General features: G+C 36.9%; 7 protein-coding genes and 2 long non-coding RNA genes across 13 annotated transcripts in view; 7 read left to right on the top strand and 2 right to left on the bottom strand.

Moving 5' to 3' along the window:
- Positions 1-6,815, top strand: part of LOC141606049 (calcium-transporting ATPase 8, plasma membrane-type-like) — a 15,326-nt gene extending 8,511 nt beyond the window's left edge. For all 3 annotated transcript variants that reach the window (XM_074425031.1, XM_074425032.1, XM_074425033.1), the window contains 16 exons: positions 127-258; positions 626-688; positions 797-895; positions 1,114-1,224; positions 1,408-1,569; positions 1,774-1,833; positions 2,859-3,023; positions 3,184-3,306; positions 3,573-3,674; positions 4,197-4,334; positions 4,456-4,556; positions 5,083-5,125; positions 5,253-5,387; positions 5,843-5,950; positions 6,058-6,149; positions 6,382-6,815. In XM_074425031.1, coding sequence (XP_074281132.1) covers positions 127-258; positions 626-688; positions 797-895; positions 1,114-1,224; positions 1,408-1,569; positions 1,774-1,833; positions 2,859-3,023; positions 3,184-3,306; positions 3,573-3,674; positions 4,197-4,334; positions 4,456-4,556; positions 5,083-5,125; positions 5,253-5,387; positions 5,843-5,950; positions 6,058-6,149; positions 6,382-6,526 — 1,779 coding nt within the window. In that variant the 3' untranslated portion in view covers positions 6,527-6,815. The remainder of the gene's footprint in view (positions 1-126; positions 259-625; positions 689-796; positions 896-1,113; positions 1,225-1,407; positions 1,570-1,773; positions 1,834-2,858; positions 3,024-3,183; positions 3,307-3,572; positions 3,675-4,196; positions 4,335-4,455; positions 4,557-5,082; positions 5,126-5,252; positions 5,388-5,842; positions 5,951-6,057; positions 6,150-6,381) is intronic.
- Positions 6,816-29,565: 22,750 nt separating this feature from the next.
- On the top strand, positions 29,566-30,108 carry LOC141609255 (uncharacterized). Its single transcript, XR_012527317.1, has 3 exons — positions 29,566-29,622; positions 29,755-29,870; positions 30,031-30,108. It is a non-coding gene; the product is annotated as an uncharacterized LOC141609255 (long non-coding RNA).
- Positions 30,109-42,312: 12,204 nt separating this feature from the next.
- LOC141609254 (uncharacterized) lies at positions 42,313-44,562 on the top strand. Its single transcript, XR_012527316.1, has 5 exons — positions 42,313-42,484; positions 42,627-42,652; positions 43,080-43,218; positions 43,675-43,901; positions 44,479-44,562. It is a non-coding gene; the product is annotated as an uncharacterized LOC141609254 (long non-coding RNA).
- A 36,275-nt stretch (positions 44,563-80,837) lies between these two features.
- Positions 80,838-86,234, bottom strand: LOC141606047 (uncharacterized). 2 transcript variants are annotated; one of them, XM_074425027.1, is made up of 6 exons: positions 84,527-86,206; positions 83,744-83,945; positions 83,352-83,645; positions 82,429-82,661; positions 81,841-82,086; positions 80,838-81,513 (listed from the first exon to the last, which is right to left on the bottom strand). In XM_074425027.1, exons 1-5 carry the CDS (start codon positions 86,122-86,124, stop codon positions 81,849-81,851), a joined length of 2,565 nt encoding a protein of 854 aa, XP_074281128.1. In that variant the 5' UTR covers positions 86,125-86,206; the 3' UTR covers positions 80,838-81,513; positions 81,841-81,848. The 2 variants fall into 2 exon arrangements, with proteins under 2 accessions (XP_074281128.1, XP_074281129.1); XM_074425028.1 differs by lacking the exon at positions 80,838-81,513 and having other exon boundaries at positions 81,581-82,086; positions 84,527-86,234.
- A 6,172-nt stretch (positions 86,235-92,406) lies between these two features.
- On the top strand, positions 92,407-109,600 carry LOC141606048 (calcium-transporting ATPase 10, plasma membrane-type-like). 2 transcript variants are annotated; one of them, XM_074425029.1, is made up of 33 exons: positions 92,407-92,799; positions 94,042-94,158; positions 94,289-94,403; positions 94,681-94,778; positions 95,283-95,417; positions 95,514-95,603; positions 95,791-95,860; positions 96,388-96,458; positions 97,024-97,107; positions 97,189-97,266; positions 97,350-97,421; positions 98,547-98,630; positions 98,719-98,801; positions 98,885-98,990; positions 99,074-99,129; positions 100,921-100,963; positions 101,041-101,124; positions 101,757-101,894; positions 103,163-103,228; positions 103,328-103,426; positions 103,649-103,759; positions 103,965-104,126; positions 104,326-104,385; positions 104,874-105,038; positions 105,198-105,314; positions 105,636-105,734; positions 106,092-106,229; positions 106,360-106,460; positions 107,509-107,554; positions 107,690-107,824; positions 108,557-108,664; positions 108,773-108,864; positions 109,075-109,600. In XM_074425029.1, exons 1-33 carry the CDS (start codon positions 92,647-92,649, stop codon positions 109,187-109,189), a joined length of 3,291 nt encoding a protein of 1,096 aa, XP_074281130.1. In that variant the 5' UTR covers positions 92,407-92,646; the 3' UTR covers positions 109,190-109,600. The 2 variants fall into 2 exon arrangements, with proteins under 2 accessions (XP_074281130.1, XP_074281131.1); XM_074425030.1 differs by lacking the exons at positions 107,509-107,554; positions 107,690-107,824; positions 108,557-108,664; positions 108,773-108,864; positions 109,075-109,600 and adding an exon at positions 106,819-107,047 and having other exon boundaries at positions 92,421-92,799.
- A 4,225-nt stretch (positions 109,601-113,825) lies between these two features.
- On the bottom strand, positions 113,826-114,806 carry LOC141608367 (uncharacterized). The gene is made up of 2 exons (XM_074427728.1): positions 114,491-114,806; positions 113,826-114,388 (listed from the first exon to the last, which is right to left on the bottom strand). The coding sequence occupies exons 1-2, from the start codon at positions 114,804-114,806 to the stop codon at positions 113,826-113,828; spliced, it is 879 nt and encodes a 292-aa protein (XP_074283829.1).
- Positions 114,807-125,026: 10,220 nt separating this feature from the next.
- On the top strand, positions 125,027-129,482 carry LOC141606056 (putative glycosyltransferase At5g20260). Its single transcript, XM_074425044.1, has 4 exons — positions 125,027-125,248; positions 125,558-125,739; positions 127,761-128,115; positions 128,730-129,482. The coding sequence occupies exons 1-4, from the start codon at positions 125,039-125,041 to the stop codon at positions 129,393-129,395; spliced, it is 1,413 nt and encodes a 470-aa protein (XP_074281145.1). The 5' UTR covers positions 125,027-125,038; the 3' UTR covers positions 129,396-129,482.
- A 2,630-nt stretch (positions 129,483-132,112) lies between these two features.
- Positions 132,113-132,550, top strand: LOC141608365 (uncharacterized). The gene has a single exon (XM_074427727.1). The coding sequence runs from the start codon at positions 132,113-132,115 to the stop codon at positions 132,548-132,550; it is 438 nt and encodes a 145-aa protein (XP_074283828.1).
- Positions 132,551-141,447: 8,897 nt separating this feature from the next.
- On the top strand, positions 141,448-142,398 carry LOC141608364 (uncharacterized). Its single transcript, XM_074427726.1, has 2 exons — positions 141,448-142,057; positions 142,169-142,398. The coding sequence occupies exons 1-2, from the start codon at positions 141,448-141,450 to the stop codon at positions 142,396-142,398; spliced, it is 840 nt and encodes a 279-aa protein (XP_074283827.1).
- Positions 142,399-144,179: the final 1,781 nt, after the last annotated feature.

Below are 144,179 nucleotides of genomic sequence, written 5' to 3'. Positions count from 1 at the left end.
TACTCCCTATTTATACAATCATATTAAGTGAAATCCTTTGAAGCTTTACATTGAATAGAGATCTATTGTTCTTTAATGATCTATCTTACATTTTTGTCTCCTTTTTTTTTATTAAATCATCTTCAGATGAATGTTATGGAGGCTTATGCAAGTGGGAGGAAACTTGATCCACAGAATAGCGGTTTATCGCCAGTGTTGTCATCTTTGCTGCTTGAGGGCATTGCACAGAATACAACTGGCAGCGTGTTAGTGTCTGAGGTAACTAGCTCATGAGAATCCAGTAGCATGTTAGTAACTCTGTATCAGTTTTTTTTTAAATGCTCCTGCTTTGTGACCACCTTTGTTGAGGGAAAAAAAAGAAATTAGCAACTCTGTATCATTTTTGCTTGATGTGACTACCTTCGCTGCTATGTCATTTCCTGATAGCCAATGAGTTAATCATGCAACATTTACAAGTTAGAATAATAAGAAAGGTTTTTACTGTCAGTACCTAAGAGAGATGTTTGGAATCTAGAATAGGAAGAAACCTCAACGAAACACCGTAGACAGTTACGTCTATCATCAATGGTAACATTTTTGTCAAGTTGAACTTTTAATTTGTGATTTGAACCATTTGTTTCGCCAGGATGGAACCGATGCTACTGTCTTTTCACCAACTGAGAAGGCCATCCTTTCTTGGGGTAAAGAGGTACCTATCATCCAAAACACCGATAGTTCAAATCTTTAATGTTTTAAAAACTACTTACAGTTATATCTAATCATGTGTTTGTTTGATTTATTGAATAAAAATTTTCAGCTAGGCATGAATTTTGATGCTATAAGATCAGAGACTGCGATTATCCATGCTTCCCCGTTCAAATCAGAGAAAAAACGAGGGGGTGTTGCAGTTCAAGCTGTAAGTTTCATATGATATGACTTGAATAATGATTAATGCTTTAAAATGTCTACTTTTATTATTACTAATATTAAGCTATATCTATTGTTTTTGGACTTCATTTATTAAATAATCAAAAGACATGTTATAAGACGAGCATAAGTAGGGGACTGGTCAAAGAGTGTTTCACAGTTAAATGCTACTAACCTTTTTTATTTCCCGTCCCAACATGTGATCAGCCTGGTTCTGAAGCCCGTATACATTGGAAGGGAGCCGCTGACGTTGTCTTGGCATCGTGCAATAGTTATATGGATGAAAACGATCAAGTGGTTCCAATGACTGAGCAAAAGGTTTGAAGTAGAATTATGGGACAAAAGAATTTTCCTTAAATGTGTGTCCCTTGATTCTGATCTTCTGTTCACGGAAACAATAATGTCTTGATAGGTGGAAATATATACAGGTTGTCTCTAAGCAGGGACATGCAGAAATATCTTTATTTTTGTTTGTTTTAAAGTGGCACCCATTCTATGCAGTTGGATTTCTATAAGAACGCTATTGAGCAGATGGCTTCACAAAGTCTTCGCTGTATTGCCATAGCATACCGATCTTGTGAGTTCAATAAGGAGCAATCAGAACTTTCACAGTGGGTGTTGCCAGAGGATGAGTTGATTTTGCTGGCTATTGTTGGTCTAAAGGTGTTTTTGTTTTTTGGATCTTTCTTAGTCCACTGTGAATTAGTAATTTGAAGATTCATTTTTTACTGGTGCTTGCCTTAAGGGCTCTAGGATCAAACTATCATATGCTCCAAGCACACAACCTTTTCTTCTCGAACCACATAAACTATCCATTTCTATTTTCTCCTCAAGTTGCTGTGAGTTGAATCACGATATTATTTGTAGGATCCTTGCCGTTCAGGAGTCAAAGACTCAATTGAGTTATGCAAGACTGCCGGTATCAAGGTATAGTTACTTTCCAGTGGGAATGATTTTCTATATGAAGCAGAAAGGATTTAAAAGCTTGTCTATATGTGTGTAAATAATCTACTTTGTTTTCTTCAGCGAGATAGCGTGCTCAAGGTCTTCTCAATCTAAGTACAGCTTTCACATTTACTCTATGTCTGGTGCAATAAGTTGATGCTCTGATAATATATTATATGCAATTACTGGAATTATATTACTCATATCTTGTTAGCCTCATCAATGGGACTAATTGAGTTATCCTATAGATAGGTAATACCTGTGCAATCTACTTCTCTTTTTTTTTTTTTTACATGAGATACACATGTAACTGTAACTCTGTAAGGTGTCACGACTCACGGTTGCAATAACTCACAAGTAGGGCATGTAGCTTAGACCAGAATTCTGTTAGAAACTAATAACAGAAAATAGGACACCTCATCACTAGTAGTTACTCCCTCTGTCCCGGTCATTTGTTGTCCTTTTCCATATTGGGGTGTCTCACTTATTTGTTGTCCTTTCTATTTTAAGAATGAACTTGATGAGCAATTTGATCATTCACACCCAATTTGTTCCACTTGTCACTTAGTAATTGGCTCCTTCCTCTTTCCTTGGTCTTTGTGCCAAAACCAAAGGACAACAATTGACCGGGACGAAGGGAGTATATAAGTAACTGGTGGGTTGTATCCGCCAGTTTGTGTAAATAACGTATTAGCTGTAATTCATTTCTCATTCTAAATTCATTACAAATTCTCTTCCCTAAATCTCCATCGTAAGCATTCGACATTTCGTTGATTGACAAACATTCAATAAGAAGGAAGTTCAGTTGTTTTCTCTGAATGGACAAATCTGCTTCTTCTATGATTTCTTCGACTTTGATCATAAAAATCGTTATCTTTTCTGGTTTATACCATTGCGTAAGGTTGGCCTTTTTCTTTATTGGGAAATGTACTTCTCCAGTTAGCTGCCTGACCCATAATCACTTCTTTTTATTTGAACTGACTATATTGGAATTTTACTGGTTATAGATGCGCATGGTTACTGGTGACAGTCTCATGACTGCAAAAGCTATAGCTTTGGAATGTGGAATCCTAGCATTGGATTCAGATGCTTTTGAACCCAATCTGATCAACGGAGAGTCATTTCGTAACATGTCAGAAAAAGAAAGGGAAAACATCGCAGAAAAAATTACAGTATGCACTTTTGGCCTCATTATTATATCCCTGTAGTGTCTGCTTCTGCTTTATTGAGCTGGGAAAAAAAATCTGCCTTTGATTGAAGAGAATGGCAAAACAATAGGATGGATAATCACCTGGATAAAACTGGTCATTTCTTTTAAAAAAATGGTGACAGGTAATGGTGAATTCTTCACCCAGTGACAAGTGTCTTCTCATCAAACATCTGAAAAAGGGGGATCATGTTGTTGCTGTTGCTGCTACTGGAGATGGGACCAATGATGCCCCAGCATTGAGGGAGGTATGTTGTATTCTGAAACTATGATTGAGGATCTATATCAATCATTTGTGTATTATGTATGAAGGCTTGTTTGAATCGACTCGAATTCTCTTATCAACTTTAACTAGTTGTCGTGTTCAATCCTAGTCTGTGCGAGGCCGCACCTTTCTTCCTAGCGTATGTGTTTTATTCTTGTAGTCAAAGTGTCCCACAGTAATGCAACGTCTTACTAAGTTTTTTTTTTCTCCTTCACTGGCTCATAACTATATATCTTCTTTTTCTTTCAGGCAGATGTTGCCCTTACAATGGGTATCGCGAGTACAGAAGTAGCGAAAGATAGCTCAGATATCGTCATCTTGGACGATGATTATTTTGCTTCAGTTGTAAAGGCAAGTGTTACTAGTGCATGGCTGATGGAATAACGTAATACAGTAATACGTTGATCACAGTTGCCTAGTATTCGAGTCTGTTGTGAAATACTCCCTCCTATTCAACTAGTTGTTTACGTTTCATTAAAACTCCTCACAAAAGAATAAAAACGTTAACAATTAGTTGAATAGGAGGGAGTATCATATAGGAGTATTATTCTTGATAAAAGAATTTCAATATATTTGTAGAGAAAAAAATGCATTTGCTTCTTTTGGGGTGATTTTATAATACCATGGGACAGCAGAGGGCACTGTATAGTCCATTTATCGTGAACACAATCGCGAACATGTTACTCATGGGCACATCGTTTCAGAGTATATGTTCAGCTGATTTGTCTTTGATGCTAAACATATTTATTGAAATGTGTATGTTTGCTACAATGAAGCTTAACGGCATATTTTGTTTATTTGCTTCTCGATTCTGCCTCTATTCGGAAATATAAATTGGTTCTGAAACATTACGTTTATTATAAACTTGTTCAGATTGTTCAACGGGGTAGATCTGTATATGCAAACATTCAGAAATTCACCCAGTTTCAGCTTACAGTTAATGTGGTAGCCCTTACCATAAATGTTACTGGTGCATTTTCCACAGGTGATGTCCCATTGAACTGTGTACAGGTAGTTGTTCTTCTTGTTCTTTAAATTCTTTTTCGGTCATTGTCCTTTACTTTCTAGTCTTTAATGTGATCATTTATTGATATGATCTTCTGTTCTTTTGTATTTTGTTTCTCTGGTTTAGCTTCTCTGGGTCTATCTGATGACATATACTCTTGGAGCTCTAGCATTGGCTACAGAACCTCCTACAGATAATCTTATGCGAACGCCACCTGCTGATCCAAGGTTCCTAATCCTATTTTTATTCTCATTCGGTTACTAACACGATGCTTCTGTTTAATCTCCTGAAGTTCTTCATCCTGGGAATTTCTAGAGCTTACGATGGCCCTTGACAATTTGTAGTCTGCAAACATTTTTTTTATAGATAGGGAAAAGATATAAACTTTTATTTGTGGCTTTTTGAAGTGTGTCCACCTCTATTTGCACCTGTGATTGCATAGTTTATGCCATATTTACACTTCCCTGCGGAAGAACATCACAGGCACTGTTTAGTGATTACTGTTTAATCTGTCACACTTGAATCATTGAAGGAGTATGTTCACCTTTTTTTTGGTGTAGAAGTGCAGATGCTTATTGACTGAGAGGAGACTCAAATGAGAGGCCTGAGAGTTGACTTTTGCTGTAAAAAAATTTCTGGTGATTTTGTAGTTACTAGAGAACATAAAACATCATTATTGGTGAAGATTTTAAGACAAAAATGCAAGATTATATAGCTATGCACTTATACCTTGTATGTGTATTTTGTTCACAGGGAAGTTATTACAGATGTTATGTGGAGGAACCTACTGATACAGGTGCGCTTATCAGTGACCGTCTTGGTTGCTCCCTGCAAGATCTCAGATGCCTTGTGAAATGATTAGATGGATACTAAGTTTTTAATTGAGTGTATTATGACGCTCGTCCGTGCTTTTGGAACTGTAGGTTGTTTATCAGGTGGTCGCCTTGCTCGTTTTCAAATTTAAAGGTCAAAATATCTTTCATCTTCAGCATGAGGCATTTGAGCCTTCTGACAAAATTATGAACACGGTGATCTTCAATACGTTTGTCCTTTGTCAGGTAAGAAGGCCTATAGGCCAAAACTCTACATTCCCGCTTAAAATCGCTCTACTAACGCAATTTTTAGACCCCTATCAAATCAATGGTCGCATTTCGTTTTAAAATTATTTGTTGGTCCTTATTAAGTGTAGCCATATAATTGACTCTTGGTGCACATGGGCATGAGAAGGGGCACAAGTATAGGACCCTTTCTAGTGTTCAAAAAAGGTTAAATGTTCATGATTTGTTGATTTGCCTGGACGAGAGCAAAAAGTGTGTCAAAAACTGTGGAGGCTTTATAAGTAACATCTCTTTTGGGGAGTATGGAATAAATTTTAGGGATTTTACATTGTTGCATATATTTTCTTTTTCCTGTTCCCGTCCTATAGTTATATAGTATCTGTTTGTATGGGTAAAGATATGAAGTTGAAGTTTTAATCTCCTTGTCATTCTAACCATTTCTTGACTGTTTGCAGATATTCAACGAGTTCAATGCTCGTAGGTTAGACCAGGTGAATATATTTGAAGGTATCACCAGACACCGCCTTTTCATGGTTACTGTGGCTGTAACTCTGATACTCCAGGTCAGGCTTCTGATAAACTGTATACATGTAGCTATCTAAAATTGGGGAATTATCATGATCAATCTGAACTTATCTCTGCTTTTCTGCTTGCTTCTCTTAATTGGCAGATCATCATAATCGAGTTCTTTGGGAAGTTTGCATCAGTTGTACGGCTGAGCTGGCAGTTATGGTTGGTTTGTCTTCTTATCGGATTTATCAGGTAAAAGTTCTTTTCGCTTCAGACATTCCTGTAAATTTACACTTCTCTTTGTCGTAATCATCACTGTAGGTCTCCTGTAGCTTAAAATCCCAGAACATGAATTGTTTTGCATTTTGATGCTAGTTAAACCTGGGTTTGACCCCTCCGGCCTCCGCATTAAAATTTCTCTTGTAATTTCCCTGGTAGCTCTAGATGACAACTGACATTTAATTTTCACTTGGCTGTAAACCAGTTGTCCACTTGCCGCCTTGGGGAAGTTGATACCAGTACCCAAGTCTCTTCGGAACACCATTTGGATGCTCTTTCCGTTATGTGTGCCATGTTTTGCCCCAAAGTCTCGACACCGAGCTAGAAACTTCCATCGTGAATCCAGCTAACTACATCAAATTTATGAACCGTATAGTCTAGGAATGGTTAGATCTATACAGCAATACAGAGGATCTCAACTGCTCTGGAGAGTTACTTTAGGATCGCAAATTTCCGTGGCAGTTGTAAACTTCCATTTAGGATTTTTCATTCTGAGTGTGCATAATAGAGTATTAGAGTGTTCATGGACGACCTTTTTGTTACCTTTACGTGGTTGAGTCACTGGAATGTACTGAATTGGTTCAGACGGACAAAAACTGAAAATGTAGCGAATTCAATGAAATGAGGTACTTCCCAGCATTACAACTGAACTAGTTTTAGACCCGTGCATGGTTGTTTTTAAAATATTATGGTGATTTTTTTTTTGGATTTTTAATATTTTATTTTTATCAATATAAGTATTTGTTATGTATTACAATGGTTATTTTTATCAATCAGTATAATTATTACGGTATTTTTTTCCGATCTTTAAAATTTTCATTTCAGTAATATTTTTGCGAAATCTTTTATACCTATATTTATTATGTTGTTTCTTAGTTATTAAATTTACTTAGTTAATGATACATTAAGAACTAGTTTTAAACCCGTGTAAAATTGCACGGGTATGTATTTGGGCCGGTATTAATGTTTTTGGATGTATATTTGTTTTTGCATTTCTATTGTACTTATCTAGTTGGTCTAAATCAACGATTTACATAATTAATGTTTAAATTTGTTACAAACACATGTTGACATGCACTGGTTTATGAGGAAATAACGTAATCTACTCTTGTAAATAAAAATTGCATGCATAAAAAACTTTACATCCGGATAAAAGAAATATAATCTAATAATCAAGTTTAACATATGCAAGTTATTCTAAAAATTGAAAAATTTCATGATACACTACATTAGTAGTGCATAATGGCTTGTAAATTAAATTAAAATTTATTTGTTTTTCTAGAGTAAAAAAAAATTAAAATTTGCTTTAAATGCTAGTTGAAGACTAAATTAACTCGGTTGCCTATCATTGTCGCCTACCATTTTCTGTGTGCGCGGCTGTCGGCTGATAGTTAAGTTGCCGAGTTTTATATTCCAAGTAAATACTCCGTCATGATTGATTTTTTAAACAAAATTTTTGTACCATTTAGTTTTACAAAATTATGTTGTGATGTTGTTGCTACATGGTACAATAGTATTAACCAAAATACATGAATATTTTATAATCCAAGTAAATACTCCGTCAAGATTTATTTTTTTTTAAAAAAAAATTATTGTAGCATGTAGTTTTAAAAAATTATGTATGTAATTCATTTGCGTTTTATGTTCTATCATGTATATACATGTAATTCCTTCTCGTAATTATGTAATTTTATTATTATTTAATTTTGTTTTAAAAATTATGTATTCAATTTTATTTACTCCCATTTGTAATTCATTCTGCGTATATGTTATTAATTTTATTTACACGGAATGTATAAAATTATTTCATAATATTAATTCATAGAATTTTTTCATAATATTATTTCATAGAATTTGTTGCAAGACAGAATTTATCGCATGTTTTGTTTTTAAAGACGGAAATCTGAAGAAATAAATACATTGCACACTAACGGATCCCACCATAACTTGAATTTCCAAAAAAAAAAAGGTTGCATTAATGACGTGGCGCGCTGAGGGTTGAGTATTGTCTTTTGTATTAATATAGATAAGATTAGTGAAGTCAGAAATTAACGGATCAAAATTTATGTAAGTGATGGTAAGTAGTGGTGGGGTCAAAAGTCTCTCTTTATATCCTTAATTTAAGCAGCCAATCAGGAGTCTTAAAAAGACTCGGCTTTTATATAATGTAGATTTGAATAATGAATACATGACTTTCTTAAGTACTCCGTGATATTTAATTCACATCATATTTTTTAAATACTAGTATAGATCGCATGCAGTCATTCCAAAATGATTTTGACATTTTTTTAGTAACATATCTATATACGAGACGATGTTGATAAATCTTATCATCAATTTTAAATAAACAAATCTAGATTGATGTTACTCCTACAACACAATTCTTTTGCTTTGTTGCTCTTCATTTCGAGTACTAATTTTCATATGAGACGAGTTGACGAGACATCACATAATGGGTGTTTTATTTTTCGTAATTATTTTTCCCTTTCGATCTAGTCGAGATATTAATCGTTTTATTCTAGTTTAGACTAGGTCCTTTTTATTACTAATCCTTTGCTTGAGTGTCGTAGGTTCTTCTTTGCATGGTTAGGAGGAACCGAAGAGGTCCACCACTCGAGATTGATCTCGAAATTGAAGCCACTGCTAGAAGACTCAACGCTCTACGAAGAAGGGGGTTGATAGAAGTACCAATTGTTGGAGAACCTTTAGTAGTGGAAGGTGTTTTAGAAGAGTAGGTTCATCAAGAGTTCTTTGAGAATCCGTTTGGAATTCCCGTGGAAGCAACTATGGCCGGAGTTCCTATGAGAGACAATTTGGCTCCCAAGACGATAGTCAACCCAAGTATTGTCAAACCACCAATACAAGCTTACAACTTTGAGGTGAAGGGTACGTTACTACAATTAGTCCAAGGGAATCAATTCGGAGGAGGTGCAACCGAAAACCCCAACGAACATATAAATGATTTCTTGGATAGTTGTGAGATGTACAAGGATTAGTTACTTGATAAGATTGATCATAAAACGGTACGTTACTTGATAAGATTGATCATAAAACGGCTAAGGAATTGATTGAAGAAATGGCATCTAGGACTTTCCATTGGAACAATGATCAACACAAGAGAAAAAGGAAGGCAAGTGTCGAATTGGCAAACAATTTGGAAGTCAAGGGTTTGATCGAAGAACTAAAGCAACAAGTAGCCTTATTGAAATCTAGCAACACACTCAACCCAATGAATGCCCCTTGATGGTGGGAGAAGCAAATTGCATGGTGTGGACAGTGGGGGGCCCACGGGGGCGCTTGGGAGGAAGAGAACAAGCGTTTGCATTTTTGTTGGAGTCGCCACCAATTTTTATGGGAAATTGGAACCGTTCGAATACCTCGTGCCATGTCAAAACACAAAGTAGAGACATGAACACCAAGAACTCGTTACCCTTAGCATTCTATGTCTAGAATGACTCTCGTGGATGTCAATGAACACGGATGTTCACAGAGATCTGGAGTAAGGGGTGAGGGTACGTATTAGGAAGCTCTTTTGATCGAACACCTAATCCCGCCCGCCTCGATAGCGGCCTCTACTAATGATTAGGGAAGTTATTCGTACTTGATATATCGTCGATTATATGCATGCAATGCAACATCCAAGTTTTAATTCTAACATATGAAAATTAACTAAGTCGGTTAACACGTAATTTAACATACAATTGGGTCGAAGTAGGATTTAATGCTCAATTACATGTGAAAACATACAAATGGCATAAAACGCAATGATAAATCCGATAGGAAAATTACAATAATTACAATGGATTAGGCGATTTATGTCGAAAATACCTTTAAAACGGATAATTTGAGAAAAAGAATAAAAGAATGAAATAACGAACAAAACAGAAGGTGATAATACGAATAATAGTTAATTATACGCAGACTAATTAAACTAAGTCAAGCAACAACGGAGTTCAGAGACAAAACTCATCCTGGAAGAGGCGCAGCAGAGCTGCGCCCTCTGGAAGAGGCGCAGCAGTTGATGCGTCTGTTCCAAGGGTGAGTTCTGGCTGTGAAGCCGGAACTGCAAATCGTGAATATTAATTGGTTAATTTAAGGATTTATTATGATTTCAACTCGGATGAAAGTGATTAATGGGTTATTTACATGTGAATGGGTCATAAAAGCAATAAAACATGGATGAGACGGAATAAAGATGAATTAATTACATGAACGAACGATTGATTAATGACATGGGTGAACGGAATAGACTAAACATGATGAATTGATGACAAATTATGACGAACAACGGATGAAAATATATCAAAGGTCGAATTCCAGAAACTCAATATGAACAAATCGAATTTCTACAACCCGGATTGAATTTAATGACGAAAACCCGCAAATATGAGATTATAAGGGATTTAAGTCGAATTTAAACGATGAATTAAACATGTGAATGAATGATAAATAATAGATATGAAATTATTAGACTATTGTATGTCAAAGAATTGAGGAACAAACGAAAACAAATAAACACGAACGAATTACAGAAGACGAAGGAAGAAGAAAGGAAGCAGGAACTGCGGCAGCCTTACGAAGAGGCGCAGCAGGAACTGCGCTCCTTCGAAGAGGCGCAGCAGTTGCTGCGTCCTTTCTCGACGGTTTGTCTTCTGGAAATCTTTAAAAAGGGTTTTAAACAAAGGGTTTTAGAAATCGGTTTTAAAAAGGTATTCTCGACATAAACCTTACAATATGATAATACAAAAAAATAAATAAAGAAGGATTTACATCCTCAGACTTACATGTTTGACGAAACGAGAAGGACTAAGTTATCGATTAGCGATGCTCGACTCGAACTATGATGCAAATACGAAAGTGCCCTCGTAAGAGGAAAACAATTAAGATTAATTAAGTTGATTATGGTGGAGTTGGTCAAATTGGTCGGTCATGCAAACGAGGCTGGTACTCAGAAGGATCCGAACTTACGTGGTCGAAAGTTCAAGCACGTAGACGCCAAAAAGTAAGAACAAAGGTCTAGAATGCAAAGGAAGAAGAAAAGGGCGGACACTCGCGTGAGAAATATGAGGAGCGAAGGCTCCTATTTATACTAATCACGTAAAGGAATTAGGGTTTCGGAGACTCTTTGGAAGTGAATCTCGGAAAGATATGAAAAAGATACGAGAAATACGCAGAAAAGGGCCTGGGAAGAGGCGCAACAGCCACTGCGTCTCTTGGAAGAGGCGCAGCACCTGCTGCGTCTGTTCCCAAGGGGGTTTCCTCCTGCAGAAGAAAGATCTCCGTGTTTGAGTTATGGTAGGACGGAAATAATTCGGTTTTCCTTAATATCTTATGTGAATATTACGGGAAATTGTATACCAAAAGATAAAATTTATGAAATATGGAATAGAAATATCCGGAACATTCCAGAACATTCTGACTCGGGATTTACGGTTATCAGAAAATGGAGACGGTTTTAGGCCCGGACTCCGAATATACTCTAATTACTGTCAAAACGACCGTATCGGGACGTAGATGACAACTAAGAGGTAGACATTAATATTTGAGCAATCACTTGACGATAATCTTACGAATTGTCACAAATCGTTCCGCGTACCAAACATGCGGCCCAATCATCACCGGGTGGTTTGCGGGAGGTGCAGAAATGAGGTATCTACACATGGAGCAAGTGAATACTGTGTGAGAATCAAGCCCGGCTAGACAAGCTTTCAACAACAATCAATATCATCACGGAATGAGAGCCCACCCAAACTTCTCTTATGGATCACAAAATGTCCAAGACCCCACTTTCCAACAAAAGCAACAATTCACATTCACTTTCCAAGCCCCAAAGCAAAATCAGACCTTTAACCAAGGGCCACCCGGATTTCAAGGGAGAAGCTTCCAACCAAGACCACAATTTCAATCACTTAACCAACCAATCACACAATCCGTCCAACAAACCACCCAACCAACATTTCAACAAAACCAACCACCTCTCCAACAACAAGCACAACCAAAGTTGGAGCTCATGATGGAGCAATTGATGACCAACCAAAATCTATTCATTACTAGCTCAAATCAAAAGCAAGAAGAGACCACATCCTCAATTAACAAATTGAGGAGTCAAGTGCAAGCATCTCAAAAGATAACGAATAATCAAATTTCACAATTAGTCTCTCAAGTTAGCCAATTGCAAAGCCCAAATGGGAGATTTCCGAGAAAGATCGAGGAGAATCCAAAAACCATCAATGCTATACACTTGAGAAGTGGTAGAGAGTCATAGTTTCATGTACCTTTGAAGAAAAGAAAGAGTAGTCAACCGGAGGTTGTAGTTGAGCATCAAAGAAGGTTGAAGATGATCTTCTGGAAATTATTGTGGAGACACCCATGGTAATTGATGAGCCACCCAAGGTAGTTGAAGAACCAAAGCAACATATTGTGAAACCATATGTGCCATCAATTCCCTTTCCTTAACGGTTGGTAAGGGAAAAACTTGAGCAAAAATATGGGAAATTCATGGATATGATGAAGAAAATGAGCATCACAATTCCTTTCATTGATGCTATCAAAGAAATTCCAACTTATGGGAAATTCTTGAAGGAGTTGATTTCCAACAAAAATTCCTTGGATGTTTCAACAACGGTGAATTTATCTAAAGAATGTAATGCCATTCTAATGAATGGGTTACTCCAAAAGCTTGAAGACTCGGGGAGTTTCTCAATACCTTCCTTGTGCTATTGTGACCATTCACATTGAAAGAGCCTTATGTGACTTGGGAGCTAGCATTAGCCTAATGCCACTCAAGATCTTCAAGAAATTGAAGGATTTTGAACTCTCTCCAACTAGAGTATCCTTGCAATTAGCGGATAGATCGGTAAGGTATCCAATTGGCCTTGTGGAAGATGTTCCCCTCAAAGTGGAGAAGCTTGTGATACCTTGTGACTTTTATGTTATAGATATCCACGAGGATGCCAACATTCCTATCATATTGAGGCACCGTTGACTTGCTACGGGAGGTGGTTTAACTGATGTTAATAATGAGAAATTATCCCTCTAAGTTGATGAAGATAAGATGGAGTTTTCATTGAACAAGGCTATGCATGAGCCTTCGAAGGGAAAAACTTGTTATATGGTGGACATCCTTGAAGATTGTATTGAAAAGAAGCAAGTTGAAGAGGATAATACCCTACAACGGTTTCTTGAGGGCAAGATGAAGGATGGGAAGGAGCATAGAGAGTATGCAATGGTTATGGAGTCAACAATCTTAGAAGATCCCAACAAAGAATTTGAAAACTGAGGACGGTAAAAAAGAGGAGAGATCCACGCCTCCTCAAGTGGAGTTGAAACCCCTTCCTTCTACTCTTAAGCATGCTTCTTGATTCAAATGACACTTAACCTATTATTGCCAATAGTGCACTAAATGACATTGAACTTCAAAAATTGCTTGATGTTTGTAAAAAAAATACAAGGATGTCATTAGGTACTCAATTGATGACATTAAGGGAATTAACCCTTCTTTTTGCACCCATAGCATTCATTTGGAGAATGAGGACCCATCATCCATAGAGCCTCAAGGCCGCCTTAACCCCACAATGAAAGAGGTGGTTAGGAAGGGGGTGTTGAAGCTTTATGATGCAAGTATCATTTACCCAATCTCCGATAGTGCATGGGTGAGTCCGGTGCATGTTGTGCCAAAGAAGGGTAGTGTCACCGTGGTCACTAATGACAAGAATGAGTTAATTCCTACAATAATTACGACGGGGTGGAGAATGTGCATAGATTATAGACGCCTTAATAAGGCAACTAGAAAAGATCATTTTTCCCTCCCTTTCCTTGACCAAATGTTGGAAAGGCTTGCCCAACATTCTCATTTTTGCTATATTTATGGGTTTTCGGGATTTTTCCAAATCCCTATACACCTCAATGACCAAGAAAAGACCAGCTTCACGTGTCCGTTTGGCACCTTTGCCTATAGGCGTATGCCCTTTAGGCTTTGCAATGCGCTGCCTATTTTTCAAAGATACATGTTAGCCATTTTCTCGAAATATGTGGAAGATATAATTGAGGTGTTTATGGACAATTTATCCGTTCAAGGCACCTCATTTGATGGTTGTTTAGCTAACTTAAATAAAGTTTTGAAAAAGTGTCAAGAAACCGGCATGGTGTCAAGAAACTTCATGGTGACCTCCGGGGTAGTTTTAGGACATGTTGTGTGAAGCAAGGGCTTGGAAGTTGACCAAGCCAAGATTGAAGTGATTAAAGCCTTACCCCCTCCCACTAGTGTAAAGGGCATTAGGAGTTTCCTAGGACATGTCGGTTTTTACCGGAGGTTTATTAAAGATTTTTCCTTGATTGCCCGACCTTTGACTCTTTTGCTTAGTAAGGATGTACCCTTTGAGTTCACTAATAAATGTTTGATGCCTTTAATAGGTTGAAAGAAGCTCTAATCACCGCTCCGATCATGCAACCTCCAATTTGGGGAGAACCGTTTGAGTTGATGTGCGACGCTAGTGATGTAGCGGTGGGAGTAGTCCTAGGACAAAGAAGAGATAGCAAACTTTATGCCATTTATTATGCAAGCAAAACGTTGGATGAAACACAAGCTAACTACACCACAACCGAGAAGGAGCTTTTAGCGGTTGTCTTTGTTATGAACAAGTTCCGCTCTTATTTGGTGGGTTCAAAGGTTATTGTGCACACGGATCATACCGATCTTAAGCATTTATTGTTGAAGAAGGATATTAAGACCAAGGCTTATTAGGTGGATTCTTTTGTTGCAAGAATTCGACCTTGAAATCAAAGATAAAAAAAGGTTCGGAGAACTTGGTGGCTGACCACTTGTCAAGGTTAGAGAATTGAAATTTGGGAGATATTTCACCAATTGATGACTCCTTTACCGATTACCAATTATTTGCTCTTGCTCTTCTGGAAACACCTTGGTATGCGGATTTATGAATTAATTGGTGTCGGGAGTCATTACACATGATTATGATTCTCACAAAAAGAAATGATTCTTCCATGACATCAAGCAATAGTTTTGGGAAGAACCATGTCTCTACAAGTCATGTGCGGATGGAATGATAAGAAGGTGTATACCAAATGAAGAAGTGAAGGCCATCATATCTCATTGTCATGATATGCCAAGTGGTGGGCATGAAAGTTCAAGGAAAACCGTCGCAAGAATGCTTCAATGCGGTTTTTATTGGCCCATTTTGTTTCATAATGTATCAAACTATGTGAAGGAATGTGATAAGTACCAAAGGAGTGGAAACATTTCAAGGAGGCATGAAATGCATATGAATTATGTTCTTAAAGTGGAGTTATTTGATGTGTGGGGAATTGACTATCAAGGTCTATTTCCCTTCTCCTATGGCAATGAATATATACAAGTTGCGGTTGATTATGTTAGCAAGTCGGTTGAAATGATTCCCACCGAGACTTCTGATGCAAAATATGTGACCAAGCTCATGGAGACGATCATATTTCCTAGGTTCGGAGTGCCAAGAATCTTGATTAGTGACCGGGGAACCCATTTACGGGAGCGAACCTTGGATGCTCTTCTAAGAAAACATAGGGTGCAACATAGGCGGAGCTTTGCCTATCACCCACAAGCTAATGGTGAACCCGAAATTTCAAATTATGAGATAACGACTATTCTTGAAAATACCGTGAGTCGGTCAAGGAAAGATTGGGCCATGAAGATTAATGATGTTGTAAATCTGTAATACTACGGTTTTCTAAGTGGTTTACTCGGCTGAATATGGCTTACTCGGCCGAGTAAGTGTGTCGTGTGTTTCTGGACAGTTTACTGCCCGGGAATACTCGGCCGAGTATGGGAATACTCAACCGAGTAGAGGATACTCGGCCGAGTATACTCTATACTCGACCGAGTATCCGGTCTGACGGGTTTATTTCCGCAGTTTGGTTAAGGTGCTTAGGGATTATTATAAATTACACTTTTACAGTTTCTAAATCATTTTACCAAAACTCAACGACGCTCATATCTCTCTAATCACCCTAATCACTCTCAAGGCTAATTGATCGATCGCAAGTCTATACTTCCGTCTCTTGTCTCGATTTCTTTGGTAAGTCTCTAGTTCTTTGTAATCAGCTAATAGGTTGTCTTTTAGGGTTTGGCCCTAATTATTGTTTTGGGTTAATTTGGGGGTTTAGGATTATGGTCATCGTATGTATGGTTGATTGTTAATTATCGTGTTGTAGGTGATGATGTGTTACTCCTTGTGCATTTCTATGATTGGTTGTGGCATAACAGATTATGAGAAGGTAAGGTTTCCCTAGTCAGTTCTTGTTTAATTGATTTGAGATTGTATTGTATTGTGTACGATTGATTATCTGCTGATCTTTGTGGGAGTATTAGTGTTGGTGTTGGTGTGGTGTTGGTGTTGTGATGATTGTGGTGGAGTCACTTGCGGGAGTGGCTTCACACCCTAGTTCGCCCTCCGTGGAACCCGCCACGGGAGGGAATGTGCACATTAAGGGACAGGGATATCGCTCGTTAATGAGCGGGGCTTAGGTGGGGATTGGCTGCGGCCCCCCACTGGCGGCGAGGATTACCAGTTACGATGGGTAATCTGGCAGGGCTACACACTTCGGTGTGTAGTCGGTTACTGTGTGAGATCGGGAGACCGGAGGTGGATGATGATCAGCTGGTTACCTTTTGTACTTGTCTTACTTTGATTATTCAGTAACTGACCCCGTTGTTGTTTTATAAAATCTGTGGTGATCCATTCGGGGATGGTGAGCAGATCGTGACAGGTGATGGAGTTCTCTAGCTATGGGCAGTCATGGGGAGTCATCAATCGAGTCTAGCTTCCGCCGTCAAGAGACTTAGCTTTCATTTCTAGTTGTTTAGCTTTCACAATTGTACTTTGGTTTTGATTTTGGGAACATGTAATCATTAAACTCAGTTACACTTTAATAAATGTGTTTTGGATTATTAACTTTGATATACTAACCTCGGGCAACCGAGATGGTAATAGTCTCTCATGCTAGGGTAGTCCTTGGTAAGGTACCTTGGTATGAGGGGGTGTTACAGATGCATTATGGGCCTACCGCATTGCCTTCAAAACGCCAATTCGAACTTCACCATTCTGATTGGTGTATGGGAAACCATGTCATTTGCCGGTAGAAATGGAGCACAAGGCTCATTAGGCCATCCGGCTTCTTATTTTTGACTTGAAGAGTGCGGGAGAAAAGCGACTCCTTGATCTTATTTTTGACTTGAAGAGGCTTACGAGAGCTCTAGATTGTACAAAGAGAAGACAAAGAGGTACCATGACAAGGCCATCATAAGAAGGGAGTTCAAAGAAGGGGGCTTGGTCCTCCTCTTTAATTCAAGATTTAAGCTCTTCTCGGGTAAGCTCAAGTCAAAATGGTCGGGTCCTTTCACCGTTGTCCAAGTATTTTCTTATGGGTTGGTAGAAATATCCGATGGTGAAAAAAAAAATTCAAGGTGAATGGACAACGACTCAAGCATTACATTGCCGGCTCACCAATAGAAAGAGAGGTAAGTGTCATTGAGACCTATCTTGTGATGGTGTGAACCTTAAAACATAGGGTCTAGTGAATCTTGGTGACTTGAGTGATAATAATTGATTTTGTCAAGCCTACAACGTTAACTAAAGGCGCTTCTTGGGAGGCAACCCAATTGAATAAAGAAATTTGGATGAAATTAGGAGGTGAAACGCGGAATTTCATTGGGTGAGGGCACTTTTGTGAGATGAGATGGGAATTGGTCCGGAAATAAAATGGAGTTCAACTAATTTTGGGGAACTATTCAACCATTTATTGAAGACTTGAAGAGAAATGACTCATCCGACGTATCGCGATCAGGAACGGTGTAACTCAAGGCTAGCCCATGTAACAAAGAGTCCAGAAAAAATCAAAAAAAAAAAATTGACCAAAGGGTGCCCTAGCCGGTGTACATGATCATGATCAGAGATGGTGTAAAAGGGGTCCAGCCGGCGTAACTTTTGTTCTTGCATGGTGTAACTCGCCAGCCGGTGTAACTCGAGGGCGGACGGTGTAACGTTACACCAGCAGTGAACAGTAACCGCGAAAAAAATAAAAAAAAGGGCTATTTTCACCCATGTTCCTCCTTTCTTCTTCATTTCTTTACTCTTTCTTCCCCGATTTCAAACCCTAACTCTTCAAACCTTCATATGTCTCACCAAAATTTCCTAATTTTCTCACTAATTTCTCATTCTCTTTCATATTTAATCACTCATTCTCTTTCATATTTAATCACATATTTGGGATATTGAAGCTTGGATCTATCCTTTGTTGGTGTTATTTTGAAGAAAATTGAGGTGTTTGATTCATGTCTCCTCCATTAACACGCTTTTAAGCTTTTATCCACCATTGTTGAGCAAGGAAGCTTTTTGGAAACCATATTTTGCAACAAGAGGATTTGAGTAAGCATATTTGAGGAGCTTGGGTTATATTTTCTTCATCAACAATGTCAAAACGAGCAAGGACTTCTTCCGACTCCCTCCAATTAGTAGTAGGTACATGCATCTTCTTCTTCTCCTCTTTGTCAAATAATCCCCTATAACCAATTCCTCTATGCGAATAAGACTTGGAAGGTAGAATTCCGTAGTAGTGACGAGTTAAAAAATTTCAAGCACTTCACTAAAAAAAGGGGGTTTTTTTGGGAGAGTACAAGATGGGCCGATGATTATACCATGAGACAATTAGGAATCACCGTTGATGTAGCCATCCTTTGTGATAGGGTAGGACTCCGTTCTTTTTTTAATGCCCGAGACTACACCTATAAGGCCTTGGCTAGCGAATTCCTAGCCACTTGGAGGACCAATTTAAAATCAATACCATCTACTTTTCAATTCCAAATTCGTGGAACAACCTATCAAATGACAACTGTCGATTTTGGGTAACTACTTGGTCTACCATCGGTCCCGGGAACACTCATCGGGAAATTAGGAACAACTTTTGGCAAATGTTGACCCGAGATAAAGGAGGTTTTAGTGCGGGAAGTGAATATTACTCCAAAATTCGCAACCCTACCATTAAATACTTTACCCGAATTTTATCTAATTCCTGTTTGCCCTCCCCTCAGACCCATTCCAATGTGAGTGCTCTTTCACTCCAACTCATTCACGAAGCTCTTTATTGTAATCACCCTACCCTTGATTTACCGCTTGTCCTAGCTTTGCACTTTGAAAAATTTTAAAAAGATTTGCCTACGGGGGTATCTTGTGGAGGAATTGTCTCTATCTTAGCTAGGATGTTGCATCATGATGTGTCTGATATCGCCCCTCTTTATGACGAGATCAAACTTGAAGCGGGGTATCTTTCCATGATCATTAGGGAGCCTCATTATTGGCTTTGTCATATCACTCCCTTAGGGGCACTACGGGTCTCAAATACCCCTTGAACAACGATCCTTAACCGTTTGAATTGGGAAATGCCTTTAGGGACGAGGGAATATAAATGGGTGAAAAGAGAGAATGGTGAAACGGGAGGTTATTGGAAGGTGGCACATTATGAATTGGATGAGAACACGCCGTACTTTGAGGACAACCTTAATGAACCCGAGAGAGGGAGTGGTGAAGATGACCAAGAGGATGAGGAAGAGGATCCACCTCGGTCACATCCCCACCCCCCACCTACCACCGGTGGTTCCTCCCACCAAGTTGCCTTCAACCCATTCTACTATGACCAAGCTTCCTATACTAGGTTCAAACAACATAATGAAATGCGCATTTTGGCTAAACAAACCGAGAGACTTGTCCGACAATCCTATGCTGCCGCGTTGGAAAGTAAGAATGTGGCATTGGCTAACTAAGAGCTCATAAGGAAGAATGCCCAAATGACCGAGACTCTTGAACAACAAATGCACAACTTGCACTTGAACTACCTCAACCCTATGTTCACCAATATAATGGGTTATGCTCCCCCCCCCCCCCGGTTATGACTACACCACACCCACCTTCATGCCCCCCCAGGGATTACAACCCGTACCAACCGGCACGGTACCCACCTCCACCGTCGGGGCCTTATCCAAGCCAATACTACGAACCTAGCCAATACCAACCCCCCCCCCCCCCCCAACACCCACCTCAATGAGCACCTTTTGATTACTTTAAGTGTGGGGAGGTTAGCTTAGGAGTCTTGTATAGCTTGTGATCTTTGTGGGTTAAGTGTGGGGAGGGTAGTTCATTGCATATTTCGGTGATCCCAGCCGGTGTAACGTTACACCGGCCGTCCTCAAGTTACACCGGCTGAAAATAGTTACACCAATATCCCTTAGAGATGCACCGGCTGGCCATAATTGCACCGCTCCTGATCACAATGCACTGACTAGAGCAAGGAGATAAACCGACAAGGGTAATTGAGTTGCACCGGCTAGACATAGTTACACCGCTCCTGATCACAATGCACTGGCTAGAGCAAGGAGATACACCGACAAGAGTAATCTCGATCCTCGCACTACTACAGATACAGGCTATAACAACAGTTAAAAACCGTTGTTATATAAAAAAAAGCGGACGTTGTTAATGCGTCCGTTGTAAAAGGTTTTAACAACGGTTGGTTTTCTTAAGGAACCCGTTGTTAAAACTATTAACAACGGTTTTAAGTATAAAAACCCGTTGTGGAAAGTGTGACTCAATTTTGGGGGGGAAGTTATAACAACGGGTTGTAATATACAAAACCGTTGTTATAACTAAAGACAACGGGTTGTTTATAAATAACCGTTGTTGTTTGTTTTTAAAAAATAAAAAAAATATTACTAGATGCATGCATAATTACGGCCCGTTATAATTCCGATGCATGCATTATTACTGTCATCCCTGTGTATATGAATGGACAATATGGAATGAGAAGGGTTAGTAATAAGATTTGAAGCAGCAGAGAGAGATATGATGATGATTATGGCACAACTTCCTAACATATATATTAATTAAAAACCAACTCAAACCACACATTGTTTAGTATAAATACATGCATTATCTCAACTAACATTCCATTATCTCACTATACATCTCCAAACCCTAACTGCTAAAACAAACTCCAAATAAACCCTAATTAATCTTTCAAACAAACTCCAAACTCCATCAACAAAATGAATGTTATCATCCTTAAGACTCTTACTATGATCGAGAACAACAACAGTTTCATCCGCCGGTTGCTCAACATTGAGGAAAGTTTCAGGAACTACCTTGTTGATGCTCGATCCGTACTGAAGGACGCCAAAAAAGATGGCTTGACAGAGCAGCAGCAGTTGCAGCTATATGACGATATAGCAACTGCTGAACGAAACCTCCAAATAGCCAAGGAGGAGAGGAAGGATATCATAGAAGAGAATAAGACTCTCTATGAAAATATAAGAATTGCATTTTTATTAATGTAATTTTTTTTTTAATTTATGTATATATATATATATATATATATATATATATATATATATATATATATATATATATATATATATATATATATATATATAGAGAGAGAGAGAGAGAGAGAGAGATTGAATCATGTGAGGCACCCTTCTTAGGGTGAGGCGGCTGGACACCTTCTAAACCGTCGGATCTAATAACTATAGACGCACCGAGATCTGCCACGTGTCCCTATTTAATCATACACTCAAAGCAAATGCCAGCCAACAACTTCATTTACGACATTTTACTCTCTCTCTCTACTCTCTCTCTCCCTGTCTCTGTCTTTCACGCATTTACTCAACTCTCAACACTTAACAACTACCGTTTTTCGATTAACTTCGTTCATCATCGTCCGAATCACACGCAGTTCATCATCTGATATTTTGATCGCGACGTCATCATCATCATCATCTCTGTTCGGTCGTCCTTTTTCGGATCTAGGTATGTGATATTCTCGTTCGTATCACTATTTTTCTTCATTTTCGATCAATTATTGTAGATCTACTATTTTCAGAAGCTTTTCAATCTACTATTTTTTTCGATAATGTATTACTAAATCATTTTCATTATAATGCAGGTTTTAATCATCCTCGAAGAATTATCCGATCGAGATTTAACGCAACAAAATCAATTTCGGAGCATTTTCGATCTACTATTTGTATGTCCTGTTCGCTCTCTTTAATACTTACTTCGTCAATTTTTGTTTATTAGGTTTTTCTCATTGTTCATTGCTTAATATGTTTCGTTTTTGTTAATATTGTGCTTTTTTGTTGTTGTTGTTGTGGTGCTCTGTTGATTCTGCAATGGCGACATAGTTCTGTGTTTGTGTATCATGAAACTTGGAGGCGATATTGTGAAAATTGGTCTGATGTGTTGTTAAACCTGAGTTAATTTTGTGAATTTTGGAGTCGTTTTTGTGAATCTGGTGGAATATTTTGTGAATCTGGTGGAATATTTTGTGAATCATTCTCATTATAATGCAGGAAGTTAAACCTGTGTTTGTGTATCATGAAACTTGGAGGTGATATTGTGAATATTGGACTGATGTGTCGTTGTTAAACCCGAGCTAATTTTGTGAATCTTGGAGTCGTTTTTGTGAATCTGGTGGAATATTTTGTGAAACGGTGGAATATTTTGCGAATCATTCTCATTATAATGCGGGAAGTCAAACTGCCTCATGATTGTCATCTTTTTATGATGAGTTTATGTGAATGCTTGTCTGAAGCATAGACCTTATCTTGCGAAACCTATAGACCACTTTGTCCATAGTTGGTCATTTGTAAAACTTCATCTGAATGCTTTACCTTGTTTTGATATGGCTTTTAATCCTACTTATCCGGAATGTACTTATACGAAACATGACATTTTGTGTATGTGTATGAAATGTATTACTTATTATGTTTTAGTTATTTTCATTTATTTTTTGGTGAACTGTTTTAGTTATTTATATGCCTAGGTCAATTGCTCATGTCTGCGTATACGTTGCCAACTATGGATACTTGGTGTACGGGTCGGGTAGTCGATATCTTTGAAGAGGCAGAGTTTGAGCTCATTACATGGATATGCTATCTTGCCGGACACTTCTTGTCAATGTAGGGACTATTATTGGTCATTTGAAATATAATTTAGTAGCTACATTCCTATCACGCAAGGGTACACTTTTAAGTCTTACAAATGTGTTCTTAAGGTATTACTATGCTCAAACTCTGCCTCATCTGTACAATTCCTTGGGTTGTATTAAAACGGAATTTTAGGTTACCTTTCTTTCCATGTACTAGTAGAAAGAATATGTATCATAGATGAAGATGATAACGATGAAGATCGATCCCTACAAACAAGCCTTTCTCACGACCTATATTTTCTGCCATATCCCGACATTTGTGTTGCTCATTTAGCCCGGCCTTCTAGTTGTGACTGTTTTACGGCTAAATGAGCAACACCAAATTGTGGGATATGGCGAACATATATGCCATGAGAAAGACTTGTTTTGGAGGGATCGATTATCTTCATCGTCCTCATCTTCATCTTTGATATATTTGCTTTCTTGTACATCTAAAGAAAGCTTGCCTACAATGCCCTTATAATACAACACAAGGAATTGTACTACAGCTGAATATGAGGACAAGTAATACCTTATGAACACAGATTGTAGGACTTAAAGTTGTACCCTTGCGTGATAGGGATGTAGCTACTAAATTATATTTCAAATGAACCTATTATGTTTAGTTGTCGGTCGGTGTACTTAGGTCTATCACCGTTAGTATTTAATCTTACTTTTGTATACTTGCTAAGGCACCCTTGTATAAATATGTAATCAGTAGTTTTCTATTTCGGATGTTGTATCAACATAATGTATGAATACTATGTTCTATTAATCAAGCTTATTTTCCTTTTATTTTGTCAATCCTCGAGCATCTATCTTTCATAATAACTTTGAATACAACTTTCATAATAATTTAGCTGGCATGCACTTGATGAGATTCATTCTGTCTCTCGATCTTTGTAATGTTGATTCATAATTACGTGAATCGTATACTTGATTTTGTGAATCTTGGAGTAGTTGTTGTGAAACCTAGATCTGCCATTGTGAAACTTATTCATTTAGTTACTAACCTACTATGCGTTCCTATTATTACTTTTAGTGAATTATGGAGTCTTGGTGCAAAGGGTGTGTCGTTAATGCTTTTGAAGAAGACGAATCGTCATTTCGTGCAGCTTATGTCTGTCAAAAACAAAACGCAATCAGTTTGTCTTTTAAGGAAGGCGATTTGGCGAAGTTAAATTATCTTCCCTCGCTATCACTCACAACATTCTGTTTTCAATATTCAAGGAGTTATGCATAATATATTTTCTAAACTTGATGCCTTTGAAGACAAGGCAAATATGGCTATTGTGTGTCGGAATTGGTCTCGATTATTTCTTATTCATCCCAATGCTCCGGTGTAACCGCTGCATATTGGCTTTCTCTTGAAATCAACCATGTGGAGGGTATTCTAATTATTCATAGGGGTGCTAACCTAATATTCCAAACGTGCAAATGTTTGCCGACCGATAATATGTCGCTAAATTCATCCTTCATTTTCACCAATATAACCATCCAAGTGCCATGAACCTTCTGAATGCTATTGATCGCGCTACAATTTATGAGAACTTACGTTCTTTACCTCCGTGATGTCTCTTGAACGAGCCACTGCAATTGCTATTCTTTGTCAACTTATTACGCAATTGTATAGATGCATGTTCTATTGATTTACCTTCTATTATGGACCTATAGCCTACATTTGTATCCCTTTTCCTAAAATACTATCTTTGTAATTTTCGGCATTGAACTTGCTATCTTGTTTGCCGTGTTCTATTGTCGATAGTTTATAAATATAATGTATGACTACTATGTTTTATTAATGAAGTTTGCTTTGTGTTCTTTGTTTTTTGTGAATCCTTGCGTTCCCTATTGTTTCATAATAACTTCAAATGACAATTTCAATAATAACTTCAATAATAACTTCATGCCCCGTTGACATTTAGGCCCCTCATCGTTAACCCCGTCCCCCAAAAAGGGTTCACCCGTCCCCTCCTAGGGTGTCTTTTGGTCTTGGCGTTGGTCGAATGACTATGTACAAGGGAAAGGGTTTAGGGTTGGATTAGGCGGATCCGCGGTAGCGGATCCGCCTAACCCAACCCTAAACCCTTTCCCGTCCCGTTTTAGGACACCCGGCCCCCTACTGTTAACCCCGTCCCCCAAAGACGGTTCACCCGTCCCCTCCTAAGGTGTCTTTTGGTCTTGTCGTTGGTCGAATGACTATGTACAAGGGAAAGGGTTTAGGGTTGGATTAGGCGGATCCGCGGTAGCGGATCCGCCTAATCCAACCCTAAACCCTTTCCCGTCCCGTTTTAGGACACCGGCCCCTACCGTTAACCCCGTCCCCCAAAAAGGGTTCACCCGTCCCCTCCTAGGGTGTCTTTTGGTCTTGTCGTTGGTCGAATGACTATGTACAAGGGAAAGGGTTTAGGGTTGGATTAGGCGGTTCCGCGGTAGCGGATCCGCCTAATCCAACCCTAAACCCTTTCCCGTCCCGTTTTAGGACACCCGGCCCCCTCATCGTTAACCCCTGTCCCCCAAAAAGGGTTCACCCGTCCCCTCCTAGGGTGTCTTTTGGTCTTGTCGTTGGTCGAATGACTATGTACAAGGGAAAGGGTTTAGGGTTGGATTAGGCGGTTCCGCGGTAGCGGATCCGCCTAATCCAACCCTAAACCCTTTCCCGTCCCGTTTTAGGACACTCGGGCCCCTACTGTTAACCCCGTCCCCCCAAAAAGGATTCACCCGTCCCCTCCTAGGGTGTCTTTTGGTCTTGGCGTTGGTCGAATGACTATGTACAAGGGAAAGGGTTTAGGGTTGGATTAGGCGGATCCGCGGTAGCGGATCCGCCTAATCCAACCCTAAACCCTTTCCCGTCCCGTTTTAGGACACCCGGCCCCTACTGTTAACCCCGTCCCCCAAACAAGGGTTCACCCGTCCTCTCCTAGGGTGTCTTTTGGTCTTGGCGTTGGATCAAGAACAGTTTCAGACTATAAATCATATAGCTTATTTTTGAATCCTATAGCTTATTTTGTGAGATCGGGGTTTATTTTGTGCATCTCGGGTCTTATCCCCGGATTCAGACTATATAAATTTTATGCCTTATTTTGTGAATCATAGAGGTTAATTTGTGAAAGCTGAAGTTATTTTGTGAATCTCGGGTCTTATCCTCACATTCAGACTATATAAATCTTATGTCTTATTGAAAAGAATCCTTGAGGTTATTTCGTGAAACTGGAGAGTTATTTTGTGAATCTCAGGTCCTATCCCCCCCAAAATAGACTATATAAATATTAGTTCTTATTTTTGTGTATCCTTTCAGCTTATTTTGTGACGCTAAAGATGATTATTGTGAAACAGGCTACAAGATGAAGCGACCATCACAGGCGGTTGTTGAGCAAGCTGCCGCTCCTCCACCAGCAAAAAAACAGAGGGTGCGTACAGAGGGACTGCCTACAGTGAGGACTCGAATGTCGCCAAAAGGGTTGTACAACTTTCTGAAAGATACGAAAAATCCACCGAGTGATCAACAGATTCAAGCTATAAAAGACATGGGCTTTGGCGGTCTGTTAATGATTGAAACAGACAAGGTTCCCGGGGACCTTGCTTATTGGCTAGTGTCAAATTACAACCCAGCAAAGGGATGGTTATTTGACAAAAACTCCCCTGTATTAGAGGAGGACATCCATCTTTGCATGAGCATTCCAATGGGTTCAAGACCTGTTGAGGAAGCGTCACATGTGGATAAGTGTCCTGCTTATTTAGCTACGTTGGAAAACTTCCGAAAGCAATATCCATACAAATATATCGATGATCACCACGTCTTGAACAAATTATCCATGCAGAAAGATGGTGGAGATGACTTTAAACGAAATTTCATCGTTTACATATTCTCGTCTCTGTTGGGTGGTGTGAAAGGGAATCGCGCAAGTTTGAGGATTTTAAAAAGTTTAGGTGATACTTCACTGATTCCGGAATTCAATTGGTGCAATTTCATCAAAAGAAGTTGGTGACCAAGTTGAGTCTTGGCAAAAGGAGGAGTGGAGAGATGTCAAACGCTTGAAAGGAGATAATTTTTTTGGTGGACCCATTATGGTGCTCGTGTACATTTACTTGGACCGTTTCGTCTATAAATCAAGATTGGTCGTAAGAAAGTTTCCAACTTGTTGTAATTGGACGAAAGAAAAAATTGCAAAAAGAATTAAACAGGAGTTGAAGGCAAAAAAAGGTTTCGGTCAAGGTTCTGTGGAGCCTCCCCTTGTCATGAGCTACCACACACTCGCACCCGCACCTCAGCCACCGGTCACAAAGCTTGAGCATGTTCGGTCAAAATCAACCATTCAATACCACGAAGAAGGCAAACCAGATATAGGGTCTGATATTCCACATTGCGGTGACAAGGAAAGCGATGGCCTTAGTGACGGTAAGTGTGAGATTGTTCACAAACTTCTTTGAAGCCGCAAAGGTAGCGGCTGCACTTTCGCTAGCTACGAGATCTCTTGCTATTCAAGCTACGATCAAGCTACCTTCCTCGAATGCGTCTCTCTACTATGGTGGCAATTTGTTAATGGTATTGCGGACGGGTATATTTCATCCCAACAGGATGAGTTTGATGAGAATGTTGGGGATGAAGAAAATGCCGATGGGAATAAGGAGGAAAATATAGAGATGGGCAATAATGAGGATGCTAATAAGGATGAGGACGGTGAATCGAATTTGGACAACGTGGTCAATAATATCGTTGGAAACACGTTATCCATTTCAGCGAATGTTGTGGAGAATGATCACGTTGTTAATGACGATGTGGACAGGATGGGTGGATGGTCCGACGCTGATTTACGTGCGGCATTGGAAATTATGGATGACACTTTTGTACCGATTCGTGCACCAGATCCCAAAGTGACAAGCAAACCCATTCGGAAACGTCGTAAACCAAGATTGCCAACCCCATCATATTGCCCACGGTGGAGGCTGCTAGCAGACGACGATCATTTTTTGTCTTCGAAGAAGCGGATCTATTGATCCTCGGTCCCACCAACACCAACACACCGGTTGTCGAACTAGCCGAAACCCCAATTGTTATTGATTTACCTGATACTCCAATGATTCCAGTCGTCCGTCCACCATCTCCGAAATCGTGTGTGGAAGAATCGAGCAATTGCACGAAAAACCATTGGTCACTCACCCGTACATTCGTCGTCGTCATGGAAACCGTTTGTCGGGTGATGAAACCACCGGTCCGTGCCGAGAAAGAGAAGAAGAGGGACCAGGTGAGGAAAGCATACAAGGTGAGGAAAGAATAGATCGAGTGTCGGAGGGAAGAGGATGAGGGAACAGATTTCCTACATTATCGGTACCATCGCCGATCGATCATGTTGATGTCACTAATGTTGATGTCAATAATGTTGATGTCAATACTCCTATTATTCGCGTCCTAGAAGAGAGATAATTCCAGCTGCGCCTATCGATCTCCGTATCTCCAAAGAAACATCGGTGTTATTCGCTTTTAATAGGGAGGAGAAAATATTGTTGGATTTCGGGCTTTGCTCAACAAAGTAGAACAAAGGTATTTTACTATGACCTTGTTTTGTAAATCTCGGGTCTCATTTTGTGAATCGGACAATTTATAAATCGTAGGGCTTATATTGTGAATCCAATAGACTGTTTTTGCGAATCGACGGCTTGTTTTGCGAATCGATTGTTTTGATTGTTGAGTGCGGTGATATTCTTTTTCAAAGTAACACTCGAGAGATTGACAAGGAGCATGTTGAGGACTATACGAAGGTGATCGAGTATGTTTCAAGTGTAAATATTTGGTGTGAGATTCTAAACAGTAATGAGAAGTTGAAATCACCGGATTCTCCTGTTCGTTTATTTGTTCCATACTCCAATGACGGTGTTAGTTCCCCTCCGGGTTGTCTGGAAAATATTGATGTTTCTTGATTCAATTAGTAAGTTTTGGTTTGGTGTTATTATGTTTTGTGAAACCTATTTTCATCTTTATGTTCTTCTTTTCATTTCATCTTGTCTTGTTTTCAGATTTGCACTCCAATCATGTCTACATCATGCCCACCGTTCTTCTTTTGTTTCGACCTTCGATGGAATAAATTGACAGTCATACACCCTATGAATGGAGTAGATGTTAACTATTCTGATTATGTGCAACCTACGGTGCGTCTTTTCCTCCATTTCTGGTTATGCAAAGCTGTGAATTCACGATCAAAGTGTTTGACAAGCATGTAACACATCCACATAATTAAGTGCTAATTTAGGTTGTGTCTGTGCAGAAAGACAGGCTCATTAATTGGGTTTCACCAAGATTCGCAGCATGGTCGACATGATGCCCGAGTTGTTTATCCCTCCTTCAATTTTGAAGTCTGGTGAAATGGATACCGGCGTCTACTTATTTCACCTGTTGGAGCATTACAAAGGGAACAAAACTGACTGTCCTTTAATTATAACTTCTGTAAGATACCTTTACTTAACCTTGTGAACCTGAGAGTTAGATTTGTCAGACCTGGAGTTAATTTCCTGAAACCTGGGGCCAGTTCTGTGAACTTTGGAATAATTATAAGGACTTTTTGTTTTGCATTTATAGGTAAGTCAACTGAAACGCTATGCATTGAAGTTATGCCTTCGAATTATGACCTCCGGTGACAACATGTTGAAAGCTACTGTCGAACGAAGTGCAGAAGAGTGGAATTGTGTGCCTATGTATGACCCATTCCCTTATTAATCATGTTTTGTGAATCTTAGATGTTATTATTTGTTTTATCTGTTGTTCTTAATTTCTGAATCGTGTGTCTTATTATGTGAATCAAAGATCTTGATTTGTGAATCACAGATCTTAAGCTGTCTTATTAATATTTGTCAGGGGCTACCGGCGTCTACCTTATTCTGAAGACGACCTTGTGAAGTTTATTTGGCACCGCAAAGGAAGAGATGTCACACAGTAAGTATTTTTCCCCTTTACTTTTATTTTTTTGTGCTTTTCCCTTGCCCCTTTACTTTAATTTTTATTTTTATTTTGGATAATTCTAGTAATGTTTCTTAATGTGCCTTACTACAGCGAGGCTATGGTGTGTACTGAGTGGATGGAAGTCACACGAGCGGGTTTATCTACGCTTAGATCGCGTCGATGGGTTATGGATCAAGTAAGTAGACTACTATCGCGTTCATTTCATTGTATTATCGTAATCTTTTGTTTCATTCCTACTATTGTTTTTTTAGGTGATTGATATGTTTGGGATTAAGACGACACTTCATCGACGGATCTTCTCAGACTTACCATCGATTGTCATCGTGGTTAGCTTTGAACTTGTTTTAATATTCAAGTATCTTGATTATCCCAAATTGATATGGTTTGTAAAATCACCTTTTGTGGTATGTAGAACTGTACAAAGAAGAAAACCCTTGTATTTGGAATCAATACATCAGTGGGACATACAAACCGGTGAATGGTGCCACAATCCGAAAGGTCTGGTCCCTCCACAATATTTTTTTTTTTTTTTTTTTTTTTTTTTTTTTTTTTTTTTTTTTTTGTGGCGGACATGTAGGGCTGTAAATTGGAGACTAATCTTTATTATATCAGGTTTTTATACCGCTGATCAAAGACAAACATTGGTGGGCTTGTATATGCGATATGGAGAGTAAAACGAATTACATCCTCAACTCAAGCAACAGCGTACAGTCTTATGATGTACATAATACAACCATAGACATGGTATTAATTATTTGCCTAATCTAACCCTTGACAGTTTGTGAATCAGAGTATATAAAACATTTTTAGTGTACAATCAGTATTAACTCGAAACATTTTCAGGTGGCCAAATTATCTCCTATTTTGGCAAGTAGTTCCCCGTCATATTATCCCATGCGGTTTTCGCACTCTCACAGGGTTATAACTCTCAAAGTTCCTCAACAATCAAATAAGTAAGTTATTCCCTAATGTGTCCGCTTTACGGAAATTAAATATTGTTTACTAAACAGTTGAACACTATACTACATTCAGTTTTGATTGTGGAGCTCACGTGTTGAGGTATTTGAGTATGTTGATTTGTGAGCTCGGTGATTGGCGAGAATCCGGACAATTATCGGTAAGAAACAAGTTGAACAAAGATACGTACATGAAATCTGTATTTGAAAGCGTGTTGTTCATTAATTTCATCTATAATTTCTTACAATTGCAGAGAATGCCAGATTTTCGAAAGTCTGTAATGATGCAACTACTTTCATGGGATGCAAATACTAGAACGGTACAGTCCCGGTTCTTTAATAACTTTTGCATATCAAATCCCCATTCATTCATAGTATCCGCGATATTTTAAATAGTAGCGAGCCATGCTTGTCCGTGTATATATTTTGAAATATTTTATGTGTTTTCTGATATAGGAGTATAAGTAGCAAGATGTGCTTGTCTATGGTGGTGATATGATGTGAAGCAGGGAGATCGTTCTTCAGTGTATGCAATCAAGTCGACAAAATGAGACCTGAGATTCACAAAAGAATGTTATTAGTGAATATGGTATAAGCAGGGAGATTGATTTAACTTGTGGTGGATACAATCAAGTATTATGTTAGTATAGTATTAGATGGTATATGCAGGATCTATCAAGTATTCTAGTGAATATGTTATTAGTCATTTAGTTGGGTGCTAATCTGCTTATTTTAGTAGATCTCCTTTTGTAATAGTTGATTTTAATCAATGGAATTGATTAGTCGCTTGAGTTTGTGAAATTTGACGTGGATGATTTATAAAGCGTCTGATTCGCAAAATTAGACCTGAGATTCACAAAAGAATGTCTGAGATTCAAAAAAAAAGACGATATTCACAAAAAGATGGATTCACACAACAAGTCGACAAAATGAGACCTGAGATTTACAAAAGAATGTCTGAGATTCAAAAAAAAGACGATATTCACAAAAGATGGATTCACAAAACAAGTCGATTCACAATATTAGACCTCGGATTTATATATTGTCATTCACACGGTAAGATTCATGAAATAATATTTACATTGTGTCATTCACAAAATAAGACCGTTTAGCCGTTGATTGACTGTTCCTTTCTAATAAGATTACGAATCTTCCTAATAATCGCGAAAATTAGACCCAGGATTCACAAATTAATACCAACAAATAAGATTTCCAGGTCTTTTGTACATATTAAGATTTAAGATTCATAAAACAACCTCTTACATTCACAAAAGAACCTCTCAGATTCACAAAAATAAGATAAACAAATAAGATGTCCATATTTTTGGAAACCAATAATATGTTGCCAAACTAAAAGACTGCTCCTTTCAAAATTGTCAGTGTCTTCTTCAATCATCATATCTATTTCTCAAGGCTTAAGAAGACTATTTCCTTCATTCTTCATCCTCATCCCCTTCCTCTTCTACTTCTTCGTCCGCTAGCTCTCCCTACGTAAAAGACACAGCTGGAATTAGAAAGATATTTACAAACATTAGATGTACAATAATAAAAGTGAGGATCATGCAAAATTGGGTGACACGACGTGAATCACATTCATATAAGCCAACTGTTGTCATTTATGTTACAAAGTGAGGAATTATATCAGGTTACTACATACAATCAGTCTCATTTCTGTGATTCACAAATAAATATATGTGATTCACATAACAAGACCCAGAATTCACAAATTAAGACCTGGGATTCACAAAGCAACCTCTGGGATTCTCAAATTAAGATAAACAGATAAATAAAATACTTGATTAATATCAGATGTAGTTGCGTAGATGAATACAAACCCGATTCACCGGAGGAAGGTGCGCAAAATCATATGGACAATTCCTTTTGTCGTGGTTGCCCTTGCGCTTACAGTTAGCACACAACCTTTTTGCTTTTTCCGCCTTCTTGATTGCCTTATTTTTCTTGCTCACCAACCGTTTACCACAGCCTTTGTTCCTAGACACATTAGGCGGTAAGATGTTGGTTTCTTCCGGAACCTTGCAGCCCAAGAGAAGCTCAATCTGTTGTTGTTTTGTCAACGGTTGAGTGTTTCCCTCTAGTTTTGTCATGAATTCCTTGATTAACTTGGCAAACTCTCTCACATCCGACTCTTCTTTCCTTTTGAGCATACCAACGATTAATCTGAATCTCGGACCACACCACTAGACATTCCAATCTGTTTTGTACGGTATTGTTGTATTTCTCTAACGATTCCCATTCCAATCATAAACGTCACTTTTGAGTGCATTCTTGCTCCACCTTTGCAAAATATATTTATCAAGTATGTCCTTAAACTTTCCCGAACAAACCCAAATGATGTGACCGCATAAAAACCTCTCCTTTCAAACAGTTTACATGTGCACCTTACATCATTCGTGCTTCTACTGCACTCAACTGCAAATTTTAGTCCTTTCTTTGCATCCTCAACTAACGACACTTCAAAGTTCGTCACAGGATCTGGCGGAGTGTATCCAACCAAACCGCAGGTATTTATTGAAAGCTTCACCTGGTTTTGGAACTCATAGAACATCGCATGGGTATAGCTTCTCACTGCTTGTGTCTCCCATTTTGACCCATACAGTGTTTCAGGGATTGAATTCGCATTCTCCTCTTCACGGAGCTTCAGCAGGTGCATTTGGTGGTCAGTGGCGCTTTCATAGCGCACCAAGAACTCAGTTAATGTCCCGTATTTGTTTTCAAACCGCTTAAAGAAACTATTAGCACTCTCTGACCTTTGTGTAGTTCGTAGTAAACCGCCCATTGGCACATTTCTGAAATAAGCGGGTATCCATGTGTGTCTATCAGCGAACTTCCCATTCAACCACGTATTGTCTTCCAAGGAGAAATCGTTCATGACTTTAAGCCACTTCTCTTCAAATTCCCCGGGCTCCAGGTCATCGTCCCATACAACACCGTTCAGACGGGTTAAAAAGTCGGTATCTCTACAAATTTTACTCCCAACCTTGTCGGTTATTTTCTTCATGATGTGCCACATGCAAAACCGATGTTTATTTGTTTTGAACTTAGTGCAATGAACAAAATCAAATTATCGACCGTCACCATCATTTTATAATAACTAAATTCACGCAGTTTCACATAACAAAGTCATACGATGCACTATTATGTAAATCTCAAGTCTTATCCTCAGATTCGGACTATACATCATATAGCTTATTTTGTGAATCCTATAGCTTATTTTGTAAAACGGGGGTTATTTTGTGAATCTCATGTCTTAACCTCGGATTTAGACTATATAAATTTTGTGCCTTATTCGCGATATAAGTACGTGAAACATATTTTTACCCCAGTTTCACAAATTCATGATCTAGTTTCGCATAATAAGCACTACGATTCACATAAACAAAAAACCAAACAAATTATTACAACCATCATATTTTCCAGTGCCAACTAGAATCAACAAAACAAATGTAGGATTCACAATTTAATATGAAGTTTCACAAGTTAATAGGTACGATTTGCAAATTTTAAACATACCGGGCGCTTTAATTATTCCCCGGGTCTTCGTCGGTGATTATGTAGTTGGGCTCTTTCCCACCCATAATCGCTTAAATCGGTCAAATACCCACATGAATGACTCATCGTTTTCATGTTCTATAAGCGCACATGCAAATGTGATTGACCTTTTATGATGGTCAATGCCCGTGAAAGGCGTGAACGTCATGTTGTACTTGTTTGTACCATAAGTTGGGTCGTATGAAACTCCATCCCCAAACAGAGCATACGCTCTTTGCATGTCACAATTCGTCCAGAAAATCCTTGTCAATGCATTCTTGGAATCTTTTTCATAAACAAAGTGGAGCCCTTTTGTTTCAGCTAGGGTGTCTAAGCGTGATTTGAACATTTCCCCATCATGACTGTTCATTAGACACTTCATTTCCCTCTGAAAATTTTTGAATTGCTTGACTGTTGCCCCGACATTTTGAAAACCACCCAATTGTTGAGTGCATAGTTGGTGTGTTAAGCTAGGACCAACATTTGCTTTTGAATTGCTGACAATAATTTGCATATGAAATTCATTGATATTTTCAGCAAGTTTCTCAAATTCCTTATTTTTCACAACATCAAGCGGGTGATTGTGACCCTCAATAAACACGTCAACCATGTACTTGTTCTCATGGAACTTGAACTTTATCATTCTTTGGACAGCCCCACCTTCTAATCTTTGTTATTCTTGTGGTTGACCCTTTGTTGGAACTCTCTGCCTCTCCTCCACCTTTTTTCACCCTACGTTTAGCAGTTGGTTTGTTCGGTTTGCTCTTTGTACTATCTATTTTCGTTATTTCGATGCAACGGATTCATCCGCCTTTTTTCGCAACACCAGTTAGGGCAGGTCGTCTTTTCTTCTTATTACAGCCTTCCCGATTGCAAACCATGCACTTTGTTCTGATAATATCATCACGAAACCTTTTGCTTGAAGATTTCCTTGATTTAAACCCACAAGCAACGGCGTACGTTTCATAAAACAAAGATCGCTGAGTCTAAGTCAATAAATGTTTTCCAAATTGGTGTAAACTTTTCATCAATCCTATTTATCCATTGTTGGCTGCCACTCGGTGTGTAAGTTATAAGAGTAGTAGGTGTGGAAATAGTTGGTACTGTAGGGCTTGTTAACACAGTAGAGGTAGAAGCTTCACCGCAATTAACATTGGAATCAACAACTGAAAATTGTAGATTCACAAAATAAGCCAACAGTGCAAGATAGGAGATTAACAAATAAAGTTCCACAATATTAGCATATAAGGTTCATAATCTATGCCACAAACCAAGTTTCAGGATCTTATAGTCTATATTTCAATAGATAACCTACTAGATTCAAATAATTAGCTCCTATATTTACAAAATAAGCACTCTGATTCACAAAATAGACAATGTTAAACAATCTCTGCCACAAACCAAGCTTCATAATCTTATAGTCTATATTCACTAAATAACCTATCAAATTCACATAATTAGCTCTTATATTCACAAAATAAGCTATCTGATTCACAAAATAAGGAGAGTAGCAAAACAATCTCAAAAAAATAACATCTCAAATTCATAAAAGATTGATGTTTCTTCGGTTCAATTAGTAAGTTTTGCCAAAAAGAGCAACATAGGAGATTCACAAATCAAGTTTCACAATATTAGCATCTAAGTTCCTCTGTCACAAACCAAGTTTCGGGATATTAGTCTATATTTTTCAAAATAACCTCTCAGATGCACAAAATTAGCTCCTAGATTCGCAAATAAACTTATCAGATTCACAAAACCAGACCAAAATAACGTCTCAAATTCATAAAATAGGGACAAAACAGAATACCTGTTGCACTAGCACTCTTATCGAGTCATTTTTGTAGTATCGGGAGTTAGACTGCAACATTAGCAGAACACTATAATAAGTAGGACGAAATTGATAAATTTTGATCAAATTCAGGATATTGTAGCATACATTCACGAAATAACTTATCAGATTTACAAAATTCACTCTTAGATTCACAAAATAACCTCACATATTCACAAAATCAGGATAATAGCGAAAAAAAGGAGATTACCTGTGTCAACAAACAATATTATCACCGATTCATCGTAATGTCTGTAATCTCCATTGAAATTGAAGCTGCAACGTCAATTTGAGCCTTATTAGCTCTTATATTAACAACTACAGTTTCACGATAATAATGTTTCAAATTAACAAAATAGTAGGAACACCATAATAAGTATGAATACAAGGACAACCATAGATAAGAAAGCATGCAATATTACTGATACAAGACAATTAAAGCATTCAATGGTGCGGACTTGCGCAAACTTTTCAGAATTTGTCATCTTATTTAGTTTTAATCTTACCCAGGTTGTATATATTAGTTATTTAAGTTTCACAAAATAACCTTCTAGTTTCACACACTAGGGTCCAAGATTCACTAACTATAGGCTGAGATTCAGAAAATAAGGCCCAAGATTCAGAAAATAAGGCCCAAGATTCACAAACTAGGGTCTGAGGTTCACAAATTAGGGTCCAAGATTCACAAAGTAGGGTCCAAGATTCACTAACTATAAGAAATAAATAAATTGCATCAGTAACGTTTAACAACAGAGATTCAGAAAATAAGGCCCAAGATTCACTAACTATAGGCTGAGATTCTCCAAATAAAATCCGAGATTCACTAAATAAAGTATCATATTATTAGTTCAAATAATTAAAAAAAAAAATTGGTGAAGATTATGAATTCACTTTTAAGAAAAGGTCAGGTTGTATGTATCTAGATATTTTGTTGATTTGTTAAAAACACTTCCATTCCCAAGAAAAGGACATTGAACAATCAGAAAGCATTCAATCAAAAATTTAATATATGGGTAATGTGAACAGGCACTGTTGATAGTTGTGCCAAATACAAGGCCTATAAATATCTAATTTCTGAAACATAATAGTATATACCAATAACCTATCTTCTCTCTTCTGTAAAACATTTCAAAAATCCCTATTGCACACAATGTCTCATTTATTTGTATTTCCCTATACTTGTGTTTTGGCGAATGTTTCAGGTTATATGAATCAAAAAGGGAAGTATGTTTGTCCTGACCTCTCTAAATTGGCAGATTGTTTAATGAGTCAAGGTTATGAGATAGAGTCTTTGGTGCTCGTTATCTGCCAGCAGACTTGTCATTTTATGGGATTAGTACTAATTCAATTTGGCACAAATGACAATGGCTGCAAACAGGCTTTTAAGTTGCAGGAGAAGTTCGAGCAATTTGGGCGTACTAGATCTGAATGGCTGACTACCTATTCCCGAGTTCAGGGGCCCTTTCTATGGGTAGCATCAAGGCTTGATTCACAATATTTTAACTACACTCCAGTATGTAGAAGAGTCCCATATTCATCTAAACACGCAGGAAGATCACTCGCTGATGCAGATGAACGGTGCACCTATAGCTATATCAATATTGCTCTATGTGCATTGCCTCGAACAAATAGGGGTGATTGATAAACTAAACAAATATCATATCTTGTTTAATTTTTCAGCTTTTCAGTTTATTTTATTTTTGAATGTTGTTGTTTAGTTAATTCGAAAGCCATGAACCTGCGAAATTTTATGTGATGAAAAATTACAAGATTTTTAAGTTTTCTGAATATTATATTTAGCTCTTATATTCACAAAATAAGCACTCTAATTCACAAAATAGACAATGTCAAACAATTTCTGCCACGATCCAAGTTTCAGGATATTATAGACAGTTTATATTTTCAAAATAACCTCTCAGATGCACAAAATTAGCTCCTAGATTCGCAAAATAACCTCTCAGATTCACAAAACCAGAACAATCTATATTTTTAAAATAACCTCTCAGATGCACAAAATTAGCTCCTAGATTCGCAAAATAACCTCTCAGATTCACAAAACCAGAACAGTCTATATTTTCAAAATAACCTCTCAGATGCACAAAATTAGCTCCTAGATTCGCAAAATAACCTCTCAGATTCACAAAACCCGAACAAAATAACGTCTCAAATTCATAAAATAGGGACAAAACAGAATACCTGTTGTAATAGCACTATTATCAGGAGTCGTTGCAGTATCAGGAGTTAGACCTGCAACATCAGCAGTAATACCATAATAAGTAGGGCGAAATTGATTATTTTTTATCAAATTCAGGATATTATAGCCTACATTCACGAAATAACTTCTCAGATTTACGAAATAACTTCTTAGATTCACAATATAACCTCACATATTCACAAAATCAGGAGAATAGCAAAACAGCTTCATAAAATAGCGAAAAAAACGGAGATTACCTGTTTCAACAGCAGTATTATCACCAGTTATTGTAATGTCCATAATCTCCATTGAAATTAAAGCTGCAACGTCAATTTGAGCCTTATTAATGAATGAATTATAATCAATTAATGAATGAATTAACAAAATCAACAAATTTTACACCGCGAATTCCGAAATTGCTCAATTGCTCAGTTTTGATCGAATTCAAACCCTAAACTAACGAAATACTTCAGTTTTGATCCTTATAAATTTACAAAACAGTTCGATTGTGTTCAAATTTGATCATTATATCATCAATTAATGAACGAAGTTAAGTAAATCAATTTTTCATCAAATAATATGAAATTACCTGGAAATTACCTCGAAATCTTCTTAGAAATCGATTAATTTGATGAATTCGCCTCTTTGATTGTCAGAATTTGATTAATATGATGAACTCGTCTCACAAATTTGATGATATTTTAGCTCTCTTTGAAATCGACGCCCAAATTGAGTGTTTTTGTATAACGTGAAAGCTCATTAGTTTTGGAAGGAAAGAATTTGGGCCTTTTGTTTAGATTAGAGAGAATAAGGTATTTGGGCTTTTTTTTAGATTAGAGAGAGAAAGTGTTTTGGACCAAATGAAAAGTTTTTTGTTGACCCCTAATTTTCATCCTTGTTTTTTCAGTCCAACATTACAAAATCAGCCCATCCATGTATAATGCAAATGAGTCCAAGGTAGTAATTTGGTGAGACCGGCCGCCTCGCCATAATGAGGTGCCTCACCGGATCCGGCCTATATATATATATATATATATATATATATAGAGCAAAGTTCTTCTAAGTCCCTTTTTTTTTTGAGTCCATAAGTCCCTCCCACAACCCTTGGATCATGCATGGTGGAAGGTTGAGATTGAAAGCAAAAAACACACTTAACACTAATGAATTCACTTCTCTCTCTAGTTTTAATAATACATTCACTAATTCATTATCATACACAATTAACACCATATTTTGTCTTATACTTCAAAGTTTATGAAAATTTTGTTAACATTTTTCCTGTTTCGGTTTTTTTCGTTTTTTTTTTTTTTTTTTCGAGACAAGTTTTTTTTGTTTTCGTTTTTTTCGTTTTTTTTTTTCAAGACAAGTTTTCGACATTTTAGGATTTTACGAGTGTAATTCTAACAGCAAAAAGTGTAATTTTAAGAAATATTTTCGAGAATTTAGCGTTTAACAAGTTTAACTTCAATCTTTTCCGAGTGATTTTAACGAATAATATTTTGAACTTTTGTCATTTTATCACAAGTTATTGTAATTTAGCATTTTACGAGTGTTATTTTAATGACAAAAAGTGTTATTTTAGTCCAGGTAAGTGTAATTTCAGTCCAATGAGATTGTTATTTTGAGTCAAGGAGAATGTAATTTTAGTCCAGAAAAGTGTAATTTTAGTCCAGAAAAGTATAATTTCAGTCCACTGAGAATGTAATTTTAGTCCATTGAGAGTGTAACATTAGTCCAATGAAAATATGAGAATATGACCAAGTCCATGGAGAGTGTAACATTAGTCCAATATTAGTAAGTGTAATTCTAGCAGAAAAAGTGTAATTTTAGCGGAGAAAAGTGTAATTTTAACAGAAAAAAGTGTAATTCTAACAACAACAACAAAAAGTGTAATTTTAGCAGAAAAAGTGTTATTCTAGCAGAAAAAAGTATAATTTTAACAGAAAAAAGTGTAATTTTAATGAAGAAAAGTGTAATTTTAACAGAAAAAAGTGTAATTCTAACAGAGAAAAGTGTAATTTTAACAACAAAAAGTGTAATTTTAGCCGAAAAAAGTGTTATTCTAGCAAAAAAAAGTATAATTTTAACAGAAAAAAATGTAATTTTAATGAAGAAAAGTGTAATTTTAACAGAAAAAAGTGTAATTCTAACAGAAAAAAGTGTAATTCTAACAACAAAAAGTGTAATTTTAGCCTAAAAAAGTGTTATTCTAGCAGAAAAAAGTGTAATTCTAACAACAAAAAGTGTAATTTTAATGGAGAAAATTGTAATTTTAACAGAAAATTGTAATTTTAACACCAATATAGTCAGAAAATTGTAATTTTAACACCAATTTTAATTATTACCGTAAAAAATCTGAAAAAAAAGTAAACATTTATTACCGTAAAAAAAGTACATAATATACATATAACATACGAAAAAAAAAAAAAAAGAAAAAAGCCTATACGTGAAAGGAAGGGAAAAAAACCCAAAACAATAACACCACCCACCCAACCCACTAAACTAAAAAAAAAAAAAATAAAAAAATAAAAAAAAAAAACTGTACGTGAAGGAAGAAGAGGAGGGAGAAAAAAAAAAGAAAAAAAACCAAAACTAAAACATACCACCCATCCAGCCCACTAAAAAAAAAAAAAAAAAAAAAAAAAAAAAAAAAAAAAGCTAGCTGTACGTGAAGGAAGAAAAGGAGAGAGAAAAAAAGGAAACAAAAAAAAAAAAAAAACTAAAAAGGAAAAAAAACCAAAACTAAAACACCACCCAGCCCACTAAACTAAAAAAAAAAAAAAAAAAAAAAAAAAAAAAAAAAAAAGGCAGATCTGGAAATCGCAAAAAGAGGAGAAGAAAGGGAAGAGGAAAGCAATGCCACAACAAAAATAACAACCCCAGCCCACTAATTTTATAAAAATAAAAAAAAAATAAAAAAAAAAAAAAGCTTGACAGATCTGAATCGAAAAAGGGGAAGGAGGTAGTCGAGGTCGGCGGTGGAGGTGCTTGTGTGTGGCTGTTGTGTTGGCGGAGGTGTGCGGTAATGGTGGTGGGGGATGCGGCAGTGGTGTGTGGGTGGCGGATGGTGGTGGTGTCGGGTGGGAGTGGGTGGTGGTCCTGAGTAGGGTCGGTGGGGGTGGGTGGAAGAGGAAAATGGAGGGAATTTTTTTTATTTTTTAGATTTTGAATTATTTGGGTTTGTTAGAATGAGAGTATTATTTGGGTTTTGAATTAATTTGGGTTTTAGAGAGGGAGTAGAGAAGTGAATTGTGTGAATGAGAGAGAAGTTGGTGGAAAAATAAAGGTTATATAGTGGATTAATATTTGATTAGTGTGGATTAGTAAAGTAGAGAGGGGAAGTGTTTTATTAGGCATTAATCCTCCTTTTTTTTGCTTCCAATCTCAACCCTCCATCTTCCTCATCCAATGGCTCTAAAGGGAACTTATGGACTCAAATGTAAGAGGTGGACTTAGATGATCTTTACACTATATATATATATATATATATATATATATATATATATATATATATAGAGATTGAATCATGTGAGGCACCCTTCTTAGGGTGAGGCGGCTGTACCCATCCTAAACCATTGGATTTAAAAATTATAAATTCACTAGATAATGTCACGTGTGCTACAAAACTCATCATCTTACAAACCGCACTTTTTCCCTCCATACCAGAATTTTATTTTGTACACTTCAACTCTCTTCACTTTCTCTCTCTTTTTCCGATCGTCTTTATCAGCTCATCTTCGCCATTATCATTCAAACTTTGATCGCCATTTTACCACTAAAATTTTGATCGCCATTATCATCTTAGTTTCTATTCGGATCTAGGTAATTTCGATCAATTAATTTTCAATTCGATTCATCCCGATTTCATTCCACATCTATCACACTCATTTTTTATCAACTTATTTAATTTGTTAAATTTTTAATCAACTAATTTAATTCTCGTGTTTCGCTCTTCTTTTTGCAGGTTTTGATCGATTTCTCCATTTGTTCGTATGTTTCCTTCCATTTCCTTACAATTTAATACCTAAATTTCTATTTTTGTTAATTCATCTGTTAAATTTTGGTCATAAACTCAGTTAATTAGTTTAATTACTGAGTTTCGATCTTTTTTTTTCAGGTTTTGATCGATTTCTCCACTTGTTCATATGTTTCTTTCCGTTTCTTTACTACTTCATACCTTGATTTTGATTTTTGTTTATTACTATGTTAAATTTTGGTCGTAACCTTATTTATTTAGTTTAATTACCGAGTTTCGCTCTTGTTTTGCACGTTTTGATCGATTTAGCAGCTTGTTTGCTCCACATTGTTATTTTGTATGCTTCTTTCCGATACTTACTCTTGATAGATATTGTTTAATGACAGTTATTACTCATTACTTTCTTGGTTAGTTACTAAATTTACATTCTTCGTGTTTCAGATCGAGTCTCGAATTTTTCTTATTCATTTCCTTACTTGCAAATTTTGCGTTCCTTTGGAGCTCGTTTGGATCTTTGAGTTTTATGTTTTCCCTCTGCTCAAAGGGAAAACTGTGGGGAAAAAAACATGAAAATACTGTGGTGAGTATTCTTCTTACATTAGTTATCGTCAATCTGAATAACTAGGCTAAAACTGCATTGCTTATTGATTGAGTTTTGGACATAATTGGTGGCAGTAAATTAAAATGTGTCTATTCAACTGTAGAACAAATAGTATGCGATTCAGATAAATAAAATGCATTCAATTCCTGCCTGAAGGACATAAACAGCTGAACCCACAAGTTTGTTCATATATGGTATGACTCATGAGGGGCCTGATTAATTGATTAACATTCTGACACCTGTGGGGAAAAAAACATGAAAATACGATAGATGTCATTCAGTAAAAGTCGTAACCATGGCCGCTTTTCAACTAATACGGATTATAATCCTAATGCAACTGGTTTTAATCGAGTCAATCAAAATTTGACCTTAGGTAGTTTACTTGTTTTGGAGATTTGAACTTGAGCTCGGGATTAAAGACTCAGGGTTGTGTAGGGATAAGTTCGGGAGAAAAGATCAGACAACACGTAGACACACGCAAGAGAAGAAAGCAGGAAACAAGTCGGGAAGGTGTTTGGTATGACTGCAACAGAGCTTCCCTATGCACATCATCCTCCTGCTGTAAATACGGTTAACAACAAGATGTTCCTCGAGGACCTTTATGGCGGTACCACAAAGAAACTCTCTATGTCTCGCAATGTAATCTGCTCAAAGGGCAGTGGGTGAGTATTCTTCTTACATTAGTTTTGTATTATCAATGATTCCGTTGATAAGTTATAGTAGTATCCGTCTGACTTTGATTGTCACCCAGCCCTTACAAGTAATATCAATTCTTATTATTAGTCCTGATTAATTTTGATGGTCAACCCCTTTATAAATTTTGACATCAACAACCTCATACATGTCTGTAGGCAGATTGCATATTTGCTTTGTTTAATTTATAAAACTTCCTGCTTTTGTATTGTATTTTTGAAAATATTGGTCAACGTTGACAATGTTTGATCATGAAAGTCAAGTTGGGTTATTAGAAATGGCATGGAGGGATTAAATATCTCATGTTATCAATGTTTTATTCATTGTATCAGCAAAGGGTCAAAGGCCTTAGGTAGTTTACTTGTTTTGGAGATTTTGTTTGTTGTTTGTGTAGTAGAAGTCAGTACAAAGGCCTCCTATATGGACAGGCAGCATAAAAACAAAGTTAATGGAACGATGTCTTCCTCTACTTTTCATTTTATCTGATTAAAGATAATTTTAATATCTGCGTTTTTTTGTTTAATTCGTTACATTCATACTCTATAGGGCTGAATTAAGGAGATTTCTGCAAAGCAAGACAAATGGGAATGAAACTTAAATGTAGACCCGGATGCACAGTATTGGGGATAGTTATATCTAACTAGTCACTATAGTTAGATATAACTATAGTGACTAGTTAGATATAACTATCCCTGGCTATTTTATGCATTATTACTGGCTTTCAATTTACTTTGTAAGTTTACAGTACTACTAATCAATTTATGTTATCTTGTGTGGGTAGCTATTTTATGCATTATTATTACTTTGCTTTTGAAGATTAATACACTTGAATGTATAAATTTGTGAAAGATTTGAATTTTACAAAATTGGTAGTTGATAGTTTTGCTTTTAAGATGGTTATGTTATTTTTGTTGAAGATCTAGTTTCAAACTTTTAATATGTTCCTCGATTCGATTCAATACTTACTGATAATGAAATTTTGCTTTGAATATGTAATTGATAGTTTTGGTCTTTGAGCATTGCTTCTAATAATCTGCACTTGGATTTACAGTAATGTTGATAAGCAAGGGTAATGTTGATAATCAAGGGTCAAGCTGCATTACAAAGGGTAGAAAAGTGTGTGATTTACTCTGGTGACAACATGTACGTCGAGACGCTTCACAAAACAAAAGAGCACTAATTTACTCACTTGGTGGTGTGTTGATGAATGAGTAGAAAATTTTAGCAGCATAGCTATTGTTTAAAATTATTATTTTAATTGTATTTTCAATTTTATTATTTGTACTTATTCATTTTGGATTGGGATGTGTACCTGAAGTTTATGTATATATAATTGGTTTATGTAAGTTGAATTTATGGTTGACAATACGAAGAGATCGACTTGACGTTGAATCTGACAAAACAACCTCTAAGATTCAGTGAACAAGGTCTGAGATTCACAAAACAAAGTCCGAGATTCACCAAATAAGGAAAGAGCAAAAAACGTGATTTTAACCACTTATGATGACCAAGTTTCACAAAACAAGCTCTACGATTCACTGAACAAGCTCTGCGATTCACAAAACAAAGTCTCAGATTCACCTAATAAAGAAAAGAGCAAAATAGATGATTTTAACCACTTATGATGATCAAGTTTCACAAAACAAGCCTTAAGATTCACTAAATAAGGTATGAGATTCACAAAATAAGGCTTGAGATTCACCAAATAAGGAAAGAGCAAAAAACGTGATTTTAACCACTTATGATGACCAAGTTTCACAAAACAAGCTCTACGATTCACTGAACAAGCTCTGAGATTCACAAAACAAAGTCTCAGATTCACCTAATAAAGAAAAGAGCAAAATAGATGATTTTAACCACTTATGATGATCAAGTTTCACAAAACAAGCCTTAAGATTCACTAAATAAGGTATGAGATTCACAAAATAAGGCTTGAGATTCACCAAATAAGGAAAAGAGCAAGAAACGTGATTTTAACCACTTATGATGACCAAGTTTCACAAAACAAGCTCTAAGATTCACTGAACAAGGTCTGAGATTCACAAAACAAAGTCTGAGATTCACCTAATAAAGAAAAGGGCAAAATAGGTGATTTTTAACCACTTATGATGATCAAGTTTCACAAAACAAGTCTTGAGATTCACTGACTAAGGTATGAGATTCACAAAATAAGGAAAAGAGGAAAAAAACGTGATTTTAACCACTTATGATGACCATGTTTCACAAAACAAGTTCTAAGATTCACTGAACAAGGTCTGAGATTCACAAAACAAAGTCTGAGATTCACCTAATAAAGAAAAGAGCGAAATAGGTGATTTTAACCAATTATGATGATCAAGTTTCACAAAACAAGCCTTAAAGATTCACTGAATAAGGTATGAGATTCACAAAATAGGTATGAGATTCACAAAAAAAAAAAAAAAAAAAAAAAAAAAAAAAAAAAAAAAAAAAATTTTTGGAAAAAAAAAATTTCGAAAAAAAAAATTTGAAAAAAAAAAAATTCGAAAAAAAAAATTGAAAAAAAAAATTCGAAAAAAAAAATTTGAAAAAAAAAAATTTCGAAAAAAAAAATTTGTGATATTGTATTGTATAGTGCGTGATATTGTTTTATGGACTCATGGACTCAAATATATAGGTGGACTCACCGGATCTTGCCTCGCCATAATGAGGAATTTGGTGAGACCGGCCGCCTCGCCATAATGAGGTGCCTCACCGGATCCGGCCTATATATATATATATATATATATATATATATATATATATATATATATATATATATATATATATATATATATATATAGCAAAGTTCTTCTAAGTCCACCATATGCCTTTGAGTCCCTAAGTCTTCACTATAGCCCTTGGATCATCCAATATGGATGGTGGAGATTGAAACCAAAAAGCACCATTAACACTAATTTTCCACTCTCTCTCCTACACATTTTAATTAATCACTAACAACATAATTAAAAACTAATTCACTATATATATTTTCCACTCACTCACTTCTCTCTCATCTCACACATTTCATTACTTTTCTCTCTCAAAACCCCAAAAAAAAACCCAAGAAAAAAAAACCCAAAAACCAAACAAATAAAAAACCCAAAAAATCCAAATAAATCATTTACTCATCCTTTCCTCATTCACCATCCACCTACCACCACCCACCGGACACCACCACCGCCACCGCCACCGCCGCCGCCACCACCACCGCCGTCGCCGATCCGACGTCATTTTTTTAAATTTTTAATTTTTAATTTTTTTTTTTTTTTTAAATACTTGATGTTTGTGTGTTCTTTTTATTTATTTTTTTGTTGTTTTTTTTCTCCTTATATCGTCTTGCTATATAATATTGTTTCAAATTTGTGAGTTTTTTTTTATTTTAATTTTAGATCTACTAAAATAGATCAATTTTCATTGACCCGTTTTTTTTTCATTTCCGTTTTTTTTTTTTTTCAATTTTGATGTTTTGGTTTTTAGTACTAAATCTATTAGTTATGAAATCTTATTTTTTACTTTTTTCTTGTTGATATAACTTTGTTAATATCCGTCTTGTTATATATTTGCCAAATTTCGTATTTAAAATTTTCTTTTGGTATTGTGTGATTTAGGATCTATTAAAATGACTTTATCGGTTAAAATTACATTTTTTTTCCGTTAATATCACACTTTTTTCCGTTAAAATTACACTTTTTCGGTTAAAATTACACTTTTCACCGTTAAAATTACACTTTTTTCCGTTAGAATTACACTTTTTTTGGTTAAAATCACGCTTTTTTTCTGTTAAAAGTATACTTTTTTCCGTTAAAATTACACTTTTTTTCGTTAAAATTACACTTTTTTCCTTTAAAATTACACTTGTCTTCATTAAAGTTACATTTATCTCTATTATTAAAGTTACACTTATCTCTACTAAGGTTAACTTCTCAATGACTAAAGTTACGCTTTTGGACTAAAGTTAGAACAATTTGGACTGAAGTTACACAATTTGGACTAAAATTACACAATTTGGACTAAAGATACACAAATTTGGACTATAGTTATACAATTTGGATTAAAATTACACTTTTATGGACTAAAATTACACTTTCGTGGACTAAAATTACACTTTTGTAGACTAAAGTTATACATTTGTGGATTAAAGTTACACATTTGTAGACTAAAATTACACTTTTTTGGACTAAAATTACACTTTTAGGGACTAAAATTACACTCATAAAATGATAAAAGATGCACACACTATCAATTTTTACTAAGTTACACTTTAGCGGTTTTGACGGATATTATTTTGAAATTTGTAATTTTAAGGAATGTTTACGAGAATTTTGCGTTTTACGAGTTTAACTTCAGTCTTTTCCGAGTGATTTTAACGAATAATATTTTGAATTTTTGTAATTTTATCACAAGTTATTGTAATTTAGCATTTTACAAGTGTTATTTTAACAACAAAAAGTGTTATTTTAGTCCAGGTAAGTGTAATTTCATTCCAATGAGATTGTTATTTTTAGTCAAGGAGAATGTAATTTTAGTCCAGAAAAGTGTAATTTTAGTCCATAAAAGTATAATTTCAGTCCCTGAGAATTTAATTTTAGTCCATTGAAAGTGTAACATTAGTCCAATGAGAATATGAGAATATGACCAAGTCCATTGAGAGTGTAACATTAGCCCAATAGAAGTTGGTGTAACTCTAGCAGAAAAAGTGTAATTTTAGCGGAGAAAAGTGTAATTTTAACAGAAAAAAGTGTAATTCTAACAACAACAAAAAGTGTAATTTTAGCAGAAAAAGTGTAATTTTAGCAGAAAAAAGTGTTATTCTAGCAGAAAAAAGTATAATTTTAACAGAAAAAAGTGTAATTTTAATGAAAAAAAGTGTAATTTTAATAGAAAAAAGTGTAATTCTAACAACAACAAAAAAGTGTAATTTTAACAGAAAAAAGTGCTATTTTAATGGAGAAAAGTGTAATTTTAACAAAAAAAATGTGTAATTTTAATGGAGAAAAGTGTAATTTTAACGGAAGAAAGTGTAATTTTAACAGAAAAAAGTGTAATTTTAATAGAAAAAAGTGTAATTTTAATAAAGAGTAATTGTAATTCTAGTAGAGAAAAGTGTAATCCTAAGATGAAAAAAGTGTAATTCTAACAGAAAAAAGAGTAATAATAGCAGGAAAAAGAGTAATTCTAGGAGAAAAAAATGCACATCTAAGATGAAAATCAACAAATAACCTTAGATCTATTTATTAGATCTAAGACTAAAATAAAACGATCTAATATAACAACAATTGAAGAAAAAACCTAGATCTAAAATTTAAAAAATAATGAGAAGCCAACAATCACAACTAAAAAAAAAAAAAAAAAAAAAAAAAAAAAAAAAAAACGAATCACTGGAAAAAAAAAAAAGCAAACACCAACAAATATGAGAAAAAAGAAAAAAAAAACACCAACAATTTCTTTTCAACAAAAAAATAGATGTAAAATATGCTAATGTAAATAATGTACTTGTTTTATAAAAAAAAAAACCACATTTAGTATTTGTTTTAAGAAAAGACTCATATCTCCACCATCACAATAACACCATACACAACTTTACTCGGAAAAAAAAAAAAAAAAAAAAAAAAAAAAAAAAAAAAACCGAAATTTCAGATCGGATAGTAGGAAGAAAGAAAGAAAAAAAACCGAAAAGGAAGGTGACGGCGTGGTTGGTGACGGTTGTTAGAAAAGACTCACATCTCCACCATCACAACACCACCACACACAATGTTACTCGAAAAAAAAAAAAAAAAAAAAAAAAAAAAAAAAAAAATCAGAAACTTCGATCCGAAAAAAAAAAAAAAAAAAAAAAAAAAACGAAACGATGAAAGGAGGAAGGTGGCGGCGTGGTGGCGGGATGGTTGGTGACGATTGTGGTGGGTGGTGTGGTGGGTGTGCGGGTGGGGTGTTGGGTGGGGTGGTGTGTGATGGGTTGGGGTGGTGGTTAGTGGGAGAGAGGGTGAATTATTTGGGGTGATTTTATTGGGTTTTTTTGGGTTTTTTTTTTTGGGTGATTTTTGGAGGTTTTTGATTTATTTGGATTTTAGAGAGATGAGGGAAATGAAATTGTGTAAGAGGTGAGAGAAATGGTTGTGTGAAAAAGTGTATATATTAAATTAGTGATTAATTGATATGGGTTAGTGATTAATTAAAAAGAGTAGAGAGAGAGAGTTAGATTAGCTAATTAATCTCCCTTTAGGAGGTTTGATCTAAGCCACCCATTTTCCTCATCCAAAGGCTTGGATGAGGACTTATGGACTCAAGTGTAAGACATGGACTCACTTGATCCTAATACTATATATATATATATATAGAGGCCGGATCCGGTGAGGCACCTCATTATGGCGAGGCGGCCGGTCTCACCAAATTCCATAAACTTTGCATCTACTACTACTACCATACTCTAATACACCAGTACACCACCCGTCCACCCTCTAGTAACTCCCAACACTAGTTCAACTATTCCCCAAACTAACTAATCCATTCCATTCCGTTCCGTTCCAATTCATTTAAGCTTATCATGAGTCGGTCTCATAACGATCTTACTACAATGCGCAACTCTCTCATTGCGCAGTCGTATCACTCCCAACACCGCCGTGGCCTTAGCGCTACCGCCACCGCCACCAAAGACTCAGACGACGCACTTGATCTCTTCTCCCGCACTCGCCGCACCGCCTCTCTCATTCCTTCCGACGATTCTCAAGGTTATTTTCTTAATTTTCATGACTCAAGATTCTAATTTTTTTTATTATTTAATTGAAAATTGAATCGATTTTTGTTTATTGAAATTTCGCTATAAGTATCTTAGAAAGTGAAGAATTAATTGAATCAACAGACAATAGTGACATTTGTTATATTTAGTGGTCCATATTATTATACGTGGTTTGTATTAGTGATTGATTTTTGATTTTTGTTGTTATTATGTGATTAATTGTATGATTAATTGTGTAATTATGAATTTGTGATAGTGTCGATGAAATTGAGGGAAGTTATCAGTTGAAATGGATGCATTGCCATGGCAAAGTCGTAAATCCCTTGAAATGGATGCATTGCCATGGCAAGCTGTAGTGTTGCTGAACTGTTTCTTGAGTTATGCAAAGACTGCATTTTGTTACCAAGGATCAAGTCCATTTAATTTAGGATTCTCACAGTAGTTTGAAGACTGTGTAAGAAGAGTTAGGACCAAGTGACTAACACAAATTATAGAATAAGACGTCTGAAATTTATTGCTATTATTTAAATGCCGACGTACTTTGCTCTTTTCCTTATTTTGTGAATCATAGACCTTGTTTTGTGACACTTAGAGCTTGTTATGTGAAACGCAAAGCTAATATTCTTAAACTTGGTCATAAGTTGTTGAAATAACCTATTTTGCTATTTCTCTTATTTTGTGAATCTTAGGCCTTGTTTTGTGAATTTCACAGTTTGTTTTGTGAATCTTAGAGCTTGTTTTGTGAAACTAGAAGGTAATATTGTGAAACTTGGTCATAAGTGGTTGTTGAAATCACCTATATTCCTCTTTTCTTATTTTGTGAATCTTAGACCTTGTTTTGTGAATCTTAGAGCTTATATTGTGAAACTAAAAGGTAATATTGTGAAACGTGGTCATAAATGGTTGAAATCACCTATTTTGCTCTCGTTCTTATTTTGTGAATCCTAGACCTTGTTTTGTGAATCCTAGAGTTTGTTTTGTGAATCCCAGACCTTGTTCAGTGAATCTGAGAACTTGTTTTGTGAAACTTGGTCATCATAAGTAGTTAAAATCACCTTTTTGCTCTTTTCCTTATTTGGTGAATCTCAGACCTTATTTTGTGAATCTCATACCTCATTCAGTGAATCTTAAGGCTTGTTTTGTGAAACTTGATCATCATAAGTGGTTAAAATCACCTATTTTGCTTTTTTCTTTATTAGGTGAATCCTAGAGCTTGTTTTGTGAATCTCAGACCTTGTTCAGTGAATCTGAGAACTTGTTTTGTGAAACTTGGTCATCATAAGTGGTTAAAATCACCTTTTTTGCTCTTTTCCTTATTTGGTGAATCTCAGACCTTAATTTGTGAATCTCATACCTCATTCAGTGAATCTTAAGGCTTGTTTTGTGAAACTTGATCATCATAAGTGGTTAAAATCACCTATTTTGCTATTTTCTTTATTAGGTGAATCTCAGACTTTATTTTGTAAATCTCATACCTTATTTAGTGAATCTTAGAGCTTATTTTGTGAAACTTGATCATCATAAGTGGTTAAAATCACCTATTTTGCTGTTTTCTTTATTAGGTGAATCTCAGACTTTGTTTTGTGAATCTCAAACCTTGTTCAGTGAATCTTAGAGCTTATTTTTTAAAACTTGGTCATCATAAGTGGTTAAAATCACGTTTTTTTTGCTTTTTTCCTTATTTGGTGAATCTCAAACCTTATTTTGTGAAACTTGGTCATCATAAGTGGTTAAAATAAAATGGGGGTATGATTTTCTTTCACATTCTTTCAAGATGGAATGAACTAAAGCAGCACATATTCAAAAAAACCGCAATTAATTTTGTTCCTCAACATGAACGTGGAAAAAGATCAGAGGCTATATACACAACTATACTAGTACAGAGTAAAATACCAAAGTGACAACTATTTCTTTTCAGCGTAGCAGTTAACCAAAAAATGGAAAGTTCCAAGGTAAGGACTAGAGCACACCTCGAGAATCAATTTCTTCAGTCGTTCCTCTAATGGCAGGGGGAGCAGAAATAAGGGAACAACTCACATGATGAAAACTAGTGGAATGATTTAATTATTTTAAAACCAATTAGCTCAAATGGCAGAGCGTTGTGCAATGCACAAGGTGTGGGTTCGACTCCCATGTTGGTTATTGAGTGCTACTGTTACTTCAAAGCCTAATTGGTATTTCTCTAGTGGACTTTTGGGTTTTGGCCTTTTGTGTCATGTCCAATTGCACCCAATTTAGATAATTTCTAACATTGACTTTACAAAGGACTCAAAATTGTAATCCTTTGCTTCTTTAGTGGCTCTGCACGACGTTTTGGCTTATGCACGCCGTTTGTGCACATATAAGTTTGAGCTTCTTCTACTCATCCTCAATTTTGCACATCTGAGTACGGATTTGGCTAACTCATCCTCAATGTTATTGTATTTAAGTTTAATACACTAGATTCTTAAATTAACTAGGCTATATGAGATTCGAACTCATACCTTTGTGCAAGATTTGCACATTGCTCTCCCATTTGAGCTAATAGTCGTTAAGATATACGGTAGGTTGCTTTTATATTATTACATTTCTACTTTGGGTAGATAAGATTATTTATTACTCTGCAATATGACTGACTGACTGACTCACTACTGGCAGATTCAAGCTAGCTTATCAGCTCTTGAAGATGCTTTGAAACAAGGATATGAAGACTTCAAGGTACTTACTTGCATTTCCATTTACTAGTATTAATTACTACAATTGCTTACTGGAGTATATATTTGTAATGTACATACAGAGAATCCGAAGTGACATGTAAGAAGTATCTATCAAAACATTTCCTAGGCTGCAAAATACAAGCTAATTGACTGGAAGTACCTGAACTTCAGCCGTCAATGTGTTACTGCTGTAATGATGACCAAATCAAGAATTCTAATTAATAAAGTGTACATTCATGTCATCATACCCTTACACCGTACACTATCTCACTAGGAATGACAAAAGTCTGCTACTTGGTGTGACCAAAGGGGCAGAGAGAATGGTGATGGCGCTTGTACGCCTTTACTCCACCAGTATGCAGAAGTTTTATTTAATTTCTACAATCATCAAAGATTACCTATGAGGTTAATAATGTGTGCCAAAGGTAGACCTTTATTACCATGGACTTCCATTGGTGACATTTCAACAAACATTACCCAGAACTTATTACTAAATCCTCCAGTTTACTTACAGTGAACAAATACTTTATCGGGAAGCATTTTGACAAACTGTTATGCGCCAAAGTTCCAATTCGCGGCACTGCACTCATAGACACAAGGAATCACTAATATTGAGTACAAATTACATAAACCAAGCCAGAATCCTTTCACGACGCAAAAATCACCACTAGTTCGTACCAATATCATACCAATTCAAATAATTTCAATCAAATAAAGTGAATAGATTAAATCGATTGTTGATACGAAATCACACAAGATAAGAAAGTGAAGAGACGAAGCAAACAAAAGTGAAGATGAGGACGATCAACGCACTAGAATTAGGAGAATCAATCAAAGAACTATGAGATCGTCGAAAATCATCGCGGTCGTGAATCACGAGCTCATTTTCATCATAATCTTCATCAAATACCTAAATACTTAAATTTAACACAATTGATCAATTAACTAATCAATTAATCACATAATTTCACCAGAATAATAGATAAACAAAATATTAGTTGTGTAAGATGAACAAATTCAATAGTAAACTCTAGAAAAGCGGAAATTACTAACAATAATAAAATCGAACAATAAAAGAGCAAGTATATTATCAAATAATTGACAAAAATCACATGATATGGCTATTACAAGTTTAACATTCAAATAAATGAAAATTAAAAACAAAAAGAGAATAAAAGCGAGAAATGAGAATAATACTTACTTCGAGATTGATGATGAACACATAATAAGAGTTACATCAAAACGTGAAGATCGAAAAAATATGGTGAATTGCAGCATGATTATGGTGTGGACGATGAAAATCAGAGTGATAAAATGGTGATCGAATGCTAAGTGAACTTCGAATTTGAGTTGAAGAACAGTAGATGAAGAGAGAGAAAGTTAAAAGCTGTGAGTGATTGTGAGTTGGAGTAAATGAATGAAATTGAAGACGGAAATGTGTGTTAGATGGAGTTTTGTATGGGATACGTGGCATCATCTCGTGTATCTATGGTTTTTAATCTGATGGTTTAGAAGGTGTCCAGCCGCCTCACCCTAAGAAGGATGTCTCACATGATTCAATCTCTCTCTCTCTCTCTCTCTCTCTATATATATATATATATATATATATATATATATATATATATATATATATATATATATATATATATATATATAGTGATAAGTTCTTCTAAGTCCTTAATATCTTTTGAGTCTCTAAGTCTTTATTAGGGCCCTTGGATTAGAAGAATGGAGAGTTGAGATTTGCCTACTTTAAGCCCATTATAGGCGTGAAAAAAAAAAAGGAAATAGGGTGAGCGAGAGAGAGAGAGAAGGGTCGTGTCAAGTACAACTTGCTATTACCCACTGTGCACACACAAACACATGCATAATCACTCAACAACCTTCCTCAACACATTTCTTAGACATACTCCACCAAAACACAATTTGAAAAAAAAAAATACTCATCAGACTGGCGAAAATTGAGCGCAAATCCTACTTTCTTCATTTTCCATCTTCCTTTATCAGCTTTCTTGATCATCTTCCATTATTATCCTTGAGCATCTTCCATTATTATCGTCGAAGCTGAGAAACAAACAACAATACCAACGTCCAACGTAAAAAATGACGGATTTGCAAATGGTTCCATTTGGCCATGGTAATGATTGGATTGTTTTTTTTTTTTCTTCATGTTAGTTTATATATAATATTGTTATGAAAACATTAGGTTAGATATTAACAGTTCTTTAAATATGACGAGGAAGTGTATTTTAGGTTATTTTTGAAGCTTGTTTTTTATTATGTAAAATCTGTTAAACTTCTCCATGATGGAAGTTAAACTCTGTGAATAATAAGTTCAACATCATAGTGTCAGGCTTGAAATTTATAACAGTGAATTCGATGAAATTGTAATCTTAACTGCAAAAGGTGTGAATGTAAGCCACAAAAGTATTATTGTAATTATTATGGTAGAATTGATTTTCAAAAGTGTAATATTTGTATAACTTATAAAAAGCGTAATTATATGTGATAAAAGTATAATTTTAACAGGTAAAAGTGTTATTGTAAGAGACATAATATGTCAGTGTTCAAACTGTAATTGTAATAATTACAAGTATAATTGTAACGTACAAAAGTGTAATTATAACAACCAAATGGTTTATTGTAACAGAAAAGCTGCAACTTTATAAACTATAATTGTAATAATAAAAAGTATAATTCTAACAGATTGGACTGTAATTTTAACAGGCAAAAGTGTGATTGCAAAAGACAATTTCTGTAAGTTTTGAAACTGTAATTCTAATAGAAACAAGTATAATTGTAAGAAAGAAAAGTGTAATTTTAACAACCAAAGGGTTGATTGTAACAGAAAAGCTGCAACTTTATAAACTATAATTGTCATAATAAAAAGTATAATTCTAACAGATTGAAACTGTAATTCTAATAGAAACAAGTATAATTGTAAGAAAGAAAAGTCTAATTTTAAGAAATATATAATTTGAACAAATATATGGGTTACTTTAAGTTGTTATGAAAACAATTGATAATTATTACGCTATTGTCAGATAATATTGAGCACAATGGAAAACAAAAGCCGAACGAAGAAGAATTTTGCAAAGATGTTGAAGCTAAGTTCACCCCGTATGTTGGTCGGAATTCTGGAAATAGAGGAAGCAAGTGACATTTTATAGAATTTATGCTGTTGCTTGTGGTTTTGATGTGCGTAAGTACACAACTAAGAGATGGCGTGGAGGGGAGATCAAATCTAAACTGTTGGTTTGCAACCGGGAGGGGTTCAAACAGAAGGGACAATTGGAGTGTAGTGGCGGCCAGGACTCAGGTAGGAGACACAAAGTCAGGCGTGTTGGTTGCAAAGCGAGGATTAGGCTGTTCTTGATGAAGGGGGAATTACGAATTGTGATTCCACGGTGGGCACAACCATGAACTCGTATCGCCCGGAGATAGAGAGTTCCAAAAGTTGGCATGCAACATATAGACTATCACAAAATGATAATCCTTTATAATTCAAGGGTGAGTTAATTAAAATTACACTTGTCTTGATTGAAATTACACTTGTTTATGTTATAATTTCACAGTAATTTGTTAGAATTACACTTTTGTCAACTAAAATGACACTTCTTGCGTCTACAATTACATTTTTTCTTGTTAAAAGAACACTTTTCTTTTTTTGAACTTATACATCAAATATATCTGTTTTCTCTATCAGCAAGAGATAGAGAGTTTCAAAAGTTGTCATGCAACATAACAGACTATCACAAAATGATAATCCTTTATAATTCAAGGCTGAGTTGATTGGAATTACACTTTTCTTGATTAAAATTACACTTTATTTTGTTAGAATTACACTTTTGTGATCTAAAATTACACTTTTTGAGTCTGCTATTACATTTTCTATTGTTAAAACAACACTTTTCTTTTTTTGAACTGATATATTTGTATCTGTTTTAATTATGTTTTTGATGAATAAAATCTGTACATCTAAAAGATTGTCATTAATCAACATTTGAAGATAGGAGCTACGAAGACGTACAAAATTTCGAAGGAACATGTTAATGGGTTTGAAAACATCGGTGCTAGTTTGAATTCTTTTAAGAACTTTCACAGGGATGTGAAATGCTACATTCATGAACGGGACGGTCAGATGTTCGTGGACCACTTTAAGGAATTGGCTGTTACTAGACCAGGGTTCTTCTTTGACTATGATGTTGATTCTGACGGTAGCCTTAGTAAAGCTATATGGGCGGACGGGATCGCTAGAAGGAACTACTCGGTTTTGGGGATGCGGTGTCATTCGATCCGACGTATTCCACCAATAAGTATGACATGTCATTCACACCTTTCACGGGGGTTGATAATCATAAACGGTCGGTCACTTTACGTGGAGCGCTTGTTGCTCATGAAGATGCGGACTCGTTTAAATGGGTGTTCACCCGTTTCTGGGTGCGATGGGTGGCAAAGAGCCTAAGTACATTATCACCGATCGGGATCTTTGGTATTCTTAAAGCGGTGCCATTGGTGTTCAAGACAGCGCGCCACCGCTATTGTATGTGGCATATCATGAACAAGGTTCCAAGCAAGTATGGAATGGCGAGAGATGATTATTCAGTGTTTCTAAAGAAATTGAATGCCATAATATGGGATGAAGACATTGAACCGGCAGAGTTCGATACAAAATGGGAAGAAATTGGCAGGGAACACAATGTTAATAACATTGACTGGTTCCAAGAAATGTACGCTAAAAGGAGGCAGTGGGTTATGGCTCATTGTAGGGACCTAGATATGGGAGGTGTTATGAGGACAACCCAAAGATCAGAGAGCGAAAATAGTTTTTTTAAGAGATTTGAGAGTAAGTCAGGAACATTAGTTGAGTTTACGATGCGTTTTGACAGCGCGATGGACCAGCAAAGACACACACGAAAGCAGTTGACAATCGTAATGAGACATACGTTTCCGAAATATCAACGCATCTAGCTATTGAAGTGCACGGGGCGGAAGTGTACAGTCATAAAGTATTCGAGGAATTTAAAGAAGAGGCCAAGTGCTCAATTGGTACTTGTAAAAGTAGAGGATGCACTGAGTGTGGCTCTTTAGAAGTGACCACTGTAAGAGATGCAAGCAGGGAGAGAAATTATGAGGTCACATTCGCCCGGGTATCATTCTCAGTAGCATTTGTTTACTAAAATTATACTTTTATCCGTTAAAATTATACTTTTGTTGATTAGATAATACGTTTATTGATTACTTTTACTAAAATTATACGTTTGGTTGCTAAAGTTATACTTTAATCCGTTAGAATTACACTTTTACTGATTAGTATTACACTTTGGGTAGTTAAAATTGCAAATTGATTAAAGTTATACTTTTATCCGTTAGAATCACACTTTTATTGGTTAAAATGCTACTTTTGTGTATTACTACGGTCACACTTTCGTCTGACTAATTTAACTAACATATTACTTTATAATGTTGAACTAGATACACTGAAAGCCACTTGTAGCTGCAGAATGCTTGAGAGGAAAGGCATCATTTGCCGGCATGTCATATGGATTTACTCATCGAACGGAGTGAAGATTATTCCAGAACAATGTATTGTTAAAAGATGGTGTAAAGATGCAAGGTTGTCTAAAATGTTCGATTGTAATGGTGAAGCAACTGAGGACATTGATATAATAGATGGAAAACAGATTGCGATGTCAGTAATGTGGTCGGAGATTCATCAGACAGTTGGGTTGCTCATGGGCAAATTGAAGAATGATGTCGAGAACTTCTCGTGTCTAATTAGACAGTTTAAGGAGAAACTCTCACCATTAGGATCACCATTGAATAAACGTCAACAGTTGGAGAAAATTCTTGGATGTTCTCCTACTGAGGAGATAACCATTTTGCCGCCCAAGAAATCCAAGAACAAAGGGAGCGGAAAGAGAATGTTGTCGAAGAAGGAAGGTTGATTGCTTTGGCAAGGAAGCCAAAACGTATGTGTAAAAATTGCAAGCGATTAGCTAACCATGACAAAAGGAACCGCCCTAACCCATTCGCAGAGCACCCGCCGATCTCGCAATCGTCGAAACCTCGTCGGAAGAAGAAGAAGAACCGAGAAGACGAAGAAGAAGGAGAAGAAGATGAAGAAGATGAAGAAGCAGGCATCTTAGAATAATCAATTTAAGACGTAATAAGTAGTACAATTTTTTGGGATGTCTACACAAAATACGACGTACAACATGATGTTTCGTATTGTGTTTAGACATCAAACTGCCAGGAAGACAACTGGTCGCCGTTGGTATTACAATGTATTTTGATGAAGTATTCTTGACTACTGTGCAAATTCAGAACGTTGAAATTTTCACGCTTGACTATCATGACAAATTATGTTCTTCAAAGTACACAGTTATTATTGCAACATCTTTCAGATAGGTAAAACAACATTACTATCTTTTCATAAATAAAACTACGAAAATGACACTTTTGCCTTTTAAAATTACATTTATATTTTATGTAATGTAAGGTAAATCATCACCGATATGGCCTGTTAGAATTACACTTCGACGGTTACAATTACAATTTTGTGTATTACAGTCACACTTTCTTCTGACTGATTTAGCTAACATATTACTCTATATTGTTGAAGTAGATACATTGAAAGACAGTTGTGGCTGCGTCTTGCTTGAGAGGAAAAGGCATTCTTTTATAGAATGTCATAAGATTATTTACACAGAAACTAACTGTCTACATTAAGTTTGCTAACGGCTGCAAATAATACAAAGTATGAAATAAGTCTGTACATAGCCAAGGGACCCTTCCCACAAAAACAGAACTACTAAATTAAGGTTGTTATTTTTTCACATTGGGACGGGGGCATGTCTACGCTCGTTGTAATACCTTCCACAGTTTGTCCTTCGTGCTAACAAAAGCTTTGACCTTCTCGAGCACACCTTCGCGCAAAATGTTCATGTCCGCTTAACGAGGGTAGCTACCATTTGGATCACCAAATAGCGCCGTGATTTCTTCTTCTCGAGATCTTCATGGTGAAAAGGAACACCCTCGTATAAGAGCATCGCCATCATGGTGAACAGGACCCGACTACGGTTGGTTGAGAGTTGGTGACATCCCATTTGAAAGGTATCTCGCGCAGACACATAATTAGGAATTTCCGTGCCCTAGTGTTCTTCTTGTCCTTATCCCGTGATTCTAAATAATCACTCACCGCGCTAGACCGCAAATGTACATAATTACCCTATAAAACCGATTGAACAAAAAAGATAGCATTCGGAAGAAAGCGATCGACAATAACTTACAATTAAACGCGCCGCTTTGCCAAATGCGACTTCTTCAAGTCGAGAATGCCTTTGCCCGTCCAAAGCAAGTCGATTGTATTTGATTTGTGATTGATACATACGCATGCAAAATGGTCGTCAATGCAGAACGGGACAAATAGCAAGTCTGTTTTCAAGTTAACGGTGCGGTGTTGTCGACGATGAAGGTGTCCCGGATCCGTGCAGTCGTCATAGTTCTTTGTCACGATTGTGTGCCTGGTTGCTCAAACGCCCCGAGCATACGCAACAAGATGGAAATCCTTGAAAAGGCAATAGTGAACATGATTCTTGTGTTTACATTGTCACCCAAAATTACACTATTGTCCCTTAAAATTACACTTCACACGGTTAGAATGACACTTTTGTGGATTAAAAGGACTAAAGTGAAACATTCACATTAAAACACTGTAACACAGAAAAGTGACATTCTAAGTAACAAAGGTGTAATACAAGTGGACATAAATATTATGTAATGATAAATGGAATTACCATGTGACGTATACCAAAGAATGACATCCTCATTTGGTCGCCATATTCCTCCTTCTCCAAATGGTTCATCAAAATCGACCAAAGACTCGATCACATTTAACGACATAAGGTTTTCAGGCATCAAGGACATAATGTCTTTTCTCCGAAGCGTTGCGTGACGGGTGTACCAGACCAGCTGTTCACTGCACTCCGTAATATTAAAGAAGTCGTTAATTAAAGTAAAATAAATATCAAAAATAATCTGAGTATCCTTGAATAAAGAAGGCGTTAATTAAGCCGGCGTGATGCACCGTTCATCATAAGTGTGGTCATCTAACAAGCAATAGTCGGCAACATGCTTCCTCCTGTTTTTAATTTCCTTGATTAACGCTTGATTGCCCCGGAGCAGCTTCGACACCACATTTGTGTTGAGACCACCTCTACCCACGATCGAGAGAGCGTGCCCAACTCGTCCCCCTTTCCACGGGGTTGGCTCTTGACGGAGGATAGCGCTTTACCGGATGGAATGCGCATGGCAACCGGCGTCACCTCCATAACGGGCTTTTCAAATTCAGTTACGCGAGCACGTTTTGTGGACTCCGACCCTATGTCACCATCTGTTTTCCTCTTAACAGCATTCAACTTTCTTGTCAACGGATGTCCAGCAGTCGTTTTGAAAAACCAACCCCTCGTCAGGATATCTTCTACGATCATCGTTAATGTCACAGAGGACGAGTGTTGCGGCAATCTCAAAGACGGTACAAACTCATAGCATCCTCTTTCCCGAGGTCACATTGAAAAGGGCTTCCGCGGTAGAACATCATATGTAGCATCATGAAAACACCACAGTCATTTCTCGAATACCCTTGACCTTGCCAGCTGAACTCAATGTTGACAATCTTGAACCCGCTGACCTTTGCCCCCTTAGATGACCCTTTAGACACCAAATACTTCCCATTATATTTGCCTGGACACAAAAACGTCAGTGAGTTAACGTAGTACGACCCACTAAAAATCGTTGACTTTTAAGATATCGGCCACTTACGGAAATACGCGCTATCCCTCCATAAGGGAGCGTTTCTATTGGGTCATCGTACTTGCGGTTGTCGAGGTAGTCAATCTGCTCGGTGAGAAAGTTGATGCACACGCAGCTGTAGTGATCACCGTCGCCGGATAAAACGGGAGAAAGATCGCACCGTGTGTTGCTAAGATCGAACAAGGAAAACTTAAAAACCATGAGACAAGATTACATGTTTTGTTACCTACCATGTCCGTATCAAGCTGGAATGGTGCACGACAGGTTTCAGCCCAAGCATCCCAGCCACCATAAATGTCTTCGTCTTTGTTCAACACTTTCCCAAGCTTTTGAGCGTCCCAAATCATCATTCATAGGGACTGTAATTTGAAAAGTGTTAAATGCTTGAACAGATAATTAAAAGAACTATTTTATACAAATAAAGTGAACCTTTAACCAAAAAAAGTGTTAGAATTAACTCAGAAGAGAGGTGTTAAAAGTATAATTTAAACAATCAAAAGTGTAATTCTAACGGTAAAAAGTATCATTTTAACGGACAAATGTGCAATTTTAACATACAAAACCAACTTTTTCACTTTAAGAAGTATAATTCTAACGGACAAATGTGTAATTTTAACACACAAAGGTAACATTTTAACTTACAGTGTGGCTTAGTCCAAAGAAAGAACGGGATATGTCCGAAGGTTTCATGATGTGGTTGAGTAGCAAGCACCAACCATCAATAACACTGGTCATGATTTGCTCCCGAGGGTTCAAAGTTGCAATATCTTCCCGGGTAATGAAATAAAACTCATTTGAATTGGACCAATAGTTCCCTACAACGAAAAAATGTAATTAGCCAACAAATATATATATAATTAGCAATGTTAAGAGGCTCTTGTAAAGAATAATACACTTACAATGGTTAAACGCGCGTCGATCGATTGAACGCATAGTCAATCACATATTTCATCATGAACATTGGCACTAGGAGCTCCTGACTGAATGCTAGGTTTTTCGTCGCAAAGCACAAATCAGGATTAGGTGCCCCACAATCAAGAGAACACCCAAGGTTCTCAATGACGTGATCCATGCATGGTAAGGGCTCACTCGAGTGAAATAAAAAAGGATGGTAGCTCAAATCACTGTGAGGGACGTACGGGACCGGGATAGGAATGTCAACGTTCTCTGCCTCTGGAACTACGTCAGCTGATACCTCTCTTCTCTCGACGGTCCCTTCCGAAGACTTCCCGGCAACATCCTCAACTGCCGCATCTGTAATAAAAATAGTGTTATTTCATCATCAGTAAGTAAGTGTAACTGTGGCAGAGAAGAAAGTATAATTTAGTAGACAAAATTATAATTCAATTAAAATTGAGTGTTATTTTATCACAAATAAGTGTAATTTTAACTAAAAATAGTCTAATTCTAGAAGACAAAAGTGTAATTGTAATTTACAAAAGTATAATTAACACTTAAAAAAGTGTAGTTTTAGTAGAGAAAATTGTAATTCTAACTGAATAAAGTGTGATTTTAACTAACAAATTGTCTAATTGCAGCAGAGAAAAGTGTCATTCTAAGCCAAAAAAGTGTTACTGTAAATAACAAAAGTGTAACTTTAAAATAGAAAAATGTAATTCTAACTAAATAACTTCATCCACGGCATTACCTCCGTGATCCTTCAGTGCAGCCCCATCCACTACCTTCTCTACCACTGTCTGAGAACTTATATCCAAATCTGGCTCATCATTATTCCAACCCTCCTCATTTACGTCGGACTGAGATATTGGGTGCTCCTCGAACAGCGCGTTTACTTCATGAGAAGAATATACGAGTGCTTGTCCATTCTACGTCCATAAATTCCTTTGCCTGCAACGCATATACATATTCAGGCTGCTCGTTTTCCTTTAACACCCGCTCGTCAGTGGTTTCGCCTCCGCCGTTTCCTGCACCCTCTTGATAATGTTGTTCGGCTGCGCGCTCTGCATCGCATATCTCAGCAGTAGAGAACATCAACTGAGTGGCAGGGGGGAAACTTCTGTGTGCTGAACTTCCGCCAAAGCATTATCCGCCTTCTCAGTCTCCCCGGCATCAGGCCCTCTAAATTCCAAAGATTTAGAGTCCACTTGTACAGCATCGTGTAGTGTTGCAGAAACCACAATTGAACTTGAACATTGGAGACCAGGTTCAGCATTACCCTTCCCAATCTTGTCATCATCCTTTTCCGCCTCGGCATTCAGAGCTTCTCTCACATGCACAACCGCTCCCGTAGCGGCGGAGTCCACATTCACCAATTCTCTTACCTTTCCATGGTCTTCTCTGTCCGACCTTTCAGCTCGGCGGTCTGCTTCAATAATCTCCGCAGACGAAATCAGCAGTTGAGTGACGGGTGGAACAGCGTCGGTGGGCCCACCTTCCTCATTTTTTTTGTCCGCTATCTCATTATCCCCTCCCACATGCACGTCCAGATCCATCGTCTGCTCTTCCTCGGCCTCATTTCTTTTGTCAGCTACCTCATTATCCCCGGCCACATGCACGTCCAGATCCATCGTCTGCTCTTCTTCCTTTGCAGCTGCAGCATTCGCATAGAACTTCTTCTCAGCCTCATCAAGCTCTTCTTTTGAATATATATCTTCCAGAGCTTCCCGGTCAAATTTTGGTGGTTCTTTAACAACCACCTGCTTTCTATCTGCCTTCCTCCTTCTGTATATAACGGAAATCTCACGAGTACTTCCAACATCCACGTCGGTGTCCTTACTGTACTCGTCTCTGTGAGCAGTGTCCGTAAATTCAGCGGAGCCGTAATATTGCACGGCCTCCATTATCATTGTGTAGACACCTCCGTGCTTTCTCACTAGCTGCGTCATCCGAAACAATTGACGCGCCACCGGCCTTCACGGTCTGTACCAAGATCTACAGTCAGCTCTTTCTCATTATCGGATCCATCATCCTCCATATCATCACCGTCCTCCTCATCGCCAACATTATCAACATCCTCGTCATCTCCCTCGTCCTCATCACCATTGTCCTCCTCTTCATCATCATCACCAACATGCCGCTTTCGTACCGTGCGTCATCTACCTCATCATTTCGATATCGATCACCTGGACTTTGTTGCGAACAGTGCCGATTTCACGGAACGATTTATTCGTTCGACTATCTCCTGCATTTCCACAAAGATAATCCTTCATCCTTTGGCTTTGAAAGAATGATTGCGTGCATTGTGTAGCGACAGGGTCACTAGGATGGTTCATCCCTCCTGTTAACCTTTTGAGCGTCATGGTCGTGCATCTCGCATACCATGAATAGAAGACAAGAGTAGCATTCCTTTGCATCTTCAAGTAAAGCTCATGCACATCCTACATTAAAATACAGATAATTGGACAATTGTTCAGTCAAAAGTGTTCATTCAAAAGTATAATTTTAACCTTAACAACTGTAATTCTAAGGTCAAAAAGTATAATTCCAACGGACGAAAGTGTAATTGTAAGCTACAACAGTAAAATATTAACTTTAAAAAGTATTATTTTAACGGACAAAAGTGTAATTGTAACATACAAAAGTATAATTTTAACTGTAAAAAGTATAATTTTAACTGACAATCTTGTATAATTTTAACTTTAAAAACTATTTTTTTAACGGACAAAAGTGTAATTGTAACATACAAAAGTATAATATTAATTTTAAAAAGTATTATTTGAACGGACAAAAGTGTAATTGTAACATACTACACTATAATTTTAACTTTAAAAAGTATAATTTTATCGACAACCTTGTAATTTAAGCAATTATCGATTAATATCGCAATTACAATTGTAGTGTAATTGTAGTGAAAGAAAAAGTATCTTTAAAACATTAAAATAGCACTTACATCTACAGCCCGAGCTTTCAACTCCTCGTCATCATCAACACCAGAAGGGAGTTCAATCTCGATGAACTTCTTCCTGTCTGAAGTTGAAGTCACTTGTAATGCCGTATCCCTAACCACATTTCCAATGGTCAACACTTGGCTGTCATCAGGCACCCCACCAATGCTTAACAGTTCTTTTTGTAGGCACCGAGGATACTTGACCACGGACCAAGTTAGCCGACCCAAACGGTTCTTGTCAAGCTCACCATGTAGTCTGTCGAAAGCGTCACGGTCCCGTGCTTAATGAGGGGGGGTGTGGCGACAACTCTCACCACGGAAATCGAAACGTTGAAAGTACGTAATCATTAAGAAGGGGATACACCCCAAGAGCAGCTCATTTATTTTCACCGATGATCTGCGCATGACCTTCACCAAATTTTTCAAAGACATAACTACACCAATCGTGATCTGCGTAATCGAGTCCACATCTTCAATGACTCTCAAAAGCTTGAAGTCAACCCCATTGTATGATGTTGGAGTTAGGAATGATGACATTGCGAGCGAACAAACAAACTGCAGTGCGGACCTCCTTTTTGTATTTTTTTTTAAAATATCTTGGAAGACAATTCCTAAATTAATGCCTTCATTAACCCCTTTTATGTTGTACGCTTTTCGCCATTTATCTTTCAATTGCTTGTTCTCCGGCGCTTGAGAATCCTTTTGGCGGCCCGTAGGTACTAGATCAAGAGTTTTAGGACCAAGTGGTAACATAAAACAGTCATACACGTCATGCTTGGTGACCATGAACTCCTTATCCTTGGCCCGAAAAATATACGATTCATCATCGAATGCTTTGAGAAAATCTTTAACGTACCCCATCGGATATGTTTTGAGCTTAAGCTCCAGAATACCACCGAAACCAATCCTCCGTACCGCATCTCGTTTGTGCATCATTAAGCTTTTCAAGGAGCTCAACCACCTGCTTGGCCAAGCACTTGACAGCCACCTTTGCTATTTTCTTCGTGTCCGGTTTATTTGGTTTGGCTGGTTTGGCAACAACAAGCTCCTTACTCGACTTAACAGGCACCTTTGCTTTTTTGGACTTGCCTGATTTACCCTCATTTCCACCTGACATCTGTTAACATTACTCAAAATTAATTGTTAAATACAAAAAAAAATAAGACAAAAAAGAAAATTTAAAATTGTAGCAGCATAAAGTGTAATTATAGCGACCACAAGTGTAATTCTAATAAAATAAATGGTTATTTTAACAGCAAACAGAAAACTATCAAAGAAAAAGAAAAGTGTGATTGTAGCAAAGACAAAGTGTTATTTTAACTAACAAAAGTGTAATTGTAGCAGAGGAAAGTGTAATTCTAACAAAATAAAGTGTTATTTTAACAGTAATAATGATGACATTTTAACGAGAAAAAGTGTGATTTTAGTTGTCAAAAGTCTAATTGTAGCAGCATAAAGTGTTATTTTAGCAACAAAAGTGTGATTCTAACAAAAGTCGGATTTGTAGCAGATTAAGGTGTTATTTTAGCTTACAAAAGTGTAATTCTAACAAAATACAGTGTTATTTTAACAGGCAACAGTGACATTTAAAATTGTAGCAGCATAAAGTGTAATTATAGCAGCCACAAGTGTAATTCTAATAAAATAAATGGTTATTTTAACAGCAAACAGAAAACTATCAAAGAAAAGAAAAGTGTGATTGTAGCAAAGACAAAGTGTTATTTTAACTAACATAAGTGTAATTGTAGCGAGAGGAAAGTGTAATTCTAACAAAATAAAGTGTTATTTTAACAGCAAAGTGACATTTTAACGAAAAAAAGTGTGATTTTAGTTGACAAAAGTCTAATTGTAGCAAAGATAAAGTGTTATTTTAGCAACAAAAGTGTGATTCTAACAAAAGGGTCAAAAGTGGGATTTGTAGAATAAAGTGTTATTTTAGCTTACAAAAGTGTAATTCTAACAAAATACGGTGTTATTTTAATGAGACTACATTGTAATTTTAGCAAAGAAAAGTGTGATTTTAGCTGAGAAAAGTGTAATTCTAACAAGATAAAGTGTTATTTTAACAGACTACATTGTAATTTTAGCAAAGAAAAGTGTGATTGCAGCAGCATAAAGTGTTATTTTAGCATCAAAAGTGTAATTCTAACAAAAGGGTAATCAAAAGTGGGATTTCTCCAACAAAAAATGGATAAACTGTAATTTTAACAAAGAAAGAGTAATTGTAAGCAACAAAAGTAGGATTTCTCCAAAAAATATGACTAATCTTAATGAATATGAACATATATACTCAAAACGTTAGTTCACAAAATACAAGATGATAAAAAATAAGCGTCGTACATGTCCTAAATGTGCTAAAAATAATCTGGCTAATCAAAATGAAGAAACCAAAAACAAGTGATCAAATAGAACAAGACATCAACAATGGTGACAAAAATGCGTGATCAAATACAGTCCAATAGCATAACAATGTCCAATAAATTAAAAAAAACGTCTAAATAAATGAAGAGAACAAATAATAAAACTGTAAAAACCCAGAAAAAAATCATAAAACTATAAAACCCCCAAAAAAAATTATCTTCTGAAGTGATTGAAAGGACGACAATGGCAGTTTGCAAGTGATCAAAGAAAATGGAGAAAAAAACGATAATAAGGTAGCAAAAAACCGATAAATTTGGGGGATTTTTAGAGCAGTTTCTTCTTGAAATGAATGGCGTTTAATTGGGGGGAAATGTTTTGGGGGAAAATTAATTTTGAATAATAGAGAGATAATAAGTGGGGGGAAGTTTGTAGGACGTGTGTGAGTGATGGCTTTGATTGACAACCTGCATGCATGCTAATACCCTATGAGTGGTAGGAGGAGAGAGGTAATTATTTTAGCCATTAGAATAATATTATTAGTTGCTTTTTACTTTTAATCTAAGCCATTAAATAACATGATCTAAGGGATGACAATAGAACTCATGGACTCAAGTGTAAGACATGGACTTAGATGATCTTATTACTATATATATATATATATATATATATATATATATATATATATATATATATATATATAGTAATAAGATCATCTAAGTCCATGTCTTACATTTGAGTCCATGAGTCCTATTTTGTACCATTAGATCTCGAAAATAAGGGGCTGAGATTGAAATGCCAAAATTGTGTTTAATTACACCCTCTCTCATACTCTACCTAATTAACCACTAACCTATCTAATTAAACACTCCCCCCTCTCTCATTTCCCTCATTTAATCATTATCACAAACCACTCATCTCTCTCTATATCTCAGATTCTCTCACCAAACCAAAACCAAAAAAAAAAAACCAAAAAAACCTCAAAAAACAAAACCACCAAATAAATCAAAAAAATATCCTCACCCACCACCAGCCGACCCGACACCACCCACAACCCACCCACCAACACCAGCCCACGCACCCACCCCCACTGACATACCAACACCAGTCTCCCTCCCGACACCCACCACCATCAGATTTTTCTTCTCCCACGCGGCCTCCATCCACACCACCACATCGTTGCACTCCGCACGCACACCACCTCCGCCAGACCACCCCTAACACCGCCACTCACCATCAACCTCAAAACACCATCGACGGCAGCCATTCGTCTCCCCTTCTCCTTTTTTTCTAGATCTAAGCCCCCATGACGGATTGACGGCTGCTGCGACCTCCTTCCTCCCCACAACCACCCCTTTCTCCTTGCTCTCCTTTCTCCGGCCTCACCACAACCGCACAAAAAAAAAATCAAGTCTTCACCTTCTTTTTTTTTTGTTGTTTTTATTGTTTGTGTTATCGAGTCTTCACTGTTATTAAGTTTTAACAGTTAGTTTTTTTATTTTTTTGGTTTTATTAATCTTTGGTTTTAAAATTCGGTTTTTTTTATTATTTTTTTGTCTCGATTTTTTTATCGTGACGATGTTCACGGTGGTTGGTGTTTGGTGAGACGGTTTTTATTAACACAAATTATATTTTTAAATCTAGTTGGTTTTGATTTCGGTTTTTTTATATTTATTTTTTAAAAGTTTGATTTTTTTGTGGGTATTTTATTTTTTCAGTTCTACTATCGTCTTTTTAGTTCTTGTTTTTTTTTAAAAAAAAAATTAGTTCACATTTCGATTTTTTTTAGATCTTTAATATTGTGGGTGTTGTATATTTTTTTTTGCTAGGTTATACGGACTATATTTTTTCAGATTTGTTATTTAAAATCTCGTCTTATTATTATATTGTCTTGTTTTATATTTTACAAATCTCGCCTTGTTAATATTCGTTAAAATTTTCACTTTTTTTTTTGTTAAAATTACACTTTTTTCTGTTACAATTACACTTTTTTTGGTTACAATTACACTTTTTTTTGTTAAAATTACCCTTATTTCTCTTATAATTACACTTTTTCCTGTTAAAATTACACTTTTTTCTATTACAATTACACTTATTTTTGTTACAATTACACTTTTTTCTGTTACAATTACACTTTTTTTGGTTAAAATTTCACTTTTTTTGGTTAAAATTACCCTTATTTCTGTTATAATTACACTTTTTTCTGTTAAAATTACACTTTTTTCTATTACAATTACACTTATTTCTGTTACAATTACACTTTTTTTTTGTTAGAATTACACTTTTTCCTGTTAAAATTATACTTTTTTTCTATTACAATTACACTTATTTCTGTTACAATTACACTTATTTCTGTTACAATTACACTTTTTTTTTGTTACAATTACACTTTTTCTTGTTAAAATTATACTTTTTTCTATTACAATTACACTTTTTCGGTTAAAATTACACTTTTTCCTGTTAAAATTACAATTAACTCTATTAATGACTAAAGTTACACTCTTGGACTAAAGTTAGACAGACTAATTTGGGCTATTTGGACAATTTGGATTAACTAATTTGGACAATTTGGACAATATGGAATAACTAATTTGTACTATTTGGACTAACTAATGGAGTTATTTACGACTAAATTGAATACAATATTTACAACTAAATTTGGACTAAAATTATACAATTTTGGACTGAAAATACAAAATTTGGACTAAAAATATACTATTTATGACTAAATTTGGACTAAAAATATAATTTTGGACTGAAAATACACTGTTTACGAATAATTTTGAACTAATAATACACTATTTACGACTAAATTTAGAGTAAAATTACACAATTTGAACTAAAGTTACACAATTCATTTATTTTGAGTCATTGAGATTGTGCAATTTCAATCATTGTCCACTAAAGTGTAACTTAGTAAATTGATAGTGTGTGTATATTTTATCATTTTATGAGTGTAATTTTAGTCCAAAAAAGTGTAATTTTAGTCCAAAAAAGTGTAATTTTAGTCTACAAATGTGTAACTTTAATCCACAAATGTATAACTTTAGTCTACAAAAGTGTAATTTTAGTCTACGGAAGTGTAATTTTAGTCCATAAAAGTGTAATTTTAGTCCATAAAAGTGTAATTTTAATCCAAATTGTATAACTATAGTCCAAATTTGTGTATCTTTAGTTCAAATTGTGTAATTTTAGTCCAAATTGTGTAATTTTAGTCCAAATTTGTGTAACTTCAGTCCAAATTGTTCTAACTTTAGTCCAAAATCGTAACTTTAGTCATTGAGAAGGTAACCTTAGTAGAGATAAGTGTAGTTTTAATAATAGAGATAAATGTAACTTTAATGAAGACAAGTGTAATTTTAAAGGAAAAAAGTGTAATTTTAAAAGAAAAAAGTGTAATTTTAACGGAAAAGTGTAATTTTAACCCGAAAAAAAGTGTAATTTTAACAGAAAAAAGTGTAATTTTAACGGAAAAAAGTGTACTTTTAAAAGGAAAAAAAACTGTGATTTTAACCAAAAAAAGTGTAATTTTAACGGAAAAAAGTGTAATTTTAACGGTAAAAAGTGTAATTTTAATCGAAAAAGGGTAATTTTAACCGAAAAAGTGTGATTTTAACGGGAAAAAGTGTAATTTTAACCGATAAAGTAATTTTAATAGATCCTAAATCACACAATACAAAACGAAAATTTTAAATACGAAATTTGGCAAATATATATAACAAGACGGATATTAACAAATTGATATCAACAAGAAAAAAGTAAAAAATGAGATTTCATAACTAATAAATTTAGTACTATAATTTGTAAGAATGTCAATAACCGGAAAAAAAAAAAACCAAAACATCAAAAGTGAAAAAAAAAACGGAAATGAAAAAAAACGGGTCAATGAAAATTGATCTATTTTAGTAGATCTAAGATTAAAAAAAAAAAAAAACTCAAAAATTTGAAACAATATTATATAGCAATACGATATAAGGAGGAAAAAAACAACAACAAAAATAAAAAGAACACCCAAACATCAAGTTAAAAAAAAAAAAAAAAAAAAAAAAAAAAAAAAATTATTAAAAAATGACGTCGGGGCGGCGCCGGTGGTGGTGGCGGTGGCGGTGGCGGTGGCGGTGGGATGGCGACGGTGGTGGTGTCGGGTGGGTGGTGGTAGGTAAGTGGTGAATGAGAAATAGATGAGTAAATGATTTATTTGGATTTTTTGGGTTTTTTATTTGTTTGGTTTATTTGGTTTTTTATTTGTTTGATTTTTTGGGTTTTTTTTTCTTGGGTTTTTTATTTTTTTGGATTTTTATTTTTTGGGGTTTTGAGAGAGAAAAGTAGTGAAATATGTGAGATGAGAGAGAAGTGAGTGAGTGGAAAATATATATAGTGAATTAATGTTTAATTATGTTGTTAGTGATTAATTAAAATGTGTAGGAGAGAGAGTGGAAAATTAGTGTTAATGGTGCTTTTTGTTTTCAATCTCCACCATCCATATTGGATGATCCAAGGGCTATAGTAAAGACTTAGGGACTCAAAGGTATATGGTGGACTTAGAAGAACTTATCACTATATATATATATATATATATATATATATATATATATATATATATATATAGAGGCCGGATCCGGTGAGGCACCTCATTATGGCGAGGCGGCCGGTCTCACCAAATTCCTCATTATGGTGAGGCAAGATCCGGTAAGTCCACCTATATATTTGAGTCCATGAGTCCATAAAACAATATCACGCACTATACAATACAATATCACGAATTTTTTTTTTCGAAATTTTTTTTTTTCAAATTTTTTTTTTCGAATTTTTTTTTTCAATTTTTTTTTTCGAATTTTTTTTTTCAAATTTTTTTTTTCGAAATTTTTTTTTCCGAAAAAGTTTTTTTTTTTTTTTTTTTTTTTTTTTTTGAATCTCATACCTATTTTGTGAATCTCATACCTTATTCAGTGAATCTTTAAGGCTTGTTTTGTGAAACTTGATCATCATAATTGGTTAAAATCACCTATTTCGCTCTTTTCTTTATTAGGTGAATCTCAGACTTTGTTTTGTGAATCTCAGACCTTGTTCAGTGAATCTTAGAACTTGTTTTGTGAAACTTGGTCATCATAAGTGGTTAAAATCACGTTTTTTCCTCTTTTCCTTATTTTGTGAATCTCATACCTTAGTCAGTGAATCTCAAGACTTGTTTTGTGAAACTTGATCATCATAAGTGGTTAAAAATCACCTATTTTGCCCTTTTCTTTATTAGGTGAATCTCAGACTTTGTTTTGTGAATCTCAGACCTTGTTCGGTGAATCTTAGAGCTTATTTTGTGAAACATGGTCATCATAAGTGGTTAAAATCACGTTTTTTGCTCTTTTCCTTATTTGGTGAATCTCAGACCTTATTTTGTGAATCTCATACTTTATTCAGTGAATCTTAAGGTTTGTTTTGTGAAACTTGATCATCATAAGTGGTTAAAATCACCTATTTTGCTCTTTTCTTTATTAGGTGAATCTCAGACTTTGTTTTGTGAATCTCAGACCTTGTTCAGTGAATCTTAGAGCTTGTTTTGTGAAACTTGGTCATCATAAGTGGTTAAAATCACGTTTCTTGCTCTTTTCCTTATTTGGTGAATCTCAAGCCTTATTTTGTGAATCTCGTACCTTATTCAGTGAATCTTAAGGCTTGTTTTGTGAAACTTGATCATCATAAGTGGTTAAAATCATCTATTTTGCTCTTTTCTTTATTAGGTGAATCTGAGACTTTGTTTTGTGAATCTCAGAGCTTGTTCGGTGAATCGTAGAGCTTGTTTTGTGAAACTTGGTCATCATAAGTGGTTAAAATCACGTTTTTTTGCACATCTAAGTACGGATTTGGCTAACTCATCCTCAATGTTATTGTATTTAAGTTTAATACACTAAATTCTTAAATTAACTAGGCTATATGAGATTCGAACTCATACCTTTGTGCAAGATTTGCACATTGCTCTCCCATTTGAGCTAATAGCCTTTAAGATATACAAGTACATAACAAAGATTAAATAAGGGGAACCAGGTTTAGGGTTCACATAATATACTCCAAGCTTCACAAAATCAAGTCGAGGTTTCACAAAAATAGGTTTATGTTTGAACCTTATTTTGTGAATCTTGGAGCTAATATTGTGAATCTTGGAGCTAATCTTGTGAATCCTGGACCTAATTTTGTGAACCCTGGACATAATACTGTGAATCTTGGACTTGATTTTGTGACTTGGGGCTAATCTTGTGAATGCTGGACTTGATTTTGTGAATCTAAGACCTAACTTTATGAAACTGGACTTGGGTCCACCAACAATAGGTACGCTCTTCATTTTGTATTTTGAGAGTAGAAGCAGGACCGTCAACATCGAGTTTGTCTCCTGCAATGCGAGAAATGGAGCCCACCGAAATGAACCTGAAATATCTCTTACCTGTGGATAAACACATTATTATTAGTTGGTGCTAAACTACCTTTTAATGTTTATAATAGTGGCCGATGATTCAAGTACTGAGGATCATTTAGCAGTCGTGTCGTTTGTGTCCTCTGTGTATAATTTACGGTTTTTAATGTGTCGTCAACTTGTGTGTTAGTAAGGTTCTGCGATGTAATTGGTTTTGAAGTATTATAAATGAAAGTTGGAGTTTTCGTTTGTCAATAGGTCTTGGTATAGACGGGTGGGGCGAACAGACGGGTAAAGACCTTTAATAAAATGGGTGGGGCACCTCCCATGTGCTTCCCACTTTATGGCAAATGGGTATTTTGTGAGGGAAAATGGTATCCGTCTATACGTATAGACGGATAGTATCCGTCTATAATGAGAATTTGTGTTCGTTTGTTATACTCTTGTGTCCTGTGAATGCAATCAATAAGACAATCCTAGGTGTACAAGCATCTCCAGCAAATACTCTGTTAACTAAATGTAAAGAAGATGCTAAAACTAGACATACCTCCTCAATTAAGTTTTGCAAGCATCTGCATGTTACTGTCGGACAATCTTCAAACCTACAACCGAAATCATGAACTACTCCCCCTTCAATACTTCATCATGAATACTCTCCTCGAGTCCTTCTACAGGATTTACGAAAGTGTACATGAACAGCTTCTCTAAGTCATAATAATGTTAAGAGTGGTTCAAATGTACCATGTAATCAGCCTTACTCCTGGTATACCAAGTTACTGACAAGCTAGTATGTCAACGAAACATACGACATAATAAGCTACAAATGTGCCATTCTTATAATCTAGTTTCGAACATTCAACAAAAACTCAGCAGTAGCAATTTAGTCATCTTCATAACCTAAAATTCTTTATCTGCTTAAAATCTATTCCCTCCGGTCAGTTGTTTACCTGTGCTTTTGGCATAAGACAGTACTAATCCAGTCACATTCGCAGCCTAACATTCTAAATTTGATCTTTAAGACCTTAATCCGTGACCTAATTTTTTAATTAAAGCCCGTGTTAACACAAATCATATACTGAAATAAATAACTGTACTCTCGTGAAAAATTAATAAACCAGAGAACTTGATAATATCAATCATTGATCAACTGTCAACTAAACAACTTAAATATTAATTTCAACTGATGATCAATCAAGATTTCACTTGTCGTCAAACGAATTGATCAAAGATGATAACGATGACAACCAGAACAACTTGCAGCCATAGCAACATGTCCATTCCCCTTTTCCGTGGGCAGTACACGATTGGTTTCATCAGAATCGGACTGACAAAGACATCAATATATTCATTATCAGGATAGCAATGGAATACATTGAACAATCATCAGTCTTACATCATCGACTGAAGTCCTTGACAAACTATACAAATTTAACCTATTCCTTTCACTTCATTCACCATTATTGATATCTCCCATAAAATACCTAATATCAATCTAATACCAGAATCATGATCGCATCATGATCGCATTAGACAGGTGTAAGAAAATACAACGCCGGACAAAGAATGCTTACATCTGAACATTAGTGGATCAAAATTACCTAACTTTCGGATGATAATGGAGATCGAAAAGCTCAGTGGTCATGGTGAACTAAGCTCGGTGAGAAATGGCGGTAAAATGGGTCAAGAGAGGAAATTGAACGAGTAAACGCGATCGAGTAAATGAATAAGGGGAAATCAACAGTTTGTTGGGTTATATAAAGGGACACGTGTCAACATCTGAGGCACTTGTAGTTGTTTAATCCAATGGTTTAGAAGGTGTCCAACCGCCTCACCCTAAGAAGGGTGCCTCACATGATTCAATCTCTCTATATATATATATATATATATATATATATATATATATATATATATATATATATATATATATATATATATATATATATATATATATATGTTTATCATGCATTCCTCTCTATCATCTTGCTTCTTCTTTGTTTTAGTTTATTTAATTTGTTTTACTAGCTAATTAAGCGAATAATACTTAAAGAAATAACATAATGGTCGATAAAAACACATACATGCAAATGAAATAATTAGAAGAAGAAAATAATGACGATGAAAGACGATGAAACCAACAAATGTGGCGAGATTTACCCGATAATTAGAGAAAGTAAGAGACGATGAAATCAACAGTGATGGCGAGAAGATAAAGCGACGATGAGAAAGAGAGAAAGAGACGATGAGAAAGTGTGTGTTTTGTGTTTGTCTGCTGTGTTTGTGTTTGTGTATTAAGGTTTGTGTTTTGTGGCTGTAACTGATTTGTGTTTGTGTGGTTTATAGTATGGAAGGTATTGACAACGGTTATTAAACAAAACCCGTTGTTAAAACGTTTTAACAACGGTTGTAAAACAATAACCGTTGTCAAATAAGTTTTAACAACGGGTTTCAAAAGTAACCGTTGTGATTACTTTTCACTAACTTTGCGTCAATTTTGCGCCAAATTATTAACAACGGTTGTGCATGTGTGACCCGTTGTTAACACTTATAACAACGGTTGTTATAACCATACCCGTTGTAATTAAGTTTAGTAAAATTCGCGCCATACATTCTACAACGTCTATTGTGATTTTCGTGAATAATCGTTGTTAAAGGGGCGTTGTAGTTGCCTGGATTTGTAGTAGTGTCGGCTTCCGGATGTTAGATCGGGTTTGCATGGAAAAGCGTGCAACACTACAAAAAGCTTAGCAAACTACCCGGTGAAGCTCAATTAGGCAAAGTAAGAACATGTTTTTGGTGTGTTTGAAATTTAATGTTCTCTCCCCACATTTATTTATTTACATAACTCCAAAAGGAATAAATGTGGGAATTGAACCAAATTAAAAGACATGTTTTTTGAAATTTTTGTGTTTTTTCATTTTTTTTTTGTTGGTTTTTTTTTTAATGGAAATGTAAATATGATGCATGAATTAGTGCTAAATGATATGCAATGCTAAAAGTAAGCTAACTAAGGCCCTGTTCTTTTGGACTGAAACTAATCGATCGAATCGAATCGAATCGAACTTATAGGATCGAATCGAACTTAATCGAACTTATAGGATCTCGAATCGAATCGAACTTATAGAATCTCGAATCGAATCGAACTTATAGGATCTCGAATCGAACTTATAGGATCTCGAATCGAATCGAACTTATAGGATCTCAAGTGAACTTAAATTAAGTGAGGTATAGGATCTCGAATCGAACTTATAGGATCGAATCGAATCGAACTTATAAGATTCGAATCGAACTTATAAGATCTCGAATCGAATCGAACTTATAGGATCTCGAATCGAATCGAACTTATAGGATCTCGAATCGAATCGAATCGAACTTATAGGATCTGAAGTGAACTTAAATTAAGTGACTTTAAGTCCAAAAGAACATGGCCTAAATGCTTGAATGCATGATGTTGAGAAGCAATTGAAAGAAATATGTACACATGAAAGAAAATTTTTAGTTTGTTTTCAAAAAAATTCAATTTTTTTTTTTTAGAGATTTGGATTGTTTTTGGGAAAGTGAAACCGGGTTTGGATTTTTCAAAGGGGAGCAAGGGGACCATCTCCCCAAGGGTGTAATCACGTCACCTAGAGAATGGCATTAGAACATCACTACCAAAGTCATTTTCTCAAAATTTCTTTCTTCAAGCAAAGTTTCTTTTCAAAAACTCATTTTTCAACATCTAAACAAACCGAACCAAGAGTAAAAAGAAGAAACAATACCCGACTCGAGACAATCACCAAAATATGCAATGAACTACCCTCCCCACACTTAATACACAAAGATCACAAGCTATACCAGACTCCTAAGCTAACCTCCCCACACTTAAAGTAATCAAAGGGTGCTCATTGAGGTGGGTGTTGTGGGGGGTATTGGCTAGGTTTGTAGTATTGGCTTGGATAAGGCCCCGACGGTGGAGGTAGGTACCGTGCCGGTTGGTACGGGTTGTAATCCTTGGGGGGGCATGAAGGTGGGTGTGGTGTAGTCATAACCAGGGGGGGCATAACCCATTATATTGGTGAACATAGGGTTAAGGTAGTTCAAGTGCAACTTGTGCATTTATTGCTCAAGAGTCTCGGTCATTTGGGCATTCTTCCTTATAAGCTCTTGGTTAGCCAATGCCACATTCTTACTTTCCAACGCGGCGACATAGGATTGACAGGCAAGGCTCTCGGTCTGTTTAGCCAAAATGTGCCTTTCATTATGTTGTTGTTTGAACCTAATATAGGAAGCTTGGTCATAGTAGAATTGGTTGAAGGGAACTTGGCGGGAGGAACCATCGGTGGTAGGTGGGGGGTGGGGATGTGACCGAGGTGGATCCTCTTCCTCATCCTCTTGGTCATCTTCACCACTCCCTCCCTCGGGTTCATTAAGGTTGTCCTCAAAGTACGGCGTGTTTTCATCCAAATCCTAATGTGCCACCTCCCAATAACCTCCCGTTTCACCATTCTCTCTTTTCACCCATTTATATTCCCTCGTCCCTAAAGGCATTTCCCAATTCAAACGGTTAAGGATCGTTGTTCGAGGGGTGTTTGGGACCCGTGGTGCCCTTAAGGGAGTGATATGACAAAGCCAATAGTGAGGCTCCCTAATGATCATGGAAAGATACCCCGCTTCAAGTTTGATCTCGTCATCAAGAGGGGCGATATCAGACACATCATGATGCAACATCCTAGCTAAGATAGAGACAATTCCTCCACAAGATACCCCCGTAGGCTAATCTTTTTAATTTTTTTCAAAGTGCAAAGCTAGGACAAGCGGTAAATCAAGGGTAGGGGGATTACAATAAAGAGATTCGTGAATGAGTTGGGGTGAAAAAGCACACATTGGAATGGGTCCGAGGGGAGGGCAAAAAGGAATTAGACGAAATTCGGGTAAAGTATTTAATGGTAGGGTTGCGAATTTTGGAGTAATATTCGCTTCCCGCACTAAAACCTCCTTTATCTCGGGTAACATTTGCCAGAAGTTGTTCCTGATTGCCCGATGAGTGTTCCCGGGACCGATGGTAGACCAAGGAGTTGCCCAAAATCGGCAGTTGTCATTTGATGGGTTGTTCCACGAAGTTGGAATTGACAAGTAGATGGTGTTGATTTTAAATTGGTCCTCCAAGTGGCTAGGAATTCGCTAGCCAAGGCCTTATAGGTGTAGTCTCGTGGATCAAAAAAAGAACGGAATCCTACCCTATCATAAAGGATGGCTACATCAACGGTGATTCTTAATTGTCTCATGGTATAAGCATCGCCCCATCATACACTCTCCCAAAAAAAAACCTTTTTAGTGAAGTGGTTGAACATTTTTAACTCGTCACTACTACGGAATCCTACCTTCCAAGTCTTATCCGCGTAGGGGAATTGATTATAGGGGATTGTTTGACAAAGAGGAGAAGAAGAAGATGCATGTACCTACTACTAATTGGAGGGAGTCGGAAGAAGTCCTTGCTCGTTTTGACATTGTTGATGAAGAAAATATAACCCAAGCTCCTCAAATATGCTTACTCAAATCCTCTTGTTGCAAAATATGGTTTCGAAAAAGCTTCCTTGCTCAACAATGGTGGATAAAAGCTTAAAAGTGTGTTAATGGAGAAGACAAGAATCAAGCACCTTGATTTTCTTCAAAATAACACCAACAAAGGATAGATCCAAGCGTCAATATCCCAAATATGTGATTAAATATGAAAGAGAATGAGAAATTAGTGAGGAAATTAGGAAATTAGGGTGAGAAATATGAAGGTTTGAAGAGTTAGGGTTTGAAATCGGGGAAGAAAGAGTAAAGAAATGAAGGAGGAGGAACATGAGTGAAAATGGCCCTTTTTTTAATTTTTTTCGTTGTACTGTTCATAGCCGGTGTAACGTTACACCGGCTGGCGAGTTACACCATGCAAAAACAAAAGTTACACCGGCTGGACCCCTTTTACACCATCCCTGATCACGTACACCGGCTGGGGCACCATTTGGTCAATTTTATTTTATTTTTTGATTTTTTCTTGATTTTTTGTTACATGGGCTAGCCTTGAGCTACACCGTTCCTGATCGCGATACACCGAATGAGCCATTTCTCTTAAAGTCTTCAATAAATAATTGATTAATTCCCCAAAATTAGTTGAACTTCATTTTATTTCTCAACCCAATTCCCATCTCACAAAAGTGCCCTCACCGAAATTCCGCGTTTCACCTCCTAATTTCATCCAAATTTCTTTATTCACTTGGGCTGCCTCCGAAGATGCACCTTTATTTAACGTCGTAGACTTGACAAAGTCAATTCTTATCATTCAAGTCACCAAGATTCACTAGACCCCATGTTTCAAGGTTCACACCATCACAAGATAGGTCTCAATGGTACTCACCTTTCTCACTATTGGTGAGCGGCAATGTAATGCTTGAGTCGTTGTCCATTCACCTTGAATTTTTGTTCACCATCGGATATTTCTACCGACCCATAAGAAAATACTTGGACAACGGTGAAAGGACCCGACCATTTTGACTTGAGCTTACCCGTGAAGAGCTTAAACCTTGAATTAAAGAGGACCAAGTCCCCTTCTTTGAACTCCCTTCTTATGATGGCCTTGTCATGGAACCTCTTTGTCTTCTCCTTGCACCATCCCCGCCCTATTTAGACTCAATACTGATAGAGTTCTGGTGGATGGCGAGGCGGGTGTCAGTATCAAACATACATTGTAATGGTACCTGCCAGGCTGCCATTGGTGGCGAGGGCGTTAGGCGGGGTATTTAGACTTAACACCTTCGATAAAGACAACATGCTTTTACACAAGTTTTGACGGAAAACATTGAATACAAAGCTCGTAACTAAATACAAATCTACCATGATACACAGATCAACCCGCATGACAACTCCATGTCTCCATCTTGTATGTGCAATCTATGACAAAACTATATACAAATGTGTACGAAAGTAAAGCATAAGAGTCCGACTGAGTGAATCGCCACACCAAACTTATATACAAAATATGACAAACTGAACAATCTAATTTACCAATTTAAGAAATTAGAAATCCACTGACCTAAATAATCAAGGTAATTCTTTCTTGTATTTCTCCACAAATGTTTCCATGAACGAGTCGAATTGAGATTGTACTTTATGTTTCTGCTGAAGACAATTGATGTAGGTCCATTCTTGAATATCACCACTACTGTCAATCTTGTATTTTAGACGAACCGCTATCTTGATGTCATCCTTAATTGCTAGCACTGCTACCCTTTGAGAGCTGGGAATCAGATTATAAACTTCCTCATTCTCCTTTAGATGACTGTATCAACAAAAGAACACGATTAATCAAAGAATAAGACGAAAGAAAAAACACATTCTTGATTCATATATACTCCGTCTGTGTCATGTAAATAGTTTCAAATCATTCATAAAAAATTCATTTAGGTGAACTGTGAAATTGAGTTGATGCAGTGAGTTGTGTGAAATTGAGTCTCATTCATCTTTTCAGCGCATCGCTCCAAAGCTTAAGTTTTTCTTAAGCGTTCCGACTTATTTAAAACATATAAGTCAGATCATGACATTCACTAGGGAATTTTGTGAAGAAGCAATTATATATGCAACAAACTGAACTGAAAAAACAAGAAGAAATAGTAATACGTACTCTTCAATTGTCTTTTTGAGTTGACTTGCTTCATCTTCAATATTGGATCCATGCCAAGAACCTAAGTGGAACTCTTGATAAGAATCCCAGTTGTCCCAATCAAATTCAGTCTTGTGATTAATCACAACTTGCTTAGCTAACTCTGAATTGGGATATATCACTTCTTCTCTTGTTCCCACACCGTCAACTTTTGAGAAGATGGTTTTCCATACACCTATTGCCTTCACTACCCTCTGTGTATTGTCAAATTTACAGACGATTCATAAGTTTTAAGATAGAGATATTGTGTATAACATTGGTCACACATTAAACCATTGACCCCTTGTTGAACTCGCATTGGAGCATGAACAGCTTTCCAAGTTCCATCCGAAATAACAGCAGTCACAAAGTATGTTCTCATGAAATAGAGACTGATTGTTAACTCTTTCTGTACATATACTAGAAAACTAGTTACATTGAAATATATGCGAACGAAATATGAATCTTTTATCAGTCATCCAGAAATCATCATTTATGCATTTTTTAAATGTGTGTAAATTTGCCATTCCTTATGTAGCCGCATGCAAAAGCTCCTCAAAATATTGGGGTACTGGTGTTGTCATACTGAAAACGAAGACATTAGAATAAGTCGAATGATTCAGTTCCTAATGCAATTCCATCAGGAGTTTTTTTGCAAATATCTCCTGTTTTTAGAACACATGATTCATGCGGATGTGAGTAGGCCTTGTTACTAAATGAGCATGTCTCACACTTTAATCACGAGACTGTAAATGACTAACTGCAGACTGCAATACCAGCCAGAGTCATACATGGGGAGTCTTCAATGCACCTTGGTGAGAATGTAACGGAAACTAAGAGATGGGAGTAGGGGAATAGGACACATAGTAAAAATAAAAATGTGATTAGAGTTCAGTAAAACTAACCAGCTTATCAGCAACTACGCATAAATCCCCAACGTCAAAAGGATGAACCACATAGATGAAAATAATGCCTTGGAAGAGAGCTTTGCAAGTGTCTCCAAATATGAAAGTAGCCGCTAACAATGGTGAGGCAATGAGAACAAGTACTTTGGTGGTGGCCAACCCTGTTAGGAGAAGCCACATTATGAAGGTTGCACTTATGATACTTCCGCTCATTATTTTATTGAGACAATCCAGAACTTCCTTTGCACTCTTCAATGTATTTGCTAGCTGCAAGCACTTGTTGTGCGCCCTTTCCTACACGATTCACATATTTACATATAAAACCGCTATAGGATTGATTATAACAAGCCATTACCCCAATTATAAATGAATAACTATGTGAACTTACTCACCATCCATGCTTCTAGCTTGAGAAAGGATAATTCTTCAGAGCGGTGTACATTCTTGAGCAACTTTTCAAAATATTCCCAATCCTGAGGTCGGCTATCCTTTTTCTCTGCTATCTCACCATTTGACAATGAACTATTTGAATTTTCAGCTGTTTCTGCAACATTTAAATTGTCTTTCCAATCGATAATCTTTTCCAGAATCTCCCTGCCATATTCCCAGTTCATGGGCCGAAAGGATTCAGAATTTGTTCTGCTCTTTTTAAGGAAGAGCAACGCATACACGGTAAAGGAAGGTATTAACCTATGTATGTATTCCTTTTAATGATTACATTGCACCTTTCAATCCCTGTACTGATGAGTAAGTGCACAAGGAAGCCTCAGTGTAATAACTTTTTGGAAACTAAGCACATAGCACTTAGAAGAACAATTTCGACGTAATCCAACAAGGCATGGGATAGAAAAAAAAAGTTCACCAAATTAGTTGCCCATGGAATACCATGGGAAACAAACCTAGATAAGTGATATTTTCGGGGTGAATGCGGGATGTTCCAAATAACCTAACTTAACCCAGCCTAGCCTATCCTACGGGCATACCAAATTACCAACCCGATTAGTGAACCATTGTTCTCAAATGAGACAAATCTATATGCTCTTTACATTAGTACGATGTGAGTCAAGGTAATGGATAATAATTTAGGGGGGGCGACTCCTAAGTGACTAACGGTGCTCAACAAGCTAGACAGCTAGTCATCAAAATGGCAGTAAGACGATGATAAGACATGATACCTATTATCTTCATCCTTGCTAAATTGATCAAGAATGTTGGAAATAAACTTCTCCTTTGACAAAGTATCCTTAGCTGCCAAAATGTATTGAGCCACCTGCTGCACATTATACACAGTTTGAGCCCCATTATTTAGCAATAACAACTCATCCCTAACCATCTTCCTCTTCCTTGTCGACATTTTCACCCACTTATTTCCATTGACTTCATCCCAAACCTCTTCCTCTTGGTCCCCTTTGCTTCTATACTTGTCAACACTTACTACCCCAAGCACACATACTATATATAGCCCAATTAGCTGACGGCGACGCAGACCACCATTCTCCTCCTCCTCCTCCTTCTGCTCATCATCACAAGCCACGTGGCTTTCTCCACACCGTCTATCTTCATATAACAAGCTAAAAATATCACATTTGGCCCGACCCACCACCCCAAGGAAGTACAACACCTCGCCTCCTTCCAATATCTTAGCGCTTAACCTATCATACACCACACGCGCCTCCCACGCGAGCAAAATACAAGATTTGACCAGCCATAAAAGGGAGCAAATAACCAAGCTAAAACAACTCCATTTCCCAAACTTCAAAACACCCTTGTCGTCTAAGCGCGGCCCAAAATAGAACACCCATGTAAATAAAAGCAACAACGAACTCAAGATAAAACTAAAGCTTTTTCGAACTCCAGTAGTATAATACACTAAATATTGCCTAAGCAAAAGCTCCTCTACAAACAAATACCATTGCGATTTGGTGTCCACCCCTGGTTGCAAATGTCGATTCACTAATCTCCGTGTCGACCACGCAACCAAGTGAGTCGACACGGTGATTAAATCATGTGCAATAAGAACAAGAATCGAAACCTCAACCCATCTCTCAATATCCAACCCGTATAATTTACAACGCCCAACGACAGGAACCCGTGCCATTACTTCCAACACAGCCCATAAAAACAACAAACACTCAATTACCTCGGTTATCGACTCCGGAACGTGGGTCCCGCTCGAGCTATGCTCGAGTGGGACCCGCGGGAGCAAGTACAAAAACCCGGTCGAAGACAAAACCAAGAAATAAACCCCGGAAATCATACAAACCATCTTACACCAATTAATTACAACATTAATCTCTAAATGACGGCTGAAGCGATTCAACGAAAATCCGTGTTTTAAGACAAGCAAGAGTATCAATAATAAACCTGTTGAAATTAAAAGTAACCAAGTACCGATACGAATCCATGCGCGAATTAGGGTTTTGAGCTTGATGGCTTTATCGTATCCATCTCCGTGTTGAACCAGCTGAGCTATCCGGACGACGAAGAGGGCGAGTAAGAGTAATGGGAAAGCGGCTAAGGTAGTGATGAACATGAATATGTGAAAGAATAGATTGAAGAGTGTTGTGATTGTTGATACGATGAAGAGTACGAAATGTGATGGTCTTTGGTTTCGGATTGATTGTACTGCACTTCCTGTTCTAGTGGCGGTGGCGGCGGAGGTAGAGGTGGTTCTTTGGGAAGACATGGTTGGTAAGTTGATGGTGTGATGGTTGTTTTGGGTTGATGACGATGATGATGAAGGTTGGATTTCTGGGTGTCTTGGTTTCGCCATTAAAGAGGGTTGAACTTGGAAGTAAGAGTGAGGTAGTAGTGCTTCACTGTCATGTAAACTTGTAGAGATAATAATTGTGCTATTTAGGAATTACTCTATTTGGAAGGCCAATAGACAAAGTCAAATACGACCTTGTCGCGTATATGGAGCCAGTGCTGAAAAATTCGAAATTTTTAGTTAAAATTTTTATATTTTTCGAGCTTGCCTTATACTATAATCACTTCGTCCCTACTGAAATTTAATTTTTCGTTCCTGTGGGTCTATAATTCTGGCTCCGTCATTACATGGAGCCATAAGATGATACAGTATTATCAATGAAACTCATCAAAGTCTTAAACCCTCTACCACTTAGCTTTTTAATAATTTTTATTATTTTTATATTGCTCGGATTTATCTCAGACCTTAAACTTCATACATTATCAATCAGATTCACCTCAGATTCTACTTTTCCATTTCACCTTTTTTTTACAAACTTTAAAAAAAAATGACACATGAAATCCATTCATTGGATAATTTCCTTTAAAAGTAGGGTCAATACACACCAAAAGTCTTAAGTTAAGTCTTGGATTTTCAAGACTCAACTTAATACTTTGTTAAAACTGACTCGACTTAATAATTTGTTAAGATTATTGATAGTTTTGAGTGAGTCTTGTAGGAAAATATTGCTCATAAATTCCAGCTTTAGACGAATTTAATAAGTCATGCTAAAAAAATGGAATTTTGAGATCATTTTATAGTAAAATGTAAATACAATGGTCCAGTTAGTATTAGTGTTGTCGTTTGTGATAACTTATTTAATTGTTTTCCAAGATTGGTCGCATTGGGCTGTAAAATGGTCTCAAATTCTCGTTTTTTTGTTTCAGAACAAATGACGCGTCTGAAGGGAGACCAACTACTTGTTGGTTACGGGGTCGAACCAAGGTTCTAGTTACCATTTCTTAACGACTTTACCACTTACTCCCTCTGTCCCAGTCATTTGTGCACGAGTATCTCAATCAATTATTTACCTTTATTTTAAAAATGCTTTGATTAATAATTTGATTTTCCACACTCAATTTAAACAAATGATCTAAAGAAAGAGAATAATTAACTTTAATGTGTATTTTATACTTACATACATCTATTCAGACTTCACAAATTTTTTATTTAAAACAGCACTAAGTTTGCCTCAATATTGATTGTCAAGGCGTCTTGTTTGTGACGGACTAATCCTGTCATAAGTTGAAAACCTCTCATAAAAGGGAGAGGGGACAAGGTGGGTCACCTCCTATGTGCTTCCCCACCCACCTCTTATGGATATTTTGTAAGAGAAAATAGTACTTCCTCCATTCAACTCCACTCTACCTATTTCACTTTTGTACACTATTCACAATTGTGTGTTCAATTTCGATTTTCTCTCGATACGTAAGTGGAAATATATTCATGTGGGATCTTGTTTGATTCGTCTTTACAAGTATATTAAAAATATCTAACTTTTATATTTTTTGCAAATACGTAGCTAATGATATTTAACGCGTAAAACATGCGTTGGTAAACGTGAAAAAAGAAAGTGGTAGAGTGGAGTTGAATGGAGGAAGTATTCGTTACAAGCTTGTGACGGATATCGCCGTATTCGATGAGATTTTGTGATTGTAGTAAACAAATAGTCCTTCACCTTCATTTTAATCCTCTCAAAATAAGATTCTGCCAACAAGAAAAAATAGAGGGAGTATTTGTATAAAAAGACAATCTTATACTATACGATGTAAGACGATTTTACAAAATAATTAGTACAAGTATTTAAGAGTTAATCCACTTGACAAGTCTACTAGCGGTAATTACAAGCACAAAATGTGAGAATTTTAGAGTTAGTATGACTTATGGTTAACAATAAGTTTTCCTTGTGATTGGTATATTGGTCACAAGGTTGTGAATGGTTAAGTATCACTTATATGGGTAGATAAAGTAAAAGTAAAAATGCCTAGAGAATTACAAATAGCTTGTCTTTATCTAACCAAATGAGTTTTATTCAACATTTCAACATAAGCTTGTAACATAAGGTTGTGAATAGTGAATAGTGACGACGGTCGGCATCTTGCTAAAGTTTCAAGTCTTTTTCAAAATTCTTGGACCCATTCTTTTAGATTAGGTTCACATTCTTCTCTACTACGGAGTAAAAACAAAGGGGACATCTCTACTTTTTTTTTTTTTTTTTTTTGTTAATTGAGAGAACATTTCTTCCGTGCTATTTTATTTATTTTCTTCAGAAGTTATCTATTTTTTCACAAATTCTTATTTTAGACCGTTATATTTGTCTGAAATTGTCAGACGGATACAATTTTTTCTCACAAAAAACTCATTTAGGATGTGAGTGGGAAAGCACATGGGGTGTCCCACCACTCATGTGTTTCTCACCTGTGAGAGGTTTTATTACGGTCTGAAATAAGGTGGTCTGAAGCAAGACGGACTGCTATTTTTTTAGGGTGTAGCCATTACCCGAACTCTTAACCATTGTTAACTTCTATTAACTCCGCTTCGGCAAACCACTGCCTCCCTCCACGGGCAAATCCACCCCCTCCCCGCATCGCCGAAACCACCTCCGTCGACGCCGCCAGCCCTCCCCCTGACGATTTACATCAACGCCGCCAGCGTACATCACATTTTTTAGATGAATAATTGTAATTCAATCACAAACCCTAGTAATAATATAGATTAATTTGATATATACTATGTAATCTACAATCAGTAAATTTAAAACACATGTTTGTATTCAAATTGCCATTCACATTTGAAGAAATTAATTAATCGCAGAAGTAGTATGGTTTGTAATTGAGAGGAACTAGATCCAGTGTTTTTTTTTTATCAAGGGTATAAAATGGAAAACAATGTACAAAAAATGCTGAAATGAGTAAAAAATGTACTGCGAAAATAAATTACGTTCAATAATTATCTACTTATCCATTTCAACTTTTGGATTGTTTCTTTCATGTGCTAGTAGAGTTGTGCATTATAGCGGGCCAATCCGGCTCAGCTCGACTTGGTGGGCTGATTTTCAACAGCCCCGCCAGCACTAGTGTCATCCTCGGGCCGGTAGTGCAACAATTTCCGTAACCTGGTCCGGTCCAAACACTAATAAAAAAAATATACAAAGGCTCAGCCCGATCCGATACTAGCCCGCTACTCGGTGGGCCAAGCTCCGGCTATACAAAACAGGCCCAGTATTGGCCCCGTCCAGCTAGTCCTCATTTAGTGCCGTATTTGAGCACTTAGCCCAGCCCGCTTCTTGGCCTGGCCAGCGCATGATCTATGTGCAAGTGAGTCTCTTGTAATTTGTGACTGTGTGTGATCTAGAATCACTATTTCTCATACCTTAGTTTTAGCATAAAAAACAATAGGAAAAATTACAAATAACCACCACGTATTTACATATTTTTACAAATAATCACCACGTATTTGCACTTTTACAAATAACCCCCAAACTTTCATCTAAAGTCTTCAATTACCACTGTATATCTGTCCCAACACTTGTTTTTCTTATTTCCCGACTTGTTAAGTAACATTTTAATTAAAATGCCCATAATACCCTTCCCTCTATTACTCCCAACCATAAGAATGTCATTCACTGCTTTGTACAAAAATCATAGCATTCCTCCCAAATTTATAAAACCCTAAATCCCCAAATTGTTAATCCTAAATTAATTCACAAAGATCCATCAATCAATTGCTGCCAATCAATCCCTAATTAAATTCGTCGTTCAATTGCTGAAGTGATCGAAGTGTGCTATGTATTGTTTACCAGTTGAAGGTTATTTCCAAATCAACAGCAAGTAGCTTCTTTTTTTCGGTTACATTCATGGTTTATTACAACAGGCGAGAAGTCAAACACTTGATCCCAGTTCCAAACATTGGTTCCTCCAAATACTCTGCCTTCAAATCCACCATTGCCTTACACACTATTCTGACCTTGAGCTAGATTGTGTTCCACGAAGGCTAGTAACGTGTTTCTGAGATCACGACGCCAAGCATCTGCAATAAAAACAAGTATTGGGGCTTCTAACCCATGTCGTTCGAATGGCTTAATTGGCAGCAATTGATTGACGAGTTGTTATGAATTAATTAGTGATAATAATTTGGGGATTTACTACAATTTATTATGTTTGGGAGATTGCTGATGATTTTTACAAAGCAAGAATGACATTTGGTATGTTTGGGAGTAATAGAGTGAAGGGTATTATGGGCATTTTCCTTAAAATGTTATTTAACGAGTCGGAAAATAAGATAAATAAGTGTCGGGGCAGATATATAGTGGTAATTGGGGAGTTTAGATGAAAGTTTGGGGTTATTTATAAGTGAAAATTGTTACTTACCACCTACTATTTATCGTATTTTACAAACTACCACCTTGTATTTCGTTTATTACAAATAACCACCTACATTGCATTGTATATATCCGAACTCCCACCATATTTCATTCCCGAACATCATTTAACATAATTCCCGACTCCTCAAGTTAATATACTATAGAAAGACCAAAATACCCTTACTTTTATCCACTCTAAACACTCATTACCATATAATTAAACCACAAACAAAACCAAACTCCTCAACCTCAATAATACAATACAATCAAACTCCAAACAGTCATTACCATCAATCAAATTACTCCTCAAACCAGTTTCCAGAACCATTCAATTGTTGATCGAGATTCCAACTCCATATGCCAAAATGAATATGATATGATCAGGAACCATTCATTTTTTTGACATAGTTTGAGAAACTCACATAATGAATATGAGACCAGGAACCATTCATTGTTTTGCTGATCGAGTTTCCGGAACCATTCATTCTTTTCTTTCTTTTTTCCCAGTTTCCCCCATTTTTTATGGATAATCTATTCGTACTGAAACTCACATAATTATATGATATTAATTGACCTTGAAATGCTATCATCTTTCCACATTATACAACTCCACCATCCTCTTCCTCACCACTAGTCAATCTCCAACTTGTCGCTACTCGCTACCATCGGCCCGAACCCACGAAATACCTGGATTTAGGGTTTTTGTGGGTGGTGATGAAGACGGTCTCATAGGTTGAGGTGGGTATTTCGGGAGGTTCAGTGGAGGATTTGAAGATAAGGGCGGGGTTTTTGATGTGGTGGTGGCAAGCGGTGCTTTGAGTTTGGTGGTGGCGGTGGGGAATAACAATCCGGTTTGATGATAATTTTTTTGGTGATTGCCAATTTGATGATGAGGATGAATGAATTATTGGGGTGTTGGTGAATGAATGATGTTTGTTTACTCTATTAGTTTTAGGTGTTAGTGGGTGTTTTGAATGAATTAAGATAAGGGTATTTTGGTCTTTTTATAGTTTATTAACTTAAGTAGTTGGGAATTATGCTAAATGATGTTCGGGAATAAAATATGGTGGGAGTTCGGATATATACAGTGTAATGTAGGTGGTTATTTGTAATAAACGAAATACAAGGTGGTAATTTGTAAAATACGATAAATAGTAGGTGGTAAGTAACAATTTTCACTATTTATAAAAGTGCAAATATAAGGTGGTTATTTGTAAAAATACGTAAATATGTGGTGGTTATTTGTAATTTTTCCCAAACAATAATAGGAAGTGCCAAATTAAAAGGTAACAAAAAAAATTGAATTTTTGAAATTTTGCCTAAATAGTTTCCTTTTAACTACATTCCGTATATATCATCATGATCGAAAATATCTTCATTTCAAGATGGAGGTAGAACATAACATAGTTGGTTGGTGTGATTGGTAAAGTTTCATCTCTTAAACAAATGGTCAGTATCACGAAGGAGATTGCCCCAACTGTCGGTAGGGAATACTTCGATACTTCTATTGTAATACCTATGTGACTCATTTGTGGTTGGAAGCATAGATTTGTTTTGGAAAATTCACGCGGTATCCCTGATGTTTGACATTTTACACGAAATACACAATTTTTTAAACCGAAAAATTATAAGAGGCCACAACTCATGTTTATGGGAACTATAACTTTTTTTTTTTTTCAAAAAATTTGATTGTCTTTTCCAGCATTATAATTCGAAAAAGAAGGATTTGGAACTCATTACTAAGAGATATATATAGTCTTTCATAGTTTATTCAATCAAAATAACTTTGACATACACAAATTTCTAGCCACAAAATCCAAATACGATAATTCAATCACTTTCTAAACTCATAAACACAACCCTTTAAAATTCCGGAATTAAAAATTTTGATATTTCATGCAAAACGTCAAATCTTACCGTGTGGATTTTCCTTGGATCTCTTATTAATGTCACATTTAGTTAACCCAAGTGTGTGAAACACCAATAATTGTAAAAGACTAGTCGCTATAACTTGGTGCACTGGCATTTCATTAACAATCATTGACTTGCTTTTGTCGTTTCCACTTGATTATTACAGTACAGTATAGTAGGGCCCCCTACTACACTGCGCATCTGCTACTCTGATTTTGAAAGAGCAGTACTGCAGCTTAGCTGACTGCTAAACATAAAGAAAAAGAAGAAAAATGGTGGATAAGTTGGAGGAATCTCCGCCGTCTGACTTGGAGCACGGCCCAACTGCTGTCGACGACACCGATACCGATGGTGATGATGAGTTCAATCCATTTGATATTGTCAGAACCAAAAATGCTCCCATTGATCGCCTCCGACGCTGGAGAGTATGTCTTTCTTTTTTTATCTTGCCTTCTTTCGTTTCATTTTCTTTTCGGTTTTTCTAATGCGTTTCCTTAAAAACTTGTTAATGTGTGTCTTTAAGATACACATTAAAAAACTGTTGTTACAATCACAAAATCTCATTGAAGACGGCACGTATCCGTCACTTTGGAGTAACGGATACCATTTCCTCTCACAAATGACCCAAATAGAGGAGAGAGAGAAGCACATGGGGGTGCCCCACCTTGTCCCCCTATCCGTTTTGTGAGTGACATTACCCGGCACTTGCTCCGACCCGTCTTCAACAAGACTAATTGTGTTACAATATAGTAATAAAACAACGACTTTGACTTAAAAGGAATGGAGAAAATGTGATCAAATGGAGCAGGTACTAGGTAGTACTCCGTAATTGCTTGGGTAAATATTGAATTTTTGTTATTTTGTTACTAAATTGAAAAAATTGACAATTAATTTGTGATTAAATATGGGGAAAAAGATATAATATGCTGGTATCACAAATTCTCATTATAGACGGCGCATATCCGTCTATAGCTATAGACAGGCCAAATATCCACCCACTTTAAGCAAAACGGGCCAAATGTCACCACCTTAACGCCAAATGTCACCAGTGCCATTTCCTAAGCTACAATAGTTAGTTTATCACATGGAAATGGTACTGGTGACATTTGGCGTTAAGGTGGTGACATTTGACCCGTTTTGCTTAAAGTGGGTGGATATTTGACCCGTTTATAGCTATAGACGGATATCCCCGTCTATAATGAAACGCTTCGGGTATCACAAATTCTCATTATATAAATTTTAATTCTCATTAAAAGAATGGCATACTGGTATATGGGATTGAAGTTTTTAATTTAGTGTAGAATGGCATAAGGTTTATATGAATTTTGTGATTCGACCGTTTGTCTTTGATGTTAAGGGTAACTATGTGCTTTCACCGTCCCCATCATTTGTGTATCTTTGATTAAAAAAACAATAAACAAATGACTTGGACGGTGGGAGTATCATGCGCCAGTTAAAATGGCCATTTAGATGACAATTGATAACAATGCAAGTTTGTGTGATCAGTTTGGATCGTACTCCGTATCATTTGATGATTTGGTCTATCCTCATTTTGAAATGTAGACTTGGTTTGTATCATATTTTGCTGTTTGTGTAATGTGGGGTGTGAATCTGTGATGCTTGATTATGGCCAATATATTTAGCTGATTGGATATTGTCGCTTCTAGCAATCAGCACTTGTATTGAATGCTAGCCGAAGATTCCGTTATACTTCGGACTTGAATAGAGAAGAAGAGAAGAGGCAAGTGTTATCGAAAATCAGAACACACGCTCAAGTCATACGAGTATGTTTTTCAACTTAATCATCACTCTACTTACTTTCCTTTTATGTGCAGGCACATTGCCGCTGTTCTTTGGAAAAATGTGTCGGGACATTTTTAATTATTTTTCATCTTGTGTTCATTGCTATTTTAGGCGGCAACTCTTTTTCGAGAAGCTGCACGTCATGCTGAACCATTGGCAGACCCGATGATTTCGGCTACGGAGGCCAGAAGTGATGAGGAAATAGTTCGCAAATTCAGAGATAACTGTAAGCCAAATCGCATTCTGGTCTTTAAATTGCTGCCCTTTGCTCAATTATTGAATGGAACGCCCCCCTTTCCAAACATATCTGAGCAGAAGCTATCCTTCTGTCACTTGAGTTCCTGAAAGCACACTTACTAGGTCTGATGGAGTACATAGATACCCTTATGTCGGTTTTTAAGTTTAATACTTCATCTACTAGCAATCTCTTTTATATCCGGATATTTGGATACTGGCAGCTTTGTATATTTAGCATAATGTTTGAACTGTCTACCTGTCTCCAGGCCAATATCTATCTGGTCGTTTGTATGGAGTTGAAAGAGAGCAACTTGCTGCTATTTCAAGAGAAGCTAATTTATCTGCTCTACAGAAATTGGGTGGTGTAAGTCTATACTAATAGTCACTTTTGAAAAATTATCAATAATTTTAGGGATAATGATCATACTTCATCATTTTTAACACGTTGGAGATTAGAATGTTTCCTCTTCTACTAGCTCAAACCTTAGGGTACTTTTTAAATACAGCTGATGCAACCCTCTAAGGGGGAGGGGTGTACCAACAAATACAGCTATCAGAAGATCGTATTTGCTGCAGTCAAATACTCCCTCCCATCCAGACCAAAGGTAACATGGACCCAAAAAGTGGGTCCATGTTACCTTTGGTCTGGATGGGAGGGAGTATATAGCTAAGCCTGCCTAGGTCCCAATATATTCGTATAACCGAGTTTTGAGCAGACTGCTGCACCAAGGATGATGAAGAAATAATGATTTCTGATGAAAATGATCAGTGAACTATGATGCATTTGATTTATGCTCCAGTTTGTCACTAAAATAGCTTTTGTTATGTCCTCTTGAATTGACAGGATTAGTTTCTACTTGACTTTCAGGTAAACGGATTAGCAGAAAAGCTTAGAACAAATTTAGAAAAGGGAATCCAGCATAATAGTGATGATGATCTGTTTCAAAGGAAATCTACTTTTGGTCCAAACTCATATCCTATGAAAAAACAGCAAAGCTTTTGGGTTAGTTTTGTTGTTAGGGAAACAATTTCTTCAATGTTTTTGTTGGAAACATCTGAATGTATAAGAGATTTATCCTTGGTTTATTTTTTCCAATAGAGGTTTCTTTGGGAGGCATGCCAAGATTGGACTCTATTGATATTAATAGTAGCTGCAATGGCTTTACTGGCTCTCGGCATTAAATCAGAGGTTAGTTAGGGCAGAGCTTCAAACTACATGCATCATTGTCTTTAAAAGTGGTGAAGAGTGACGCTTTATTACGCAACATAGAGCTTTAATAAAGTTACCTTCCTGGATTATATCATCATATTTTTATCGTACCTGGAGTAATTGTATGTTACCATTTTGCATAAATTTTCCCTCTTATCTATCACAGGGGAGAAAACAAGGGTGGTATAATGGGGGAAGCATTCTGTTTGCTGCCATCATTGTTATTGTTGTTACAGGTATACTTCTCTCTTAAAAAGAATGGTAACTAAAATCCCGTTTGTAATATGAGTCGTTTAATAATATGGTCAGGAATGAACCTGATTCTTAGTTTAATCTTGTTATTATACGTGCTCGTAGCACCTTGATGCTGCGAGCTTACAGAAAAGGAGAGTAACTTTGTTCTGTTGATAGAACAAAAAGTTCGTTTCAGCCGACCAACCCGTTTTACCTAACTGAGCAGTACGACTAGATATGATTACTATGAAACCTTATGTCAATAGACTTGGAGTACTATGCAGTTACTCTTGTTTATTAGGGGTTTTATTTAGGGATTTAGCTGCCATTAGCTATCTGCTAACTTTACATCATATTAAGCCATATTGTGGTCGTATTTGAGGATTTCGGCATTTAACTACCAAATCTCAGGCCACCTGCAGAGGCCAGAGACTAGGCAGTTAATATAAACAATAAATCAGCACAGAAGAGTGGTTTTATTTGCTTTCGGAAGATGAATTGTGAACTCATTTTGTTTTCCATCTTGCAGCTATCAGTGACTACATACAATATCTTCAGTTTCAAAAGCTTAGCAAGGAGAAAAGGAACATACATGTTGAGGTATGTTTTAAGCTCCTGTTTTTTATTTTAAGGAAAACTAGCAATGCTTAATTACTCACTTTAAAAGGGACTTCTTAGAGTAACTGTTTTATTGTCTTGTTAAGTTCATGCAGAAGACATTTTATGTGAAAGCAATCCGTCCAAAACCCACTCTCTTCACTGAACCAAATGGGGAAAGTACTGCAAATATTTAACCTCCAAATCATTTTTTAAATGACTCACACAAAATAATTATACTGGAAAATTGCTACGGTCAGTCAGGTAGCTAAGTTGTAGTGATCTGTATGGACTGTTGCTATCTTTCTATAGAGGTGGACTTAAGTGTAGATGTTGGGACTATTGCTATCTCCTCAAAAAAAAAAATGTAGATGTTGGGAATGTGCGTTGCTATTGTCTGATTTATCTTTTCTTTTTGTATGTTTGAAATGTAATATTCCATTTCAAATGTTAGATATGTTAGGTATTTGACATGGGCATATGATATAAAGTGAAAAGTTTCGGTATGGTTAGATGGTAAAAGAGCCTCTCCAAGTTACAGTAGATATTGTCTTGTATGTATTTGCAGGTGGTCAGAGGTGGTAGAAGGAAAGAGATTTCAATCTATGACATTGTTGTTGGTGATGTTGCAACCCTGAAAATCGGTGATAAGGTGAATCATTTTTTTTCCTATTGACCTAAATTATTGGGTTCTCACTGTCTTGATTAGATTGAAAGCGTGGATTGTGTTTAGGTTTGTGCTGATGGAGTACTAATCTCTGGTCATTCTTTAGCAATTGACGAGTCATTCATTACCGGAGAGAGCAAGATAGTAAGCTCTTATGATATTTTTCTTTCGGCAAATTTACTAACTACATTCTGACCTTCGTGTAACTGTTAATCTGGATTTTCCAGGTTACCAAGGATTCTAGATCACCTTTCTTAATGGCCGGTTGCAGTGTAGCAGATGGCTATGGGACCATGCTGGTAGATCTCACCGTTTATGTTTGGCATATTTTTTATAATTTATTGTCATTGATTACAGAGATGAGGGTCAAAAGTACAAAAAACTAGATCATGTTAACTTTTAAAGTTTTGTTTGTACTTTTTTATGTGATTCTGAGTCTCTGATGGTGTCAATTCGCTGAAAGGCAGTCTTCTATCTATCTAAAATTCAAACTTTTGTTTTCTAAGTTCATATGCTCTGTTCATAAGTATAGATGAGAAGATCTTGTTCCAACTTTGCTTAAATGTAAAATTATGAAGTATAAAGGAAAAAAATGGGAAAGAATTCATATCATAGTGGTTAAGAGATACAGCCATTCAGGTACTGAGTAGTGACTAGTGAATACTTTCGGCATTAGCTGCCATGTTAGAATTGTACATAAAAGGGAAGGGAGAAACAAAGATGCTACAGTATCATTTTTCACTTAGAATTTTTTTTCCTGCAGGTCATTGCCCTAAATTTCTTATATCTGAGTCTGTAATCAGAATTTTATTCCTGGGGCAGGCTTCAGTAGTTATCTGTGCTTAGGAAGTACTTCATATATTTCATAAAGCTTATGAGCAGATTTCATGTTACTGTTTACTTTTGTGGAGTTTAGACGTTTGCCTGGTTGGGGAACGGTAGTAGTGTACTACTATGCAAATTCCACATTGTTTTCTTATAGTTCTCTGGGCCTCTTTTAATCAAAGAAAGGAGTATTGTTGCAAAAAAAATTATTTTGAAAAAAATACAAATTTGTTTGCGAAAACAGTGTGCCTTATGTGCATGAGACGCGCTCTCTCGCCTCCTGGTTTGCGACTTGCGAGATTGGTAAGTGGGTGGACCTTGTTTTTATGAGAAAGTTACTCATTTTTCCTTGCTCGAGACTTTAGAGGGTGTTAGCTTGTTATTATGTCTGAACATCTTTCCCCTTCGATACGACCATATATTCCTTGTTTTAGTTACGCTGATGGAAATCACCCCCAATAAATGTCACTCTTCTTCATGCATCTCACTCCATTTGTGTTAGTTCTGAAAATGGCTTATAGATGGCGAGTTTTTCTTGTTGATCGCATCAATTTTTTATTGCAATATAATAGTTTTTTTTTTCTTTTAATTGTTTTAAGGTCATTAATGTGGGTATCGAAACTGAGTGGGGTATGCTTATGGCAAGTATGTCAGAAGAACCTGGCGAAGAAACACCTTTCCAGGTGAGTTATTTGTAAGCTATATGTAGCGACAAAAAGCTTATTCGTACTTTGTGGTTGTTCTTTGGATTACAAACTGTTATTTTTCCAGGTTCGACTGAATGGCCTAGCAACTGTTATTGGTAAAGCTGGATTACAAGTTGCTTTTGTTGTCATGATTGTTCTGCTTGCAAGGTAACTCAGTTTTAGTGTACTTTGGATTCTGAAATACACACTGAAACAGTGATTTATATTGTAAACCTGATTGCCCGGTTCAGGTACTTCACTGGTCACATGAGTGCTGTTGGAATGCCACACTTCAAGGCAGGAAAGACGAGCCCTAGTTATGCCATAGATGGAGTAATCAAGATTCTCACTGTTGTGGTGAGTCCAACTTCCAAGATTGCCATTTGTTTTGTAAATGTGAAATGTCTGGCCTTTAGGATTTCAGCTTCTTTTTATTGCAGGTCACTATTGTGATTGTTGCTGTACCCGAAGGCCTTCCCTTGGCTATCACCTTAACGTATGCATACTGCCTCTTGCCATTTTTTTCACTGAATTGGCCCTTTACGTAAAAATATGCTTCAGTAATACTACTATTTTACTGAAATTTGGCTATATTAGATATGTCGTAACAGGATTAATATTTATGTCCATTGGCCTGTGATGAGAAACTAATGACGTTCTGTACACTAAAAACTTGAGGGTTACTTTTTTTTTAGAAAATATGCCACGGTAGGCTTACTAATATCACCTTGATGAATCGTTTCTTTTTTCTAAGTAGTAGATTGTGGTAGTGAACTAGTGACAATGGAAAACTGTACACAACAACAACAACAACAACATCAAAGCCTTAATCCCAAAATGATTTGGGGTCGGCTGACATGAATCATCCTTTAGAACCGTCTATGGGTGAACACACACCTCAAAAAGCAAATGGAAGAGAGAAAATGAAAAACAAAAGGGAGAGCGAAAATGTAATGGAAAGTCAAGGTAAACTTACAGGTTTCAAAATCGAATTCCGGATTTCTTTTATAAAAAATTAAAATTTAAATAGAGAGAAAAGATTAAAACGATTTTGAAAACCGAAATAGAATTAAGGATACGGAATGCCTTAAAAGTAAACCAAGTAAAATATATAAGAAAGTGGTTGGTAAAAAAGTGTAATAAAGGAGAGAAGAACAAATAATTTAATTTTTAAATTAAATAAAAACGCAAAATATGTCAAAAAAAAAACATCAAATACTAAAAATCCACATGTATCCTTTCCCTCCATTGTGCCCTCTCCGTCACCATACTCTTCTCAAGCCCCAGAAATCTCATATCTTGCTCTATCACTCTCAACTATGTCTGTCTCGGTCTTCCTCTACCTCTAGGGACCTTTTCTGTTCTCCAAGTCTCCCGCCCTCGAATCAAAAGGCGTCCATAGGTCTCCTTCTCACATGGCCAAACCATCTTAGTCGGTTTTCCATCATCTTGTCCTCTATTGGCGCCACTTTTACCTTTTCCCTAATCACCTCATTCCTTAATCGATCTTTCCTTGTATGTCCGCACATCCATCTCAACATACGCATCTCCGCCACACTCATCTTTTGAATGTGACAATGTTTCACGGCCCAACACTCGGAACCGTAGAGTAAGGCATGCCTAATTGCCGTGCGATAAAATTTTCCCTTTAATCTTTGAGACATATCTTTATAGCATAAAAACCCTGAAGCACTCTTTCATTTCAACCATCCCGCTTTAATTCTGTGAGCCACATCTCCGTCTAACTCCCCATCTTTTTGAATAATAGATCCTAGATATCTGAAGAAATATGACCCCTCAACAACATTCCCATCGAAAATAATACTCCCCGCCTCTGTCGATCTCAACCCCGCCACTTTAGTGAACTGACACCTCAAAAACTGTACACAGATAAGGAAAATTGTAAAGTTAGAGAGAGCTCATGCCAGTCCACTAATTCCATTCTCATTTTTAAACCAAAATTTAGCCAAAAGAAAACATTGGCATGCCCTTTATTTAGTACCTCTTACCAGACAAAACAGTTGTCTTTAGCGGGAATTTCTCTCGGCTTACACTTCCCTTTAATTTGGACTATTTGGTTCAAGTTTCCTATTGCTGGTTTTCTGTTTCCCCGGCAGTCATTTTTAGGATTTTTGTTTTGAAAACCATTTAGTTCTCCAACTTTGTTAGCCCTCTTAGCTTGCTATTCTACCAGTTACAGTGCTGCTCAGTTTTGATGTATTTTGCATCACCTTCACCCCTCCTAAAAAAGGGAAAATGTCTTATTTATTTTCTGATCTATTGACAGACTTGCTTGCTTAGCGAAAAGAATGTTGAGGGATAACGCTTTGGTTTGTATCTCAGGCTCTAACAAATTATTTATTTCCATTCACGATTTATTTTTAAAGCAAGTCTTACTGCTCTACAGGTGAGGCGGCATTCGGCATGTGAAACTATGGGTTCTGCTACTACCATATGCTGTGATAAGACTGGAACTCTGACTCTAAATCAGGCAAGACTTGTTTAGCTATTTATGAAGCTGTGATTGGTTATAAGGGTAAAGTCGTATCACCTTAACCAAAGTAGTCCTATATTACTACTACTACTACTATCTGGCGGTAAGTAGCATGTCAAATCCACAGAGAAAGGCGAGTTTATTTATCTATTCTGTGAGTCGCTTAAATGGTTGTAAGTTTTAACTGAGCTTGATTGGTAATGAACGAGTAAAACAACAATTAGGGCACATCAATTGGTGCAATGTCAGACAATCCATGGTTCAGCACACTGAAGCATTAGACTAAATTTGTTACGCTACAAGTTATTGCATAGTAAGCTAGTAGCTCACATAAAAGCTTTTGAAATTATTTATCATGCTCAAGAGTGATAAGTGCTTTTAGTATGGAAGGTTGTTTATAATGTTTAACACAAATGTCTATGAAGTAGATCTTGTCAATGTAGAAAAAGGGTCTTCAACTTCCATCAATGGGCTGACTTTGTATGTACTGCCTCTCCATACAATCTTCTCAAGTGACAACCTTCTCAAGTGACAACCTTTTAAGATGTACATAAAGTAGATATTTATTGTTTTTTAGTGTTCCATCTTACATTTTTATCTTTTTTAAAGAAAAAAAATATAATCTGCAGATGACTGTTGTGGAGGCTTATGCAAGTGGGAAGAAACTTGATCCACCGTATAGTGGTTTGTCATCATCTCCCGTGCTGTCCTCTTTGCTGATTGAAGGCATTGCACAGAATACAACTGGCAGTGTGTCAGTGCCTGAGGTAACTAGCTCAATTCTCAAGTCTCAACAAAATTCATTGGCATGTTAATATCAAAATTTCATGGGATAACTGCTCTAATATATCCAGAGTATAAAACTTCTGTGGATTCTGATGTCTTATTGAGTCTTTCCTTGTTTTATTCTTCTGTTTGTTGATAAACTATATAGAGTGTCTCATGGTATGACCTGAGTAGAATTGGTAGGTATGAATCCAGGTGACTACTACCTCAAAATGATATCAAATCAAGATTCATGTAGAGTCTACAGGTCTGCGGTAGCATTCTTATTTGAGCGCTCCCACTTTCTGATTCCTCTTTGTTGAGGAAAATAAAAAACATTAGCTTCTTTGTGTCATTTTCGCTTGATGTGACTTACTTCGCTGCTATGCCATTTCCTGATAGACAATGAGTTTATATCATGCAGCATTTAGAAGTTATTAGTTACAAAGGTTGTGCTGTCAATACTTAAGAGAGGTGTTTGGAATATTGGATAGGAGAAACACCTTATATTTCCTTAAGGAAACCAAAAGCACATAAAGGTATTGAATGATGGATGACCGAGTGTAACACCTGAAATAACTTTGGGCCTTAAACACTACTTCCTCCTATTCTATGGAATTGCAGCATTGGTTGATTATAATATGTGAGGAGATTTTAATGAATTGTTGCAATTCTACAGAATAGGAGGGAGTAACGTTTAGAAAAATATCAAGCAATGAGTTAGGGAAATGAAAACCAAACATTATGTTAAGCATACCAAATGAAACATCCTGTTTCTCGAGTATTATATTCAAGTTGACATGAAAGTAACATATATTTGTGAAGCAATTGTTTGATTTTACCAGCACAGCTATTATGTCCCTTTCTTTCTCGCCTTGCTGTTTCTTATCAACGTAGGTGCTGTCTGTCCATGTTCGAGTAGGTTTATTAATCGAATGATAGGGTGGCATTTTTGTAGGGCGCACTTACATTGCAGATGTGCGTGTTTTTTAGGCCTGTGTTTATTTGGAGTTTCAGACTTTGACGTTTTTCTGAAATTGTGTTAAGATAGAACTTAATTTATTTGGATTATATGCATAAATCTAGTAATTTATGCCTAAAATTTTAAAACTGAAGGCGTGTTTTTTCTAAAATTATTCGAAACCTAGCAAAACATTACTATAGACAGTTACATCTTGTTAGCTGTGTTAAAATTTTGGTCAAGTTGAAGTGTTAAAATTTTGGTCAAGTTGAACTTTTAATTTGTGATTCACACCGTTTGTTAATCCAGGATGGATCAGATGCTACTGTCTCTGGTGCTCCAACTGAAAAGGCCATCCTTGCATGGGGCGTAGAGGTACCTATCATTCATAGCACCAATCGTTCAAAGTTTCCAAAGCTACTTACGGTTATAACTAACCATGTGCTTGTTTGATTTACTGGATTGAAATTTCAGCTTGGGATGAATTTTAATGCTAAAAGATCAGAGACTGTGATTATCCATGCTTTCCCATTCAATTCACAGAAAAAACGAGGAGGCGTCGCAGTACAATCTGTAAGGTTTATATGATATGATTTATATAATAATTGAGTTCTAAGCTTAAAGCAGTATCACACTATTCTTTCTGTGCTTCATTTATTCATAAGAAAGACGTTTGGTACTACCAGGCTACCAGCATATAAATAGGCCAATAAATGAAGGGTCAAATGGTGTTTGTCTGTTGGTTAAATTTGTGCTACTAACCTTTTTTTATCTCCCGTCCCAACGTGTAATCAGCCTGGTTCTGAAGTCCGTATACATTGGAAGGGGGGCGCTGACATTGTCTTGGCATCTTGCATCAGCTATATGGATGAGAACGATCAAGTGGTTCCATTGACTGAGCAAAAGGTGTAAATTTAATCTTATTTTGCTGTAGGCATTATTTGAGTGTACAAACTCTCCCTCTCCCTTGATTCTGATCCTCTGTTCACAGAAACAATAATGTCTTACTCCGTAATAGTTAGGTGGAAATCTAAAGAGGTTGTTTCTAAGCACGGACATGCACAAATATCTTTATTTTTGTTTGTTTTACAGTGGCACCCCATTCTTGCAGTTGGATTTCTATAAAAACGCTATTGGGCAGATGGCTTCACAAAGTCTTCGCTGTATTGCCATAGCATACCGATCGTGTGAGTTCGATAAAGAGCAGTCAGAAGTTTCCCAGTGGATGTTGCCGGAGGATGAGTTGATTTTGCTGGCAATTGTTGGTCTAAAGGTGCTTATTTATTTGGATCTTCTTGACGCAGTGTCAACTACTAAACTGAAGTTTTCATTTTTTAATGCTGCTTGCCTTGGGTTCTTGGATCAAATGTTCCAAGCACACAACTTGTTCTTCTCGAACAGCATAAACTATTTATTTCTGTTTTATCCTCTAATGCTGTGAGTTGTATCATGATATTATTTGAACGATGTAGGATCCTTGCCGCACAGGAGTAAGAGGCTCAATTGATTTATGCAAGACTGCCGGTCTCAAGGTATACAGTACTTTCCAACGCAAACGATTTTATATTTGACGCAGAAAGGATTTAAGAGCTGATCGCTGCGTGTCCTATATAATTTACTTTTTTTCTTTAATGAGATAGCGTGTTCAAGGTCTTCTCAATCTAAGCACAGCTTTCAATTATACTCCATGTGTGCAATAATTTTATGTTTTGATAATATACTATGTGCAATTACTGGAGCATATTAATCATATCTCATTAGCCTCCTCAATGGAACGAAATGATAGGTGTTACCCATACAATCTGCTTCTCTTTTCTTTCCAATGAAATATACGTCACTGTAAAATCTATTTGTAACCTTATATACTTGACTCTTGTGCTACTTTCTTATGGATAAATGCAGCTTGGCCTCTTGGCCTTTTAGTTTATTTGGTAAACAAGCTTCTCCCTTTAGTTACTTGACCCGTAATCACATTTTTCTCTTTGGCGTGACTAGAATATTGGCATTTTACTGGGTATAGGTGCGCATGGTTACTGGTGACAGTCTCAAGACTGCAAAAGCTATAGCTTTGGAATGTGGAATCCTAGCTTCAGACTCAGATGCTTGTGAACCCAATTTGATCAATGGAGAGTCATTCCGTAACATGTCAACAAGAGAAAGGGAAAAAATTGTAGACAAAATATCAGTATGAACTTTTGACTTCATTATTTTTTTCCATTAGTGCCTGCTTTTGCTTATTAGGCTTGGGAAAAAAAGGTACCTGCCTATGAGTGAAGACAAATGAGAAACGATAGGATGAAGAATCACTAGGGCAGAACTGTTAATTTCTATATAATGGTGACAGGTAATGGGAAATTCTTCACCCAATGACAAGCTTCTTTTCGTCCAGCAACTGAAAAAGGCTGGTCACATTGTTGCTGTTGCTGCAGACGGGACCAATGATGCTCCAGCATTACATGAGGTACGTTATATCCTACTATCCTGAAACTATAACTGAGGATTTATATTGTTGGAGGTACTTGTCCAGCATTAGTGCAATATGAATGAAGGCTTGTTTGTACGACCTGTAATCCTCTTATCAGCTTTTACTAGCTGTGTTCATTCCTAGGCTGTGACAAGGCCGCGTCTATGTTTATTCTTGTAGTCAAAGTGTCTCATAGGAAAGCACCTTCTTAATAAGTTTATGTCCTCCTTCTCCGCCTCTATTTGAGTACTCTTTGTAAATCATGTTAATTGTTTCTCCGTGGCACATGTACAAAACTATATCTTCTTTTACTTTCAGGCAGATGTTGGCCTTGCAATGGGTATCGCTGGTACAGAAGTAGCAAAAGAAAGCTCAGATATCGTCATCTTGGACGATGATTTTGCTTCAGTTGTAAAGGTAAATGCTAAAGTGCATGGCTGATGGAATAGCTTAATACTGATGATTACAGTTGCCTAGTATTCGAGTCTGATGTGTGATATATCATATATTATTGCTGATATTTTTTTTTTTTCAAAATTGGTGGAGAAAAAAGATTTATTTGCTTCTTTTGTGATGATTTTACATTCCCATGGGACAACGGAGGAAACTATCTAGTTCATTTATTGTGAATTATCGTGGCAAACATGTTACTGAAGAGCAATTGTGACGTCAGAGCATACTTTTAACAGCATACTTTGTTTCTTTGCTATTGTATTCCGCTCTCTATTCATATAATTTGGCTCTGAAGCAATGACGTTGTAATAACTTGTGCAGATTGTTCAATGGGGTAGATCTGTATATACAAACATTCAGAAATTTACCCAGTTTCAGCTTACAGTTAATGTGGTAGCCCTTATCATAAATGTTGCTGGTGCATTTTCCACAGGTGATGTGCCATTGAACTGTGTACAGGTAGTTGCTCTTCCTGTTCTTTAAATACTTTTTTGGTCATTGTTCCTTTACTTTCTGGTCTTTATTATGAATTTATGATCATTTTAATGAATGAGCTTCTGCGCACTTATAGTTTGTTTCTTTGTTTTAGCTTCTCTGGGTCTATCTGATGACTTATACTCTTGGAGCTTTGGCATTGGCTACAGAACCTCCTACAGAACATCTTATGCGCAGACCACCTGTTAGTCGAAGGTTCTAGTTCTATTTTTATTCTCGTTCGTGTAGCGTCATGATGTTTCTGTTTTACCTCCTGAAGTTCCGCACCCTGAGAATTTTAGAGTTTACGATGGCAAGTGATAATTTGTAGTCTACCTCTGGGCTCTGGCAAACATATTCTTTTTCGCTGATTGGGAGAAGATATAAGCGTTTATTTGTGACTTTTTGACATGTGTGCTCCTCTATTTGCATTCGTGATTGCATAGTTTATGCAATGTTGACACTTCCCCGAAGAAGAATATAGTAAGCAGTGTTTACAGTTTCGTGTGTCACTCTGGAGTCATTTAAAAAATATCATGTTCACCATTTTAAGTGAGTGTTCCTTCAATTGCAGATAAAATGCATGAAAACGTTTAAGGTGGTTTGGCTATGTGCGACAGAGAGAACGAAAGGCACCTGTTAGGAGGCTTGAAAAATGGGGAAATGATAATATTGTTAGGGGAAGAGGAAGACCGAAACAAACATGGATAAGGGTGATTGAAAACGATAGGAATGGTTTGGGGATTAATAAGAATATGACGTTGGAGAGGGCAGTATGGAGAGAAAGAATTCATGTCGAAGATGTAGTTTGATTTTTGGTTCTTTGCTTACTTCTTTTTTATCTTCTTACATGACAACAAATATTCACCGACTTATATTATTTTACAAATCCATTTTGTCACTTAAATTTTTGGTCTTTCCCATTTTTCACACTTTGTTTACCTTTTTACACATTATTGGTTCTGTCATCTTTATTTTATTTTAATTTAAATTTTTTTTAACATAATTATAAACTGGCGGATACATCCTAAACGGCTTTGGATGATGATTCATGTAAGCCGGCCCCAAATCATGTTGGGACTAAGGCTTTTCTGTTGTAAAAGTGCAAATGCTTATTGACTGAAACTGGGTGACAAGAGGCTCAAATGGGAGGCCTGAGAATTACGAGAGAACATAAACTGCATTACTGCAGAAGATTTTAAGAAAAAAAATGCAAGATTATTAGCTATTCACTTTTACCTTTTATGTGGATTTTCTTTGACAGGGAACCTGTTATTACAAATGTTATGTGGAGGAACCTACTGATACAGGTATGCTTACCTGTGACCGCCTTATTTGTTCCCTGCAAGATCTCAGATGCCTTATGAAATGTTTGGATGCATCCCATAATCCGATGTTTTTAGTTTGTTTTATTATGACTCGCGCCCGTGCTTTTGGAACTGTAGGCCGTTTATCAGGTGACAGTTTTGCTCGTTCTCAACTTCAAAGGTCAAAGTATCTTACATCTTCAGCACGACACTTCTGAGCCTTCTGGCAAAATTAAGAACACGGTGATCTTCAATGCGTTTGTCCTTTGTCAGGTAAGCATACCTATATGCCAGGAAGGCCTGTAAGCCAACACTTTAAGTTCCCACCTAAAATCGCTTTTGTAGCTGTTAGAATATGATACTTCCCCCTTGTTTAATTTTTGAAACTTATCTCAAATAATCAAGTTCATGCATTGGAAACATAAATAGGAAGCAATGTAATCGTAAATTGCATCAAGACTCCAACAGTATCAATTAGTAGTATAAATCATCTTCACTCAATCCTGTATGCTAATTATCATCTCCAAGACTCCAACAGTAGTGCAATTTTTAGACCCTTATGATCAATTAATATAGGATGTAGCCCAATTTGTTTTTAAACTGTTTGTTGGTCCCGTATTATTGTAGCCGTTAAGCCATATAATTGACTCTTTGTGAACACGGACATCACAAGGGGCGCAAGTATAGGAACTTCTTGTGTTCAAGAAAGTGTTACTTGAATCTATTACTACTTTAAGAGGGTTAAATGTTCGTGGTTTGTTAATTCGCCTGGACAAGAGCAAAAAGAGTCTTTCAGAAACAATGCTCTTCAAGACAAAAGTTAAAGGCTTTAAAATAAAATCCCTTTTCCGGAGTATGGAATAAACTTTAAAGATTTGGCATTCTTGGGTATCTTTTTTTTCCTGTTCCCATTGTATACGTCTGTTTGTATGGTTAAAGAAGTGAAGTTGAAGCTTGCTTTCCATCTGTTTATTTCACTACTAACAACTCCATGGTTGTTTGCAGATATTCAACGAGTTTAATGCTCGTAGACTGGATCAGGTAAATATATTTGAAGGTATCACCAGACACCACCTTTTCATGGGTACCGTGGCTGTAACTCTGATACTCCAGGTCAGGCTACTGATATAAGTACTGTATAGATATAGCTATCAAATTGGGAGTTATCATGATCGACCTGAATTTAACTCTGCTTTTCTGTTTGTTTCTTTTAATTGGCAGATCATAATAATCGAGTTCCTTGGGAAATTTCTATCAACTGTAAGGCTGAGCTGGCAGTTATGGTTGGTTTGTCTTCTCATCGGATTTATCAGGTAAGAGTTTCTATTTGTCTTAATTGTCGGTATAGGTATCCTGTAGCTTAAAATCCCAGAACATGAATTGTCTTGCGTTTTTTATGCTGATTAAACCTGGGTTTGAATCCGTTGGCCTCAAAATCTTCCCTGTAACTTCCTTCTCACCAACAAAAAGAAAAAGTGCTCTACATGACAACTGACATAAACTTTCGCTTGATTGTAAACCAGTTGGCCACTTGCCGCCTTGGGGAAATTGATACCTGTACCCGAGTTTCTTCGGAGAACCATTTGGATTCTATTTCCGCTGTGTGCGCCATGTTGTGCCCCAACTTCTCGACGCTGAGCAACAAAATATCCACTGTAAATCCATAAATATAGAAATGGCTAGCCCTATACAACAATCGAAAGGATCCCAACTGCTCCGAAGAATTACTTTAGGATCACGTCTCCGTCAAAATTGTACGCTATATTTATGGGGCAAGTAGAGTGTGCACAGTAGAGTGTTCATAGGGTACTTTTTTGTTACCGTTATGTGGTTAAATCTCACTTAAATGGACTCAATTGATTACGGACAAGACTCGAAATGTAGTGAATTCAATCGACCTGATGTACTACCTAGAAGTTGGTTCATATCATATTTTGGCAAGATTTGTAAAGAAAATGTACACGAGTACAAAACTTTAATGTGTTTTATTGCTTAAATGATACAATTGCAGAAATGCTATCATAATCATGGGATTATGATGATTGTGTATGATTGTCGATTGATCCTATTTAAATGATTATGGAAAGGACAATGGTGATTGTTTCCTAGTTTATGCACGTCGAGTTGTGAGTAGAATTGCTGCTAGTTTTGTGGGTCTGCATCCTTGGTACGCTCCCGCAAGACAGACGGTCGATGAATGACTTCGATTTTGGAGATGACTTGCTGAAATTGTAGAGGTTTTTAAGGGTGTCGCCGAGTTGTCATCCCGGAGATGTGATGTACTCGGATGGCAACTATTTGTACTTGCTTTCGAACAAAATGGAATGAAAGGGCGAGGTGTTTTATCTTGAATGGAATAGTGAATTTGCAGAGTAGTGTGTCACCAAGTTGTCACAATAGATGACAGGAGAGTGAGATGGTAATATTTGAAGTTCGGTGGTGGTCTTGACTACTGCTCAGAATTCTGCTTTAGTGGAGGAGCGCAATAGAGCACTATGTGGTGCAGACTGCAGATGATGAGGGCTAATATTGGTAGGGGAAGGGTACTGCAAGAGCGCCAAGAATAAGACGATCTTGCTAGAACCATGTTTGGTAGGCTGGTTCGGGATTGAGGTATTCGTGATGCTGCCATCGGCAACCTTAGTTTCGTGAGAAATGGTTTGTGGCGGCCGACGAGACTGGGGTTGTGCCGTCTTGTCTACATAGCCAAAAAGCCCACAGAACTTGAAATTGCCAGGATGAGTAAGCCGTACATGTCGAGTTAAACTTCGGTGCAATTATCGAACTTAATAAGAACGACGGGTTTGGTGTGTTCGCGAACGTTTGGGATGGTGTTTCCTTGCTCGTCATTGTGGCCGTGAAGAGTTTTTCGAAATGTGTGAATTTTTTTTGGATGGATCTTTTAGGCTCTTGGTACCACGTAAAGAATTAACGTGTTTAATTACTTAAACAACACTTTCTATCAAGCGAATAGACTAATAACTTCCAAAATTAAGTTATTTAGTAATTATTGAGTACCATGATTGTATGTGTGACGGAGGTATAAAATCGTGACCATTTTATATTAAAAAGGTCATTTCACAAAAATGGTCATTTTTTAATAATAAATAATGGTCACTTTTTAATATTAAATGATTATTATTTATCATAAAATGATCACTTTCTCGTTAAATGAACGACCGTTTACATTATAGTTTGCGTAAGTTATTTGAGGCGGCTGATACAATAATAAAGACGGATCAAAATCTTGATGTCAACCAAGGAAGGAGTAAATAGTGATGTTGATAAATAGTGACGTTGATACTCTCATACGCCATTTGGAAGTTGGAACGAGAATAATCCATGGTCTGAATTAAGGAATTTTTTTTTTTTTTTTTTGGACAATTGGGTTAACGAGACCTACATTTTAATAGCACGCTTAGCTATTCTATGAGCGGCTTTATTACAAATTCTAGGAACATAAGCAAAAGAAATACAATGAAAGTTTGCCGATAGATCGGTTATATCGTCAATAATGTTCCTTGTCCAAATGTTTGAGTTGAGAGAACCGTAGGACTTGGGCAAGAACCTGTAGACAATCAGAGAAAATGTTAATATGAAGGATGTTGCGCGAGAGCGCCCACTTTAAGGCTTCCCTAAAGCCAAAGCTTCCGCTTGTTCAGCATTTTCAGCCATTCCTTTGATACAGAATTCTGACACAATATCATTATCAAAAATGATGCATCCGCCAAACCCAGCATCAAACTCCTTAGACCACGCCGCATCCACATAAATATCAGACCGAAAACAACTCACTGAACTCTGAATCAAAGGAAAGGGTACTCCATTCCTAAGATTAGTCAAGTCCTCCTCCACAGGTGTTTTGAAAGCTATGGACTCCGGTTTCCCATCTTCAGCAGAAAGAGCTAAGTTAAGAGAGTCTTTTTTTTTTTGAGGGAATAAGTTAAGAGAGTCTTGATAAAGTAAGATAGCACCAATAGGGGAGCACTCGGTACTATCAAAAATCTTTCTGCACCTTACCACCCAAATAGTCCAAAAGGTACACAAAAAGGAGAGGCAAGCCTCATGCTTATTATTAGCCTTAAAAAGAACAAAGAGCCAATTGCAAACCCAAGACCGAAGACTCGAATTATCCCCTGATTGTGCCCTAATCCCCAGGAGACTTCCAGCCCAAACTCTGTTAGCAAAAGGACAGTCCCGGAACAGGTGGTCCGGTGATTCCGTTTCTTAGCACGCAATTAGTAAAAGGACCTTCAAAGCCCCTCCTTAGGAATCCTTCCCCAGTGAGCAACGATTCCGTGAGAATTTTCCATAAGAGAATGATCCAGCTTTTCGGTCCTGGTAGGTTCCAAAGAATTTTTTGAAAAACACCCATACATGCAGCAGGAACTCTTGATCGGCCCTTCGGGGAAGCTGAAGTGTTCCAGGAAATTTGAAGAGCAATGTGATAGCCAATCTTAACTGAGTAATTCCCAGATGGCGATGCAGACCAATAGAAGTTTCCGTAAGAGAATGATCCGGCTTTTCGGTCCTGGTAGGTTCCAAAGAATTTTTTGAAAAACACCCATACATGCAGTAGGAACTCTTGATCGGTCCTTCGGGGAAGCTGAAGTGTTCCAGGAATTTTGAAGAGCAATGTGATAGCCAATCTTAACTGAGTAATTCCCAGATGGCGATATAGACCAATAGAAGTTGTCGTTGCCTTCAGAGCATCGAATTGGAATAGCAAGAATGTCCTTCATGGAAGTTTCATAAAAGGACATAGACACAAGTATATGGTCCCAACTGTTGCTGTTACAAATAAGATCTTTGATTCTCAAATTACACAAGTTGGGTGAATCAGTAAGAAGCTCAACAGATCGTGGTCTCGGCACCGATCCATGAACCCATTTAGTATTCCAAACACCAAGGTCAAAAAATGGGGAGAAGTTCCACGCTAAATGAGGTATGATGAGTTGAAGGCCCCAAACAATACCTTTCCATCCCCACGAAGAATTACTCTTGCCATCGTTAAAAATCAGATCACCATCACGCCACTTTAGGCCATATTTAGCACCAATAGACTTACAAAGAATAGAATTTGGGTGAGTGATTATTCTCCATCCAATCTTTGCTAGAAGTGCTTGATTGAACTCCTTCATACGTCTAATACCCAGACCACCATTCCTTTTGGGTTGACTTAGGAAAAGCCTACTACACCAGCTAATAGAGGGAGATTTCTTATGACCCGCCCACCAAAAATGTGACAAATTAGCATCTAATCTTTTTGTCACACTTACCGGTATTTTGAATACCGATAGAAAGTAAACCGAGAGGGAGGACAAGACAGATGAAATCAAAGCCAATCTACCCGCCGTCGATAGAAGAATGCAGTTCCATGAAGATAATCGCTTCCTAACCTTATCAATGATAAACTCAAAAATTTACCTTTTACTTTTATTCCTGCCTGAGAGTCCCACGTCCGTAGGAATACCCAAGTAAGATCCCAGCTTAGTGCCACACGGTACGTTGAAGGTTTTCAAACATTTTCGAGCAAAGGACAGACTAGAGCACGAACTTAACATCATAGAGGACTTATTATCATTAATAACATGGCCGGAGGCATGACAATAATCCTTAATAACTTTGTCCAGGCTTTCGCAACTCTTAGAATTACCTTCAATAAAAAACATAGAATCATCCGCAAAAAGCATATGAGAGATAGGGATACTATTTCTGCTGATCTTTATTCCTTGTATAATCTCCTCCTTCTCCATACGTAGAATGTTTAACGAGAGAATTTCCGTGCACATAACAAAAATATAAGGGGAAAGAGGATCGCCCTGACGAAGGCCGCAACTCGGGTGGATACGTCTTGAAGGAACTCCATTTACCAGAATTTCATAAGACACCGTCGTGATACACTTCATAATTAGCTGAATGAAATTAGGAGGGAAACCCATCAAAAGAAGCGTGCCCCTGATAAAGTTCCAGTCCAACCAATTATAGGCTTTACTCATGTCAGCTTTAAAGGCCATCCTACCCATCCTACCATTTCAAGATGAAGAAATTTTGTGTAATATTTCATTTGTAATTAAAATATTATCGCCAATATTCCTCCCAGGAACAAAAGCATTTTGAAAGTCACCCACTAGTTTTCCCATGTACTTTTTCAATCGGTTAGTGATACATCTAGTAATGACTTTCATTATAACATTGCATAGGCTAATCGGTTGAAAGTTATCAACAGTTTCAGGGGCACTAGATTTCGGGATAAGAACTAAGAAAGTTTTATTCAGAAATTCTGGTGAGCTATTACCATTGAGGATACCCAATACTGTCCCAATAACATCATGCTTAATAAAATGCAACACTTATGGAAGAAGATAGCAGGAATACCATCAGGTCCCGGGGATTTTAACGGACCAAGTTGAAACACAGCCGTACGAACCTCCTTAGGAGTAAAACGAATGCAAAGTGCATCTCTGTCATCAGGAGAAAGAAACTCTTTATTAATACTGAACAAATTTTTCACAGTAGGGTGGTACTCATCAAAAGTGATATGATTCGTTCCTTCCTGAAAGAGTCTAGAGTAGAATTGGACAAATAATCCCTTAATTCCCTCACTGTCACAATTCCACTCCCCATTATCCATTTTAATCCCAGCAACGTAATTCCTGCCTGCCCTACCCTTAATCCAATTAAAGAAGTACTTGGAGTATGTATCACCCTCAGTGTTCCATTTCATCTTGGCCCTCTGTTTCCAATATTTTGCCAAGACTTTAGCATACTCCACTTGACTAGCATATGCAGTAGTGAAAGTTCGAGTCACTCCTTGTGTCTCAATTTCGTGGAGCCCTTAAACCAAATTGTTATCAAAATCACTCCATTTCTTATTCCATTCTTTCCTCTTAGAAATAGACCAAAGACGCATACAATTTCTAACTCTTGATAACTTACGTATCATTCTGACGGTGGCAGAGCCTGAGACAGGCTCGGGCCATTCGTTATGTACCAAGCGAATACATTCCTCATAATCTAGGTTCCAAGCCTCCATACGATAAGGTCTTCTACCATTACAAGTAATTAAATCCGTTTTAAAGATAATAGGCGCATGATCTGAAACTTGAATAGGAAGATGAGTAATACAAGAATTCGGAAAAATATCATTCCAATCCCACGATCCATAACCCTTATCAAGGCGTTCCAACACTACACTATGATCTTCTCTCTTGTTACACCAAGTAAACCTTGGCCCCTTATACAGAATATCCATCAGAAGATGCTCAGCCTTCCATTTATTAAAAAAAGCAGCTCCCGGAATCCGACCCTTACTACTACCTCCCTTCCCCCCCCCCCCATTTATCTTATTGATAATCAACTTGGTTAAAGTCCCCTATAAGGAGGAAGGTTTGTCAAAAGATCGAATCCATTCACTAAGATCATTCCAAACAGCTTCACGTTTATGGGTAACTGGTTCGCCATAGATAAGACATAAGTACCAAAAACTACCGTTGCATTGCGTGACTTTGATAATAATGAAGTTTTGACATGCTAGAAGACATTCAAAATTGGCATCATGTCTAAAATCAAACCAGAGGCCTCCTTTGGTTTCATCAGCATCGACAGAAAACCCAAAAGAACGAAACATAGGATCAACTAACGTTACTTTATATTTTGTCTCAGTTAAGAAAATAAAATCAAAATAAGTACTCTAAAGAAGCGCCATAGTCTTTGCGATTGTAGGGGCAAGGGGATTATTAAATCCCCTAACATTCCAACAAAGTCCTTTCATGAAGAGAAAAAACACCACAGCAATACCAACCACTCCACACCAGGCTCATAACGACACGACCCAACGATTCCCCCAATACGAAACCAACCCATAAAGGCTCACTAGAGGCGGTTAGAAGAAAACAGTAGCCATCCAAAAGTCTCACACAAACTAATTGAAAAAGGGAACGAAAAGGGCTACCACATTCCCTTACCAAAACAGTCTCAAACACGCACAACACATCCAACAAACTAGAGAGAACCAATTAAAAATCCCGCAAGAAACCCAGGAATATTAAGTTAAGAACCTCATGACACCAGTCACCCCAATAGTCGAAAGGACACCAACATGACAGTAACCAGCCAACACAGACCCTTACCATTAAAAGGCAAAAAACAAGGAGAGGAGCATTGAACAGAACCCCGCAAAAGACACCCGATTTCACCAAACGACACCTCCCAGGACCACCGCCATACAAGCAACAAGGCCAGATAAAGGGACGACAAAGACAAAACACAAGAGACAAAAGAAAACAATAAGAAGACAGGCCATACCAGGGGTGGGGGGAATGGAGGGATCACCCCTAGGTTGCAAATATGATTTTCGGTGACAGGACAAGGGTACGGAGGGACGGGAGTCCGACACATATGGGGCATAAAAAAGACCTAACATATGGTCTAAAACATCCCATTAAACACAAATGGAACGACTAAAAACTTCACAAGCCTTCCATGAACACCAAACGCCATTAAAGTTCGACATCCCTCGGAAGAGCACAACGCAAACCACCAGGCCCGTACACCAATCCGTCCCAGGATCGCTCGCACCAAACACAATCACAGGGAACGAAGATCACTGAAGACTAAGAAGGAAGGCGAAACAGGCGGCTTGAGCGACAACAACAAACACGACCACATCAAGCTCGGCAGCAACAAACTTGAACCATTTTAATAAAATGAAAATCCGACCGACGGGGTGACTGAAGAAGAAGAAATGAGGTTTCTGCCATGAAATGCTGAATATTGTGGTGCATAAAAGACCTCGCTTACTCCACATTAGCGACAAACGAGTTGAGACGCCGATGTACCGCACTTCGCACTCTAAGGTGAACCGCAGACGGGGAGTAGAAATAACGACGGCAGAGGGAATCGTTCCGCCGGAGATGAGCAAAGACACCGCCTCATCTCCGGCGGATAGTCGGACGGCAGAGGAACGAGGGTGTCGGGTGGTGGCTGGATGCGGTGGATCAGGTTAGGTTTTTGATTTGGGGTTTTTAATTTGGGGGCAATTAAACTTTCTCTCTCTACGAGTGGCTGGGTATGTTTTTCAATTAAGGGTTTGAAGTAAGGTACTGTTTGGTAGTGTGAAATCAATTTTATCATGATTTCAATTGGAAAGTTTAAAATGTTTGAATTCAATTTTATATTTAATTCCAAAAATTTGTTTGGAGATCATGTGAAATTCGATTCCGGGTATCCATTTCTAAATGGTGTTTGTGAAAATTACGGCATTGAAATTACAACGGCTAGAAGTAAGATTAATCAATCGCGAAAATTTGCACTTAGATGATTGAAATTATTTATTTACTGTTTTTATTCATTGTTGGGGTTTCCTGTGGAGATTCCGTCTTGGCTTGTCTACGCTTTTCCTTCCGTTTCGAGGCCTCCTCCTACGCTCTCTATCGTAGGGCCAGGGTTTTTCCTCTTCTCTTTGGCGAGATTTCCTTTCTGTGATCTTCTTTTTTTGCCCTAATGGCAGAATCGAGTTCTTTTCGGCGTAGGGAAGGTAAGCAAATCATGGGTGAGAAGGCAGATGGTGATGAGGATGGTTTTGTGTGGGATGTTGGTGATGACGAGAGGGAGAAGAAACGATCTGGACTGCTGCTTATTGGCAAACTATTGGCATCGAAAGCAACAAATGTTAGGGCAACAATCGACGTGATGACAAAGCTCTGGAACCCTAAGGGATCGATAATAGGTAACGTCATTGATGCTAAAAATAAAATTTTTGTGTTTCGTTTTACTGATGAGAGGGATAAGACACGTGTTATCGAAGGGCAACCATGGCACTTTGATAAATTCATCTGGTGTTTAGATGAACCATGCGACATAGGGAGGTTGATAGATACGCCGCTCTTTCTTATACGTATGTGGGCCCGTATCTATAATCTGCCTGTGCGTGGACGTTCTAATGAAGCGAATTTGAGACGGTTGGGAGAGCAGTTAGAGACTTTTATTTGTGACACCCCCATATACTCAGGAGCCTTAACAAGACCTTCCCTAGCATATAAGGGCGTCACCATCTTGGTTGCCCGAGTACAGTAATAATCAAATGTCGATAAAAGAACAATTAAGTTATATTACAAGTGATTAATTAACAAAACTACTGATATATAAAAGATACAACTCAAAACCACAATGTGAACTACTTATGTCGTTACTCGTGAAAGACTCATCCCGCCAAGCACCCAGCTAACAGCCAGATCACAACCTGCTAAGACTGACTGCTGACCATAAGGGATCACGGCAGACACAACAGAAACAAACAACAAGACAAACCACACAAGGTCAGTAACTGAGGAAATACACCAACAACTACAGACACAACATAATTAGACAAATCATACACACACACACACACACACACACATCTCCAATCCACCAATCACCGTCACCGACTGTCCACTGGACCAGCCCTGCCAGTGGGGGACCGCAGCCATTCCCACCTAAGCCCCGCTCATCAAACTGAGCGATAAACCCATGTCCAGTAATGTGCACATCCCCTCCCGTGGCGGGTTCCACGGAGGGCGAACTACGGGCGTGAAGTCAGTCCCGCAAGTGACTCCACTTAGCCGAGGACGCATCTCGAGAACCATAGACAAACAATCACAATCAGCTGCACCACAACAATGATAAACGAAACAACACAACACCAACCAATTACCACAATCAATCAACCACACACCGACACTACAACAACCAAACCACATCAAAAGACACTCTAGACAACCAACAGTACTGAGTAGGCGAACCTACCTTTAGCCAACCGCAGCGATTCCACGTCTGACCATATGATATCAAGCAACCACGCAACACACCTATACAAACAGTACAATCATCTATCACTACCACTACGAACCTAACTGAAAACAACAACGACAATGATGATGACGATGACATACCTACGCATAGCAATCCGGCGTCAAAACCGCTACCCGACTTAAGCAACTCATCCCCATGGCATAAGCATCCACAAGGACCTCAAAGGAAGGAACTATAGTGAAGGGAAGAAGAAGAGACGGAATCTAGGTTTAGGGAAGAGAGGCGGAAATGATTTGCGGTTTCACAAAACACGATTTATAATTTCCCGCTGAAAACCCGTTACTCGATCGAGTAACTGACTTACTCGATCGAGTGACCCCTACTCGATCGAGCTCCCAAGCTACTCGATCGAGTAGCCTCCGCTAGATTGAGTAACAGACCAACTAAAGTTCACACCGTCACCAGACATCGCTCACAAGGTTTCCGAGGGTCATGCTATGTACCTAAGGTCGGTCAATGCCGGTCACCGGGTCCCTAAAAGGACGGGTATTACAGTCTTCCTCCCTTAAAAAGAACTTCGTCCCCGAAGTTCGACTCATCCTCTCCCGCGACACATGACAAAAAAACCAAGGTCATCACCACCGTTTACCCGACACAGGTCAACAAATCTGTTTAGAAATACCACCCCATCAGACATCATCCTCATTCACCTTAGCACACAATACACAACACGACCCTCAACGAATCGCTAACTTCCTTTAGAGTCACTGAACACACACTAACCACAAGAACGACTATCTCGACTATGACTTGCAATTACTACATGATATTATTCAAACGTACACCAACGCAACTATCATACCATACTTTCATCCATTACTTGTCAACGATTACCAATTACAAAACATACAAAACAACGGTCCTATCATTGATTCTCAATGATACACGATTCATTCCACCCTATTACTTTAGCCACACAACACAATTCTATTAATAGCAATTCCACTACTGCTTATTCATCCAATTCTCATGACAACATAACAAATAATTACTGAAAATAAAGTATAACGACATGCTATTTTATTCAAAAATTATAAATTCTTACTTAATTACACAATAACCACAATAAAACTATTCAAACGAACATTCAACACACTTTAAATGTCATGGAGATACTATGAAATAACACGAAAACACTGTAAAATTGTTATAATTACGTCATTTTTCTTTTGCGACATTACTTTTTCCCTCTTAAAAGGAACTTCGTCCCCGAAGTTCACCATCAAATAACTTTCCTGTCACACAACCGACACATAACATACCACATTGACATTACTTACAAATCATAACGCAAAACTTGACCCACGTCACCCCATACACTTCTTGATGGTATACACATTTGACTCGTAGAAATATAAACCACTGAAAGCGGGTATCACACCACAAGATATACCATTACCAATTAGCATCCAAATCATCTATTAATGTTTCATACGATCATAGGAATTATGCAACAAATTTATAATCATTGGACATTACACATCTAAGGCGGCTTGATATAGCATACAAAATTATATAAATGTCACCACAAATTTGTACAACTTAACCAATACACATATTCGACTCATGACAGCCGCGATACTTCCTTGACATTCCCAAAACATGACTCACATGATGATATATATATATATATATATATATATATATATATATATATACATATATATATATATACATATATATATATACATATATATATATATATATATATACATATATATATATATATATATATATATATATATATATACATATATATATATATGCAATCATTATCAATTTGAACAACACCACAAACATTATGTTACCCGTAGTAATATGCTTTATCATTTTAACCGATATATATATATATAACATTGAAAATTGTATACATCGCACGACCACGCACAACAACATGACCATCGTTGAGCGTAAACAATGATATAAAACACACCCAACAAGAAATGATATAACCACATTGAAAGATATGATGATTCAATCAAGTTTTTAAACGAAAAGTAGCTGTAACAGTGTTACTCGATCGAGCTCGTAGGACACTCGATCGAGCTGTACTTACTCGATCGAGTCCATCAGCTACTCGATCGAGTAGGCTGAGATCAGTATACTGCCCCAACACCACCCCTGTAGTTACTCGATCGAGTGAGGGGCACTCGACCGAGTAGCCACATGTCTAAAATCTCCTCTAAAACGCCATGTTAAACTCAAACAATCATATAAACGAGTCGGAATGCTCCCCCGACTCAAAATCCTGCAAAAACAGTCTAAAAGCATCCAAAATATGACCTCATGGCCAACATACATACCAAAGTCTAACAAAGTACCAACCAAAACAAGTACCAACAACTACAAATCCATGAAACGATATATAAAAGAAAAGGAGTATCATCACTCCATATCCTGATCATCCATCACCTCGTCACCACCATCACCACCTGATGTGCCTGCTTCAGCTGCATCATGACCTGCGACACCACCAACAACCGCATCTGCTCCCATACGCCAAGGGGCCAAGCAACCGTAGGGATATGACTGGGGCTCTCCCCAAGTAGACCTCTCCACGCCAAAATAGTGGAAGACTCCGCTGTCGTCCCCAACGCCCCTCCACCACAGCTGAGCTGCCTCGGTCCCGATGCCCTGCACATATGCCATCTCATGGAGATTTCGAAGTGTCAAGGTAGTAGACACCCTCTCCGTGAGCTCGCTCACTCTCATCTCAGAGCTATAGAAGGGAGGGTAACCGGGGTACTGGTACTGTGGAGGCACAGGCTGCTCCGGCTGGGTCTCAGCCGCCCTCTCCCTCACTCGTCGTATCCTCTCCCCACTCTGGCCTGGGCATCCTCAAGTCTCACACGATCCCCCTTCGTCGGCTCAGGCATCACCTCCAAGATATCCAGGTCAATGAGGTACATCTGCCTCTCAGGAACCCCCTCATCCTCATCATCAAAATCGGCAGCCACTACTGCCGCCGGTAAAGGCTCGGTCTCGGGAAGGTGCTTGGGAGCAGGTATGTGCATCCAACTTATCCCCCAAACCCTCCATGCCAACCCACCATCCTCCAAAGTCCTCAACCACTTGAGGTCGAGAAAGTACTCGCGGTCCAAGGTAGGGACCGCTGGAGTTAAGGGTGTATAGGTCGAGGAGGCTACAAAGGACGTAAGCCTCTCCGCCAACCGTGTGGCAATCGCTCCACAGCTCATAAAACGAGCCTCAGAAGAGGCCATCAAGGCCAAGCTGGCACACACTATGTTCGGGGCACTAAAGGTGACTCTCTGGGATCGGGTGGGGTTAAGGTAGGCCGCAAGCAACATCACCTCATGTGAGTTTAACTTACTCACATCCTTCATCTCGTAAAGCAAACAAATCAAAGCACGAAGAAAGATCTTTAATGTGACATGTTGAACATCATTAATCAACATATTGCTAGAGGTCGGGGCGGGTTTGCCGGTAAAACAAGGCATCAGGCTACTAGCCCCACACTCAGTCGCGATGTTCCTAAGAGCTCCCTTCGCAAGTCTAGCCAAGCCGAGGTGAGTGGCAAACATATCCATGGTATGGAAGAAACTGGTGTTCATGAGGCGGAACTCAACGGTCTGTTCCACTGCATCATACTTAAAGGAACTCATGAACTCAAGGGTCAGAAAAGCATGACAGTGCTTCCGGAGGCGGTACAACTCAGTCATCCCCAAACTCTCGAAGATATGCCTAACATCGGTCTCAATCCCCAAGTCAGTCAAGAGAGTTGTGTCGATACAACGGGTGGGTCTCATCTTTCGTCTTTGTAAGGCAACAAAATTATCCCTTTGTGTAAAGTCCACAAAGACAACCGAAGGGTACTCAGACACCACTAGGACCGTAGGTCCCCCACTCCCCTCACCTACCTCGTGCTCAGAAGCCCTCCCCCTTTTGCTCTGACGGGTTCCCACATTTGGTCTCGGCATCTGTTTTCAACACATGTTTTAGATACACAGACCACATATACTTGAAATCGTGTAGGCTTTCACATAAGGACATTCAAAAGAATCACTAAGTACACACTTTCACTAAACAATCCAGAAATTATAAGTATAACCTTCTAAATTATCATCAGATGGTCTCTACAGCTGTAAAAAAAATTATGGCAAGTATAGCATCAATTTAACAACACAACTACCAATTTGAAAAGTAAACCTTCAAAATAGCTCCACAAGTAGACAATTTTCACAAGAATGTAAGACGAATTTCAGTTTGGGGCACTTTTAAGACGGAATTTTTAGGCAAAATTTTGAGTAAAAACCATCAAAATCCACTCTAAATATGATACCCATAACAAGAATCACTTAATTTTTCCCCTTTTTCATCAAAAAGACAACCAAAATTCAATTTAGAACTTCAAACCCTAGAAATTTTGACACCCACTTTTCCCCAAATTGATCCAATTTTTGGTATATTTAGCATTGATACTCAACAAATTAAAGCAAATAAATCATGTGACAACAACTACAAGCAAGATTTGGCACATATAAATCGATTTTCAGCAAACACCAACATTCTACATGCTTCTAATTAATCAAAAACATAGAAATAGGCTAAATAATCTTACCTTGAATGATTAGCACGTAAGAAGGACAGATTAAGCAAAGAAAAGTACAAGATTCAAGCAACAAATAAATCACCAAAAGACAAGAGCAACTTGGGAGAGATATAGAAGTTAGGGTTTTGGTTGAAAATAAGGAAGAAAGAAGATGGGAAAGGGTATAAGAATCCTGTAATCCACCCGGGTACTGTTCACTTACTCGATCGAGTAAGTAGGTTACTCGATCGAGTGGCTTCTACTCGATCGAGTTGGAGCTACTCGGTCGAGTTTTCGCTAACAGATCCAACTTTTCGATGTTATAACTTCCTAACTAGATCGAATGAGGTCTACTCGATAGAGTAGATACTCTTACTCGGTCGGGCAAGAATAAGAACGAGGTCAAAAGTTACGGATTTGAGTAACGGTTCCTGCAAAACAACAATGCGTGCCGATTCCAAAATAAATTCGGAAATCGTCACAAATTATTATATTCATTCACGACGTATTACTACTACACCAGTGCAACGTATCGATCTAACAAACATATCACTTCATCCAACACATTTTACTTCCTTCTATGACAAACATTACGCAACCAATTGACTATTCTATTAGATTTCTCATGCATACATTCAACACATTCCTTTACCTCTAATCATGTATTTGCAATTTCAACAATACAACGGAAAGGGAAAGGGAAAGGGAAAAGGAAAAGGAAAAGAAAAAGGAGGATTAAAACACTACATAGTGCATGATTTTCATCCATATTTGTTACATACTCCGTAGATGATTATTATTGCTAAAAACAGGTTCTCAAAGTAGAATGTAATAAACGAATTTTATCGATCAGTTTGATTAGCATATTTGATAAGCAAAATTTGTTAAAATTGTTTATTAATCAACAATTTTATATTAATAAATTGTTTTCCTTTCTTTGTAAAAGGACAAATAAGGAAATAAACAAACTATTAATGAAGATGATAAAATTCAATATTTTCCCAAGTATAAAAGGTCAATTTTATTCCTAATCTACTAATTAAATAAATGCCAAGAAAGACGCGTATCGTAAAATAGTAACCTGATTTACTATTTCAATATGCTAACAAATAACTCAAATAACATATTGGTACTTAGTCATAAAAGCTCTTAATATACTAAAACTAATCATATTTGTCGATTTAATTAATATATTCGGTTAGGAAAATGAGGCGACGCCACCATGTGATCCCAATCTCGGTATCACCCTCTCACATGCAATATGTAAGGAATCGCTAGAATAATGAACCTACATAATACAGGAGCATGTGACCAGGGGCGGACGCAGGAATTTATCGAAAGGGGGGCACAAATTTTTTTTCCGATACATTATTTTTTATTTTAAACCGCATTTTTTTATTACGGATTTTTTTTCCTCCAAAAAAATAGAAAAATAACTAATTTTAATAATTTTTTTAGTTTAAAAATTAGTATTTTATTTTGAACTTTCTTCTGAAATATTTAAATTTGAAATAAATGTACTTTGTAAATAAAAACAAACAATATCTCCTATGATAAGATATATTATATTCTAATATTTAAATAAACACTAAACACAAGTGGTTCAATGGTAGAGAAGGTCGTATGTAACCTCGAGGTCAAGGGTCAAACCCTGGGAGGAATATTTTTTACATATAAAATGTAGTTTACTAACGAGATGAGCCTTGAGATCATTACACAATTTAACAAAAAATTATTTAATAAAAACCTAGGGCACCAAGAATCGAACCTGTGATCTTTCAAAGCTTACCAACTGAACCACATAAACCTATTGATTATTTTTGTTACTTACCCGAAAAATTCATGGTGGGCACGTGCCCATCCGGGCCCCCCTAAATCTGCCCATGCATGTGATTATGTGGAAGGATGGTACTGAGACTATTGGGTACCACCTAGTGACGCCGTATCATTATCTACAAAATCGGGTTTATGGCTTAAAACCAAAGGCAAGACATTCAACTTTGTTTAAAATTGTAATAAATACTACTACATTTCTACCACATCATATAACATTAAAGGTCAAATTGCATGGCTTTCATGTTGTAATGGCTAATAGCACAACCTCAACAACTTTGCTACTAATCCCTACTATTCTTCTTCTTGTTTTCTTCTACTTCTCTTTTAATTTCCACCTAAACCAATTTTTCAACACTAATCCTTCTAAACCATCAAATAGTAATAATTCACCCTTAATCATTAATCATGATCATCATGCAAATCATAGCAACGTCGACGTCTCATTTTTTCGCATACTTGTAAGTTTTTTCTTCATTCTTCCTCGTCGATGAAATAATCGTGTAAACAACTTGTTCATTTGGAATTGTATAGAAAGCTTACTAAAACTCGTTTCAAATCATTTTTATATTAAAACTCTGTTCTGTTACTGTCTGTTTTTACTTTTATCCCCCATTTAAGTGTTACTCTATCTGTACTAATGAATAGTTTAAGTTTACTTTATTTTATTTTCTTATCACAAAATAGAATAAACATAAACTACTCACTACTCAATTCAACCATCATGTTATTTTAAAAATATTTTATGTAATTTGGACGAGGAATAAAAGGTGAGTAAAGAAGAGGAGAAAAAGAAATACAAAAGGAATAACTTGACTAAGGTTGAAGATGGGTTGGCTCGAGCACGGGCCGCAATCCGAAAAGCTTCCCGGACAAAGAATTATACGTCGGAGATTGAAGAAACGTTTGTTCCTAGAGGACCCGTTTACCGAAACCCGTTTGCTTTTCATCAGTTAAGTATTCGTTCACAATTTTTCCATATTTCATAAGCTTTGACTAAATTATTTGACACATTTGGTATAATAATCAAGATAGCAATCTGCATGATTTTATACCAATCTAGTACCACTAGTTACATCCCCCCGGTGTTTGCGGCGTCTTAGAGTTAATGGAGGCCCGGTACACCACAAAAAAGTACGTAATAAGAAAATACTAATGAAATTGTTCTATACTCTAGAAATTTTCATATACGACATTTTTTATTTGATTATACGATTTAGCTGATTGAAAAAAAATACTAATGAAATTCATCGTTAGATTTATAAATGAAAATTCTTTAATAATTTTAATTATTAATGTAAATATTTTATGTTATATTTTAATTATGTATGAAGTATACGTAGAGTCGTAGATATTGAATTAATAAGAAAATATCTCAAACTGTGAGAACGACGTCTAAAAAATGATAAGGATGCTTAATTAGTATTATTGCTCTCTTGAGATAATCACAAGTTGTGTGAATGATTTGTGTCATTTTAGCAAATTTTTTATACTCGTTTTGGCATTGTCACTAGTTTGGCTTTAAGTCCATTTTCTAAGCGTTTCTATTTTCCTATAATTGTAATGCTTTTCCAACCACAAATAAATTAAATTATAAACTCGTGGCAAGGTTTCTTAGGACCAAATAATCTTCAGTGACAAGTTACCTCTTACGTACGTGCATGCATGGGTATCGTCCTCATGCAACGATTTTATTAAATCTATTATTGTAAAATTGAGACGTTAATTAAGTAATTAGGGAATAATATCTCTTAGAAATTTATTATTTTAAAAATTGCATTATTGTTGGTGGCTTAATCATTAGCAGCTGGCAAGTATAACAAGGATTATGTAATCGAGAGACTTAATAATTTAATTTTAATTAGACTAATAATTATTTAGGTGATTGGGAATAAGTAAACGATGACTAAAACCTCAAGTTAGAGTTACATACGTGCTACGATAGATACCTCTTACCTTATTGCAAGTACAAATCTTTCTCCAATGGCGGCATGAGATTGATTGTAACAATAAAAATTATATTCCTTCATTTTAACCATTTATTTATCTTTATTTTTGGCATAAAAGCTAACGAGAGATAAGGAGATCAGTTGTAATTATTGTTATGACATGGAATTAAAATTCGTGAAAAGTTATCGTTAACCAAACAAAAATCTCATATTTGTATTTTCTATAAATTTCAATTCATGTGATTCTAAGTGAGTAATCAAACCCTCGATAAACTGGTTTCCATGTTGATTAGTTAGACTCCTTCCAAATCTAATTTCATTTGGAGGTCTCACATTTGAAATATTGACCATTTGCTTAGAAAAGATAGTGACTTACACATCACACTTATTTACACCAATCAACTTTTTTTAACGACAATGAGTATTCATAAATAAAATAAAATGAAACTACATAATATTCGGCAACAGAAATAGGGAGGTTAAGGGAACACATTATTTCACCACAGAAACAGAAATAAAATGAATAATAACTAATACTCCCCCTATTCTCAATAACTTTCCCCTTTCTTGCACAAAGATTAAGGGAACACATTATTTCACCACATAATTAAATTTGGACCGTATATACACATTACCTCACTATACAATTAAATTTAGACCACACAAACACTTTCCAAAAATAGAAATAGGGAAGATATTATGAATAGACGGAAAAAGAAATAGGGAGGTTATTGAAAATAGGAGAGAATATTACATGGACTCTTAATAAGAATATAAAGACGACGATGTATTTTAAACGGGAATGGCAATGATAGTCAATTGGACCTGAAAAAAACAGTTAGATGAACCTCTAACCGTCGGCATTGACTTTAACTTATTCTCGTTAAATTCAATATGACGAGTTTTATGACTTTATCTATTAATTTCTCTAAATATACAGAATGTGATTTTAAAATTTTCACGTTTTATTTACCAAAATAAATTAAATGTTCTAATCTAACACTATAACATGCACATGATTCAGGAGTCATATAGAGATGATAAAAAGATTTAAAATATTTGTGTACAAAGAAGGAGAGCCACCATTTGTACACCAAGGTCCAGTGAAAGGTATATATGGCATAGAAGGCATGTTCATTGATGAACTAGAAAGTGGGCTAAGCAACTTCATTACACCTGACCCGAATGAGGCCCAAGCCTATTTTCTACCCATAAGTGTGGCCCGGATAGTTACGGTCTTATATCGGCCCCTTATCTCATACGAACGTGGGCCTCTTCATAGGGTTTTGTTGGACTATGTCAATGTTGTTGCTGATAAATATCCATTTTGGAATAGAAGTGGTGGTGCTGATCATTTTATGCTCTCTTGCCATGATTGGGTATGTGTTTCTATTCATTCAGTGTCGTATCAAAACTCGGTATATTATTGTTATGTTAAATGAAAAACATTGGATAATGTCACCGTAATAGTGAGAGTTTCGTACAATGATTTAAGTCTATAAGGTATTCAACCATTTTTTTTACTATGCACTGTTATTTTGAACTAAAATGAATTGAAACCTTAAATTAAGTTGAACTGAATTGAAATTGAATGCAATGGAACAAAGCAAATTGTTTAACATAATAGTTATGTTTTCCTTTGATGTAAAAGATGTTACATAGTTCCGGGTGTTAGTCCAGTGTAGCTGGATTAAACCTTGAAACTTGCAGAAGTGCAGAAGTTGAGAGGTCTCGGTTCGACTACCAGCTGGGGCAATGATCACTTGGCCACTGCAGCCCTAGAAGGGAGTGGCTTACATGGTTCATGTGGTGGTGCGGGAATGCATGGACCCGGGGGATTCAACCCCCTCGTCGTAAAAAAATAAAAGATGTTACCTCAAGTTATTATTATTATTTTTTTTTTATTTTTTTTTTTTTTTTTTTGTAACAACAGGTTTTGATTTTAGACCTTCAACTAGTTGATCGATTTGTTTGTTTTGAACATGTTATACAGGCACCGGAGATCTCAGAAACCAGACCAAAGTACTTCGACAACTTCATACGAGTACTATGTAATGCCAACACATCCGAAGGGTTCCAGCCTTCAAGAGACGTCTCAATACCTGAAGTCAACATTCCCCCCGAAAAACTAGGGCCGCCAAGCTTACCTTCACGCCCAAGTCAACGCAAAATTTTCGCTTTTTTCGCCGGTGGGGTTCATGGGCACGTTAGAAAAAAATTATTCGCATATTGGAAAAATAAAGACGATCCAGATATTCAAATTAATGAGTACCTTCCAAAAAATAAAAATTACTACAAATTATTAGGACAAACTAAGTTTTGTTTGTGCCCTAGTGGATATGAAGTTGCAAGTCCAAGAATTGTGGAAGCTATATTTGCTGAATGTGTGCCAGTACTTATTAAGGATAATTACTCATTACCATTTAATGATGTTCTTGATTGGACCCGGTTTTCGGTTCATGTTCCGGTGGCAAGGATTCCAGAGATTAAGGACATACTTAAGCGGATTTCGTCAAGGGATTACTTAAGGTTGCTCAATGGAGTTAGGAGTGTTAAGAGACATTTTACTTTGAATAGACCTACTAAACCTTTTGATTTGATTCATATGATGTTGCATTCTATTTGGCTTAGGAGGCTTAATGTAGGATTACTGTATTGATTTTGACATTCTTGTTAGCTCTTGTGTAATAGATAGTGTAGTACTTTTAAAATCACATATTTGCATAATTAGTTTGTATCATATATAAACCCATATAAAAATTATTTATACTAAATTCATGATTTTACATGTAAAACAGTTCTATATAAGACTTATTGTATGTGATTATGATTTGATGTAGGCTAAAAGTTCCATTTAAAAATGATTTCATATCGTTAGAGTTGTTCACGGGTTATTCCGTCCATTAAACCCACTTTGGCCTAGTTAACAAAATAAATATATATGGACAATGCATTTTTCTAAACTCATAAAGATCTGACCTATTAGCCCATGTGTTCAATTCACGGATTGCGAAATCAACATGGGCTTTTTCTTTCTTCAATATGGGAGACCTACATGCATGTTCACACGCCTCATCACATGTAAAAGTTTCCTTTTTTAATCAATCGACATGAACGCTATTATTTTCAAATATGTTTAGTCGGACGGGAACGTTGTCACTTTTTGGACCCGCCAAATATGAACGGGACGTCATTAGTTTTTGGACCCGTTTTTGTCTCACAAACTAGGACTAAGCATTGGGCTCTCATACCATATTAGATTCGCACATGGGTTTGGGTCACGCTCATCGAGGAAGAGAGAGCGCCCGCTTTACAAATCTAAAGATGGCCTATCCCAAAACCAATTGGCAATAGGTGAAGTAGCTCATTGGTTTCTCAACACTATTATATACGTGAACATTTTAGTACATACAAGAAATTTTTAGAACCACCTAAACAGTTATCAACTCTAAAATACTCTACATAATTTTAAAATACAGTAAATGATTGTCGAACACTCTAAAGAGTTTGGCAATCTGATGTGCCCTACTTTTATGTACTTTTCCTCCCCTTTATTAGCTTGATTTTATGTGAATTAATCACTCTTTGAAATGATTTTATGAGCTAATGCCGCTTTGGAAATATTATTGTATTTTAATGTCTTCTCTAGGATTTGAGACGGTTTTGCATCGATTTTCTATACTTGGATGCATACTGAGCAAGCAAAGCTATTTGTGACGAGTTTATTAAGAGCTTAAGATGGTGTGCCATGATGCTTTGGAAGTTCCGGGTTGAAGGGAACGAGTTTGGAGCACTTCCGAGCATTTTCGAAGAACTCATGTCCATGTTCAAGTGCTTATTCATGGGCCGCTTCTGTTGACACTAGTGCATTTGCTGAACTGAAAGATTAGAGAGGTAGCTTGCATCAGGGTCTGTTGTGCGGAAGCGTGAATATCCCGTGTTGGGCCTCTGCTGCATCTGTGTTCACAACCCATAATAGTACGATATTGTCCGCTTTGGGCCAAGCCCTCACGGATTTACTCTTGGGCTCCTTCCCAAAAGGCCTCGTACTATTATATTTTGTAGATACTTATAAAGATGATCTTCCATCTTTATTCTACCGATGTGGGACAAGAGTTTGCATCCTAACAATCCTCCCCTCAAACCAAGGACCATCATCTTGACCCGGACCTTGACTTCCATGGAGAACTCTCCCACTCTACAGCCCCAACTTTTTAGACACTCGCATCTCCAAGTCTTGATAACCTCCCCTTAAACGACACACCATGTGTCTCACAGGGCTTGTGCTACACTTGCGTACCAAACTCCTCTGCATCCAATATACCCTGGACTGGTCCGAATCCACCGCCTCAGCACGTCACACCGGACCGCCTTTTTGGACTTACCATGGACCGCTTTTATTGCCTCCATTAAGCCTCAGCCCACCTCGCCGGGTCGCTGACGATCTTCTCTTGGACGGCCCTGTCTCAACGCCGTGAGACCATGTCTCGCTTCTCGCGAACATATTAGCTCTCCCTCGAGCTATAGGAGTTCCACGTCTTATAGTGTACGTCCACCTTCAAGTCTTGGCCCGATGAATCTCTGTGTCTAGCCCAAGTCGAACCTTGGGCTCTGATACCACTTATTGTGCGGAAGCGTGAATATCCCGTGTTGGGCCTCTGCTGCATCTGTGTTCACAACCCATAATAGTACGATATTGTCCGCTTTGGGCCAAGCCCTCACGGATTTACTCTTGGGCTCCTTCCCAAAAGGCCTCGTACTATTATATTTTGTAGATACTTATAAAGATGAACTTCCATCTTTATTCTACCGATGTGGGACAAGGGTTTGCATCCTAACAGGGTCCCTAGTTGTCATCTTCACACAAGGCTTCTCAACTCAAGCATCCATCCAAAGGCTCCTGGATTGCTCCTCCACATCAGCATTTACAGTCTGTTACAATAACAGACTAACATCAGTTTGTTACAAAAGTTTGTTACAGATATTTTCATTTACAATGTAGATATTTTTACACATACTTGTATATAAATAGCACATCAAACAATATTGTAAATTAAGCTTTTGATCAATATAATCAGAACATTATTTACTCTTGTTGTTCATCAAATTTTCTGATCAATTGTTTACATTTCATCACAATATTGTGATTCAATATGGTATCATCGTCATTCGATCGTACTTACATGATCAATTCATCTATTTTGTTGTTTTACTACCTCAAATCTCTGCATTTTGCTTGATTTTCCACGTTTTTTTCTCTTTCTTCCACAAAATTCATAAACAAATTGTTTACATTTCGTTTTTGTCTTCTCAATTTCCATAATTTCGCCATTTTTTTTTTCATTTCGAGCTTCCGCTGAATCGTCTCTGACATCAATGGCGACTCCTACTCATTCGTCTGTTTATAAGGATCCACTTCATCTCACTACTGGTGATCAAAGTCTTTTACAGTTACTTCCGCAGGTGTTTACTGGTAAAGGCTTTCTGCATTGGTCACGCTACTTGCGCATCGCTTTGATCTCCAAGAATAAGCTTGTCTTTATCAATGGAACTCTTCCTCGACCACCTGCTACAGATGCTCGTCATCATGACTGGATTCTAACAGATTATACTGTCATGCGCTGGATACAATTCTCTTTAGCTGAAGAAATTGCTAAGAGTTTCTCCTATGTCACTTCTAGCAAGGAGCTATGGGAGGAGTTGAATGAACGTTTTAATCAATCAAATGCTCCATACCTATATCAGCTTCGTCATAACGTTGCTCAAATCAAACAGGTTGATCTCGCTGTAGCAGAATACTATGCGATGGTATAACCACATGTACCTATAATATCCTCAAGAACATACGATCTCTGGATCCCCTACCTGAGTGTGACTGTGGTGGTATAACCACATGTACCTATAATATCCTCAAGAAAATTGTTCATAGAGAGAACACTCACTAGTAGAAAAAACCTCTATCGCGACGCCCTTATCATGGCGGTTCTAATAGAAACGCCGCAAAAAAGCCAAAAAATTGGAGGGAACGAATTTTTCATGTTGTAGGAGGTCTATTGTGGCGGTTTTAATTTAAAATCGGCGTAATAATAATAACTATTTATGGCGGTTTCATATAAGAAACGTCACTATAAGTCAATTATGGCGGTTATATTAACAACCGACGTTAATAACGTTGCTAAAAGTAATATTACTTAACAATACTTTTTAATAAAAAAACCGCCGTAATATATTTATATGACGGTTTTAACAAAAACCGCCGTATAAGCTACCCCAAAAATAATTCCAAAAACCCTTAGGATAAACTCAACTTAGCGCCATTAATTTCAATATTTTCAATACTCTCTTTCACCTTCCCCGCGCACGATACCAGCAAACCCTCAACCATTAATCATCGCTAAACCCTCAATCATTAATCTTCGTCGACCATCAAGCCGCCGTCCCTACTGTGCCCGCCTCAGCCTCAATCCGATTTTTCGAACTCCTTCTACACGACACCTTCAATTACAGATTTCGGAACTCTCTTGCTTTAGTACTGGTTGTTTCCGGCCACCGTGCCCGACTCTGTCTTCGACACATCCTCTTTATCCACAACAACAGGTACTTTATTTCCCCCCTATATAATTCTAATTACAGTTCTTCAATAAAATTATTGTATTATTGTAGCATCTTTATTAATTTCTTCAAAGTGATTGTTATTGAATATTGCATTATTGTGTTATTGAATTGTCGAAGGAGTATCTGTATTAGTATAATTATATAGTATACTGTTGGAGTTATGCCTCTCCTTTAATGAGAAGATGTTAGAACTTATTCTAACTTATGGCATGATAATGGAAGTGCATGAAACATATGGTGGAGTAATGGAATGCACAAGCAACGTAATTGAAGTAAAGGAAATTGTGTGCAACATATGGAAATCAAAGACTAACGCATCATTACATTTATTTCATAAATCACTATAAATACATGCACAATCCTCCGCAAGATTCATCACAACAAAACTACAACATAATACTTCTCATTGTTATTCCTCTTTATTCCTACTCTCTATATTATATCATTGCGGGTGTTCAATATCATTTAACCCTCCGAGAGTAATTTATTTGGCATCTTCTATAGGCCATCGAGGAAATACTTGTACTCCCATAAATCATTATAGTGAAATATTTGGCTCTCTCGCCGGTGGTTTTTTACCTCTATTTAAAGAGGGTTTTTCCACCTAAAAATTTTGGTGTTATTTTATTGTCTTTTTATTATTTCTCTTAAATCTTTGGTTGAATTTATTCGCTTCCGTACTCTGTACCCCAACAAATTGGTATCAGAGCCATTTTATTTTCAACTGAGATTTTTCCATAATGTCGACAAAATTTGACATAGAGAAATTTGATGGTAAAATTAGTTTCGCCATTTGGAGAGTTCAAATGCGAGCTGTTCTTATACAAAATGGTTTAAAGAAGGCTTTAGATGGTAAGTCGAAGAAACCATCCACTATGGCAGATGAACAATGGGATGAAATGGATGAGAAGGCGTTGTCCATGATTCAACTTTGTTTATCACGTGAAGTTTTACGTGAGGTCATTAAAGAGACGTCTGCTGCCAGCATGTGGACTAAATTGGAATCTCTATACATGACCAAGAGTCTAGCAAATAAGCTTCGACTCAAGGAACGTTTATTCACTCTCCGTATGTCAGAAGGTACTCCCGTAAAAACACGCTTAGATGAGTTTAATTCTATCATAATAGATTTGGAGAACCTTGATGTTAAAATCGACGATGAAGATAAAGTTGTCCTACTCATTGTCTCATTACCACCCTCATTTAAACACTTTAAAGAAATCATGTTATGCGGTAATAATATTACATTATCCTTTGAAGATGTCAAGTCTCACCTCCTATCAAAAGAAAAATTTGATACTGAAATTAATTCTGAACAATCGGGTGAAGGTTTGGTTGTTAGAGGGAGAACATTTGAAAGAGGTAGTAGTAGTAAGAGTAAGGCCAGGTCAAAATCAAGAGGTAAAAACTCTAAATTTTGTCAATATTGCAAGAAGAAAGGACACGAAATCTCTGAGTGTACTAATCTGAAAAAGAAGCAAGAAAGAGATGATAAGAGTAAAGGTATACAACCCGAACACCATGCTGAAGCTAGTGTTGTTGAGTCTGAGTCGATAGAGATGTTTTAGTTCTTTTTGATATAGAACAAAGGTCTAGAAATGAGTGGATACTTGACTCATTTGTACTTTCCACATGACACCTAATAAAGATTGGTTTACTACTTATAAATCAATTAATGGTGGTCTTGTTTTGATGGGCAACGATGCACAATGCAAAGTTGTTGGTGAAGGTACAGTAAAAATTAAAACACGTGATGGTGTTGCTAGAACCTTGACTAATGTCAGACATGTCCCTGACTTGAAGCGGAATCTCATTTCCTTATGCACCCTAGAATCACTTGGGTGCAAGTATTCAGCTGAAGGTGGAGTTTTAAAAGTGTCCAAAGGCGCTCTTGTATTATTGAAGGCAAATCGATCTGGTAGCTTGTATGTGCTGCAGGGTTCTACTATTACAGGTTCTGCAGCAGTTGTCTCATCCAGCGATGACACCAAATTGTGGCATATGAGATTGGGCCACATGAGTGAAAAGGGAATGCATGTCCTTAATAAGAAAGGACTACTCGGAAAGCATTGTACCGGTAAGGTTGATTTCTGCAAACATTGTATTTTTGGCAAGCAGAAAAAAGTTAGCTTTTCAAAGGGTATTCATAGAACCAAGGGTACTTTGGATTATATCCATTCTGATCTTTGGGGTCCTTCAAAAGTTCCTTCAAAAGGAGGTTGTCATTATATGATGACCATTATTGATGATTTTTCCAGAAAACTCTGAGTTTATTTTCTCAAATACAAGAATGAGGCGTTTCCCACCTTTAAAGAGTGGAAAACTTTGATCGAAAACCAGACTGGAAATAAAGTAAAAAGATTAAGAACTGAAAATGGTCTTGAGTTTTGTTCAAATGAATTCAACGTTTTCTGCAAGAAGAAAGGTGTTGCCAGACATCGTACCATTCCAGGGACTCCACAACAAAATGGAGTAGCAGAACGTATGAACAGAACTATTATGGAGAGAGTTCATTGTATGCTCTCTCATTCTGGCTTAGGAAAAGACTTTTGGGCTGAAGCGGCGTCTACAACATGTTACTTGATAAACCGCTCCCCAAATAGATCTCTTGATTGCAACATTCCAGAAGAAATTTGGTCAGGTAACCCTGTTGATTATTCTAATCTTAGAATATTTGGTTGCCTTGCATATTCTCATGTGAACGAGGAAAAATTGGAGCCTCGTGCTAAAAAGTGCATTTTCTTGGGTTATGGCTTAGGGGTTAAAGGTTATCATTTATATGACCCCGAGTCTCGGAAAACCTTTCATAGCAGAAATGTAACTTTTAATGAAAATGTTATGTTATCTTCTGGAAAAGAAGTTGTTTCTTTTTATCCTGGTACAGATGATCAAGAGAATACTAGAGAGAAGGTGGAGTTTGATGTCAAAGTCTTAAAGTTAGAGGAGGATGTCCCTACTTCCTCTACTCCGCCAAATTCCAATGAGCAAACCGAGATCATTGACCAAAGAAGTCCACAACAACCACGTCAACCACAAAGACGAGGTTTACCAGATCCATGGTCCATGGCTCAAAATCTTCCTGAACAGAGACCAAGAAAATTGAATCCAAAATATACAAACCAAAGCACTAATATTGCTTATGCTTTGGCCGCTGCAGAAGAGATGAATGACTGCAATGAGCCTAGAAATTATTCTGAGGCTATTTCCGGTGCAGATTCTTCAAAATGGGTTGTAGCGATGCAAGAAGAAATTGAGAGTCTTCACAAGAATGAAACTTGGGATTTGGTGAAGTTACCTGAGGGCAAGAGAGCTATTAGTTGTAAGTGGATATTTAAGAGAAAAGAAGACATCCCTGGTGTTGAAAGTGCAAGATATAAAGCAAGATTCGTTGTGCGAGGATTTAATCAACAGGAAGGCATTGATTTCAATGAGGTATTTTCTCCTGTTGTTCGTCACACCTCAATTCGTGTATTACTTGCTCTAGTTGCTTTGCATGATTTGGAGTTAGAGCAGTTAGATGTGAAAACTGCATTTCTTCACGGTAATCTTGAAAAAGAAATTTATATCCATCAACCAGAGGGTTTCATAGTTCCAGGAAAAGAGGACTATGTATGTCGTCTAAAAAGATCTCTTGATGGTTTGAAACAGTCTCCAAGACAATGGTATAAAAGGTTTGATTCTTTTATGGTTGGACATGGCTACTCAAGGAGTAGTTATGATAATTGTGTTTATTTTCAGAAGACATCTGACGGGTCGTTTATATACTTATTGCTTTATGTCGACGACATGTTAATTGCTGCAAAAGATAAGTCACTTGTTAGCCAGCTAAAGGCCCAGTTGAGTAGTGAATTTGATATGAAGGACTTAGGTCCGGCAAAGAAAATTCTTGGTATGGAGATTAACAGGGATCGTCGAGCAGGGAAATTAATACTATCACAGAAGAGATATCTTCTGAAAATGCTCGACAGGTTCAATATGCAAGACAGTAAACCTGTCAATACTCCTCTTGCCGCTCATTTTAAATTGTCATCTGAACAGTGTCCACAGACGGATCATGACAAAAGACGAATGTCACATGTCCCATATTCAAAAGCCGTTGGGAGTCTTATGTATGCCATGGTGTGCACTCGGCCTGATCTGGCTTATGCTGTTAGTGTGGTTAGCAGATTTATGCACAATCCAGGTAAAGAACATTGGGAAGCCGTTAAATGGATTCTTCGTTATCTGAAGGGTTCTTCTGATATTGGTTTGGTATTTGATAAGCAAAGAGCTAATCCCGAAGGTGTAGTTGGTTATGTTGATGCTGACTACGGTGGTGATTTAGATCGAAGGTCACTCTCAGCCTATATATTTACACTTTCTAGCTCTGCTATCAGTTGGTATTCTTCATTACAAGTCATTGCGGCTTTATCAACAACTGAAGCAGAATATATTACTGCAACTGAAGGTATGAAAGAGGCGATATGGCTTCGATGTTTGGTGAGCGAGCTTGGTTTAAAACAAGATATTCTTGTAGTATTTTGTGATAGTCAAAGTGAAGCCCACTTGACCAGAAATAGCAAGCATCACCAAAAACCAAGCACATTGATATCAAGCATCATTTTATCCGAGATATTGTTGATGCAGGAAATTTAACCGTTGAAAAGGTTCATACAACTGAGAATCCTGCAGATATGTTAACCAAACCACTCACAGCAGCTAAGTTTGATCATTGCTTAGACTTAGCGGGTATTATTCACACTTAACAAGGCTTCATTGGCGAGAGATATTATTTCAGTGGGAAGGCGAGTCAAGGTGGAGATTGTTGGAGTTATGCCTCTCCTTTAATGAGAAGATGTTAGAACTTATTCTAACTTATGGCATGATAATGGAAGTGCATGAAACATATGGTGGAGTAATGGAATGCACAAGCAACGTAATTGAAGTAAAGGAAATTGTGTGCAACATATGGAAATCAAAGACTAACGCATCATTACATTTATTTCATAAATCACTATAAATACATGCACAATCCTCCGCAAGATTCATCACAACAAAACTACAACATAATACTTCTCATTGTTATTCCTCTTTATTCCTACTCTCTATATTATATCATTGTGGGTGTTCAATATCATTTAACCCTCTGAGAGTAATTTATTTGGCATCTTCTATAGGCCATCGAGGAAATACTTGTACTCCCATAAATCATTATAGTGAAATATTTGGCTCTCTCGCCGGTGGTTTTTTACCTCTATTTAAAGAGGGTTTTTCCACCTAAAAATCTTGGTGTTATTTTATTGTCTTTTTATTATTTCTCTTAAATCTTTGGTTGAATTTATTCGCTTCCGTACTCTGTACCCCAACATATACCATGGAATGCTTGTTTTAGGTTGGTATAATATGGAGTTTTAAGTCAGGTATTTACTGCTCCGTTTTCGTTTTTGTATCAGTCGTTTTGGTGCTTATTTTGTCTCGAGTTGTAGAGTGTTAATCGAGGTTGCTAGAGGTGTCGAATGGTATGAATCTAGGATGGGTTTCATGATGTTTTAGAGTTGAAAATTTGAAATAGAGGCTGGGAAGTAGGAGTGACAGCCCCTATTCTATTCCATTTGAATTGTTGTAATTTCGGGGAGTATATTTTTCAATCACAAACTGTAAGGCTGGTAAGTAGGAGTGGCAGTCCGCTTATAAGTATATAACACACATTCACTTCACTTCATTTTGAATGTAATAGAGATGACACTGTTCTAGTGCCCTCTGCCCTTTGCCATGTAGGCATGATTTGCACGAAATCGAGTCTCTAATATCGGAGCAGTACCTATACCAGTTAAAAAGTTCGGATGTGTAAGATACCCCTCATGCCTTGTACTGAACAACAACAATCAAAGTACTCAGTAGCAACCTGATAAAACCAGTAAACACCCTCAACTTTAGCATTTTATCAGCAGTAATGGGGCCATTGAACTGAATTTGAAGCCACACAAATAATTTGTGAGAACAGTGTTGTATAGGTAAAATCTAGAATAAATGTGTATGGGTTTCAGCATTTTATTCCAAACAATCTTGAACCAAGGGACCTTTGCTATAGCTTGCTGATTTAACCTTTTATATCCTTCTGAAATATTATACTCATCATCATCAGTCATCCATTTCCCTTGCATATATGCCATTTTGAAAGTCTCATTCACCTCACAAATCTTCCTGCTTTTTTTCAAAGAAAAAAATAAAGGGGGGGGGGGGGGATTCAAAATTACATGTCCATGAGCTAGCATCAGTTGGTTTATAATCCATCCAAGGGACCTGTTTCATATATATAAATCTTGTCCACCCTATTATATTATTTTTAAGAATTTCTTAATTAACAAAGTTCTTTGCTTAACCCCCTACAATTATTTTTTACTTTGTTAAATCCAAGGGACCTGTGAATGAAGGCTGCCTACAACATGGTCAATACTTGTAAATTCCTGTTCTAACTTTCTCAAAATGAGTGAATAGATACCTGTCATTGAGGATACCTGTCGATTAAGCTTGATCATATCATCTTATAGGAGTTGCTCTTACAGCAGCAAAGTTGTCAATCAGTATACTATCAGTTAGTGTCTGGATATTGAGAATTAGGGATAAAAGGTCATAGTGAAAGTTAAAACTGCCTTCAACCTTTCTCTCGTGCATTTTTTGAAGCTTATCGCCAATTGATAACCTAGACTTTGCAATTCTTTGATGGTCAAATCTGAAAGATCTTCTCTCATAAGTCTCCTACAACAATCAAAACTTGAAGTTTTCAGGCATAGCAGCGATGTTTGTCTTTCACTTAGAGCATTACCTACCTTTTCAACTAATTAAGAGCTTTTACGATGTCCTCATTGCCAAGTTACAGATGCAAGGAGCCTGCAGTGGCTGTCCTAGATCATCTGTATTGAGAATATGCTGATGCATTATCAGAGGCAAATTTAACCTCTTTTTACTAGGGCTATAGCCCTAGATGAATTTGAAATACAAAATAGAATATTATGTTTCAATTTGCTGATGCATTATCAGGGGCAAATAGTTTCAAATGAATTTAAAATACAAAATAAAATATGCTGATGCATTATCAGGGGCAAATAGTTTCAATTGTCTAAATAGAAAATTATGTTACGGTTAGTAACGGATGAATGCAAAATAGAAACTTGTGATATATGTATGTTATTTGAATAATGAAATCTATGTTACTCCCACTAGCCGGCAACTGTTGGACGTAACCATTCTTCCAGTGTACTGCTTTTTTTGTTAAAAGTTTCTTTTAGTCTGGACTAAAATGAAGTACTGGAGTGTCGTGTTACATGCAACACGCAGCCAAAGCAAAGGGCTGAAGTAGCAAACAATGAAATAATGTACAGTGGGTAGCTCTTTATCTAGAAAGAAGCTTTGGTTAGGATTTTTATTAGGGAAGTTGTACAAATCTTCACCATATATCTACATGTAACAACTAGGATCTGGGTGTAGGCTAGCATTTTAGACCAGTGCTATGTGAGAGCTAGGCCAAGTAAAAGAAATACTTTAGGACATCATAGAGAGTTCCTCTAAATCCTCTTAAAAAGATTGCCAACGGTTTCTAGAGAGAACAGTTTCAGACCTTGAGTAGTTGAGTATCACGGACTCCATTGCCATGTCTTTTGGATAGTTAAAACTTTTAAGTAGTAAACTTTATCTGTGACTCTTGTAAATACTGCAATTGTTACCTCAAGTTTGCTGCTTCCCTTTGCCAGAATTTAAACCACACAGTAAAAAACTCAGTATGCGAAACTGGTTGAATTTAGTGCCTGCTTCCTGCAGTCCTTCATGGTCGATTCCCAGTTTGCAAGGATGAGACACATGTGTTTCTTACTATTAATTTTTTGCCGAATACTTTAGAAAAATTGATGATTAAGAGTTCGTGTTATAAAGAGAATGAAACCCCTTCCCTCTTAGTAAGAAGGACCTTGTCTTTGATGTTCAACTACCCACTGCCACACTAGGTCATGCTTCAAAAACATAATTTTTCTTTTATTCAACTACCTATTGTTGTACCAGACTTTGAATATGTTATTAATTTTTACTAATTTGATAATATTTATGTTTGAATTAATTATAGCATGGACCGAAGTTGGATGAATGGAAAGCGTGATTTTGAATATATTCGAAAGCTCGATGAATTTATTACTCACGCTATTGAACATCAAAGACTACATGGGGATGATGAACAACTCATGTGCCCATGTAGCGTATGTAAGAATCGAAAGAAGGTGAATTCTGGAAGTGAAATGCGAGAACATTTGATATTAAAGGGCTTTAAACCTAATTACACAGTGTGGATATGGCACGGAGAGAAAGAGAATGACATTTCTAATGGTCCTAACGCCGTAAATTTTGAGAAACAAGTTGATAATAATATGGTTGATTTTGAGGTAGTTGGAGAGGAACGTAATAACATTGAGGTTAATGAGCCTATTAATGATAAGGATTGTAATATAGAGGCTGACAATATTGATCAGATGATGGATGATCTAGAAAATAATTTTATTGATTGTCCGAAAATTTTTCAAATGCTAGTTAGTGATTCAAAAAAGCCGTTATTTCCGGGTTGCTCTAAATATAGTCGTCTAACAGCAGTGTTGAAGTTGTACACCTTAAAAGCTGGGAACGGGTGGAGCGATAAGAGTTTTACTTCTTTATTGGAACTCTTGTCCGATATGTTGCCGAAAGGTAATGAGCTTCCCACTAACACTTATCGATGCAAGAAAGTTTTGTGTCCACTTGCTACTCATTAGCAAAAAATCCATGCATGCCCGAATGACTGCATTATGTACCGTAAAGACTACAACGACTTAGATGAGTGCCCACGATGCAAGAAGTCAAGGTACAAGTTTAGAGATACTATTGAAGGTCGAAAAAAAGGGGGTCCGGCCAAGACCTTATGGTATTTGTCAATAATACCATGGTTTGAGCGTTTATTTGCAAATCCGAAGGATGCGGAGTATATGTTATGGCACGACAAAGGGAGGAAGAAAGATGACAAGTTACGACATGTCGCTGATGCTCCCTAGTGGAGAAGAATTGATAGAGACTTCCCAGAATTTGGTAGTGAACCTAGAAATTTAAGATTAGGACTTTGCACCGATGGAATTAATCCCTTTGGAACTCAAAGTACCCAACATAGTAGTTGGCCAATAATGTTGATAATTTACAATCTCCCTCCTTGGCTTACTACAAAGAGCAAATATATTTTATTGAACATGTTAATATCAGGTCCTAAACAACCGGGTAATGACATTGACGTGTATCTAGAGCCACTGATAGAGGATTTGAAAATTTTGTGGAATGTTGGAGTGGAGGTGTTTGATGCAGCTAGCGGTTCAAAATTTCAAATGCGTGCTATGTTGTACTGCACTATCAATGACTTCCCTGCGTATGGTAACCTCTCGGGTTATAGGCTGAAGACCGATAAGGGGTGTCCCGTATGTGGTGATGACACCGAGTCTGAATGGTTGGAGCACTCTGGGAAACATGTGTACATGTGTCATCGTCGAGGGCTTGACCCGGGCCATACATATCGTAAGAGGAAGAAGGCATTCTATGGTAAAACTGAACACCGGCCAGCCCCTTTAGTTCTAAGTGGAAAAGAGTATCACGCACGGGTTAAAAACATTATTACAGAGTTTGGAAAACCATACAAACCTCCACCAAATGGTGTATATCACACAAAGAAGTCCATATTTTGGGACCTACCTTATTGGGAGCATTTGTCGGTTAGGCATTGTATTGACGTCATGCATGTAGAAAAGAACGTGTTTGATAGTATTATTGGCACTTTGTTGAATGTGCCTAATAAAACTAAAGATGGTGTCAAAGCGAGACATGACATGGTTGCTAGGGGTCGTTTCGAGGTAAATCCAATTTAGAAGGGGAAGCGTACCTACTTACCCTCAATTTGCACGACTTTGTCCATAAATGAGAAGAAGGTACTCTGTGAATCTTTAAAGGGAGTGAAGGTACCGCATGGATATTCCTCTAACATAAGTAGCCTTGTTTCAATGAAGGATTTGAAGTTAGTGGGATTGAAATCTCATGATTGCCGTGTTTTGTTAACCCATCTATTGCCTATAGCTATTCGATCTATTTTGCCTAAGCATGTCAGACAAGTCATCACAAAACTTTGTAAATTCTTTAATGCAATAAACGCGAAAGACATTGATCCAGATTCTTTGGATGATTTACAAGCCGATGTTGTTGTGACACTTTGTGAGCTTGAAATGTACTTTCCAATTAGTTTCTTTGACATTATGGTTCACTTAATTGTTCACCTGGTGCGAGAGATAAAACTTTATGGACCGGTATTTCAGAGAAGCATGTGGTCGATGGAGCGAGAGATGGGAACCTATAAGAGACGAATGAAGAATCGATATCGTCCTGAAGGCAGTATTATTGAAGCAACGGTACACTTGGATTTTGCCAAGATTATTTGAATAATATGCAACCTCTTGGACTTCCTACATCTCGACATGAAGGAAGACTTCAAGGGAAGGGTACTCTTGGAAAAAAGGTCATTACCATTGATGGTGCTTTATTTGACAAGGCTCATCTGTATGTTTTGCAACACATGACGGAGGTTCATCCATATTTAAGTGATCACTTTGCCATATTGAAAAAAAAAAATTCAAATAAACGTGAAGCTTGGTTAATAAGTGAACACAATCGATGTTTTGCAGAGTGGTTTAAAGAAAAGGTAATGACAGATTTATCAAACAAAACACATGATATAAGTGACAATTTGAGATGGTTAGCAAATGGACTAAAGACTAACATCTTATCTTATGAAGGATACGAT

This window comes from Silene latifolia, chromosome 10 (genome assembly GCF_048544455.1).
Source record: "Silene latifolia isolate original U9 population chromosome 10, ASM4854445v1, whole genome shotgun sequence".
Classification (NCBI taxonomy): domain Eukaryota; kingdom Viridiplantae; phylum Streptophyta; class Magnoliopsida; order Caryophyllales; family Caryophyllaceae; genus Silene; species Silene latifolia.
The sequence above is the reverse complement of the archived record's forward strand: the minus strand, read 5'-3'. Positions and strand labels throughout refer to the sequence as shown.

Bases quoted from the DNA above. Each gene is read 5' to 3' on its own strand.
- LOC141606047 (XM_074425028.1), bottom strand. From the start codon at position 86,124: ATGGCGAAACCAAGACACCCAGAAATCCAACCTTCATCATCATCGTCA. The intron at 83,646-83,743 runs GTGAGTAAGTTC...TGAATCGTGTAG, and splicing joins TCAAGCTAGAAGCATGGATG to GAAAGGGCGCACAACAAGTG. The intron at 82,662-83,351 runs GTTAGTTTTACT...GACAATACACAG, and splicing joins GCGTAGTTGCTGATAAGCTG to AGGGTAGTGAAGGCAATAGG.
- LOC141606048 (XM_074425029.1), top strand. From the start codon at position 92,647: ATGGTGGATAAGTTGGAGGAATCTCCGCCGTCTGACTTGGAGCACGGC. The intron at 94,159-94,288 runs GTATGTTTTTCA...TTGCTATTTTAG, and splicing joins CACACGCTCAAGTCATACGA to GCGGCAACTCTTTTTCGAGA. The intron at 97,422-98,546 runs GTAGATCTCACC...AATTGTTTTAAG, and splicing joins ATGGCTATGGGACCATGCTG to GTCATTAATGTGGGTATCGA.
- LOC141608367 (XM_074427728.1), bottom strand. From the start codon at position 114,806: ATGGATATTCTGTATAAGGGGCCAAGGTTTACTTGGTGTAACAAGAGA. The intron at 114,389-114,490 runs GTAAGTTATCAA...ATTTGGTTTAAG, and splicing joins TGCCACCGTCAGAATGATAC to GGCTCCACGAAATTGAGACA.
- LOC141606056 (XM_074425044.1), top strand. From the start codon at position 125,039: ATGGCTAATAGCACAACCTCAACAACTTTGCTACTAATCCCTACTATT. The intron at 125,249-125,557 runs GTAAGTTTTTTC...GAGGAATAAAAG, and splicing joins TCTCATTTTTTCGCATACTT to GTGAGTAAAGAAGAGGAGAA. The intron at 125,740-127,760 runs GTTAAGTATTCG...CACATGATTCAG, and splicing joins AACCCGTTTGCTTTTCATCA to GAGTCATATAGAGATGATAA.
- LOC141608365 (XM_074427727.1), top strand. From the start codon at position 132,113: ATGGCGACTCCTACTCATTCGTCTGTTTATAAGGATCCACTTCATCTC.
- LOC141608364 (XM_074427726.1), top strand. From the start codon at position 141,448: ATGGACCGAAGTTGGATGAATGGAAAGCGTGATTTTGAATATATTCGA. The intron at 142,058-142,168 runs GTAATGAGCTTC...TGTACCGTAAAG, and splicing joins GTCCGATATGTTGCCGAAAG to ACTACAACGACTTAGATGAG.